We start from the raw sequence: 143,585 nt of genomic DNA, 5'->3' as shown, positions 1-143,585 counted from the left end.
TTATTAAGGATTTCATTTTATTTGGATCTGCAATCAATATCCATGGAAGCAGCTGTTAAGAAATCAAAAGATGCATTGCATTGGGCAAATCTGCTGCAAAAGACCTCTTTAAAGTGTTGAAAAGCAAAGATGTCACCTTGAAGACTAAGGTGCTCCTGATCCAAGCCATGGTGTTTCCGATTGCCTCATATGCATGCAGAAGCTGAACGATTAATAAGGAAGACTGATACCTTTGAATTGTGATGCTGGAGAAGAATATTGAATAAACCATGAACTGCCAAAAGAACCAACAAATCTATCTTGAAAGAAGTACAACAAGAATGCTTCTTAGGTGGCATTTGGGATCTTAAATGCTAGCAAGTGGCCATCTAAAATGCATCAATTGGTCTCAACCCACCTGGAGCAAGGAAGAATGAAGAACACCAAAGACAGAAGGTAATTATGAGCCTAAGAGTCAGAAAGGTCCACATAAACTGGAGGCTACATCAGCCTGAGACCAGAAGAACTAGATGATGCCCGGCCACAACCGATGACTGCCCTGACAGGGAACACAACAGAGAACCCCTGAGGGAGCAGGAGAGCAGTGGAATGCAGACCCCAAATTCTCATAAAAAGACCAGACTTAATGGTCACACTGGGACCAGAAGGACCCCAGAGGCCATGGTCCCCAGACCTTCTATTAGCCCAAGACAGGAACCATTCCCAAAGCCAACTCTTCAGACAGGGATTGGACTGGAATAAGGGATGGAAAATAATACTGGTGAAGAATGAGCTTCTTGGATCAAGTAGACACATGAGACTATGTTGGCATCTCCTGTCTGGAGGGGAGAAGAGAGGGCAGAGGGGCCCCGAAGATGCCCAAATGGACATAAGGAAAGAAAGTGGAGGGAAGGACTGTGCTATCTCATTAGGGGGAGAGCAATTAAGAGTGTATAGCAAGGTGTGTGTAAATTTTTGTATGAGAGACTGACTTGATTTGTAAACTTTCACTTAAAGCACAATAAAAATTAATTAAAAAAAAAAAAAGAATGCTTCATAGAAGGAAGGATGGTGAGACTATGCCTCACATATCCTGGATGTGTTATCAGGTGGGATCAGTCCCTAGAGAAGGACATCATGCTTGGTAAAGTAGAGGGTCAGCGAAAAAGAGGAAGACCCTTAACGAGATGGATTGACACAGTGGCTGCAACAATGGGCTTGAGCATAACAATGATTGTGAGGATGGCGCAGGACTGGGCAGTGTTTTGTTCTGTTGTACAGAGGGTCACTATGAGTTGGAACTGACTCAATGGAATTTAACAACAACAACAATAATGCTGTCATGGAGCCCTTGTGGTGCAATGGTTCAGTGCTTGGCTGCTAACCAGAAGGTCGGTGATTCGAACCCACCAGACTCCGTGGGGTAAATATGTGGCAGTCTACTTCTGCAAAGATTTACAGCCTTAGGAGCCATATAGGGTACTTCTAAGTTGTCCTATCGGGTCGCTATGAGTCGAAATTGACTCGGCAGCAACGGGTTCGGTGTTTTTGGTTTTAATGCTCTCATAACCAAACCAAACAAACCAACGGCCATCAAGTTGATTCTGACTCAGGGAAACTCCATGTGCCATAAAGTAGAGCTCCTCCATAGGATTTTCTTGGCTGTCATTCTTTACGGAGGAGGCCCTGCTGGTGCAGTGGCTAAAGCACCAAAAGGTTGGCAGTTCGAACCCGTGCTCCAGGGGAGAAATATGTGGTAGTCTGCCGCTGTAAAGATTACAGCCTTGGAAACCCTATGGGTCAGTTCTATTCTATTCTATGGAGTCACTATGGGTCGAAATCGACTCGACGGCAGTGCTTTTTTTGGGTAATCATTATGGAAGCAGATTGCCAGGCCTTCTTCCTGTGGTCCAGCTGGGTGGGTTTGAACCTCCAATCTTTAGGTTAGTAGCTAATGGCAAACTGTTTGCCCCACCTGGGGAACTTAATGCTGGCGTAAGCTCTGTTAATACCAGAATAGCAGCAAGGATAAGGGGCAAGATTGCTCTTCTCTGGGCACATCCAGTTCCTAGTGCAAGACTATAGGACAACCTGCAATGTGTCTGAGGGGAGTGCCAGGAGGCACCGTGAAACTGTATCACATTTGGAAGAAGGGCCTGGGGCCAACAGCAAACATGGGGGTTTAGATGCAGGTGATTCATCTCAAGGTTGGAGTGTGTGGAAAAGCATTAAGCACTCACACTAGAGACAGAAGAACTTTCTAGACTCTTCAGAATACCCAGGCCAAGATTTCGCTCTCCCTCAGGGTTCTGTTAAGAATAAGATGCCCCCTCCATGTGTAGATGGGCTGACTCGGGGCAGGGTGACGGCTGAGATGCCCACAAGGTGTCCTTTCCAGTCCTCTGGCTTAGCTGGGAGCTACCACTGAGCCAGAGAGAGAGCAATCAAGCAGAGTGTAGGGTGAAGAGCCAGGGTACTTGCTCCACCCAAGGCCGAGGAGGAGCCCAGTAGCCTCAGCTGGCTCCGTGACCCCCGGAGGGAAAGAGGTGGGAGAAGTGGGGGGGTGGGGGGTTGGCCAGCGCACTCTGTCCCTTTTAATTAGCCCCCTCCCCGCTCCACCAGCCTAATTGGTCTTCCAGCCTCCTCTCCAACAGTTAGGGAGAGGCCTTTGTTTGCTGCCTGTATGTTTACCAAGCAAATGTTTTTTAAAAGCTTTCATAGACACAGAGAACCCATTTGGAAGGCTAGGTGGATAAAATTATTTATAAAGATTAATGGTTATCGTTCTCCTGCCTTTAGGAAATCAGGAGCCATATGCTGCAGACTGTGGTGGGGGTGGGGCGCCTGCATCTTCTCTGCCACCTCCTTCTTCCTTGCCTTCCTTCCCTGCAGTCCCCTGTCTCCTCTGCACCGTGTCTCTTTTCTTTTTGGAATTTCCCTCTGGATCTCTTCTCTTCCTCTTACTTTGCATGTCTCCCCTCCCCTCCTCCTCCCTTCCCTTCCCTCTGTCCTTCTCTCTCTCTCCCCATCACTTCTGTCCTCCCTCTTTCTAGATCTGTTAGTTTCCCTATTTCCTCTCACTCCCTCTCTTTCTCTCCGTCTTTATTTGAATTTGTATCTCTCCGTCTCTCTCTTTGTGTTGGTCTCTGGATTTGTGAATCTCTCTTGTTCTCTCCTCTGTCTCTCTGGTTCTGGCTCTGTAAGTCTTGATCTCTAGCTACCTCTGTCTCTCTGTTTTTCTCCCCCATTTCTCATCTCTGTCTCCCTCCACATTTTTCCCTCTCTCTTCCTCTCTCCCAGGGCATCCTGTGCACTTTCTCCAGGCAAAGGCGTTCCCTAAAAGCAGCTGCAAACCAGTGGTGGGGGTGGGGGTGGGGATGGGGGTGGGGTATGGGTAGGGATAGGGGTGGAGGGTGGGCAGCCCCTCCCCATGGCCTTTCAGGCTTGTCTCTTGCTCTAGTGAGAGGCTAGAGAGCAGCTGGGGAGTTGGGGTCCTGAGGTGCTGGGCCTGGCCATGCTGCAAGGGCAGGTGCTTCAGTGCTTTGCTTCCTGTGGGGCCCGGAAGTGTGACCTCTGCTTCAGCCTGCAGAAACAAGGCTGAGAGAGGAGGTGCCCGCTGCCCTAGGTCACCCAGTGGTGGGCAAAGGGAGCAAAAGGGAGATGAGACGCCTGCTAGGCTCTGAGACCCACAGGGCCAGAAGTGGGCTTGAGGGGGCAGTGAGGGGCTCGCAAAGAAAATGAAGTATTCCAGAGGGAGCTCTCGGGAACCAGGTGGAATTTTGAAGTTTCTCTGAGATCAGGTCCACCATGGCCCTCCCTGACAGGCGCCCACACACCCAGCAAGCTGCCGAATGCTTCCTTCCCTCCCCCACCTCATGGAGAACTTCTCTACTTGTGAGGCCACCCAGCGTGCTTCTAGACAGCTGTGACAAGGACTCTAACCTCTTCACTGAGTAAGTCCCCAGCCAGAGACTCCTGTGGAATTCTGGGAACTGAGAGGTGTCACCCCTGATTCTGGGAGTACCTAGTCTGATGGGGAGGACAGAGACCCTGCTTTGGCTATTGCCTCAATCTGATGGGGGAGACTGAGCCTGCAGAGCTGCGTGGTGTCCTGGAAAATCCCCATCTTTGGAGTGTGGACCTAGACTGGGCTCCCGTCCTGATTAAGGTGTTACTAGCTGCGTTCCCTGGCCTAGTCACTTTACCCTTCGGAGACTCGGTTAATTCCTCTGGAAGATGGGATTGATGATAATTTGCCTATCTCTCAGGCTTGATGCAACATGATATGATGATTTAAAGGCCCAAACATGCAAGGGTTTGGGATAGAGGGTGGGGGTGGCTGAAAAAAAAAAAAAAAACCTCTTGTGTTCTAATTCATACTCTCCCACTTGGTGGCTGGGTACCTTGTGCAAGTTACTTAATCTCTCTGAGTCACAGTTTCTTTCTCTATGAAATGGTGATAAAAATAGTCTCTTATATCATAGAGTCATTGTGAGAATAATTAAATGAGGTCTTGCATGCTGGTGCTTAGGTTAGACAAGCTACTTAACATCTTGGTGCCTCAGTTTCTTCATCTGTAAAATTGAGATGCTAATAGACCTTGAAGTCATTCAGACAGAACAAGGGGATACTGCATGGTTTAAAATCAGGAAAGGTGTAAATCGGGGTTGTATCCTTTCACCATACTTATTCAATCTGTATGCTGAGCAAATAATCCCAGAAGTTGGACTATATGAAGAAGAACCGGGCATCAGGATTAGAGGAAGACTCATTAACCACCTGTGATATGCAGATGACACAACCTTGCTTGCTGAAAGTGAAGAGGACTTGAAGCACTTGCTGATGAAGATCAAAGACCACAGCCTTCAGTATGTATTACACTTCAACATAAAGAAAACAAAAAGTCTCACAGCTAGACCAATAAGTAACATGATGATAAACGGAGACAAGATTGAAGTTGTCAAGGATTTCATTTTACTTGGATCCACAATCAACACCCATGGAAGCAGCAGTCAAGAAATCAAACAATGTATTATTACATCAAGCAGATTTGCTGCAAAAGACCTCTTTAAAGTGTTGAAAGGCCAAGGTGTCACTTTGAAGACTAAGGTGCACCTGACGTAAGCCAAGGTATTTTCAACAGCCTCACATGCATGAAAAGGCTGGATATGGATAAGGAAGACTTAAGAATTGATGCCTGTGCATTGTGGTGTTGGCAAAGAGTATTGAATATACCATGGACTGCCAGAAAAACAAATCTGTCTTGGAAGAAGTACAGCCAGAATGCTCCTTAGAAGGGAGTGTGGTGAGACTTCGTCTCATGCACCATAATCGTTAAGATTGTATGTCAACTTGGCTGGACTATGATTCTCAGCGTTTATATGGGATCACTCCCTTGATGGCATCTGCTGTGACTAGCCAATCAGTTGAAGGGGAGTTTCATTAGGGGTGTGTCCTGCATCCAAATATAAGATGTTCTGGCTTTTTGCTCACTCTGGATCCTGCGGCTGCCTCCTGTTCGTCCTACCTCTGGTTCTTGTCTGCTGATCTTCGGATTCCTAGATCTTCCCAGCCTGTGAGCGGAGCCCTGCTCTCTGGCCTGCTAATCTTGGGTTTGCCATCCCCTGCAGCTACGTGAATCAGGAGAAGCCTTGCGGTCTTGCCTGCCAATCTTGGGATTTGTCAATATTCACAGCCTGTGAGCAAGAGCCTTGCTTTCCAACCTGCCGATGTTGGATTCGCCAGCCCTGCAGCTACGAGAATCAGGAGAAGCCTCTCTCCTAATCCATGTACTTGGGACGTTCCAGCCTGTAAAATTGCTGGAACCATTTCTTTGATATAAATCTCTCTCTATATATATTTATACACTTTACTGGTTTTGCTTCTCTAGAGAACGCAGCCTAAGACATGCACTTTGGACATGTTATCAGGAGGAGACCAGTCCTTGGAGAAGGACATCAGGCTTGGTAAAGTAGAGGGTCAGCCAAAGAAAGGAAGACCCTCAATGAGATGGATTGACACAGTGGCTGCAACAATGGGCTAAAACACAGCAACAATTGTGAGGAAGGCACAGGACTGGGCAGTGTTTCATTCTGTACATAGGGTCACCTAACAACAACAACAGTAACAGTCCTCACATCCCATGGTGGTTATGAGGATTAAATGAAATAGCACACGTAAAGCATTTGGATCAGTGCCTGGTACAGAGTAAGTACAGTATGCAGTTCACCAATTGTTATTAGCACAGTGCCTGGCCCTTAAAACAAACAAACAAACAAACAAACAAAACCCAAACCTTATGCTGACAAGTTGATTCCAACTCATAGTGACCCTATAGGACAGGGTAGAACCACCCCATAGGGTTTCCAAGGAGTGGCTGGTGGATTCAAACTGCCAAGCTTTTGGTTAGCAGCTGAACACTCACCCACTCACCACCAGGGCTCCCTGGCTCATAACAGGAATTCAATAAATGTGATCTCATGTGCGTCCTCTACCTCTGGACTTTGAGCCCACCCTTCTCCCTTTCTCTGGGAGTCTTTACCTGGATTCCTACCATGCCCACCATACCTGAAAGAAGAGTGGTTTTTGGCTGTAATCAGAGCTGCCTTCTTGCTTCTCCATCTTCCAGAACTACCTGGGGGGAGGTGAGGATAGAGCCTGGATCTCATGACGGGAAGCGGGGCTGTGGCCCCCTGGGGAGGTCTCTCTCCACTGCTCCCCCATTCATCAGTCCATCTGCAGAGCTGCAGGGGGAGCCCAGTAGTTCTTTATTGAGCCTCCACGGGGGTTTTCAGGTCGCCTGCTTCCTAGGAGATCCGCTCCCTGCTGGCTCAGAGAAGGTGAGGGTGGGGTGGGATAGAGCATCCGGAGCGGGGAGCCCCAGGCTGTGGAGCCTCTCATCTTCCATGGCCCCTGGGGGCCTCTGAAGTTCCATAATGCAGCCCCAGGTGCAGTGTGCTGCCTGCACCACCCCTTTAGCTAGTCCAAAGTGGATGCAGCCAACAGGGGCAGGACTCCTGGGCTCCTTGGCTGCCCAGCCCCATCCTGTGCCTCATCTGCCCATTAAATGGTTCTTTCCTGCTGCTTTTCCCAGGCGTTGATGAGGGAATTCACATTAAGAGTTCTTGTTTTCTGGCTTTATACTTGAACTTACTTTTAGGGATATTTTGAATCTTTTTATCACCTGGAGCCCTGGTGGTGCCGTGGTTAAGAGCTCGGCTGCTAACCAGAAGGTTAGCAATTCGAATCCACCAGCCATTCCTTGGAAACCCTATGCGGCAGTTTTACTCTGTCCTATAAGGTCGCTATGAGTTGAAACCAACTCCGTAGCAATGGGTTTCAGTTTATCATCTGGACCTTAGCTTATAGGAGGAATTAACAGATCTGACCCCACTTAGCCCATACAGGAAAGATTAATAATTAATAACCACAATAATACCAAACAACCAGCTAGTGTTTATTCAGAACTTACTATGTGCTGGGCACTATGTAGACTTTTTGGCACGATCCCGTTTAATCAGCACGACCTTGTGAAGTAGGGCCATTGTGATCCCTGACCTTCAGGAAAACTGGGAGGTGAAGCCCCCGCATAAGGTCACAGAGTCAAGGCCAATAACTGGTGGAGGAGCCAGGACTCGAATTTCACTCTGCTTGACTCCTGCCACCTGGGAGCTTTAGTGGCAGAAAGGTGATGATTCTGTTCCAGGGAGGGTGGCCCTACTGTACAGGATGTGTTCCCAGGGAAGGCCCAGTAGTTGAGGCAGGTCAGCTGCCCTGGAGTCCAGAGAGCCCTGCTTTCTAAAGGAGGAGTGCTGACCAATTCTGCTGGGGGGTGGAGCTGGGAGGGGGTATGCTAAAACATAAAACCTCTTGGGTTCCTTAAGGATCCATCTGAAGCCAAGGCCAGTTGGGACCTGAATAGCAGCAGGGAGCAGGGAGAAAGCCTAGAGAAGGTGAGAGAGACCAGAATGGGGAGCTTCCTGGTTAACCTCTACTCTAAAGGTGAACCAGTTGCCCCTTAGCCAGTCTGACTCATGGCAACCCCGTGTGTGTCAGAGTAGAACTGTGCTCCATAGGCTTTTCAGTGGCCGCTTTTTCAGAAGTAGACCACGAGGCCTTTCTTCTGAGGTCTCTCTGGATTTGAACTTCCAACATTTCCGTTAGCAGCTGAGTGTGCTAATGGTTTGCACCATCTAGGAACTTTTAGGAACTCAGTACATAGCAGTTAATGTTGCTGGACTGATTGACTGCGGGGCTCAGCAAAAGGTCCTGCCCTCCTGTTTTCTGGCCTCCAGAGCCCTCCCCTGTGAGACCAGTAGATTGAGCGGGAAGGGGAAGGTCCCGTCTTGCTCAGAACGTGGGGCTGGGGCTTTCCTTCAGGAGAGAAGGCTGAAGTCCTTCCATGCTCTGTTAACAAAAATGGAGTGGAGTAGCTGTTAGGAGGGGCCGCTAGGAGCCTCCCACTCCCTTGGCTATGCCCAGTGGCGAGGGAACAACTAGACAGGAGCAAGCAGCAGCTCTGGGGCCAGTTAGACAGTTGGGGTGCACATTCCTGCCACCAGGGGCACCCTACCCCTAACCCTCTCTGTCTTAATGTCCGGAGGAGAAACTGGCCATCATCTTGAGAGTATTAAAGGAAAATTTATTTTGAAAAAGTACAGTCATGACTCTCATACAGAAATAAAATGAACACATGTCAAAGATCTTATTTAATTTATTAATTAACAAGGGAACCAGTAAGATGTTACAACCTGCCCAAAGGAGAGTTCCGGGTGCCTACATATACAGTCAAATAAACTATGTTGAAATGCATTTACATATAGATGCAAAACTAGTCAGTACCCACAGAACAACAATCAGTTTGCATTTCCGTGGATGAGAATTTTTTTGTATTACTATCAGTTGGTCATGAGTGACAGCAGGACAAGGCCCTAGGGAAGGAGAAGAGAGACCGGGAGGGGTCCCACATTTTCATTTTGTACTGCTGTTGTTGTTGCGTGCCCTCGTTTGTTGGTTCGTGGTGTGCTGTCGAGTCGGTCCCAACATATGGTGACCCTATAGTACAGCATAAAGCTGCCCCACAGAGTTTCCTAAACTGTAATCTTTACAGAGCCACTGGTGGTTTCCAACCACCAACCTTTTGGTGAGCAGCTGGGCGCTTAATGATTGAGTCGCCAGGGCTCCTGCAAATTATGTAGCTGGCCCTGGTCTGACCGAGGCAATGAAGCTGAAGGAGGAGCCAGAAGACAGGCCCACTAATTCTGGGGCAGGGCCTTTCCAGCCTTCTCCTTGGCTCTCGGCTCATGGGGCAGTACCCAGGCAAGCTTGATTTCCCACTCCCGGTGATGGGACCCAACTGCATACCTGTGTACCACCCTGAAGCAGGCCAAATCCAGCAGCCAACCTGAGACCTGTATTTTACCTGTTGGCAGGCAGTTTGTGGCACTCTACACTGTCTGAACATTCTACCCAAAGTAGTCAAAAAGGGAAGGGAGAGAAGGTTTGCAGGATGTGAGGGAGAAGAGAGAGACAGGAAGGAAAGTGAGAGAAGCAGAGAGGCAGCTTGATATGGGAGCCAAAGTCCCAGCCTGAGAAACCTGGGGCTGGGGCTCCACACCCAGCTCTGGCTGCCTGGCCTTGGTGGTTGAGCCTTTCTGAGCCTCAGCTTGTCACTTGTAAAGAGGAGGTGACACGAGAGAATCTGCATGTACCCCATTCATCCTGATTTCTCTATGAGTCTCCCCATACTCAAGAGCTTGGTGTTCCCCAAACCTCCATGCACTTCTATGCCTCTGTGCTTTCGCCCATGCTGTTCTCTTTGCTTGGAATACCCTGCCTTCCTTCTCTGCCTGGCAAAATCCTGTTCATCTACCAGGGCCCATCCTTGTCCAGGAGTCACCTCCCCTTAGCGTTCCCAGGCCCTCCCGGGCAGAATCGATGGCTGCTCGTCTCTCAGCTGTAGCTGTGGTAAAATGTAGTAGGTGAAGAACAAGGAACTTGGAATCAGACAGACCAGGCCTAAACTCTGGCTCTGCCATATGTGGACATGCTGCCTTGAGCAAGGAATGACCTCTCCGAATCTCAGTTTTCTCATCTGTAAAAAGGTGATAAACCAGCCTCTGTCAAGTCTACTCTGGCTCACGGCAACCCATGTGTCAGAGTTGGACAGTGCTCCATAGGATTTTCACTGACTGATATTTTAGAAGTAGATCGCCAGGCCTTTCTTCCAAGGCACCTCTGGGTGGACTCGAATCTCCAACGATTCAGTTAGTTGCCAAGTGTGTTAACAGTTTGTACCATGCAGGGACTCCATAAACTGGTAATGGGACCAGTTCATGTTACTGACCCCACAGTGCTGTGATAGTTCCATGAGATGATGCTTGTAGGTCCCTCCGCCCCATCCCTGGAACATGGTGGACACTCAGTAGATGTCCACTGGGATCCTAGCCCTGTAAGGGAGCATATCACCCTGGAAGTTCTGGGGTAGGTCTGTCCATGTGCCCCACTGAGCAGGGCTGTGTCTCACTTACTTTTGCACGGCCAAGTCCAGTGCCTGGACCTTCTCAAGCTCTCACTGAATCCCTACCAGATGCAATGATTTTGGACAAAGATGACAGAAGAGGCTGAGCAGGGAAGGAGTGATGGGGAAGCAGAAGGCTGGAAGAGCTGCCAGGGACAGCGATAATTAGCTTGGGAGGGAGGGGAAGGGTCAGCTAAGCCTGGCTGCTGGGAGGAGAGCTGGCATCTGGTCGGAGACTTATCTCTCAGTAAAAGAGCCCTCTGGACTTCCTCCAGGACACAGGAATCCCCCTGGACACCTGGAGGATGGATGGTGATGGGGTCTGGGAATCAAGCTTCAGCTTCCACTAAGGAAAAAAACAATGAAGAAAACTTGACAGTCATCCCAGGCAGCTTCTGCTAAGTAAGAGACACTCTCTCCTTTCTCCCTGAGATGGAGTTGGAAATGGGGGTGAGGAGGGGGGAATAATACTAGCTTCAGTCCAGTGTGCCACATAGAAGCACAGAGAAGGGCAGCAGCTTGGTTAAAGTCACACAGCAAGTTGGCTCATGTGTAAAGTGCCTTCCTTACATGGCCTTATTTTACAGTCACAGAGATCTGTGAGGTAGGGAGGGCAAGCTTATTGTTCCCATTTTACAGGTGAGAAAAGAAGGGAAGCAACTAGCCCAGGTCAAAGAAGGAGTCAGTGATGGGGTAGTGAGTTCCAGATCAGGACTCTGGCCCTGCCTTCTCTGTCTGGGTTGGGGGGTGAGGTATCCCTGGGTCTGAGGGTTGGGGCTCGGCTCTAAGACAGCTAGTAGTCACAGCTCAAAGCCCAGGGCTTTGTGACTGGAGTGGTGAGCAGCTTTACTCTCAGGGCCCGGGCAGGGGCACCACAGCCACCAGCGGCTTCTTGGCAAAGTCCCAGGCTCCTGGGCAGCTCTGGAAGCAGAGGGGCCAGGGGCTGCCAGGTTTGTTGGCAGTGGTGACAGTCACACTCTGGGAATGGAGAGAAGATGGAATTCGGGAAGCAGCATTGGCAGTGGTCCAGCATCCTGGGTCTGTTTCTGGCAGCGCCCACCTGGATCCCAGCTGCTCCTTGCCAGTTCTGCCCACCACACAGAGTTCACCCTGGCAGCTGACTCAAGCCTGGATGGTTCCCCGCCTTACAGAGGGGAACCAATCACCCAGTCGTACTGCTGGCCAAGGAACCACGGGCCCCGAATCTCCAGCCTGTCTCTGCCCTATCTGCTCTGAGGCCACCTTCCAGACTGGATGCATGAGAGAAGGTGAGGGTGGTCACCTCCTCTTTCAGGAAGGTCCCAGGTCTCCTCCACAAAAAGTTGGAAGGATGGGGGGTGAAGACTCACATTTACTTAGTGTCTGCATGTGCCAGGAAACTGCAGTAATCCTTACAACTATATGAAGTAACTGTCACTGTTCCCATTGTACAGACCAGGAAACCGAGACTCAGAGAGGATAATTCACCCAGGACTTCCAAGTAGAGGAGCCAGGACTCAGCAAAGGCATATCTGGCCCTAAAGCACACTGCCTCCTCTCTTACAACCCTGCCACTGCAGGGAACTCTCAGTGGTGAGAGGTGAGAATGCAGAGACAGACAACACCCCCTCCCCCCAACACGATGCCTGGGATAACAGAAGCGAGGGAGATGCTGTGGGAACTCAGAGGAAGGGGTCACAAACTCAGACAGCCGATACAAGGGAAGGCTTCACAAAGGTGGCTCATTTGGAGCCAGGCCTTGCTGAGAGAGTAGGGGCTTCTGTAGGTGGGGAAATTAAATGAGAGGTTGTTGTTGTTATTGTTAGTTGCTGTTGACTCGGCCCCTGACGCATGGTGACCCCATGTACAATGAAACGGAATGCTGCCAGTCCGGTACCATCCCCGTGATCGGTAGCAGAATGGACTATTGTGATCCATAAGGTTTTCATTGGCTGATTTTTGGAAGTAGAGTGCCAGGCCTTTCTTCCTAGTCCCCCTTAGTCTGGAAGCGCCACTGAAACTTGTTCAGCGTCATAGCAACACTCAAGCCTGACAGACAGGTGGTGGCTACACATGAGGTGCATTGGCTGGGACTCAAACCCGGGTGTTCTGTGAGAAGGTGAGAATTCTAGCACTGTACCACAAATGCCCCTCTCCGGCAGAGCGGACAGCAGGAGAAAAAGGCTCAAATGTTCATCTATAACATGTGGACTTGATCCTGTAGGTTCTATCTCTTGTAAATATAACAATTTGATTTATAGCCTTCTCTTCTACCAATTCTGCCCATGAGGGTGGAGGGGGTATTTTTTCATTTTTTTCCCCCATATAACCCCCCAAACAGCATACTGTGGACATATAATAAAAGCTCAATAAATATTTGTCAATTGAATACATAGTACCTATTTTACGTTAGCACCTCAGGACCCCTTTCTCTGCCACTCCTCTCACTGACCTCTGGCCCACTCTGATCTTTCTACCCATGCCTCCTTCGTGAGGGATTTCTGGGCTCATTCAATTGATCCGGGCTCCACAAGGCGGCCCTGATGTTGAGTCCCACTCGCTATACCAGGCTCCTGGGCTGGAAGGTGGAGGCTTTTCCTCAGGGCTGGCCACTGCTCTATCTCCCTCCTGGCAAGCCCAGCCCATCTGCGGGGCCCAGAACAAGAATGCAAAACGGGCCCACACACCACGTGCCTTAATATCCACAAGTCATAAATCCAGTCGGTTGTTGCTGTCATGTGCTGTTGAGTTGATTCCGACTCATAACAACCCTAAATGACAAAGCAGAACTGCACCACTAGGTTTTCTAGGCTGTAATCTATTATTATTATTATTTTTTAATCTATGGGAACAGATCTCTAGATCTTTTCTCCCTCTGAGTGGCTAAGGAGTTTGAACTGTGACCCTTCAGTTAGCAGCTGAGCACTTAACCACTGCACCATCAGGGCTCCTAGGAATCCAGCTAACAGACTGTTCAATAATAAAACACATTTGATCCTCCTCCCTTGACAAATATACCTTCATGATGACCAGATTGAAAAGGATATATAAAGCTATGGTAGCAAAAATCAAAGACAAATGAATTTAATTACTATTGTGCGTGTCTTGGTATTCTGTTGTTGGGCTAGTAATAAGTAATAAAATAAAGACATATAAAAGAACTCATACGCAAAAGGATGTAGGCTGCATGACACTGTTTAGATGAGACTATGAGCAGGCAAAATGAATCTGTGGTAATAGAAATCAGAAGACAGGTTTGCCTCTGGGAGTTGGGTTTAGCTGGAAGGGTGTACAAGGGAACTTCCCAGGGTGATGGAGTTGTCTTACATCTTGGTTGCAGTGTTGGTAACATGGCTGAATACATTTATCCAAACTCATCCAACTGTACACTCAGATGAAAGCATTTCACTCCATGGAAATTTACAACAAAACAACAAAGACCCGGAAACTATTGCCCTGAGATAATCTTTAAACCTTAAACCAAAAATAGCCCCTGAAGTTGTCTTAAAACCAAACCATAGTTTAGGTTAGCTAGTAAAGAACGTCTGCCTTGAGCATTCTGCTCTATTAAGATCTATCTACATGGGATCAAATTGACAACCGCAACTCGAAAGATAAGAGACTTAGGGGGCGGTGAGTTTATGTTAATGGGGGAGGAACAACTCAGAAAAGGAGGGTGAGGATGGTCGCACAACTCAAAGAATGTAATCGATGTCACTGAACTAGACATGCAGAAACTGTTGAATTGATACATGTTCTGTTGTGTACATTCTGAACAACAAAAAAATAAAATAAATTATTTAAAAAAACAAAGAATTTGATGACATCAGAATCATGAGAAATTCAGAATAAATGAGTGCTGAAATAGGTGTGCATAGCGCTAAATTGGAGCCCTGGGGGCGTGATGGTTAAGAGCTCGGTTGCTAACTAAAAGGTCAGCAGTTGGAATCTACCAGGCACTCCTTGGAAACCCTATGGGGCAGTTCTACTCTGTCCCATAGGGTTGCTATGAGTCAAAATTGACTCAGCAACAATGTGTTAATGCTAAATTATACATATTTACTCCATAAAATTTATTTTTCTTGCCATTATGTCAGCAAAATCACCAATATTATTATAATTGAGAGTCTCATAAAATTTGTATTCTCTTGGCAGCAGTGATCTAAAGCAGCCCTGTCCGATAGAAATAGAATGGGAGCCACAAATTCAAGTCCCATATGCAAATGTCTAGTAGCCCCATTAAAAAGGTAAAGAGAAACAGTTGAAATTAATTCTAACAATATATTTTATGCAATCCAAGGTGCCCAGGGTGTTATTATTATTTCAACAGGTAATCAACATAAAAATTATTATCGAGAAACTTCACATTCCCTTTTCTCGTACCAGGTCTTTGGAATTCGGGGTTCATTTTATACTTACGGCACATCTCAGTTCAAGCTAGCCACATTTCAAGTGCTCAATAGCCCTATGTGGATAGTGGCTACTGTGTTGGAGAGTTCAGATAAAAAATTAAAAATTAAATGCAATTTTATTCAAAGTGCGAAAAATTTGCAAGTATTTTCAATAAACATCAAATAAACTTTCAATAAAAAGTTCAATAGGAAAAAGTCAGGAACTTAAAATTATTTTACATATGTTTTTCCAAAAGTATTCAAAATGATCGGTTAAAATCAAAAGGTGTCGTGTACATAATAAGTGATGAATATTAAATATTTAAATCAAAATAATGTAACTAAAGCTTACATTTTATTTAAAATTTGGAAAGATATTTAAATGTTAAATATTTTTATAAAAATAAAATAAAATAAAATAAAAATGTTCACAACTCTAGCATTAAATGCCCAGTTTTGGATTCATGTAAGGAAGCAGTATCCTGCTTTTCAAATCTAGGCCTACTTCTATATACCCTATGATTAACATGAATTGTTTAATGTAGCAAAGTGTTCCTCGGCTGCCCTGTCAACTGTAGCAAATGCTACAAATAACAATCTGATAATTAGTGAGTACTGCCAGGACCCTTAATTGTACCGTAAAGAGAGCTAGAAAATGGAGTCTTGGCCTTACTTGGAAAGGGCACTTTGTTTTCTAAGAATATATCACATTCATGTTATCTAAGAACAAGTATTTGAAAAGCTAATTCATCTATCTTTCTTCTCACCTCAGGGCTCCTGCTGCTCAGCCTCTCTCCATATTTTGAAGTGGAATCTGACGTCAGCAACAGCAGATCCCAGAAACTTTCAAGGCATCCCGACTCAGTTGTCTTTTATTTCAAGGACACAGAGCAAAAGATGCGGAGAAGCATTTCCCTGGGGGCCTGAACAGTGTTAATTGTGAGAGCAGATGTTTAGGATTATGGGCTACAGGATGCCTGTGCTGAGCATAATAATCCTGAGCAACAAAGGTGCCCACGTGTTTTTTAATGTGTGTATGTATATGTGTTAGTGTGAGTGTGTGTGTGTGTGTGTGATACGTGAGGTCCAGAAGACAATTTCATTGGAGCATGGTCACACCCATTTGTTTACATATTGTTTATGGCTACCCGTGTGTCTGTCAGATTGTTGTAATGTGGGGGCTTGTGTGTTGCTGTGATGCTGGAAGCTATGCCACCAGTATTCAGACACCAGCAGGGTCACCCATGGCGGACAGGTTTCAGCTGAACTTTCAGACTAAGACAGGTTGGTAGATTATTTGTGAAAAGAATTAGCCAGTGAAAACCTTATGAATAGCAGTGGAACATTATCTGATGTAGTGCCGGAAGCTGAGCTCCCCAGGTTGGAAGGCACTCAAAGGGTGACTGGGGAAGAGCTGCCTTCTCAAACTAAAGTCAGCCTTAATGACGTGGATGGAGTCATGCTTTCGGGACCTTCATTTGCTGATGTGGCACCATAACTCAAAATGAGAAGAAACAGCTGCAAACATCCATTAATAATCGGAACATGGAATGTATGAAGTATGAAACTAGGTAAAACTAGAAATTGTCAAAAATGAAATGGAACACATAAACCTCAATATCCTAGGCATTAGTGAACTGAAATGGACTGGTATTTGTCTTTTTGAATCAGACAGTCATATGGTCTACTATGCCGGGAATGACAAATTGAAGAGGAATGACAACGTATTCATCTTCAAAAAGAACATTTCAAGATCTATGCTGAAGTACAATGCTGTCAGTGATAGGATAATATCCATACGCCTACAAGGAAGGCCAGTTAATACCACTATTATTCAAATTTATGAACCAACCACTAGGGCCAAAATGAAGAAATTGAAGATTTTTGCCAACTTCTGCATTCTGAAATTGATCAAACATGTAATCAGGATGCATTGATAATTACTGGTGATTGGAATGTGAAAATTGGAAACAAAAAAGAAGGATCAGTAGTTGGAAAATATGGCCTTGGTGATAGAAACGATGCTGGAGATTGCATGATTGAATATTGCAAGACCAACGACTTCTTCACTGCAAATACCTTTTTTCATCAACATAAACGGCAACTATACACATGGACCTCACCAGATGGAATACACAGGAATCAAATCGACTGGATCTGTGGAAAGAGCCGATGGAAAACCTCAATGTCATCAGTTAGAACAAGGCCAGGGCCAACTGCGGGTCAGACCATCAATCACTCACATGCAAGTTCAAGTTCAAACTGAAGAAAATTAGAACAAGTCCATGAGAACCAAAGTATGACCCTGAGTATATCCCATCTGAATTTAAAGATTATCTCAAGAAACGATTTGACGTGTTGAACACTAGTGACCAAAGACCAGACAAGTTGTGAAATGACATTCAAGGACATCATACATGAAGAAAGCAAGAGGTCATCAAAAAGACAGGAGAGAAAGAAAAGACCTAAATGGATGTCAGAAGGGACTCTGAAATTTGCTCTTGAACGTTGAGTAGCTAAAGCAAAAGGAAAAAATGATGAAGTAAAACCTGAACAGAACATTTCAAAGGGTGGCTCGAGAAGACAAAGTATTATGATGACATGTGCAAAGAGCTAGAGATAGAAAACCAAAAGGGAAGAACACGTTCAGCATTTCTCAAGCTGAAAGAACTATAGAAAAAAATTCAAGCCTCGAGTTGCAATACTGAAGGATTCTACATGGGAAATATTAAACGCCGCAGGAAGCATCAAAAGAAGATGGAAGGAATACACAGAGTCACTATACAAAAAAGAATTGGTTGACGTTCAGCCATTTCAGGAGGTAACATATCATCAGGAATCGATGGTACTGAAGGAAGAAGTCGAAGCTGTACTGAAGGCATTGGCGAAAAACAAGGCTCTGGGAACTGACAGAATCCCAATTGAGATGTTTCAACAAATGGATGCAGCGCTGGAAGTGCTCACTCATCTATGCCAAGAAATTTGGAAGACTCATTAACACCCTGCATTATGCAGATGACACAACCTGGCTTGCTGAAAGTGAAGAGAACTTGAAGCACTTACTGACGAAGATCAAAGACCACAGCTTTCAGTATGGATTACACCTCGACGTAAACAAAACAAAAATCCTCACAACTGGACCAATAGGTAACATCATGATAAATGGAGAGAAGATTGAGGTTGTCAACGATTTCATTTTACTTAAATCCACAATCAGTACCCATGGAAGCAGCAGCCAAGAAATCAAAAGATGCATTGCATTGGGCAAATCAGCTTTAAGAGACCTCTTTAAAGAGTGTTAAAAAGCAAAGATGTCACCGTGAGGACTAAGGTGAGCCTGCCCCAAGCCATGGTGTTTTCAATCGCCTCATATGCATGTGAAAGCTGGACAGTGAATAAGGAAGACTGAAGAAGAATTGATGCCTTTGAATTGTGGTATTGGTGAAGAATATTGAATATACCGTGGACTGCCAAAAGACTGAACAAGTCTGTCTTGAAAGAAGTGCAGCCAGAATGTTTCTTAAAAGCAAGGAAGGTGAGACTATGTCTCACATATTTTGAACATGTTGTCAGCAGGGATCAGTCTCCAGAGAAAGACATCATAATTGGTAAGGTGGAGGGTCAGTGAAAAAGAGGAAGACCCTTGACAAGATGGATTGACACAGTGGCTGCAATAATGGGCTCGAGCATAGCAACAATATGGATGGTGGAGGACCGGGCGATGTTTCGTTCTATTGTGCGTGGGGTCACTATGGGTCAAAACTTACTCAACGGCAGCTAACGACAACAACAACATGACTGCTTTTGAGCTACAAGGGCAGAGTAGTTTTGACAGAGACCATGTGGCCTGCAAGCCTGAAATATTTGCTAAATAGCCCTTTAAAAAACTTTGCTGACTCCAGACAGGGTCTCCTCTTGCCTTCTTAAACTGGGACCTCATGTGCAATGGGAATCTGATCCAGACTTCTGCCGTAGTTGGAAGCTCCCTGAAAGAGGATATTTGGGGAGCTGGAAAGGTCCCCCAAAGCAGGTACTCCAGGTTTAGTTCTGAGGGCTTCAGTTGTTTTCTGCAGTGAGTTTGCTGTCCCTATGGCATTTGGCATCATAGTCTCAGCAGTGAGGCCAAAGGAAGCAAGAGAATGGCCTTCTTCCCTTCCTCCTTTTGCCAGCCCCTCCCATCTTTTATAAGATTAGCTATGAGGGAATTTCCCAGAATCCTCTCCTCTCCTTTCAAGGTGCATAACCCCTAAGTCCCATTGTCCTGGATAGTGGTGCTAGTGGCCAGAAGATCTTGGAGAGCTGGGCACCTTGTCTACCTGGGGAACCTGACGGTGTGGCCAGTGTGGCCAGAGATGTGGGCTAAGTAGATAAAGGGAGTAGTATTGGGGTGGGTCTGTTCACGCCTGTTTTAACACTGGTCACAAGGGTATTTTGTTTGTTTCTGTATCCACGTAGATGCATCATTCTTGGTCGGCCCTTTTGGCCCTACACAGTGTTTAGCATGTGGTGGCTCCCCCATCGATGGGTACGGTCACCACCTTTAGCACATGCTGTATGCCAGGCACAGGCAGCGTTAGTGAAAGAAATCCAAAGGGTCTGTGCCCTCAAGTGCTCCCAACCCTTGCAGCTCTGGACTTTCCCCTGCGGACAGAAGCCTTGAGGAAGCGCTTAGTATGAGAGGACCAAGCAAGGTGCCATCATTCAACCTGGCGGGGATTTGGAAGCTTCAGGAAATAGGTGACAAATTGAGCTACTTGTTGAACGAAGGAGTGAACAAATAAGCCCACAGGGCCTAACACTGGGGCCATGAACTTTAAAAATACGGAAAGGGATTACTTCTGTTTTAAACGGAACCTGTTTAAGATGTTTCTCCTCTCAAAGTGGGGCAGGAGGAAAGGGCTGGAGGGAGGGGGCAGACGGGTGACAGCTGAGGAGATGAGGGCCCACTGCCCAGGCTTTCCCTCAGCAATCCCCACCTGGGGCCGGGGCCTTGGCCCAGGAAAGTTGTTGCTGCTTGGGCGAGAGAGATGAGCTCTCGCCACTGGAGGACAAATCTCTTTTAATTTTGCTCTCCAGAGGAGGGGGTGGGGTTGGGCCAGTGTTGGAGGAGAGATTGGCTCAGTGAGTAAGGGTGGTGCCAGATCCACTAACACCCCAGGTGAGGGATGATGGGAGAAACGCCCCTCCCTCGGCCTTTTCTGGGGCCGGCCACCAGGGGACAGGGAGGGACTGCTCTCCGCCTGGCCTCTGCCTGTGCTTGCTGGAGTGCTGCAACTCAGAGAGTTGAAGCTGGGAAGGTTCTTAGGATCCGTCTACAAGGGCTTCCGGAACTGGCCGCCATGGAGTTTAAGGGGGCCTCAGGGGTCCTCCGCCCCCACCGATAATATGTAAAATTCTGTGTAAGTGGGAATGTGTATTTTTAACGGGGGGGGGGGTCATGATTTTCCTCAACTTCTTTAAAGGGTTCATGGCCTTCCGCTGCCGCATCCCTCTCCTCCGCCCCAATGGAGTTAAGTTCTCCTGGCTTCCGCCCTCTTGCTTAGCAGATGGAGAGGGGAAGGGGCTCGTCCAGCGTCACGAAGGGATGTGTGTATCATGGGGGGTGGGCTGGGGTGTGATCACCCACATTTCCTCACGGTCTCTGCAGCCCAGCAGCTGACAGAAGAGGTGCATTGATTGTGGGGATTCGAACCCAGGTCTCCTGGCTGTCCCTGCATGCACTCTCCTCCTTGTGAACCATGAGTTGGAAAGGCTGGGCAGTGGGAGGTGGGGGGAGGAGAGCAGAGGGTCCTCCCAGTCTGGTGTCGGGGGCCATGTGTGGATGAGCTGTCCTTCCCTTCCCCAGAGGGTCTGAGGAATGGAGAGGGGGCCTGGTGCTCCAGGAGGCAGAGCAGAAGTACCGGTAGGCCGTCTCACCTGGGGTGGCATACACCTTATCTGAACACTTCCCGAAAGGGCACCTGCATGGAGACAGGCTGGAAGGGGGGCCATGACCAGATACAGAGCAGGAAGATGGCTCTGACCATGGGCAGGGAGGCCAGCCAGGAGGGAGAGCATTGGAATGGGAGGAAGAGTGAGAGCTTTGGAATGGGCCCTGTCCCTGCTGGCGCCGAAGAATCCGGCGGGCCTCACGCTGGTGCCATGAACTTTAAACACGTAGAAAGGCGTGGCTTCAGAAGCGGTAATATCAGTCCAGCCCTAGTCCCTGCTTTGCTTTCCTGTCCTTCTGAGCAAGATTCATCTCTGCATCTGCCTCAGTTTCCCCACCTGTTAAATGGGAAATAATCTTAGCAGCCCAAAGGCAGGTGGGTGGCATGAATGCACTTTGATGTTTGCAGAGAACAGATGTAGGGATGGCTGACAAGGTCTCAGGAAGGGTTATGTAGGAAGAAATGACGGGGAGAGGAGGGACGAGGGTGGGGAGGGCCAGGAGAGGGGTGAGTCAACCCCCAGACTCAGGTGTCTGGTTACTTTCCTGTAAGCACAATGCATTTGACAAAAGCATTTGACAGGGCCTGTCAGGCCACCTCTGAGTTGGGAGGGAAATTGTGCACTTTGGCATTTACCTGTTCCAGCCCAGTCCTTGCCTGTACACGGATGCAAATCACTCACTACGGGTGAGGTTGAGCGGAACTAGGTTGAGAAATGATACAGCTGTAAAAGGCAGAGGGGGATGAAAGTCAATCAAGCCCCTAAAGACGAATTCCACTGTCAGGTAACTAAGAGGCTGGGAGATGAGGCTGGGAGGATCTGGGAAGATTTCTTGGAGGAAGTATCTCGTGCGCTGGCCATGGGTGGGATTCTAAGAGTGACACACAGAGAGAACAGTGCAAGTGGAGGGAATGGAATAAGCAAAGGTAGCATTTCCAGAACATCAGAGAAATGTAGGAGCCATGGAGGCACAATGGCTAAGTGCTGGACTGCTAACCAAAGGTCAGTGGTTCGAACCCACCAGGTGCTCCACAGGAGAAAAGACTTGGCAATCCGTTCCCATAAAGATTTGTAGCCTAGGAAACCCTATAGGGGCAGTTCTGCTTTGTAGGGTTGCTATGAGTTGGAATCGACTCGACAGCACACAACAAGGGAGAAACGTAGCCATCTTTCTCTTTGCTCTGTCTCAGAGGTAAGAAAGATCATGAGACGGAATCGTGATCCGTCTGACTTTCTCATCTTTGCTCCTCTGCCCCCTGATGCTCTCCGAGGTCCTCAGAGGGGAGACAGGGAAGAAGAGGGGAAGAAGCTATCTTTCCCCCTCTCTATCTTGTAGGGATGGATGGAAGATGCATGCAATCTGCCAAGGGTCCCACACCGGGGGCACCTAAAGAAATGAGTCCCTGTACTTCCCCCACCCTTGAGCCCCATGGGAAGACTGCTGAGCTGGGCTTGGCTCCAGGCTGCTCGTGGTGAGGTTCACCTGTTTACCACTTTGCTGCAGAGCAGATGGATGACCTGAAGGCCACATTTTTCTCCCCAAGCAGTGGGGAAAATGAATCTCACCAAGTGTTCCCGACACCACCCTACCAGTTCCACATCCATTTCAACCAGGGCTGCTGACAGAGCACAGCGCCATCCCTCAGCTCTGCTGGGGCCCAGGGGAGAGAGCAGAGACATGACGGACATTTAGCTTCTCTCGCCTCCTCGCCTGCCCTCTCCCCACATCCACCCGCTCCACCAGGCAGCCCCAGCCAGCCTCCACACCCGCGCCCAGCAAGACAGGGAGCAGAGAGGTTGAGACCAGGGAAAGGGACAAGAAAGCTGTTGGATACAGACCGGAGAACCTCACACAATCTTAACGCACGACACAGACCAGGCATTGCGGGGAAATAAGCCTCCAGGGGGTGGTGGGTTTTCACAGAGCTAACTTCAGGAGCCACCAGCTTGTCTGAATTTGGGAAGGGAGAACAGAAGCTGCTTCCTGGACCTGCGCTGGGGACCTGGGGACCTGGGAGTCTGGGTGAAAGTCTGCACATCTCCTTAGATATGTGGATTGACACCCTTGAGACTAGAGGCCACACCCGGAGGCTCATCCCAAGGAGTGTGTTTGTGAATGTTGGTGCGGGGCTCCCTGGCTGTACCTGCCCTGGGAAAGGAGTCTCTTCATCAGAGACACCTGGCAGTGCCTGGCATCCCCATCTCTGACCACCATCTGTGTCTTCTTTCTTTCCTGACCACCCAGCAGCAGACATGGAAGAAGCCTCAGGAAGAAGCCCAGACTGGTGTGTCTGGAATGCCCCTGTCCCAGTGGAAGCCCCAGCAAGGGGCTCTGATTCAGACCTTGAAAGAGGAAGGGGATGGGAGGATGGAGGGGGAGAGATGGCAGCATCTGGCTGGGTCTTCACCAGCTTGTGAACCCAGTCCAGAGAAAGGCAGATACACATCTTCACCTGGCTGGCTGCTGGTGGCCCAGAGCGGTGCACTGAGCTCCAGGCCAGGTTGGGCCATGGAAGCAGGGCTGTGGCCTGGCAGACCACCCCCTTGTCTGCCCTAGATGAGGGCTCGGTTCTAAGAGCTTAGAGTCCCCTATGTAAGCATTCTTATCTCCTGTAATGTCATCTGGACCAAGAAGATCAGTTTACTGCCCCACCCCCTATCACTCCCACCCCTACCATGACACACACACACACACACACACACACACACACGATTCAGTCTAGGCTTCCTGATTTTAGAATAATTCTAGGCAATATCAAGAAAATAAAAACCCATCTCAAAGAATGCTTTCAATGTAGCTATCCATGACACCAGCTTGGAGTCAGATCTCTTTTGAACTGTCACATTAATTACTTAAAGGCCACTCCTCCCTCCCCCAAATCACTATCCATCTTTTGGGGACTGCCTACATTGCCTCAAAATTGTCAAAAGTACCCCAGAGAGATGTCTCAGTCCAAGAAGAAAGCCCTGCACCTAAACACCAAGGGGGAAAAATAAAATTGGAGAATTAGATCTCCAGGTTGCATCCCTTCTGAGAACTCATCTTTCAATGGAAAATGATAATAGCTAGTATTTATTAAGGGTGAACTATGGGCCAGGTATTGTTCTTAGTTATTAACATGCAATAAGTCATTTGATCCTCACAAGAACCCTGGGAGGTAGGCGCTGTTTTATGCCCATTTCATAGATAGGGAAACCAATGATGCTGACTTCCAAAGAGAGGTGACTGAGATCCATTCTCCCTGGGATGCCCTTTCCTTCCAGCCACCCTCAGATGAGACTCTCCCCACCCCGAGGAGAGTTTTAGTAATCTCTTCAGGATCTTGGACCCTTTACTCCCAGAAGTCTTGGCTGTCACGCAAAGAACATCGACTGAAGAACTGGGCTGCCCCCCAAATGATGGCTTCCGTCCCCAGGTTTCCCCTAACCAGGCAGCAGCCCCAAATAAATCATTTCATTAGAGTTAATAATATAGTCCCTTTAACTGCAAAGTGTTTCCAAATAGAGGACCCTCTAATCGGCTTTAATGAACAGATAAGAATCTTTGTAATTAACTTAGCGATGGCTTGCATGTAAATGGATATTCTTCTGAGCGCTGCGAGAAGAATTTATTTATTGTTGTAAGTATGGGTTAAATATGGTCCTGGCCATCTCTCCCTCCAACAACCTCATATGCAAACAATGCCCCCAGAAGGGAATTTACTGAGGTTAGCGGAGCAGCCCCTCTCTTCAGAGACCCCAGGGGTGCCCCAGACCTTGTCCAGCCACCCTTCCTGGGCCAACCCCTTCCTCCACTTGCAAGGTTCCAGCTGGGCCTGGCTGCCACCCTATGACCTCCACCTGTCCTCCCACACAGGTAGGCCTACAGGGGGTGGGGAGGAGGGGCTGTGAGGGCTCTGACCAGGTGAGTGGTTAAGCTCCCCTGGTGGTGTTAGCCACCTTCGGTTATTTTTGCACTGCGGCTCTGGGGCTCCAACTAGTTATTTTTGCATTGGGGCTCTGGGGCTCCAACCACTGGCATGCATGCGTATGCACGTGCATGTGTGTGCACGTACACGTGCATGTGTGAGTGCTTGTGTGCACATATGGGTGTGTGCCCATGCACACCTGTGAGTTTGCAGTTCTGTGAATGAATAGGGGTGTTTGCAGTGTGTATTTGTATTGTGTGTATTGAGCGTGTGTGTGTGTGTGTGTGTGTGTGTGTGTGCACTCTGCTTGCCCAGCCATCCACCAGAGCCGGTTTCCTCATCTTCTGACAATGGCAGCACTTTAATCACCAGCCGCATCTGCTCCTTTGTTGTGCCTGCTCCTGGAGTGGGGTTTTCTGGGGTGGAGGGTCACCCCATGGCTCAGGCATCTCTGGGGATTTCCTCCAGCACCTTCAGCCGCTGGTGTGTTCTTTCCCCTTCCTCTCCCCATTCCCTCCTCCCTGGGGGATATGGTCCTCCCTATCAGGCTGACCAAAGTCCAGCTCCCCAGCCCTGGGCCCTCCCCTTCCGCTGAGAGAAAGCAATCCCACAGGGGACACACCTGGAAGCCAGCCTGAAGGAGGAGGGGAGCAGGCTTCAGAAAGAAGCCCCACTGTAAGTGTGTGGCGGGGGAGGGTGGCCCAGGGAGAGGCCCAGGGAGCAGGGTCCCAGCATAGCTCCCTGTCAGCACTGATGAATTTCATCCATCCCTTCAACTCCAGGGAGGGCTGGAGGGTGGGCTTGGCTCTCTCTGCCTCTTGGAGGGGATGAGTTCCCACAGCAGGGGAGGGAATGTGGTCCCACCAGCAATGGCAGAGAGGCCAAGCGTCTATGCCATATCCATCGTCATCCATCTGCCCCAAACACTATCCATGGTCTATGCCTTAAATGGGGGTCCCACAACCTTGCCCCCCTAACTGGGCACATCACTGAGCACATCAAATCCTCAGAGACCCTTCCTCATTCCACCCCCCAACCTCCTAACCTCTCCAACCTCATTTGCCTTCCCTTGCCAACCTCATTAGTGACCGCAGGATGCAGCACAAAGCATGTAGGCTTGAAAGTGGCCACCAGGTCACTGCTAAGCTCGAGACCTTGGGCAAATGACATGCCCTCTCTGTGTGCCTGTCTCCTCATTTGTAAAACAAGAGCCGTAATTCCTATCTCCCAAGACTATTGTTGGGAATACAAGTGTGGCCATAGCAATGCCTCTTTGGGGAGGCCAGTGGATTCTGCTCAGTGGTGAGGATTTCCATGCCTTTACAAGTGGGGAAACAGAGGGCTCAGAGCTGGTGATGCATTGGCCGAAGGTCACACAGCAAATGTGACATCAAACCCTGGGAGCCCTTGCCAACCTGTCTTAGGAAGTTTCGTTCTTTCAAGAGAGAGTTTCCTTCCTGGTCCATTGAATTTTCCATTGTCTCAATTTGGCTGCAAGGACTCTCTCCCCAGGAATCCTTCTCCTTGAGGGAACACAGTGCCTGGCACACAGTAGGTGCTCAGTCAATATTTGTTGGGTAAAAGGCATGGAGGAAATAAGGTTTTTTGTTTGCTATCAGTAAATAAAAGGAGGCCACGCGGGGGTAGGGTGGGTCCTAAAAAAATGGCAAGGAAGGGTGTCCAGAGCTGATAGGGCTGGGGTGGGCAGATGAGCGCTGGGGGTTGGGATGGGCTGGAGGCTGGTTTCTCAGCTCTGTCTTCGCAGGCAGCCCTGGCTGTCTGGGAAATCTCATTTAACTAGAGAGCTGATTCATGGCCTAGCTCCCTGGGTTCCCCGAGCTGCTGTCTGTCAATAGCTACTGACGGGGTGGAGTACAAATTTTTAAAGGGGAGTTCAGTGCCAGGGCCTTTCCAGAGGGGCTGTTAACTTAATGTCCCACCTCATTCCGCCAAGCCTGATCCCTCTTGAACCGCATGTGGGTTAGTAGTTGCCTTTTCTAGCAATTGCTTCTGAGTTCTGTCATTTGGACAGAGAGTGAGGGATGAAGAGGACGGAACGCAAATGAAAGGATGAGGTGGCAGGCAGAACTCTGTTCTAGGTTACTGTGTGACTTTCTGCCTACTGCTGCTCCTCTCTGGGTCTGCATTTCCCTGTTTGTGAAAGTGAAGATGCTGGAGAACACCATTACGACAGTGCCCACTTCTTCCCTGGTGGCCTGGTCTCCCAAGTTCATTTAGGAAAGAGGTCTTGGCAGTCAGGCAGAGGCTCATGTGCCCCACTGTGCCTCACCTACCCGACTTGCCAAATCCTCCACTTCCAACTCCTGAACACACTGTATCTGCCCATCTCTTGCTCCCACTACCCTGGCTCCACCCTCATCATTGCCACCTCAGGCTGTGGCAGCACGCTCCTAACTAGCCCTGTTGGCACTCTAAGACTTCTTTCCTTCGCCCAGTGGGAAGAGAAAGGATCTGAACCTCAGGTCTGATCTCAAACCCACGCTGAACCCCAGGCCTTCTCTGGCCTCCATGCCTTTGCGTACATTTGTATGTTTCTTCCATCACCATATTCCAGGCCTAGGGAACAGCATGTGCAAAGACATGGTGGCAAGAAGAAAGCACAGCGTGTTGGTGGGTTGAGTATATAGCTCCTGGTTTCTTCACAAGTAATATTCCTCTTTCCTGGAATGTCCTCATCCCTGTCCTCAGCAAACTCAGTATATCTTTCCATCTCCTCCTTTGTGCCCCACCAACTGGGGTCAAGCTCTATCACAGTTAGCATCAATCTTCCCAGATGACAGTGGTCAGCTATAGTTGCCTATTTTCTGTATGGGCTGGGTGCTCCTTAGAGATAGGCCTCCAGTTTTGCCTCCCAGACTCCCCAGCAGAGCCCTGTGCATAAAAAAAAAAAAAAAAAAATGCATAGTAGGAGCTTAATGTGTTCAATGAAATGGATTCATGTTCCAAGTTTAACGCAAGTGTATCCCCTTGCCCCACACATACACTTGAACTGGGATCGTCTTCCTTGACTCACACTTATTTTCTCCTCATCACTCTCTCTAAGAACGGAAGGGGATGACTTATATAACTTGTGATTTTTCTACACTGATAAGGTGCTAAGTGTAGAAAATCCCCAAGTGTGGGATATACGAAAGCCATTTACAGTTTATATTTGGACTGGAGCTGGCAAATATTTGTTGAGCACTTGTCAGTTGCAGCCATCAAGTTAGGCACAGGGATTAAAAAAAAAAATGACTGCGACAACCCTCCCCCCAGAGCTCATAAAATAATTCAGTTGCCATCAAGTTGACTGACTCATGGCAACCCCGTGTATGCCAGAGTAGAACGGTGCTCTTCAGGGTTTTCAATGGTTGATTTTTCAGAAGTAGATCACCAGGCCTTTCGTCTAAGGCACCTCTGGGTGGGCTCGAACCTCCAACCTTTTGGTTAGCAGCATTAGCCTTTTGCACCATCTAGGGGGTACTAATCAAACCAAACCAAAACCATTGCTGTCGAGTTGATTCTGACTCATAGTGACCCTATAGAGCAGAGTAGAAGTGCCCAATAGAGTTTCTAAGGAGCGCCTGGTGGATTCAAACGGCTGACCTTTTGGTTAGCAGCCATGGCACCTAACCACTACACCACCAGGGCTTCCAGGGAGTACTAGTCAGGGTCTATTTGAAGAGTAGATGTCTGGTGTCTTCGAAACTCAATGAAAGCCCCATTGGAAGTCTCCCTGTGGTTCTGGCAATTTTCCTGCCATCCCCCCACCCCACCTCTGAGCACACTTGAGCTTTACCTGCCCCGTGTTGCCTGACACATCTTGGGCAGGGCTGGTCCATTTTTAGCCTGCCTTTCACAGGGGTTTCACACCCACACCCAACCTGGAAGTAGCAAACTGCACCACTGAGAATCTCAGTGTGCCAGGCTCTGTGCCTGATGCTTTGTCTGCTGCTGGGCGCTGTGCAGGGCCTTTACAACTCCCAGGGCCAACGAACAACCCTAGGGCTGCAGATGATGGTGGAGGCCAGATTTCCTTCTGGGATAGACAAGAGCATGTTCGCACAGGTGCCACGCAGCCCCCCTGGCTGCAATGAACCCAAGGCTGGGCTCCCCCTGTTTACAGGCACAAGAGGCTGGATGGCAACCCTATCCCACCTCCCTGTTCCCTGAACTCCTGTGCTGCCCTGGGTTGCTGCCCGTGCTGAGGAGTGGTCTCTCCAGGCTATGGGAGGCTGTGTATGCATACACACACATCAAGCATGCCATGAGGGGCTATGAGCCAGCCCACCTGGCCCACTGGTGTGGAAGGGCACACCCAACCCATTTGGGCTCCCTCCTGTCTGGCTCTCTGACGTAGAAATCCCCTTGTGAGTAGAGCAGACTCACCCCTCTTTTGGCTCCTTTTGGCCAGGCCCTCCCCAGGCCCACAGAGAAGAGAGAAGCCTCCCTGAGACGGGGTGATGGGGAAGGACTTCTGTTGGGAGGGGGGCTGAAGGCAGGGAAGGGAAACTGGAGAGAGCTTGGGGTGCACTCACCTACCCTCTCTCGCCTTCTCCTTATTTTTCTGAGGCTCCCCTCAAACCCAGGCATTTCTCTGGAGCGCCTAAACCTTGGCCCTTCCTTTTTGAGCCAATCATGGTGGACCCCTAGAGGAGGCATCTCTCTATAAGGGTACAGAGGGCCTAAGGGGACCCGAATGTTGGCGGAGGAAGGAGGAAGATCAGGATGGCAGCCTGTTCTGCCATGTTTCAGTCTCATGTCCTTTAATGTGTGTGTGTACATGTGTGTGCACGCACGTGTGTATGTATGCACACATGTGCGTGTGTGCACAAGGAAGACACAGAACCAGCCACCATGTACTGTCTGTTCTTCGAGAGCTGCTGCCCCCACCCCCAGTCTGGTCACCTCTATTTATTTAAGAAAAATCCAACACAGTGGTGGGTAGAACCCGAGAGAAAACTGGCTGTGGGATGGGGGTAGGGGAGAAGCCTGGGCTGTCTTCAGCCTTTGCCCACCCCAAGGTCCCTCACAGCACCCCCTTAGTGCTTCTTGTCCTCCTCCCATCAGATCCCATTTTGGGGCGGGGGATGGGTGGCTGTCTCCCCTGCCCGGTGCAGAGGGAAGGAGTGGTCAGCAGAGTGGAGAGTGGCTAAGGTGTGGTGTTGACCTTGCTGTGAGGTCGGCAGGATGCACCCAGGCCTCTCTGGGCCTGTCCAGACCCTGATGCTCTGGGGTTTGGCTAGGCCGGGGATGAACCCAGGACTCTCCCCCTTTAGGGCCCTGCCTACAGCCCTTGGGACACAGAGAGTCCTGAGAACTCAGGAAGATGACCAGCTTGGCCCCAGACTCCTCTGCAGAGTCAGCTGCCAGGTGCTGGGAAGGAGCTGGGGGACGCGGGGAAGCCAGCAGATGCTACAACTGTCCCGCCCCCCCCTCGAATATTATGTCCACAGCAAGATCCCTCGCAGGGCAGGCAGGCGCAGCTTCCCCACCCTGCAGGACAGAAATCCCTGAATATTGGTTTGAAAAAAGTCTTTGTGCGGCCTGTGACACAAGATCCACCCAGCTCCCCCCAGCACAGGGGGGAGACGGGGGGTATGGGAGGCAGGGGAGGGGGCACAGTGTGAGTCCACCTCGCCCCAAGCTTGGCCTCCTCACCTCACTCTTGGGGCAGGAGGATTGCCTAAGATGGAGGAGGCTCGGAAAGGGTCTAACAAGGGTTGGGATTCCTTCCTTCCTTGCAAGCCACTGGAGGAAGCGCCTCCACCTGCAGGGGGCAGAAGAGGGTAACGGTGTGAGGGCAGAAGGACCAGACACTAGGCGGCCCCGCCCGACACAGAGCAAAGCTGCAGGGGCAGGGAGTATAAAACCAGATTCAACCGGCTCGCGCAGGTGTGCGCAGGAGGTCCCGGCTACGCTGGACACAGAGCGGCCCCCGCGTTGGGGGTCTCCAGCCACCCCGATCGCGCCTCTACGCCATCTCTTTGATTCTGCGCATATAATTGTGCAGGTCCGGGGGCGGGGTGGGCCGGGTGGTGCTCGCCACATCCGGGCAGCCCCAGCCCAGGTCCTCTTCATCCTCCTCATCCTCCTCGCCGGCGGGCACCGAGTCATAGGCCAGCTCCTCGGAGGGCAGCGTGGTGAAGGTGGTAAACTTGACCCGCTTGCGCTTGGAGGTGGGCGAGCTGGCGGGGTCCTCGGCCTGGTCCCGGGCCGAGCCGCCCGAGGAGCCGTCGCCGCGCCCGTGCACCTGGCTCTGCACGCTGGTCTGCGAGCTGCCGCTGCTGTGGTGGTCGCCGTGGCAGCAGGCGGGCACGGTTTCCAGCGGGTTCCCGGGGGGCGGCGAGAGCTCTCCTTGTACGCGCAGCGGCTGCCCGTTGCCCAGGAACACCCAGTGGTGCGAGTGGTCCATGCTGGTCTGGCCCTCGGGTGGGATACGCTTGTGCCGGTAGCGCAGCACGAAGACTATGCAGTTGATGAGGAAGACGAGGATGGCGAGGCAGAAGACGCCCAGCAGCGCATACATGCCGATCTCCAGGTCTGTTAGCCCCCGTGGCATCTGCAGGAAGCCGGTGGGCAGCGGCAGAAAGTCTTCTGTGGGCGGGACGGCGGGGCTGGCCGTACCCCGGCCCGGGCTCTCTGCTGGGGAACCCCCGGTGCCCCGCGGGCCAGCTCCCCGGGCCTCGTCCTCAGCCCCGCCACCAGGCCCTGGCTGGCTAGGGCCTGGGTAGTCATAAGTGGGGTCCTCCTCGTCCCGCCCAAAGTGTACCCGTAGGCCCACAGGCGTGGTGGCCAGCACGCTCTTGCGCTTGGTTTTCTGGCAGCTCTCAGCGATGCTCAGCTCAGCTCGGAGGAGCTCGCCTGCACCCTCGGCCTCCGCCACCACCAGTGGGAAGGCCCGGTCCTGAGTCACCGTTGCCACACGCTCGTCCAGGCTGCTCACCAACAGCCCATAGTCCCGGGGGCTGTAGAGGGAGAGTGGGGCCGTGGTGCCATCGCTGTAGGAGAGCCAGAGGCTCAGGAGGGCTTCCTGGAGGAGGGGAAGACAGGAGTCAGAGAGCTAGTCCTGGCTGGAGGGCTCCCTGCTGTATTCCCAGTGCTGGGATGGTGCCAGTATGTGGCAGGTGCTCAGGAACCATAGCTTAGCGGGCATCCTCCTCTCAGGGTGGGGGAGGCTCAACTGTAGGTTACAGTACCCAGGCCTCTCACTGCCCCCAGAATTTCCTCGCCCACTTCACCTCTTTCACCCTGATGAGCTGAGGGTGACTGTTGCCTTGAGTCCAACTGAAGTCTCTTGTGTTACAAGGGCAACCCCATATCTCCATGCCTGGCCTTGGGATCACCCCCCCGCCATTAGGCACTGGGGATTGAGAATACATAGCCATTCCCAGACTCCCCCATCTGTTGACTAAAACCTCCCTGCAGGTGAGGAGACAGGGTCCAGAGAGAAGTGGCTGGCCTAGGGTCACAGAGCAAGTCAGGGACAGAGGACTCCTGTGTCCTGACTCCTGGCTCAGTGCTCCCACCTGCCACCTTTCTACCTTTGTCCTGTAGCCAGTGCCCGTGGTGTGTCTGTGGGGTCTGTAGTAAGGGCTCCTAATTCCAGTAGGTGGGGTCAGAGGCAGTGGGTCCCTTGAGGATCCAGGAGGGAGACCCTCAGCAGGAACATCTCAGGGTGGCAAGTGCAGCCAGCAAGACTGGCCAGACTCCCTGTGTAGATGGTGTGGGGATGGAGCAGGGCAAGTGTGCAGGGCACAAAGGATAGGCAGATCTTCTACTACCTAATGCCCTAATTTGGGGACTCATGGCAGAGGGGAAACAACCCAAATTCCTTCTATACGCCCAACTCCTCAGCTGGCAGGCCAGGCAGCCAGTTACCTGCTTAAGGAAGCTGAGGGTCTGCTGGGCGGCCGTGGTAGCCAGGATGGTGTGGCTGCTCCCAGCACTGGGTCGCAGGGAGAGGGCGAGACTGGCCACCACCTGGGCCTGCAGCTGTGTGATGCTGACCTTCTCCTCCGTCACTGTCAGCAGTGTCTCCCCAAGCACAGCCTCTGTCAATGGGGACACCACCTGAGGCAGAATGGGGCAGAGGTGAGAGACAGCCAGGAAACAGCACCTTCCAGAACCCAGGAGGGAATCCCAGTACTGCTGGAAGAGGAGGCGAGAGGAGAGGGACAGGCTGGGAGGCAAGACTCCTGGACTCTGCCGTAGAGCTGCAACCAGGAACCAGGGCCCAGAGGCCAAACAAGGGCCAGGGGCCCACGGGAGCCAGACAGAAAGAGTGTGGAGACCTTAAGGGAAACAACAGCCCCCTGTGGTGATAAATAGCAACTGCCATTTAGCCTCAGTGTCAGGGAGCCAAAAGGGACCAGTGGGGACTGTGGCAAATGGGACAATTGTGTCTGTGTAAAGAGGGCACCAATATTGACTCCTGCTGATGGTTGCCAGGTGGGACTGCAGGCCCAGTATTGTCAGATTGCTTGTTTATAAAGCCAGAAATACAGATTTTTCAAAATAGGGAACCTGCCAGTTTTTCAATTTTTTTTTTTAATTCCTTTACAAACAAACATGTCTCCTGGCAGATTCCAGCCCATAGGCCACTACTCACAATCTCTTAGGTGGAGGATTTCTGTCCGGATACTCAGCTGTCAGGGAGGAAGGTCAAAGCTGAGTTCCTGAATCCCAGAACTCCTCCTCCTGGTCTGTAGTCTTGCCGACCCCTCCCACCTGCACCCCCTTCCTCTGTCCACCCTGTTCTCAGAGAGGGGGTCTGCTTGAGTCACCCACACTAAGTGTTGCAAGGCTGGTAACAGTTAATAAGGCTTTGAGTGAGAATGCTCATCAGAGCTGAGCATAGGAAGCTTGACCTCTGATGGTGGAGTTTCCGGTGGAGGGGCAGATGGGGCAGAAAGTATGTTCTGAGCAGGGCGGGGGCTGCTCCCAGAGGCTGAGGCTCTGAGATCCTGTGACAGAAACACCTGTATTCTCTGTCCACAGGTAAACAAGGGTCCTGAGCTCTGCCCTTTGTGCCTACCTTGAAGGGGGTGGTGCCTGGCTCCAGGCCTGCCAGCGTGCTGCTGTCCACCATGTGTGCCACTCGGGGGTCACCCACCCGCATGAAGTCACTGACCAGGTCAGTGACCTCCACCAGCCAGTCCGGGCCCAGCATTGTGACCACCTGGTCCGTGCCCTCGGATGATGTGGTGTGGAACTGGGTGAAGACCTGCAGCGTGGCATGCTGGTACTGTAGGGTGCAGCCTCGGCTCACGCTCTGCCGCCGCTCCTCTTCCTCCTCGTCCTCATCCTCACTCTCCCGGGCTGATCTGGGCAGGGAGGCACCGGGTCAGGGCTGGCCAGGCTGGAGACTTCTCACCCTGGCTAGGACCCGGACAAACCACTCCCCTCACCCTCGCCCTGCTGGCTCCTCTCCAGCTCCCCATGGCTAGAAGCTCTGCAAACGGCAAGCTCCCTCCTGGTTCTTTCCTCTGTCTCTAACAAGTTTGGAGCCAGGAGTCCCAGTCTCGACCCTCCCTGGTCCATCTCCTGCCTCTGCTGTGCCTAAACCAAGACGGGGAATTAAAAAAAAAAAAAACCAAACCCATTGCCAGCAATTCTGACTCATAGTGACCCCATAGGACAGAGTGGAACTGCCCCACCGGGTTTCCAAGGAATACCTGGTGGATTCAAACTGCTGACCTTTTGGTTAGCAGCCATAGCACTTAACCACTAAGGCACCAGGGCTTCCAGCCAGGAAATAGCTGGCCTCAAGAACTAACAAGTGCTGCCTCTTCTTCAACACCGACCTTGTTCTAAAACTCTAGACTGGAGGGAAGGCGATCCTTATTATCTAAGTGCCAGAAAACTTAGCTGAATCAGGCCCTATAGTTGTACAGAAAGCAGAACTTGTAGGCAAAGAACTTGGATATTTATCTGTGGAGATTTCCAAGCAAAATGTTGAAGATGTGACCTGGTTTCTTCTCGCCGCTTATAGTAAAATGCAAGAGGAAAGAGAGAAATTGAGGGGACAACTGTTTAGCAAAAAAGGAATCAGGACTTGAGGATTTGGGAAATTTTCAGCCTATCCAGATTGCAAAAGATGCTAAAGTTAGGAGATTCATTGTCAGGACAGTGCTCTGAGAGAAAGATAAGGGTGTGGCTGGGCAGCTTTTGCTTGTGTTTTGGAGGGATGAAAAGATCAGAATTCGCTCACACAGAGGGCTCTTTTACCTAGATTAACTAACTAAATTCTCACAGTCATCCTGTGAGGTCGGAGTTTCATGCCCATTTTATAGATAAGAAAATTGAGGCCTAGAGAGGCTATGTAAGCAGCCCAAGGCTATACAGTTTATAAACAAGAGTTAGGATTAGAGCCCAAGTTATCTGGCTTCAGAGTCCACTACGCCATCACTACTCAAAGCAATATCAGCATCACCCAGGAGATGGCCAGAAATGCAGAATCACAGGCTCTGCCCCAGAGCTACTGAACCCGAATCTGAATTTTAAATAAGATTTCCAGGTGATTCCTGTGCACGTTAAAGTCTGAGAGGCTCTGGTCTACCCTGCCTTGCTCTTCCAAATCTCTGGCGAATTGATCTGAGCCCAAGTCTCACTTGCCCGCCTGTTTCTCTTACCACCTGCTTCTCTCTCAGCCTGGCACCCTCCTGCTCTCAGCCGCCTGCTACTTTTCCTTTCTGCTGTTCCCTGCTGGGCTTCTCTCTCGGCTGCTCTGAGCGGGAGAGTGGAGTGCGGTGAGCACATTTATATGCCCCACAGATGGGCCTTTGGGTCTTGGGCTTGTACTCTGCAAGGAAGCCCAGGTGTGAATCACTGCTCCTGGGATCAAGTGATCATGAGTGTGCCCCTGGTGTGCCCAGACTGGACACACGTGTGTGGGTCTGTGTTGGTGTGTGTGTCCCCTGTTTGTCTGACGGCTCTCTCACCCTTCCTCCCCAGCCAACTCCTTTCTACTAGTTGTTTAAGATTTAAGGAGTCCCTGGGTTGACCTACGCAGCTGCTAACCAAAAGGTTGGAGGTTTTGGTTCACCTAGAGGCACCTCAGAAGAAAGGCCTGGCAGTCTCCTGGAAAATCAGCCATTGAAAACTCTGTGGAGCAGAGTTCTACTCTGACATACACGGGGTCACCATGAGCTGGAGTTGATTTGATGGCTACAGGCTTTTTTTGTTTAAGACTTAGCTCAGGAGTCACTGCTTCTAGGAAGCCTGCCTTGACTTCTCCTGGAGGAAGGGGTGGTCCTCTCCTTTGTGCCTCTTGATTTCCTGAACACAGGGCCCCCCTGAGTCCCACCATGCTCTGTGGCATGTACATGACTGCCTTCTCTGCTGGACCAAGAGTTTGGCTGGGTCCGGTACTGGTCACAGTCACTTCCATGTCCAGCACACGGTAGCTGCTCAATATGAGTTTGTTGGTTGTAAAACTGACCTGCTGACTGTGTATACCTAGGGCCTTATGCACACATGCAGATTAGAGTGTGCTGGGGCTGGGTCCACCCGCGAGTATCCCGTGTGCCCCGAATGTGGAGGGGCGGGCTGTACCTCCGGTCGGGGAGGATGGGTACCCTCCAGCCCTTCACTTGGCTGAGGCGGGCGTCTGAGAGCTCGATGTGCAGGGGCAGCTTGGGAACCCAGACCGTCATCTCCAGAGGTGCATGGAGGACATCGTAACGGAAGGTGACCCTGGCGTTCATGGACCCTCGAGACTCCTTTCCGCTCACAAACACGTAGTCGCAGCTGCTGGACACCTGGGGAAGGGGAGGGACAGTGGGCGTGTCTTGCTCCATGGGTTTTCCTGTGGGCAGTGCAGGGGACTTCAATCTAACAAGCAGAGCCAGAGAGAGGCGAAGGCCAGGAGGAAGAGGACCCCTGATTCCTCTGGAGGCATTGGCTTCAGTGTGTTTCCGATGCCACTCCGCCTCTCCAGACACTGCAGGGGAAGGGGTTGGGGGTGGAGGGATGGAGGGGTGTTCCCTGGCACAGAGCCAACATGCAAATGTTTTTACCTGAGGCTGTTTCTGACCTGCCACACCACACCTTGGAGGGGGCCTCTCAGGGTGGCTTCCCCTCCAGGTGTCTGCCAGGTAGAGTCCTCTGCAGCACAGAGGAGCAGCCTGCTCTCAGCAGGCTCGACACGGCAGGGAGAAAGTGGAGGGGTGGACGTGAGGGGCAGGGGTGTGGCTCCTCCATGGCCCCTCGGGTAGGGCTGCCCCAGAACATCGGGCAGCTGGTTAATTACACGTGAGGGAGTGGCTCTAGCCAAGTGTGAGGTGACGAGCAAGGAAGAGGAAAAATCAGGGCTGGATAACCCCAAGCACAGACACCTGGATGGCTGCCACCAATGGGCGTGGCTTTTGCATGCCCACGTGGATAACCAACCTGCCTTCCTGCAGGCCCCCTAGGTAGCGCATGCCTCTGAACACATCTTGGTGGACATCTGTGCCCACTCACTGGCTGTCCCTGCCAGTACTTGAGGGCAGACAGAGATGAGTGTACCTGTCAGGTGTGCCCACCTGTACACCTGGCACACCCTGGAATGCATTGTCTGTGCATATGCATTTAGGTGCTCCTGCTGGTACATGCCCATGGGCACACACATGAGGCCCCTGTGTTTGGGGGAGGATCTATCATGCAGCCTAAGGGCTGCTGACATGCTGACAGTTCTAGGGGGTGGGGAGGGTGCCGGGACACTGGCTTATCCATGGAGATGAGCCCTGGCCCGCCCCACACCCCTGCCAGATCCCTTAATCATCTCAGAGGGGTGGGTAGAGGGAAGTGGGGACAATGTCCTTGCCAGAAATGCTCATTTCCTGCTTCAGAAGGCAGACAATTCCATCTGAAGGCTGGCACATTCCATTTAGAATGCTGGAAAACTCCATAAAGCATCGGAGTATATTTCACTGAGAATGGTAACAAATTCCATTAAGAATCTCCACTAATTCCCTTTGGTATCTGAGCCATCATGACTTTGTTCTGGCCTGCTTTGGGGTTGGGGCAGGGAGGGGAGTCAGGGTGGCAGAAGAAGGGACTGCTGCGGCAGGGGGAAGCCCCTGGATTGAGGCCCAGGTCCTGCTCCGAAGGAGGCAGTGGGGTGTGTACAGAGCCATCTTCAGGCTCACTTGTAGGACACTGTTCCTGGATCAGAGATGGGTGAGGTGACCCTGTGCTCCCCAGACCCACAGGCTCCAGAGGCCGAGTGTGGAGAGACCGAGCAAGTGAGGGAGCCCAAAGGGCAGGAGGGAGAAGGACACACACACCCACCTCCTCCCGCTCCCCTGTGGTTGAATGATTTACAGGAACAGGAAACAGATTCCCTTGTCTGACCATTTGACCCTGGGGCCTGCTGGAGGCTGGCATGGGAAATGGCTTGCCCACGCTACAGGTGCCAGGGCTGGACACCTTCATGTTGCTGCCCATTTCACTGCCGACTGTCCCTATCTCGCCTCTGACCACCATCCAAAGCCAGAGGAAGGGGCAACTCTGGAGGCCCTACTGGGGAGGATGAATGTGGAGAACCCACCGTGGGTCCTTGGGGAGGAGCTCAAGGGGAGGATTTCTGGCTGGGGGGAGCTTCAGGAGTTGGAGGAGCTGGGATGTGTCCCTTATACAACTTCCACTCCTGGCCTAACCCACATGCTTCCTGAGGCTTCTTAGTTTGATCTCCTCCATTGGGTCACTAGCCCCATGGATTCCGAACATGTCTTTGAGGGGCCCACTTCCCTCATCTGTCCCCTGTTGCCTTGTCCAGAGCCTCTGACACAGCAGATGCTCAATAATTACTTGCTTGATTGAGTTCTGAAGTCCCTGGGTGGTGCAAATGGCTAATGTGCTCATTGCTAACTGAAAGGTGGGTGGTTCCCAGAGGCACCTCGGAAGAAAGGCCTGGCAATCTACATTTGAAAAATCAACCATTGAAAACCCATGGAGCACAGTTCTACTGTAACACATATGGGGCTGTCATGAGTTGGAATTGACTCTACGGCAGCTGGTGGATTGAGTTCAAGTTGTCCACACTGCGTCTCTCCTCTGCTCTGCGTAACAGTCTCCTCCACATCCCTGCAGGAAGCCCTCCAGGACTGGCAGGGGCAGTACCCAGGGCTTTCCCTCACCCCGCTCAGGCTGGACATGGGATGCCCACAGCTTTTCTTTCCCCTCTTGCCCCCATCCCCCTTCCTCTTGCCTACCATGGGGACCAGCCTGGAATGTAAATTCCCCTCTGGCCTGGGGTTCCACTCCCCGTGGAGGTCTGAGTCCTCCTTCCCCAAGGGCACTGCCTCCAGGAAGCCCACCTTGATGATGTCCTCATTGTCAGACTCGCATTCCACTAGGGTAGAGACGTCCAGGACAAGGCCGGTCACCTCGATGGCGATGACCTTGACAGGGATGGCCACCGTCCGGCCTGTCAGGATGGCCGTGTTGATGATCTCTGTGTCCTGAGGGAAGGAGGGAAGGTGGGGCTCTGCTGAGCCAGATGCCCGTAGTCCTCTGCTCTCCTGGAACAAGCTGGCCAAGGCCCTGGCTCTGGGCTGACCCCTCCTCGGGTGCACGTCCTTCCCACGAGTACCCTCGCACACGTGCACAGGGACATCAGCCCACTCAGCCTCATGCTTCTGCTCAGATGGTCTACTCCCTGGACCCCTAAGCAGCCTTCAGGGTCCACTCACCACCACCACTCTGATGCCAGAGAGCAATCCTTCCCCACCCCTACAGTGCTCTCAGAAATCTGCCATGCTTCTCAGGACTCATATCCAACATGCTTGCCTGGCCATTCAAGGTGCCCCAGGCTTGTTCCATGTTCGCTTGGTCATTCACGGTGCCCCGGGGCTGAGCCCACGCAACCGCTCCAGCCTTACCACCCACAGCACTCTCCTTCTAAATCCATTGCTCCTTTGAACAAACAGCTCACATCCTCACACCACACCTTTGCCCATGTGATCCCTCTGCCTGGGCACCCACCTCATCCTCTCTGACTGTGCAAGCTCTTTTTCCCACTTGACCTTCAAGGTTCAGCTGCACAGCCACCTCCTCCAAGAACCTTCCCTCAGCGGCCCCCTGTGGTGACTTCTCCTGCCTCTGCAGCCCTCAGCATCTGCTGGCCTTCGCCCATCAGGCACTGGGAGGGCACGTCAGGTGTGGGTGGTAGTCACAGGCTCGGGCACCTGCTGTCACGCACACATATATTGATCTGCACACACACATGCATGAGCACGGACACACACGTATCGATCTACATACACACACACCTGCACAGACACCTGTCTGCTGGCTCAGAGCCCTGCCCACTCACCATGGCCAGGGGTAGGATGGCTTGCACATCCCTCTGGATGACCGTCAGCTCGGTGACCGCCCGCTCCAGGTCAGGCAGGGCACTGTGGCCGCGGTAGTCGATGTGCCACATGATCCGCCGCTTGACTGACTGGCTGGTGAAGTTCTCCATCTCAAAGTCCAGCTGCAGGATCTCCAGAGGCCCCTGGCCCTCCCTGCCAGGGGTGGGGAAGGAAGGCGAGCCGAGGATGAAGGGCTGGGAGCAGCCCAGGAGTCCTAATACCAGGTGGGGACCCCACCCCAGCTGGGCAGCCTGCCTGGCTGAGTTCTTCTGAGGCCTTCTCCAGCCCACACGAGGCGCCCCATCCTCAGGACCCCCTCCTAGAGGCCTGGACTCCAAGGTCCCCATAAACCAAGTCCCAGCCCTTCTACAAGCCCCTGCCTCCTCCATCAAGAACCTCCACCCCTCCCAGGTGCCTGCCCTGCAAAGAGGTGGGCAGAAGCACCATCCCAGGCTCACCTGGGAGGCAGGGGTGTGCCCTGAGCCCAGGCCACATCCACGGTGGCTGTGGAGTGTTTTGCCCCAGTCAGCAGCTCCGAGGTCACATGCCACTGGCCACTCCGTGACTTGGTGCCTAGAAGGGTTATACCCTTCTTGGCCTTCACCCTGGGGAAAAAGGGAGAGGAAGAAGTAGAGGGTCAGGGTAGGGCCCACCTGGCCACCTGCCCTAGGCTCGGGTTGGATGTAGTTCTAGACTCAAAGTGTGAGCTGAATCTGAGGAATCTGGTATGATGTAGCTGAAGCCTCTGACCCTCAGTGGAACCTGCAGTCATTTCTACCATACCCCTGCCAAGTCTTTAGTTAACTTCTACTTGTATATCTTAGTGACAAGGAACTCACTACTTCTGCACACATCCTGTCGCATTTCCAGAAAGCCTCTAAGGGGTACACACCTCTTATATTTAGCTGAACTGTAACAGCCATAGGTCTGCTGGGGCAAGAGAGAACTCACTCACTCAACTCCATTTTAATTCTGGCAGTTCTTCAGATCACTGGAGAGGTGGGCAGGTGCCCTAGCAGCCTTCTCTTCTCCAGGCCTAAAATTTCCAGTTCTTCCAACTGTTGCTTTTTGCCCTGGTTTCAAGTCACCTTATATCCTGGTTGGCCGTCTCTGGACACTTTGAACACATAGGTGTAGTGTACTACACTAAGTACAACACTGTGGCTGTGCTCTAATTAATATTGACTAAAGCAGCATGATGAAGCAGCCCTGGTGGTGCGGTGGTTAAGTGCTTGGCTGCTAACTGAAAGGCTGGCAGTTTGAACCCATCAGCCGCTCTGGGAGAGAAAGCTGTGGCGGTCTGCTTCCATAAGGATTACAGGCTTGGAACCCTATGGGGAAGTTCTACTGTGTCCTCTAGGGTTGCTATGAGTGGGAATTGACTTGATGGCAACAGGTTTTTTTTTGGAATGCAAAGTGAATTATCACCTCCTTAATTCTTTTTTGCTGTACTCCTATTAATGCAGCCCAAGATCTCTGATGACTGATTTAACTCATGAAAAAAAGAAAAAAGAAAAAAAAAATTTTTTTTTTCTTTTTTTCACATTCAACTATCAATCCCTGAATCAGGTATGACTGTTTCCAGGAATATTTGGACTTTAAGGTGGAACACTCAGGAGAGTACTTAGTCAAAAAGGTTGGGGGTTAAGGGCAATGTTGCAGGTCCCGTGCATAGTGCTTGGGGGTGAAGGGTTTTGGTGGGGCCTTTTCTGTGTCCCTGGAATCACCCAAAATAGCTCAAACCGCGGGTTCCTACTATGAGACACTACGTTTTGTAGGGGCGTGATATGAGTGAAGATATTTCTGAATTCAAGAACTGTATCCTGCTCAGAAAGAAAAATTGAAAAAATTTCTCCCAACTCCAGGACTTGGGGCAAATATCTGAACACACGCACATATGCCTACTCATCTTTTGGCTCCCAGCCAAGGAGCTTCTCTGTAGTCTCCATTTCTCCTCTTTGGCCTCAGACTCCTCATCTGTAAAATGGGAGCATTGCACTGGCTGATGTCTGAGGGCCCTCCCCAGCCCCAATTCTATCATTCTAGATGTCCATGCTTGTGAAAACTGACACGTCCCATTTACCACAATGCCAAATCTGGCTACGTATGAAGGTAGGCACAGGAATTTTTGTTCCCATCAGATAACAACCTGAACACTGAGGTTCAAATAAGTGAGGTGTCTTCCTGAGGTTGCTCAAGCGCTAAATGGAAGAGCTGGGATTAGGATGCTGGACAGGTAGATCTGTGAGCCTCCTACAAGGAGTCAGGTATGCATTTGATCCTGAGCCTCCCTACCTGAGTGTGAAATGGTCCACGCTGGGGCTGGAGGGAGAGGAGGAGTTGGGGGCCAGGTAGAGGAGGATGCTGAGGACTTCCCCGGGCTTGAGGGGCCGGTCTGGCAGGCGGATGATCAGGTTGCTGTCCAGCCGATGCTCTTGCAGGGTCCTCTTGGGGGGCGGGCGGAACAGGCTGATGCTTCCAATGCGCAGCAGAGGGTGCTGGGTGGGGCTCTCAGCCCGGGCCCCTGTCCCAGGCCCAGTTCCCCGGCGGGTGCCCCCGCACCCCCCAGATGCATCTGGGGGATGGAGAGTGTAGTACAGCTCAGCCTGCTGGCTCTCTCCTGCTGCCTCAGGTTCCAGCCCATCGAGAGACTTTCGGCGGGCAGTGGGTGGTGAGGCTGGGGCAGGGGGTCCAAACCAGGCCAGGGGCAGCTCAGCCCGCACTAAACAGGTGGCCAGCCCCCCACTGAGGCGACAGGAGCTTTTGACTTCCCGGGCATCCCGGAAGGCATGCAGACGGACGCAGGGCAGCCGCTCGGTGATGCTGAAGTCATCCCAGTCCCGGCCGGCCACGTAGAAAAGCACCTGGGCCACTGGCTGTGAGGCGGGCACGCGGGCACGGACGATGAATGCCCGCACCTTCCAGTTGACCGTCAGGCGCTCAGGGATGTCCAGGGTGCTGGATGGCTGCAGGAGCTCCCGTGCCACCACCTGGCTGGTGCTGAAGGGACCCAGGGAGACGTTGAGGACTGGCAGCTCCTTGGTCTGGAACACCACGAAGGGCTCGGAGCGCTGCAGAGAGCCGTTGGCGACCGTGGGTGGAGGAGGCCTCACCTCCCGAAGGAAGAAGGCCAGACGCGTGTGCGACAGGCGGTAGCTGACTGGCAGCACTGGGCTGGCCTGTGGCCCCGGTGGGCTGGGGCTGGCGGGGTGGGAGCGGCTGGAGGCTAGGGACAGAGCAAAGAGGTCCAGAATGGTCAGAAGAGGCCCATGTGTGGACCCCATGGCACGCCAGCCTCCATCCCTCCCATCTGGACTGCCAGCCTGGCCACCGTGTTTGCTGGGGTGTTAACTACCCTCACTGCTGCTTCCTTTCTTTCTCTCCGAAATTGGAGTAAAGCTAACCCAATTGCAAATCACCATGGGGCTTTCACAAGGTGCTATTCCCTGGGGTCCTCATCTTTAAACCAAGCATGAAAATCCTTGCTAGCTCCAAGTACCATCGTGGGGATGTCACAGAGGAGAGCTGAGAGTGCCGAGAGCAGAGTGGGGCCTGGTGTGGCCCCAAGGAAGTGCTACTTCTCACTAGGAAGCCCGTGTGCCATGCTCTGTGCTCTGTGCTTGCCACCATCAGTGTGTTTATCTTCAGAGCTATCCTCTGAGGTAGGTATGATCACAATCTCCATCTATTCAGCCAGGATTCTGCCCAGAACTTCTATTTTTTGAGTGCCCATTCTTAAGTCTCACAGAAAAAGGAACTAAGGTTCAGGAAGCTGAAGTGACACATGGGAGGAAGGGGCCAACGGCAGGATTTGAACCTGGGACCTCTGATAGACTGGAGCCCTTTAGTCCTGCACCAGCTGCCTCTGGAGGGTGCAGGGCCCCAGGGAACCTGAGCTTTCCCCCACTCCCTCTTTCCACACACAATATACACACGGAGTTCTCAGTCTCCCAAACCCAAACATGAGCCTCCTGTTTGACTTTTCCCTCTTTCAGCTGCCTGTCCCTACCCATCCCGGAAGCCACCAATTCCACCTCTTGACTCCAGTACGCCTTAGGTCGTCCCCTCTTTTCCATCCCCAGGCCCCTGCCCCAGATCTGGACTTGCTTCTGTTGCTATGGCAATGTAACACCTCCTAGCTGGGTCCCTTCTTCTCCATCCCATCTCCTTGTCTCATGTCCCACACAGCAGTCTTTTTCTTTCAGACACTCACAGCTCAAAACCTGCTGAACACTTTCAAGGAATGGAAAGAACCCCAGATGTAGGTTTGAGGTCTGAGGTCCAGTTCAGGATCTTCCCATGGGCTCCCTGAGTCATGTGCTTCACCTTTAAAATTGGGGAAATACTAAGGTTGGTCTCACAGAATGTTTTGTTGATACTTGAATGAGGAAACACTAGATAAATTGTGCAACCCAATGCAAATGTGTGCAAGTATTATTAAAGAATCTCTCCCTCTGCTTACAAACCCACACTCACCCTGGGCTGAGTGCTGCTTTCAGGTCCCCCTCTCCCCATGACTCCTTCCCCAGCCCCAGCTTCCAGCCTAACCAGATAACTTGCTGCATTGGCGCTCGCTGATGCTGGCATGTCTCCCCTCCTTCGCTCATGCAGTGCCCTCTACATCAAATGCTCTCCTTTCCCACCTCCACACATCCAAATCCAAATCCAAATCATCCTTCCAGGCCCAGCCTGAGCGCCACTTCTTGCATGAAGCCCTCCAAGATGGAGGAATTTCCACAAAGCTTTGTCTTCCTTTGATGGGATTTCCCCCATTCTGCCTTGTGTGGGAGTTAAGTATCAACAGGGCCTTGTATGTAGCTGATGTGATTGACATGGCTGATCTACACTGAGTGATTCCACCGAGAGCTGGGTCCTGAGGAGGAGACTTCTAGTCGGCACTATGATGGTTGGTGGCGCAATGGTTAAATGCTTGGCTGCTAACCGAAAGGTCGGCAGTTTGAACCCACCTAGCTGTGCAGTGAAAAGTGAAGATGTCACCTTGAAGGCTAAGGTGTGCCTGACCCAAGCCATGGTATTTTCAATCGTATCATATGCATGTGAAAGCTGGACAATGAATAAAGAAGACCGAAGAAAAGTTGACGCCTTTGAGTTGTGGTGTTGGGGAAGATTATTGAATATACCATGGACTGCCAAAAGAACGAACAAATCTGTCTTGGAAGAAGTACAGCCAGAATGCTCCTTAGAAGTAAGGATGTTGAGACTACGTCTTACATACTTTGGGCATGTTGTCAGGAGAGATCTGTCCCTGGAGAAGGACATCATGCTTGCTAAAGTACAGGGTCAACTAAAAAGAGGAAGACTCTCAAAGAGATGGATTGATACAGTGGCTGCAACAATGGGCTCAAGCATAACAACAACTGTGGGCATGGCGCAGGACTGGGCAGGGTTTCGTTCTGTTGTACACAGGGTCCCTATGAATTGGAACTGACCCGACGGCACCTAACAACAACAACAACAGCTGTGCTGTGGGAGAAAAGACCCGACCTTCTCCCATAAAGAGCCTGGGAAACCCTTTGGGGCAGTTCTACTCTGTCCTATAGGGTCGCTATGAGTCGTAACCAACTTGAAGGCACACAACAGGCACACAACAACGTTAAACCTTGACAGTTTCATAAACATTCACACCCATTGCTCCTAAATACAATGAACTAAAAATTCCTTACTCTTGAGGCTCCAGTGTCTATTTCATATATTTTTTTAATTTCCTCATTTGAAAAATGAAGAAATTGACTAGTGGTTGTGAGAGTGGTGGCACTTGGTCTCATTGCTTCGCCTTCAGGCTCCTCCTGAGCCCTAAGGACCAGCTGGGGAAACCGCCAGGCCTCAGTCCTCTGGGTCTCTATGTTAACCACCACAGGGCCTGCCTCTGGCAGCTGCCTGCCCTCCCATCAATCCCAGGAGAACTCAGTTCCCAGGCTACCCTTCCCCACTAGATGCTCTGAGTTCTGCAAGAAACACCAGTTGGTGATGGTGGGGTTAAGGTGGGCAGCAGAGTCTAAGATGAGATCAGGAAGACATTTGCAGAGATGTAGTGTGCCTTCCTGGCTGGTGTCTGGAGTCCCTGCCCCACAGTGACTCCTAAAGCCTCTGAGAACGTGTCCTTGTCGCCTGGGGTTTGGCTTGCCCCCAGATGTGCATGTGGGAGTCCAGGGTAGCGGCCTGAGCCTTGGCACACAGCAGCCACCAACTGCTTTGGAGTTGAAGGTTCTCTCTTTGCCCCAGACTCACTGGACAAATTGCTTCCCATTTGTGGACCTTGGTGTTCACCTGTAAAGGTGAGGTAGTGACATCAGCCCCACCCACCTCACAAGGATGCGGAGAGCAGTTCAAAGGCCAGGGGGTAGGACATGTTCTGTAAACTGCAGGGTGGCCCAGTGGGGCACTGCTGTGTGGGGTGTGGATGTCCAGGGTTGTGAGTCCTGGGGTGGAAATGGGGAGGAGCCATTGCGTCTCTCTGGGGAGGCAGAAGGACAGCTGCAGTAAGTGAGCTGTACATCCAGGCCCAGGATGGTTGGGGTGGGGGGATGTGGAAGGTCAGAACCACTGACCCTGCCCTCGCTTATCTGATCTCAGGAGACCCCAGACACCGATAAGTGGCACTTAGTTCCTTTTGCCCCCATTCACCATCCCAGCCTCACACTGACCATCTGGACCCCTTGGAGGCACAGTGGGCAGAGGCCACCAGATGGGTCCCGGATTCAGAGGGGCATAAAGGATGGGATTAGAGAAACATGTCTGCACTCACCCTCCACCCTGGGGTAGGGAGCTGGTCTGGCGAAACCAAGATGCTGGATCATTCGAACCATCTTTGCTGTTCCTTGAATATGCCAAGAAAATAATGCTCCTGCCACAGGGCCTTTGCATTCGCTGTCTTCTCTGTCTGGAACTTTCTCCTCTTGATATTCAGGTGGCTCTCTCTCTGTGTCTCTCTCTCCAGCCTTTGCTCAGAGACACCCGCCATGATCATCCTATCTAGGATAACACCTCCCTCTAAACCATCTGCCCTTGGTCTCTCTCTATGCCCTTTCCTGCTTTATTTTCTTCATAGCAATCATCAACTAGCTTTATATTATAGGCATGTGTGTGTTGTTGCTGCCAATGAGAATTTAAGCTCTGTGGGGCAATGACATGACTTTGCTCCTTGCTATATTCCCAGTGCTTAGAACATGGCCTGGTATCTAGCAGGTCCTCAGTAAACTTTTGTTGAATGAATGAAATGATCTGAATGAGCTGCCCAGCACTGATGGGATGCCATGGGAGTAATGAGTTCCTCCTCAGTGAGGCATCCAAGGGAAGATTGGATAGCCACTGGGGAGACTGGGCATCCAGGCACTGGGCTAGGGGCTCTTAACCTTTCTCAGCAACACTGCAGATAAGAAAACAGGGTTTCTGAAAGGGGAAGTAACTCTTCTTAAGAAAGGGGAGGCATTCAGAAAGAGGGGGCAGAAAAGATGATGTCAGAATACCACAATTTTTGTATTTATGTCAGTGTGACGGACAGCACCCCTTCCCACCATTGCAAATCACTCTCTCCTTCTGGGGCCCTGAGGTCTACTCTGTGGGGGTTCAGGGTGAGGTCCCTGAGACACTAGCACCAATCTCTGCCCTCTCATTCACTTGCTCTGGGGCCTAAAGGAAGTTGCTTGGCTCTCTAGGCCTCAGTTTCCCCAGGGAGGTCGGGGAGACCCTGGAAGCAGTCTGGTATGGTTGGAGAGAGGGGAGGGGAGACGGGTGGCATTGGGAAACTGGTCAACTTTTCAGAGACACTTTGTGTGAGAATTCATGTACTTGCGTGTTAGATGTGTGTGTGTGCAAACATGCACAGTGGCCTGTGTCTTGGCCCAGAGCTCTGAGCTCCAGGTGTCATGGAGCAGCGGAGTGTGGGACGGACACCGGTAGGGAAGGCTGCTGGAAATGGGGGATCAATACAGAGACCAAGGGTAGGCCAGGTCCAGAGGTGGGCAGAGAGGGACTGTGGAGGTGAGGCCGGAGCAGGAGTGGGGAGGGAATTTGACAGCCAGGACCTGCTCTGCCTTGGACATACTCAACATAAGGAAGTGGTGTTCATGCCCTCCAGACTGACCCAGGAGTATACACACACACATGCACACACACTCACTCACGCTCACACACAGGCTGGCACCCAGAGACCACACACCAGGCTGCTTATACCTGTTCCACGGGCTTGGTTCTGAACACTGGTCCCACCCTGCTGTCTTGCTCTGCTCCACTCTGTCCTCAGACTCCAGGCTCCCAGCCTCCAACACTCCGTTTAACCCCAGCATGCCCCGCGGAGCCGACTGTTAGTACAGGCTTCCAGTCAGCAGCCTGAGCCCTCCCCTGGGCAGCAGTCAACTTCCCCCAAGGCTGCACAGCCCCAGGCCTCAGGAATCACCGGTTCTCATTGGCGTCCAGCCCCAGTATCCCCTCCCTTGGTGCTGTCTCCTTCTGGAAAGGGCTTCTTTAGGGCCTCACTGGCTCATGGTAGAGATTGGCTATTTCTGCCCCTCCCAGCCTGTTTCTCCAAGGACCCCTGGAGGTGCAGTGGTTAAGTGCAGTTTGAATCACCAGCCGCTCCGCAGGAGAAAGATGTGGCAGTCTGCTTCTGTAAAGATTACAGCCTTGGAAACCCTATGGGGCAGTTCTACTTGGTCCTATGGGGTTACTATGAGTCACAATCGACTCGACAGCAGTGGGTATTGGCCTGTTTCCCCAGGAAGACCTGATGGCACTAGGTGGGTGGGGGGCAGGGATGGGAGGACAGGCTGGGTTCATTCAGCTTCTCTACATGGGGACAGCAATGGGGACCTTCACACCCCTCAGCCAGGCTGTGCCTAGCATCGGAGACTTCCTGCCTGAACTGTGCGCGCAACTTCCTCCCTATAACCCTGGGAAGACACAACCAAGGATGGGATGTCCAGATGCAGAACACTTCACTTCCCCTTCCCTCAAATGCCCAGCCCCCAGGGACCCATGTGAGCACTGTCCTGGGGGCCACTTCGGGGCCCTGCTCAGCTTGAGGACAGGCAACCTTCGCCCCTCCCTTCTTGTCCCTGAAATGGAGGCTAAGCCTGGAGGCTTCACCAGGACCCAGAGAAGGCTTGCATGTGGGGGGGGGGGATCGCCTCCTCCCTGAAGCCCTCCTGACCCCTTTCACTGTCACCACGCTAGGCAGACTCTCCCTCCCTGCAACTGCTCTGCTCTGCCCCACCCCACCTGATCAGAGCTTGGCCCTGGGTGAGTGTGAGATGCAAACTATCAACTGCCTGTCTCATAAGTCACTTCTTGGAATGCTCCCGGGGGCCTCAGGATGCTAGCCCACGTGCCCCTTCACCTGTGCAGAGCCACTCAAGCCACCTCCACCAACAGAATGACAGACATGCTTATATGTTTGCCGTTTCAATTGGACCAAGATGGGCAGACACGGGAGCTGGGCTGGCTTTGCATAGTACAAGGCATGGCACAGAGTAGGTGCTTAACACATGTCAATTCTATTCCTTATGAGGCTGGGGGCACCTGCTCAAGGCCTTGAGGCCCACCCCCAGTGGCTGGACAAAGCCCCGTTGCCCTCCTTTCATCCCAGGCTGGCCCTAGGTGTCTGGGGGCATGGTCGGGGCCCTTTGGCCACCCCAGATGACTTCCCCCACCTCTCCCCAGGGGCAGAGGCCAGCCCCCTGCTCTTATTTAATACATAAATGAATCCGCTTGGAGCTAGGCCGGGGTGCAGACGCCTCTGGCCATCTTCCTGCTTCTAATAAAGATCAGATGCTTCTGCGTCTACCTTTAATTTTCCCCAAATTAAAGCTAATCACTTGCCAATCAGGACAAAAATCTGTCATTAGCTTTGTTGAGTTTGAGGGCTGCGGGGCACAGCAGGACATGCCAGCAGGGGCTGCAGGCGGGCTGGGCTGCCCTGGGAGAGGACTCGGCCAGCTCACCTCTCCCTGTGTGTGCGTGACACAAGACGTTGGTGTTTGGGGACCCCCCGGCACAGTGCTCCTGAACTTGCCTGAATATGATTATCAGTTGGAACAAACAAAACAACAAAAGCAAACAGATTCAAGGGCCTGACCCCGGCTTACACGATCAGAATTTCCGGGGGAGGGACTTGGTAAATTGTCTGTTTATCCAGCATTTCAGGTATTGTCATCACACAAAAAAAACACAGAAGTCTGCAAAACACAGCACGAAGCAGGAAGGGTTGGGAGATGTTGAAGGGGTTGTGATCCACATGGTACAACATCAGGGAAACTGATGGTTAATGGCAACAAGTACCCAGAGCTTAGAACAGTGTCCAGCACACTGTCGTTGTTGTGAGTTGCCACTGAGTCAGCTCCAACTCACGGCGACCTCATGTACAACAGAACTGAACACTGCCCTGTCCCGTGCCATTGTCACAATTGCTGGTATGCTTGAGTCCATTGTTGTCTTCCAACCTGGGGAACTTATCTGCCAGCACTATCTCAGACAATATTCTTTTATTTTTGTGTTAGTTTCCTAGGGATGCCATATCAAAATACGACAAGTGGGTGTCTTCTAAGAATAGAAATGTATTGTCTCACAATGTGGGGGGCTGGGAGTCCTAAATTAGGGTATTGTCAGTAGGGCCATGCTCTCTCTGAAGGCTGTAAAGGAAGATCCTTCCTGCTTCTCTACCTCTTCTTTCTGTGTCTTTCTCTGTCTGCTCTTTTCTTTTATAAACCCGTTGCCACTGAGTCAATTCTGACACATAGCGACCCTATAGGACAGAGTAGAATTGCCCCATAGGGTTCCCAAGGAGCAGCTGGTGGGTTTGAACTGCTGACCTTTTGGTTAACAGCCAACCTCTTAACCACTGTGCCACCAGGGCACCTTTCTTTTTTAAAGACAGCACATACATTGAATTAGGACCCACCCTACTTGGATGTGACCTGATGTAAAATTAACTGATAACATCTTCAGAGACCCTAATTCCAAATAAGGTCACATTCACAGGTATAAGAGTTAGGGCTTCAACACATCTTTTTTGGGGATACAACTCAATCCATAACATTTGATGCAAAGAGACTGCAAGTTTAGAGAACTTGAATAACCTCAGCAGTCTCTCAACAAGGTAGAAATTTGAACTTTTCTGTTGATAGAACTTTTCTGTTGAGTGCTATCAGGTTGAGGAACATCTTAAAAATCTGAAACATTTGAAGCGGACAAAAATCTGTAAGTCTTATGTCTTTGGGCTTGGAGTGATGTGAGAGAAGCAATGAGGCAGTTGTTATTGCTAGTTGCCATCTAGTTGATTCCAACTCACCGCAACCCCACGTGTGCAGAATAGAACTGCTCCATAGGTTTTCAAGGCTGTGACTTTTCAAAAATGGATCACCAGGCCTGTCTTCTAAGGTGACTCTGGGTGAGCTTGAACCATCAAACTTTTGGCTAATAGTTAAGCTCTTAAATATTTGTGCCACCCAGAGAATCTAACTAGGCAGAGGTCACTGTATTTTTGTCATTGGTTAGTGGTTAAGGATTGTATAAAAGGGACACACATACTAGGAGCCCTAAAACATGGCATAAACAGAATACAAGCCATAACTAACAATGCACAAGCATGAGAAGAGAAACTAGGTAACTGGGAGCTCCTAAAAATCAAACACTTATGCTCATCAAAAGGCTTCACCAAAACAGTAAAAAGAGGACCTACAGAATGGGAAAAAGTTTTTGGCTATGACATATGCCCAAATCCACCAGGGTCTAATCCCTAAAATCTACAAGACACTGCAAAACCTCAACAACAAAAAGACAAATAACCCAATTAAAAAATGGGCAAAGGATATGAACAGACACTTCACCAAAGAAGACATTCAGGTTGCTAACAGATGCGTGAGGAAATACTCATGATCATCAGCCATTAGAGAAGTGCAAATCAAAACTGCAATGAGATACCATCTCACCCCAACAAGGCTGGGACTAATCCAAAAGACACAAAAGAATAAATGTTGGGGAGGTTGTGGAGAGACTGGAACACTTATACACTGTGGGTGGGAATAGAAAATGGTACAACCACTTTGGAAATTGATTTGGTGCTTCCTTAAAAAGTTAGGAATAGAAGTACCATACGATCCAGCAATCCTACTCCTTGGAATATATCCTAGAGAAATAAGAGCCATCACACCAATAGATATATGCACACCCATGTTCACTGTTGTGGAATGACATCAAGGACATCATACATGAAGAAAGCAAGAGGTTACTGAAAAGACAGGAAAGAAAGAAAAGACCAAGATGGATGTTGGAGGAGATTCTAAAATTTCCTCTCAAATGTCGAGCAGCTGAAGCAAAAGGAAGAATTGAAGAAGTAAAAGAACTGATCAGAAGACTTCAAAGGGTGGCATGAGAAAACAAAGTAAAGTATTATAATGACATGTGCAAAGAGCTGGAAATGAAAAACCAAAAGGGAAGAATATGCTCGGTGTTTCTCAAGCTGAGAGAACCAAAGAAAAAATTCAAACCTCAAGTTGCAATAGTGAAAGATTCTGTGCGGAAAATACTAAATGACACAGGAAGCATCAAAACAAGATGGAAGAACAAACTCTATCAGCATTGAAAAGCGAGATAGACAGCTCCACAATAACAGTAGGAGGCTTCAACTCACCACTTGCGGTGAAGGACAGGACATCCAGAAAGAAGCTCAATAAAGACACGGAAGATCTAAATGCCAGAATCAACCAACTTGACCTCGTAGACATATACAGAACACTCCACCCAACAGCAACCAAGTATACTTTCTTTTCTAGTGCACATGGAACATTCTCTAGAATAGACCACATATGAGGTCATAAAGCAAGCCTTAGCAGAATCCAAAACATTGAAATATTACAAAGCATCTTCTCTGACCATAAGGCCATAAAAGTAGAAAACAATAACAGGAAAAGAAATCAAACACTTGGAAACTGAACAATACCCTGCTCAAAAAAGACTGGATTATAGAAGACATTAAGGATGGAATAAAGAAATTCCTAGAACGCAATGAGAATGAAAACATTTCCTATCAGAACCTTTGGGACACAGCAAAAGTGGTGCTCAGAGGCCAATTTATATCAATAAATGCACACATCCAAAAAGAAGAAAGGGAGAGGCAGAGCCAAGATGGCAGAATAAACAGACGCTTCCAGTGAGCCCTCTTTACAACAAAGACCCAAAAAAACAAGTGAAATGAATATATTTGTGACAAGCTGGGAGCCCTCAGCATCAAAGGCAAGCTTGACAACAAACTGAGGGACAGGGGAAGGAAGGGACCGTTCAGAAGAGGAAAGGAGTTACCGGACCTGAATCGGGGGGAGCCCTCAAGCACCATTCCCGAAGCGGCTGTGGTGGGGCAGTGGCGGCAACGGGCTGGTCCTAGCGTTCGGCCAAAGTTTCCTCAGGGAGAAGCAGCAGCCACACAGCCCACTCACACCTCCGGAACCTGAGCAGAAGGGCGCTCTCGGCAAAAGCTAAGTACTTGAGTTTATTTTACCGCGCCCCCCCCCACCCCCAAGCCGGCTTCAGCGGCTGAATCCTTGGGCCTGAGATAGATCCTGGTGAGCACCGGGAGCCGTCCTCCCAGCCATGGGGAAGGAAAAAATTTGCAGCTGGGGGAAAAGATAATTTGCTAGCTCCATTAACTGGGGGAGCTCAGGACAGAAGCGGCTCCTGTCCAGGCATAAACCGTCCGTGGACCTTGAGCACCTTTCCCTTCCACATGGACCTGTGTGGGCCTATGTCGGGAGAATAGGCCCTTGTTGGCAAACTCCAACCATTTCAGCTGTGCGGTGGAGAGGTGGGTGCTTGACGTTTGACATTGCTTTGCCTATTAAACAGGGTCCTCACCTACCCACATCAGGGACCTAAGGACTGGTAGCTCCACTCAGGTCACCCAGCCACCCATGACAGCGCTCCAAAGATAACAGGTACCTCCCAGTCCTTACATCCAAAAACTTTGGGTGCCCATGGCCCCTCTGCAGAACCCACCCACCGGCACGCTCTAGGGAACAGGGACGCATTTTCCTCAGAGACACTTGGGGGTTGGTTCTCATCCCCCGCCTTGTTCAGAGCATGACACCCTGCTGCAATCAGATACGGGTATATACGCCAATCACCCCTGCCCCTCTAAGACTATAGGACAGAGCCTGTACCACACACTTGATGATCAGCCACCTGGAAAGCTGAGCTGAATTCATACAAGAAAACTGAATGGACTCCTAGACTGAAATACCTGATAACAGCTCTAGTGAGCTGGGGACAGGACACCAGAGCTCCAAAGGCGAAAATAATCAAGCTGGCTCACTCAAGCAACCCATAGGGGTATACCAAAACAAAACAAAGCAAGCGGCTACGACACAATAAGCAAGCATAAACTAATACAATAACTTCTAGATGGCTTGGAGACAACAGTCAATATCAAGTCACATAAAGAAACAGACCATGATCACCTCAATAGGCTCTCAAAACAAAGAACCCAGGGATCTTCTAGATGAAAGTGCATTGCTGGAATTACCAGAAGCAGAATACAAAAGTTTAATATACAGAACCCTTTGAGACATCAGGAAGGAAATGAGGCAATATGCAGAACAAGCCAAGGGACACACAGATAAAGCAGTTGAAGAAATTAGATTATTCAGGAACATAATGAAAAATTTAATAAGCTAGAAGAATCCATAGACAGACAGCAATCAGAAATTCAGAAGATTAACAATAAAATTTCAGAATTAGACAACTCAATAGAAAGTCAGAGGAGCAGAATTGAGCAAGTAGAAGCTAGAATTTCTGACTTGAAGATAAATCACTTGGCACTAATATATTTGAAGAAAAATCAGATAAAAGAATTTAAAAAATGAAGAAACCTTAAGAATCATGTGGGACTCTATCAAGAGAATAACCTACAAGTGATTGGAGTACCAGAACAGGGAGGGATAACAGAAAACACAGAGACAATTGTTGAAGATTTGTTGGCAGAAAACTTCCCTGATATTGTGAAAGATGAGAAGATATCTATCCAAGATGCTCATCGAACTCCACATAAGGTAGATCTGAAAAGAAAGTCACCAAGACATATTATAATCAAACTTGCCAAAACTAAAGATAAAGAATTATAAGAGCAGCGAGGTATAAACGAAAAGTCACCTATGAAGGAGAGCCAATAAGAATAAGCTCGGACCACTCAGCAGAAACCATGCAGGCAAGAAGGCAATGGGAGGACATATTTAAAAAATTGAAGGAAAAAAATTGCCTGCCAAGAATCATATATCCATCAAAACTGTCTCTTAAATATGAAGGTGAAATTAAGACATTTCCAGATAAACACGTTTAGGGAATTCGTAAAAACCAAACCCAAACTACAAGAAATACTAAAGGGAGTTCTTTGGTTAGAAAATCAATAATATCAGGTATCAACCCAAGACTAGCACACTGGGCAGAGCAACCAGAAGTCAACCCAGACAGGGAAATCAAAAAAAAAAACAAAGCAGGATTATATAAAAAAAAAAAAAAACCCAAACAGGGTAACAGCGATGTTATTATATAAGAGAAGACAACATTAAAATAATAAAGAGGGACTAAGAAATGTAATCATACACCTTCCATATGGAGAGGAAGATACGGCGATACAAAGAAATAAAAGTTAGTTTTAAATTTAGAAAAATAGGGGTAAATAATAAGGTGACTACAAAGGAGACAAACTATCCTACTCATCAAAATAAAATACGAGGGAAAAATACAGACTCAGCAGAAGCAAAATCAACAGCAACAAATATAAGGAAAGGACAATATATAAAGAAAATCTAATCAGCACATAAAATTAAGTGGGAAAAAGAAACTGCCAACAACACACAAAAAAGACATCAAAATGATAGCACTAAATTAATAAAAAAAAAAAAATACCTATCCATAATTACCCTGAATGTAAATGGACAAAATGCACCAGTAAAGAGACAGAGAGTGGCAGAATGGATTAAAAAACAAGATCTGTCTATATGCTGCCTACAAGAGACACACCTTAGACTTAGAGACACAAACAACCTAAAACTCAAAGGATAGAAAAAAACATTTCAAGCAAACAACAATCAAAAAAGAGCAGGAGTGGCAATATTAATTTCTGACAAAATAGACTTTAAAGTTAAATCCATCAGAAAGGATAAGGAAGGACACTATATAATGATTAAAGGGACAATACACCAAGAAGATATAACCATATTAAATATTTATGCACCCAATGACAGGGCTGCAAGATACATAAAACAAACTCCATCAGCATTGAAAAGTGAGATAGACAGCTCCACAATAATAGTAGGAGACTTCAACACACCACTTTCGGTGAAGGACAGGACATCCAGAAAGAAGCTCAATAAAGACACGGAAGATCTAAATGCCACAATCAACCAACCTGACCTCGTAGACATATACAGAACACTCCACCCAACAGCAACCAAGTATACTTTCTTTTCTAGTGCACATGGAACATTCTCTAGAATAGACCACATATGAGGTCATAAAGCAAGCCTTAGCAGAATCCAAAACATTGAAATATTACAAAGCATCTTCTCTGACCATGAGGCCATAAAAGTGGAAATCAATAACAGGAAAAGCAGGGAAAAGAAATCAAACACTTGGAAACTGAACAATACCCTGCTCAAAAAAGACTGGATTACATTTCCTATCAGAACCTTTGGGACACAGCAAAAGTGGTGCTCAGAGGCCAATTTATATCAATAAATGCACACATCCAAAAAGAAGAAAGGGCCAAAATCAAAGAATTATCCCTACAACTTGAACAAATAGAAAGACAGCAACAAAAGAAACCTACAGGCACCAGAAGAAAACAAATAATAAAAATTAGAGCTGAACTAAATGAAATAGAAAACAGAAAACAATTGAAAGAATTAACAAGACCAAAAGCTGGTTTTTTGAAAAAATCAACAAAATTGATAAACCATTCACTGAACTGACAAAAGAAAAACAGGAGAGGAAGCAAATAACCCGAATAAGAAATGAGAAGAGCGATATTATAACAGACCCAACTGAAATTAAAAGAATCATATCAGATTACTCTGAAAAACTGTACTCCAACAAATTTGAAAACATAGAAGAAATGGATGAAGTCCTAGAAACACACTACCTACCTAAACTAACACACACAGAGGTAGAACAACTAAATAGACCCATAACAAAAGAAGAGATTGAAAAGGTAATCAAAAAACTCCCAACAAAAAAATACCCTGGTCCAGACGGCTTCACTGCAGAGTTCTACCAAACTTTCAGAGAGGAGTTAACACCACTACTACTAAAGGTAGTACTGAACATAGATAAGGACAGAATACTACCAAACTCATTCTATGAAGCAACCATATCCCTGATACCAAAACCAGGTAAAGACACCACAAGAAAAGAAAATTATAGGCCTATATCCCTCATGAACGTAGATGCAAAAATCCTCAAAAAAAAAAATTCTAGCCAATAGAATTCAATAACATATAAAAAAAAATAATTCACCATGACCAAGTGGGATTCATACCAGGTATGCAGGGATGGTTCAACATTAGAAAAACAATTAATGTAATCCACCACATAAATAAAACAAAAGACAAGAATCACATGATTTTATCAATTGATGCAGAAAAGGCATTTGACAAAGTTCAGCACCCGTTCATGATAAAAACTCTCAGCAAAATAGGAATAGAAGGAAAATTTCTCAACATAATAAAGGGCATTTATACAAAGCCAACAGCCAACATCACCCTAAATGGAGAGAGCCTGAAAGCATTTCCATTGAGATCAGGAACCATATAAGGATGCCCTTTATCGCCGCTCTTATTCAACATTGTGTTGGAGGTCCTAGCCAGAGGAATTAGGCTAGATAAAGAAATAAAGGGCATCCAGATTGGTAAGGAAGAAGTAAAAGTAACTCTATTTGCAGATGACATGGTCTTATACACAGAAAACCCTAAGGAATCCTCCAGAAAACTATTGAAACTAATAGAAGAGTTCAGCAGAGTATCAGGATACAAGATAAACATACAAAAATCGGTTGGATTCCTCTACACCAACAAAAAGAACATCGAAGAGGAAAACACCAAATCAATGCCATTTACCCTAGCCCCCAAGACGATAAAATACTTAGGAATAAATCTTACCAGAGCCGTAAAAGACTTATACAAAGAAAACTACAGTACACTTCTGCAAGAAACTGAAAGAGACTTACATAGTGGAAAAATGTACCTTGCTCATGGACAGGAAGACTTAACATTATAAAAACGTCTATTCTACCAAAAGCGATCTATACATTTAAGGCAATTCCGATCCAAATCCCAACGACATTCTTTAATGAGATGGAGAAGCAAATCACCAACTTCATATGGAAGGGAAAGAGGCCCCGGATAAATAAGGAATTACTGAAAAAGAAGAATAAAGTGGGAGGCCTTACTCTACCTGATTTTAGAACCTATTATACCGCCACAGTAGTCAAAACAGCCTGGTACTGGTACAACAACAGATACATGCACCAGTGGAACAGAATTGAGAATCCAGATATAAATCCATCCACATATGAGCAGTTGATATTTGACAAAGACCCCAAGACAGTTAAATGGGGAAAAGATCATCTTTTTAACAAATGGTGCTGGCATAACTGGATATCACTCCATGCACAAAAACAAGCTCAAAATGGATCAAAGACCTAAACATAAAATCTAAAGTGAAAAAGATCATGGAAGAAAAAATAGGGACAACGTTAGGAGCCCTAATACATGGCATACACAGTATACAAAACATTATAAAGAATGCAGAAGAAAAACTCGGTAACTGGGAGCCCCTAAAAATCAAACACCTCTGCTCATCCAAAGACTTCACCAAAAGAGTAAAAAGACTACCTATAGACTGGGAAAAAGTTTTTAGCTATGACATTTCTAATCAGCGTCTGGTCTCTAGAATGTACATGATACTGCAAAAACTCAATACAAAAAGACAAATAACCCAATTAAAAAATGGGCAAAAGATATGAATAGACACTTCACTAAGGAAGACATTCAGGTAGCTAACAGATATATGAGGAAATGTTCACGATCATTAGCCATTAGAGAAATGCAGATCAAAACTACAATGAGATTTCATCTCACTCCAACGAGGCTGGCATTAGTCCAAAAAACACAAAATAATAAACGTTGGAGAGGCTGTGGAGAGATTGGAACACTTCTACACTGCTGTTGGGAATGTCAAATGGTACAACCACTTTGGAAATCGATTTGGCACTTCCTTAAAAAGCTAGAAATAGAACTACCATACGATCTAGTAATCCCACTCCTTGGAATATATCCTAGAGAAATAGGAGCCTTTACACCAACAGATATATGCACACCCATGTTTATTGCAGCACTGTTTACAATAGCAAAAAGATGGAAGCAACCAAGGTGCCCATCGACGGATGAATGGATAAGTAAATTATGGTATATTTACACAATGGAGTACTATGCATCAATAAAGAACAGTGAGGAATCTGTGAAACATTTCATAACATGGAGGAACCTGGAAGGCATTATGCTGAGTGAAATTAGTCAGTTGCAAAAGGACAAATATTGTATAAGACCACTATTATAAGAACTTGAGAAATAGTTTAAATGGAGAAGAAAACATTCTTTTGTGGTTACGAGACGGGGGAGGGAGGGAGGGTGGGAAAGGGGTATTCACTAATTAGACGGTAGATACGAACTACTTTAGGTGAAGGGAAAGACAACACACAATACCGGGGAGGTCAGCGCAACTAGACTAAACCAAAAGCAAAGAAGTTTCCTGAATAAACTGAATGCTTCAAAGGCCAGTGTAGCAGGGGCAGGGGTTTGGGGACCATGATTTCAGGGGCCATCTACGTCAATTGGCATAATAAATCTATTAAGAAAACATTCTGCATTCCACTTTGAAGAGTGGCGCCTGGGGTCTTAAACGCTTGCAAGCAGCCATCTAAGATGCATGAATTGGTCTCAACCCACCTGGATCAAAGGAGAATGAAGAACACCAAGGACACAAGGTAATTACGAGCCCAAAAGACAGAAAGGGCCACATGAACCAGAGTCTACATCATCCTGAGACCAGAAGAACTGGATGGTGCCTGGCTACAACCAATGACTGCCCTGACAGCGAACACAACAGAGAACCCCTGAAGGGGCAGGAGAGCTGTGGGATGTAGACCCCAAGTTCTCATAAAAAGACCAGACTTAATGGTCTGACTGAGACTGGAAGGACCCCAGCGGTCATGGCCCCCAAACCTTCTCTTGGCCCAGGACAGGAACCATTCCTGAAGCCAACTCTTCAGACATGGATTGGACTGGACAATGGGTTGGAGAGGGGTGCTAGTGAGGAGTGAGCTTCTTGGATCGGGGGACACTTGAGACTATTTTGGCATGTCCTGCCTGGAGGGTAGATGAGAGGGTGGAGGAGGTTAGAAGCTGGAGGAATGGACACGAAAAGAGGGAGTGGAGGGAGACAACAGACTGTTTCATTAGGGGGAGAGTAATTGGGAGTATGTAGCAAGGTGTATATGGGTTTTTGTGTGAAAGACTGACTTGATTTGTCAACTTTCATTTAAAGCACAATAAAATTTATTTAGAAAATTAAAAAAAAAAAAAAGATGGAAGGAATGCACAGAGTCATTATACCAAAAAGACTTAGTCGATATTCAACCATTTCAAGAGGTGGCATATGATCAGGAACTGATGGTACTGAAGGAAGAAGTCCAAGCTGCTCTGAAGGCATGGGCGATACACAAGGCTTCAGGAATTGATGGAATATCAATTGTGATGTTTCAACAAACGCATGCAGCGCTGGAGGTGCTTACTCGTGTATGCCAAGAAATATGGAAGACAGCTTCCTGGCCAAATGACTGGAAGAGATCGATATTTATGCCTATTCCCAAGAAAGGTGATCCAACCGAATGTGGAAATTATAGAACAATATCATTAATATCACACACAAGCAAAATTTTGCTGAAGATCATTCAAAAACGGCTGCAGCAGTATATCGACAGGGAACTGCTGGAAATTCAGGTCAGTTTCAGAGGAGGACGTGGAACCAGGGATATCATTGCTGATGTCAGATGAATCCTGGCTGAAAGCAGAGAATACCACAAGGATGTTTACCTGTGTTTTATTGACTATTTAAAGGCATTCGACTATGTGGATCATAACAAATTATGGATAACATTGCGAAGAATGGGAATTCCAGAACACTTAATTGTGCTCATGAGAAACCTTTATATAGATCAAGAGGCAGTTGTTCGGACAGAACAAGGGGATACTGATGGGGTTAAAGTCAGGAAAGGTGTGCGCCAGGGTTGTATTCTTTCACCATACCTATTCAATCTATATGCTGAGCAAATAATCTGAGAAGCTGGACTATATGAAGAAGAACGGGGCATCAGGATTGGAGGAGGACTCATTAACACCCTCCGTTATGCAGATGACACAACCTTGCTTGCTGAAAGTGAAGAGGACTTGAAGCACTTACTAATGAAGATCAAAGACCACAGCCTTCAGTATGGATTGCACCTCAACATAAAAAAGAAAACAAAAATCCTCACAACTGGATCAATGGGCAACATCATGATAAGTGGAGAAAAGATTGAAGTTTTCAAAGATTTCATTTTACTTGGATCCATAATCAACAGCCATGCATGGAAGCAGTAGTCAAGAAATCAAAAGATGCATTGCATTGGGTAAATCTGCTGCAAAGGACCTCTTTAAAGTGTTGAAGAGCAAAAATGTCACCTTTAAGACTAAGGTGCGGCTGACCCAAGCCATGGTATTTTCAATTGCATCATATGCATGTGAAAGCTGGACAATAAATAAGGAAGACCGAAGAAGAATTGATGCCTTTGAATTGTGGTGTTGGCGAAGAATATTGAATATACCATGGACTGCCAAAAGAACGAACAAATCTGTCTTGGAGAAAGTGCAACCAGAATGTTCCTTAGAAGCAAGGATGGTGAGACTGCGTCTTACATACTTTGGACATGTTGTCAGGAGGGATCAGTCCCTGGAGAAGGACAGTATGCTTGGCAGAGTACGGGGTCAGCGGAAAAGAGGAAGACCCTCAACGAGGTGGATTGACACAGTGGCTGCAACAATGAGCTCAAACATAACAATGATTTTAAGGATAACTCAGGACCAGACAGTGTTTGGTTCTGTTGTGCATGGGGTCACTATGAGTCAGAACTGACTTGACGGCACCTAACAACAACAACACAACAATGTTCATTGCAGCATTGTTCACAATAGCAAAAAGATAGAAACAACCTAGGTGCCCATCAACAGATGAATGGATATGCAAATTATGGTATGTACACACAATGGAATACTACACATCGATGAAGAACAATGATGAATCCACAAAACATCTCACAACATGGATGAATCTGCAAGGCATTATGCTGAGTGAAATTAGTCAGTTGCAAAAGGACAAATATTGTATGAGACCACTATTATAAGAACTCAAGAAAAGGTTTAAACAAAGAAGAAAACCCTCTTTGATGGTTATGAGTGTGGGGAGGGAGGGGGAGGGGAATTCACTAGCTAGATAAATAGTAGACAAGAATTCTCTTAGGTGAAGGGAAAGACAACACACAACACAGAAGAAGTCAGCACAACTGGCCTAAAACAAAAGCTAAGAAGTTTCCTGAACACAATCAAACAGAGGGACAGAGTAGCAGGGGCTGGGATCTGGGGACCACGGTTTCAGGGGACATCTAGTTCAATCGGCATAACAAAGTTTATTAAGAAAATGTTCTGCATCCCAGGGGTCTGGGGTCTTAAAAGCTAGTGAGCAGCCATCTAAGATGCATCAACTGGTCCCAACCTACCTGGAGCTAAGGAGAATGAAGAACACCAAAGACACAAGAAAAATATTAGCCCAAGAGACAAAATGGCCACGTAAATGAGAGATTCCATCAACCTGATAGCAGAAGAATTAGATAGTGCTCAGCTACTACCAATGACCGCCCTGACAGGGAACACAACAGACAGTCCCTGATGCAGCAGGAGAAAAGTGTGGTGCCAAACTCAAATTCATGTAAAAAGACCAACTTAAAGGTCTGACTGAGACCGGAGGAAGCCTTGAAGCCGTGGCCCCCCCGACACTCTGTTAACCCAGAACTAAAACCATTCCCAAAGCCCACTCTTCAGACAAGATTAGGCTGGACTACAAAACATAAAATAATACTCATGAAGAATGTGCTCTTCAGTTCAAGCAGATACACGAGACCAAATGGGTGGCTCCTGTCTGGAGGCAGGATGAGAAGGCAGAAGGGGACAGGAGCTGGTTGGATAGATGTGGTAGCCCTGGGGTGGAAAGGGGGGAGTATGGTGTCACATTATAGGGATTGCAAGTAGGGTCACATAAGTTTTTGTATGAGAAATTAACTTGAGTTGTAGACTTTCACCTAACGCACAATTAAAAAAAAGGTGGGGGGGGCCATACATAGCTTCCATCTTCATGGAATCACAGAATAGGAAGGAACCTATATACTCCTTTAGTCTATTCCTCGTTATTTGGATGAGAGAAATTGACGCCCAGAGTGTCAAGTGAGTCTCTCAGTTGCCCAGATGTAATACTAAAGCTTTGACACTAGCCCAGAGCTTGTGTTTCATGACTTTGCTATTGAAAAAACATATTTTTAAAATTATTTTTTATTATCGTACTTTAGGTGAAGGTTTACAGAACAAACTAACTTCTCATTAAACAGGTAGTATACATATTGTTTTATGACATTGGTTACCAACCCCACGACGTGTCACTGCTTCTCTACCTTGGGTTCCCTATTACCATCTTTTCTGTCCCCTCTTGCTTCCCAGTCCTTGGCCCTGGGCTGGTGTGCCCCTTTAGTCTCATTTTGTTTTATGGGCCTGTCTAATCTTTGGCTGAAGGGTGAACCTCAGGAGTGACTTCATTACCAAGCTAAAAGGGTGTCCCCAGGGTCCATACTCTCGGGGTTTCTTCAGTCTGTCAGGCCAGTAAGTCTGGTCTTTTTTTGTGAGTTAGAATTTTGTTCCATGTTTTTTTCCAGCTCTGTCCAGGACCCTCTGTTGTGATCCCTGTCAGAGCAGTCAGTGGTGGTAGCCAGCCACCATCTAGTTGTATTGGACTCAGTCTCTCTGACAATATTCTGTTGTCTTCCACGTGGTTTTCATTGGCTGATTATCAGAAGTAGATCTCCAGGCTTTCTTCCTAGTCTGTCTTAGTCTGGAAGCTCTGCTGAAACCTGTCCGCTATGGGTGGCTCTACTGGTATCTGAAACACTAGTGGCATAGCTTCCAGTATCATAGCAACATGCAAGCCACCACAGTATGACAAACTAACAGATGGGTGGTGAGTGTAGCACATAGTAGGTGCCAAATGTGTCTTTGTCAAATCAACAAATGGATGAATGAATGAGCAAATGGATGACAGGGAGCAAGAGCGATGGTTAATGTAGATGGTGAGGGTCCCAGGAGCCATGTGGTCCATGATCAAGAGGCTAGAAAGGGACTATGCTCCCTGTGACCCCCCTGCAACTCAGACCTCAAGAACTACAGGGTGGCGCGTCCAGAGTCCTGGGAGTGGAGGAGAGGAGAGACTCATCCTGGGGAAACCTCCTGGCCCAGGGGAGCTGGGGTGGAGGAAAATGAGCAGGGGTGTAGAGAAGAGGGGTGTCATGGGTTGAGCTGTGTCCCCCCCCAAAATATGTATCAATTTGGCTGGGCCAGGATTCCCAGTATCCTGTGATTTTCCTATATGTTGTAAATTCTGCTTCTATGATGTTAATGAGGGAGGATGGGCAGCGGCTGTGTTAGTGGGGTAGGACACAGTCTACAAGATTGGATTGCGTCTTGAGGTAATCTCTTGAGTTATAAAAGAGAGAAGGTGACAGAGAGACAGGGGGACCTCATACCACCAAGAAAGCACTGCTGGAAACAGAGTACTTCCTTTGGACCTGAGGTTCCTGTGCTGAGATGCTCCCAGGCCAAGGGAAGACTGATGACAAGAACCTTCCTCCAGAGCTGACAGAGAGGGAGGGCCTTCCCCTGGAGCTGGTGCCCTGAACTCAGACTTCTAACCCCCTGGACTGTGAGAGAATAAACTTCTCTTTGTTAAAGCCATTGACTTGTGGTATTTCTGTTATAGCCACACTAGATGACTAAGACAAGGGCCCTGAAGTGGGAGAAGGAGTGCTTGAGCTCCAGCCTTCTCTTCCCAGCTATCAGGTGGATCTGGTACAGGGCAAGCACACCACTTTTGCTCTCTGGGGCCCTATTTCCCCACCTGCAAAACATGGAATTATCGATCAATGACATCAAAGTTACTATGGGAAAAACCAAGGTCTTGAGAAAGGGTTACTTATTTATTTATTTTTTAATTAATGATACCCAGTGTTAGCAAATCCTGGTGGTGTAGTGGCTAAGAGCTATGGCTGCTAACCAAAAGGTCAGCAGTTTGAATCCACCAGGCACTCTTTGTAAACCCTATGGGGCAGTTCTACTCTGTCCTGTAGGGTCGCTATGAGTTGGAATCGACTCGACGGCAACGGGTTTTGGTAGTGTTAGCAAGAGTTTTAAGAAATGGGCCATTTACATGCTCTGCTGCTGGAGGGTAAACTGCGAGCCAGCTTTCTAGAAAGCAATTTCAAACTGTTTTAAAGACCTTAAAGCTGTTCGTGCTCCTTGATCCTGCAACTTCCCATCTGGGAACTTATTCTAAAACATAAGGAGAAATCTGCTCAAAGACTTACATAGGAAGATGCTCACTGCAATGCTATGTTTATTAGTAAAAAATGAGAAACAACCTAAATGTTCAAAAGCAGGGGACAAGAGAAATAAATTAGGGCAAATGCATAAGAATGGATATATGTGGCCATCATAAATCAAATCTAAAAAAAAAATTTACTTGGATGGGAAAATGATCACAAAATAGCGTGAAGTGAGCTAAGCATATTGTTGAACTGGCTACAGGCCTGATACCAATTTTTATATAAAGAGATGTAGACACTGCGAGCAACTGTATCAAGATGCTAATGACAGTTATCTCTGTGGGGTGGGGATTATGCGGGGCAGTTATTTTTTACTTTACGCTTTTGTGTATTTTTCAGTTGTCTGCAATGAATATGTGTTGCTTATAAAATCAGAATGAAAACAATAAATATCATCAAAAATGAAGGAAAGTGTTTGAAGCTGCTCCAAGAGTAATAATAATTATTGCAAAAAGGAAATATATAAAAGAAAAAGAAAGGAACAAAGAATTTGTGTGGCTTTGGAGTCACGCAATCTCACATTCAAATCCCAGCTCTGATGCTTCCTGGCTGGTGACCTTGGGAAAGTTACTTAACCTTTCTGAGTCTTGATTAAGTGAGGCTGTAAAATAAGGATCACAGAATCTATTTCATAGAATCAACATGATTAAATAAGGAAACTGCTTCCTGGCACAGAGTAGGTGCTTGGTGATCCTTCATTCATTCCTTCGTTCCTCCCTCCCTCCCTCTCTTTCTACTTCCTTCCTTCTTTATGGGTTATTTAGTTCCGAGAGGAGAGAAGTGCTGACTGCTTTCCTCCAGCACTTGGTGCAATGTTTGGCTCACAGCAGCTCCTCTGTCAACGTCTGTTTAGTTAAACAGGACAAGTACAGAGATGATAGGCAAAGGAAGCGGTGTCCCAAGGCCTTGAAAGCCGCACCAAGTTTGGAACAGGTATTAGTTGTTGGGAGCCCTGGAATCCACCCTATGAAGCTCTACCACTGACCTGCTGCGTGACCTTGGGCAGTTCCCCTTCCCTCTCTGGGTCTCAGTTTCCTCATCTGTGAAAAGAGGATAAACCCTACCCCTGCCTGCCATATGGCAAGGACCATGTCTACTGGGAGCCCAAGGGTCGACTGGGTAAAAGGGAAGGTGACAGCTGAGCCTGAGGGGTCCCTGAACCCTGCCTTCCCCACCTACCAAGACAAGGCCTCTGAACTGCTGAGCAGTTTCTGTCTTTGCAAAAACGCCCAGCTGAGAGAGCAAGCAGGGGCCAAACCCCAGTCTCAGCTCCACTCATCAACCTGGCTGCTTCTAACCGGAGAGGGGATCTTTTCTGAAGTTGCACAAAGATGCCATGTAGGCTGGGCTGCATGTCCCCAGCTGAGGCTGCAGCTGTGGTAAACCCAGCACAGAGGCAGGGGAATTCATGCCTTCCTGAGTTCTGGGGCCCAATTTCCACCTCCACCCCAGCCCTGCCTCCCCTCCCTCCTCCGGCTATACCCTTTCCAAAGCAACACACACCTTGAAGCCACAGAACCCATCTTTAGAACAAGCAGAGGTGATCCCCAGGGCAGGGCTGTGTCTCCCCCATCAGCCTGGAGGCCCCCTCTCTTCTAATCCGTGTCCCCTGCACCAAGGGCCCCTGCGTGCCTGCAGCCCAGGCCAAGGACCAACACATATGTAATAACTAATTCCTAGTATGTGGCCAGGGCCCTAGCGCGTAGTGGCTAAAAGCTCAGGCTGCTAACCAAAAAGTCGGCAGTTTGAATCCACCAGCCATTCCTTGGAAACCCTATGAGGCAGTTCTACTCAGTCCTATAGGGTCACTATGAGTCAGAATCGACTCAATGGCAACGGGTAGTGTGTGGCCACGTCCACAGTGGGTACAAGGGCTCCGGAAACCTTCATGGCCCCCAGATGGCTCTCACTCCCTGGCAGGCCACTGTAAATCCCAGAGAGGCTGCTTCCCAATACTGCCGTCTACCCACCACATACCTGGCTGGGAACACAACGTTGGAATAAGTTAGCTAGGGGAGGGATATGCCAGGTCATTTCCTGCCATCTGCCTGGACACTCCCCATCTCTGAGCTGAAGGAGACAGGGTCCTTTCCCAGAAACTGAATGTCAGGAAGGTCCTGGTCACTCTGGCCCTGCATGAGCTTGGGCAAGTTTCTTAGCCTTTCTCCTCAGTTTCCTCAACAGCACTTCATTCACAGGGTTGCTTTGAGGATGAAAGACATAGTTTATGAGGATTACCTGCAAAGTGCTTCAACCGTGCATGGCCCAGAGTTGTTAGCTGCCATCCAGTCACCGCTGACTCATGGGGACCTCACACACCACAGGATCAACTGTTGGGATCCATTGGCTAATTTTTGGAACTAGATCTCTCGGAACTAGTCTGTAAGCTCTGCTGAAGCTTGTTCAGCATCATAGCAAAGTGCAAGCCTCTACTGACAGATGAGCGGTGGCTGCGTATGAGGTGTACCGGCTGGGAATTGAACCTGGGTCTCCCACGTGGAAGGGGAGAATTCTACCACTGAACCAATGTCTTCTGGCACAGAGTCAACCCTCCTTAAATGTTAGCTATTGTCTTAGTGTTATTATCTTCCCTGAATGGGTCCCCACTCATCACACGGCCTTCTGAGACAGGGCCCAGGCTTTCTCGGAAAGCCAGTGTCTGACTCCCCTTCCTCCCTCCCTCTGTATGAAAGCCCTGCCGCTAAGGGCAGGAGCCACGTTGCTTTCTCTATCCCTGGCACTCAGTACTGAGCTTTGCACATGAGCTATGCTGAATAAAGGGCTGTGGAATAAATACATGAATGAAAGAATCATTGGGGAGGTTGTTCTTGCTAACACACACACACACACACACACACACACAGTCTGTATTTGCCTTTCCCTTGCAGACACCCCTGCCCGTTCCCATCCCAGGACATCGATCCTAAACTCCCCACTCCTTTTGCTCCCTCAGCTTGAAACCCTTCTGTCCACCTGACCAGGGGATGAAAATCCATTATGACTCCCTCATCTTTGAGAATAAGGGAGGGAATCAGAGAGACCCAGGCAGAGGAACAGAGGAAGGGAGGAGTAAAGACTGGGTCAATGAAAGAATGAACCAAGCTCAGCAACTGAGAGGCTAGAGCTGCTTCCGAGAGCCCCAAGGCACCAGAAGGACGGGTGGACATGGAACCCAAGAAGCTGCTGTCAGGACAGCTCCAGAATAGAAGAACTGGCCATCTAGACCTGCTCCTGGGGAAACTGAGGCCCAGGGAGGAGAAGACTTGCTCCAAGCACACAGTAGGGTAGAATCAGAGATCAGCGGTAAACCCAGTGCTCTTGTTGCCCAGGTCCCAGCTAGTCCCAGGGCACCTTCCCACCAGCCCCTGGAGCCTTACCACCAGAGGGGAAGTGATCCCAAGGGGGAGACCAAGGCAAGGTTTCTTGGTCTTGGGAGACTGGAAGAGGTCACTCCCTTCTCCTTCAGTCTCCACTCCCGTGGGCACCTGTAAGCTACACATGGTACTGGGTGCAGAGCCTCGTAGCCCTGGCAAGAGAGGGAGGGGGAACCTGGATGGGGTGATGTGAACCCCCCTGGGGCAGAGGCCACAGGATGTGTAACTCAGGAAGGTGTTGCTGGCAGGTGTGGGTGCCTTCCTGCGGCATGGTGGCAGAGTTCTTGGGGGAAGAAGTCCAGGCAAATGAGGGGTGTCATCTATGGGGCAGAGGCCCCGCCCCTTCCCAATGCCCTGGGGGCCTTCCTAGAGCCTTCTGTGGGCCTGCCCTCGTGAGTTGTGAGCATGCGTATGTCTGTTTGCCTGTCCACACCTATGTGTGACCTCAAGTTTAGGACCAGAGGCTCAAACAGGCTTGTGAAGACAAGGAGGCTCTGTGCTTCCAGTCGAGAGAACTTCACCCCCAGAAACAACTTTTATTTCAGAAGATCTGGAGAGACCTCCATCCTCACCCCTGCCCCCAGCAACAACTGCAGGGCGAGCCCTTGACCCTAGCCCTGTGTCTGCCCGGCTGTGATGGGCTCTGATGTGAGGTTCCTTGTAGGTAGGCAAAGGCTGGGTGAAGGGCTCAGGGGTGGAGGAATAGTGGTCTGAGGGCTCATTTGTCAGCAGATCTCGGGTCTGTCAGTAGGTGTGGGGCCAGGGACAAAGGGAACCTATTTACTGTTGGAATAGCTGCCCCCTGCTCAACTCAGGCTGCGTGAGGCAGAGGGCTCCCACCTTCACCCCCAAAACACACTACTCTTCTGTGGAGCCCGGCTTCTTGGATTTCAGGGTGACCATTGGCTAACTGGGGGAACAGGGCAATGAAGCCACACTGGTGTGCTCATGGGAGGGGACTTTGGAGACGGTGGCCTGCCTGTGTGGCCCAGGCCTCAGCCAAACAAATGCTGGGGCCTCAGGACAAGGCAGGGCAGGGCGGAGGCAAGGAGGTGGGCCTGGGGTCTCCCACACAGTCCAACCGTGTACTAGAACTATGCCCCTATTCCCAAGGCCTGACCTGCTCTGAAGACCTGAACAAACAAAACCCTTGTCGTGGAGTTGATTTTGACTCAGGGCAACCCATATGTTACAGAGTGTAACTGCTCCATTGGGTTTTCTTGGCTCTAATCTTTACAGAAGTGGATTGCCAGGCCTTTCTTCCATGGCTCCACGCGTTTGAACAGCCAACCTTTAGGTTAGTAGTTTAGCACAAACTTCTTGCATCATCCAGGAACCTTTCAACCTTAATCCACCTCGATTCAGACTATGAGGGAGGGGAGTGGGAGAGAGAGAAAAAGGGAAAGAAGGCAAGTGAGAGGGACAGATAGACAGGTTGGAAATAGGGCAAGGAGGAGGAAGCTAGACCAGGGGTGGGAGGGGGAATTGAGAAATGGAGAAAAGAAAAAGCTAGAGGCAGAAAAGGAGGGGGAGAGAGGCAGAGAAAGAAGGGACAGAAAGAAAATAGCAGGTAACACACACATACACACACACACCCCCCACAGGGACAGAGGGAGGGAAGAAGCATAGAGGCAGAAAAACCCCATTGCGGTGGCAATAGGTGGCCACAGGCTGGAACAGTCAGGTAAAAGGGGGCAGCCAAGGGTCGGGCAGGGCCATGGAAAGAGGCCTTGGTGGCGCGGGGGTGGCCGGCGCGGGAGGAGCTCTATAAACCTGAGCATTGCCGGCCTGGGAGCTGAGCGAGCCCCAGGAGCGGCGGGGGAGGGGAGCGCGGGGGAGGGGCTGTTCTCTGAGTTACACTAAATGACTAACGTGCATTATCCTAATTATAGCGGAGCAAGCTGAGCCTTCCCACCGGCGCAGCCGCCTGCATCTCCTAATAAACAATTAGCCATAAACAACGGAAAAAGAAAGTGTGTGTGTGAGCAGAGAGCATGCCTGCGGTGGATGGGGGTGGGTTTGGAGCTGCACCTTGGAGTGGGGAGGCTCTGGGAAGAGCTGGGGAACCACACCCCCCTCCAGCTCATTCAGCCCCTTGGCAGGGGTCAGGGCCACAGCCAAGGGCAGGGCCCTAGAGGTATAGGGGCATGAGTGGGGTCCACTTAATATTTAGAGGCACACTACCCTTGCAATAAGCCTGGGGAAATATTACCCCTGTTTATGCCAACGAAGGAGTTCAGAGAGGCCAAGAGTCTTGCCCAAGGACACACAGCTGGAGTAGGCTTGTTGGCCCTTCAGTTTCCCTGGTCCTTGGCCCGGTTTCATGGGCACACTGGGGCCTGGGAGGTGGGACCCACTACTAATTAAGCTGCTCCATCATCCCCTGGACTGGTTCCTAGACGGAGCTGGTGGTGGGGATGGTCATGAAGGTGAGCCTTTCCCGTCGCCCACAGCGCAATTTCACCTGCATGATCTCTGCAGTTTTTGACAACGGTCTTGAGAGGTACGCTTTCTTCCATTCTCCATTTTAACTGAGGCCTAGAGAGGGAAGGGAGCCCTGGTGGCACAATGGTTTAGGCACTCAGCTACTAACTGAAAGGTCAGCGGTTTGAACCCATCAGCCACTCTGTGGGAGAAAAGACCTGGCAATCTGCTCCCATAAGGCTCCAAAAAAAAAACCAAACCCATTGCCGTTGAGCCGATTCCGGCTCATAGCGACCCTATAGGACAGAGTAGAGGTGCCCCATAGAGAGTCCGAGGAGGGCCTTGTGGATTCGAACTGCCAATCTTTTTTGGGTTGGCAGCATAGCACTTAACCACTATGCCACCAGGGTTTCCTCCGTAAAGATTACAGCCTAGGAAATGCTGTAGGGGCAGTTCTACTCTGTCCTACAGGGTCACTATGAGCTGGAATTGACTCGACGGCAGGCAAAAACAACAACCGAGAGAGAAAAGGAGCCCTGGTGGTACAGTGGTTAAGCACTTGGCTGCTATAACAGAAAGGTTGATAGTTCGAACTCAGCCAGAAGCTCCGTGAGAGAAAGACCTGGTGATCTGCTTCCGTAAAGATTACGGCTAGAAAATCCTATGAGGCAGTTCGACTCTGCCACATGGGTCCCTGTGAGTCAAAAATTAACTGGATGGCACGAACGACAGGGGAGGAGTCCCTGGGCGATGCCAATGGTTACCACGCTTGACTCGGTGGTTCGAGTTCACCCAGAGGTACCTTGAAAGAAAGGTTTGGCCTTCCTACTTCCGAAAAATCAGCCACTGGAAACCCTATGGAGCACAGTTCTACTCTGAGTTGGGTCACCAAGAGTTGGAAATGACTGCAACAGGTTAGAGAGGGGAAGATCTTTGTTCAGGACCCGAAGGTCTGTGGCAGAACAGGGCTTGGAACTCAGCTTCCTGACTCCGGGGTGGGGGCTCTGCCAGGGCTTCACAGCTGGAACACGTAGCCTTTGGAAGCGAGTCCTTAGGCAGGAATGTGTGTGCCTATTGGTAGGGCAAACTCTTGGGGACGAGGTCATTGCCACCTGCAAGGGATGATGTGGGCCTTAGTTCACTGTCTATAGAATGAGCAGGGTGACCAACTTGTCCTATAAGCTGAAAGTCCCACCCCTAGAAACCCTGGGGAACCCAGTCCCGGGCAAAATGGTACTGTCGGTCACCCTAAGAACAAAGCTAACCATCCATTCCCTCTCTGCCCCACAGGGGGTGGTCTAAACCTGTTGCTGTAGGGTCGATTCCTGCTCATAGTGACCCTATAGGACAGGGTAGAACTGCCCCATAGGGTTTCCAAGACTGTAAATCTTTACGGAAGCAGACTGCCACATCTTTCTCCCATGGAGCGGCTGGTGGGTTCGAACTGCCAACCTTCTGGTTAGCAGGCAAGTGCTGGACCACTGAGCCACCAGGGTTCCTTTCAGGGTGGTAATAAACCCTAACTCAAGAGAACCGTGAAATGTGCAGGGATGACTATGAGAAGGGGAGTGAAGGCCTGGGGCAGTTATCCATGCATGGGGTGGGGTGGGGGCCCTGCGTACAGGCCCTGCCTGCGGGCTGCGGAGAGACACAGAGGATCTGAATCACAGGCTCAGATTCAAGTCACTTAGTCTTTGAGCCTTAATTTCCTCATCTGCAAAATGGGTGCAATGAAATCTCACCTGCTGTTGGTTGATGTGAACAGCAAGTGTGCAAATCCATGTAGCGTGCTTGTCACAGACCCTGGCTCACATGTGACCCCCCGTGTCTCCTCCATGGAGCCCTCCCTGATTGGCTTTGTTCAGATTCCCCCTCAAAGATGAGGCCCGGTTGCTCCTGGTTTATGCTGGCACCGTATTGATTGATTGGCAGTTGTGTGGCTGATGCTTCATCAGCATTTTTAACTCAGGGCTGGAAAGGGGCTTTCAAGCCTGTTTAAGTCACTCACTTTATAGATGAGAAGATGAAGGTCCAGAGAAGAAACAATGCTGCATAAGGTCTCACAGTCCACCCACTCCACCTCAGCGCAGCCCATTCCACTGCACTGCGGGATGCTTCCCTTCCTGCTCTCCCATCCAATGTTCCCACACGGGTTTCCTTCTTTCCACAGTGCTCTGCCCTCCCCAGCTCTTGCATCATCTCCCTCCCCCTCCAATCCATACCCCAGGGTCTGGGCATCTCTGGCCATGCTCTCTGTCCTCTGGGCCTTTGCACATGCTATTCCCTCTGTCTGTTATGCTGTTCCCTACACATTCTGCCTGGTAGGTGTCACTGGTCCCTGACTTCTCCCAGGTGCCACCTCCTCTGTGAAGCCTCCCTTGACCGCTTGTCCCCTAGGTACTGCTTCTGAGCTGCTCATGCCCACCATTCTGCACTTTTTTCTCTGTACCCCAACTGTCAGTTGGCATGTTGTTTTTCGACAGAGGCCTCGCTGAGGGCCAGGAATGGGCCTCTCAGCATGTAACATGACTGCTCAGTACAATACAGGGTTTGTAACAGATGCCCAATAAAGATATTCTACAAATAAATATTTATTAGGCCCGTTCTCTACACAAGACCCTGCTGGGAACTGCCAGGGAGACGGAGATGAAGAAGATTGTTTCTGCCCTTAAGGAATTTGCTGGCTAACAGGGAGACCAGACGAGTACATAAATAACCATGCTAAAAGGTAGGAAGTGCTGCGAGGCTTTGCACAAGTACAGAACTCCCTGGTGTTCTCAGAAGAGCCAGATGCCTCCATAAGAAATGCTCTAAGGCGGAGTGAAGAGTCGCTTGAGTGGAAGTTCAACCACGGAACTGGGTGTGGTGGGACACAGGTAGGGTCAGGGACACTGCAGGTGGAGAGAACAGTGCAACAAATGGAGCTGGGGAATGAAGACAGGTTTGAACCAAATGGCTTATGACAAGGGAAGATGAGAGATGAGACTTCACAGGGAGGCTGGCACCAGGAAGCCAAAGCGCTTCTAATGTCAGGTTTAGGAGTCTATGGATTTTAACCCAGGAGTTCTTAAACTATTCCTTGGAGCCCTGGGGCTCTACAGAGGGCCTCCAGGCCCTACAAGGGAAGTGGCAGCAGGGATCCTGAGCAGCTTTTATAATTGTGGGTTTTCACATAAGCTTTCACATGAGTAATAGGTCGTACGCCTTTAAAAGTCTGCTTACCAGGTCACGGGCCATAGGGAGCCACTGGGGTTTCTTGAGCAGGGGGTAACACCATAAAATGGTAGCAGCCCTCCCCTTCCTCCCTACACATGTACTTAGACAGCGGAGCGAAGCGGGGGAGAAAGATGAAGCTGCCACTTCAAGGGGTTGATAAACAGCATGAGAAACCAGCACTAAAATTAATTTCCTGAGCCAGGGCTTCAAAGCGGTTCAATTTGGTTCAACCCCCTGCTGAGAATGTGCATTTCCAGCCCAGATATACTTAATCAGAATCTACATTTTAGTAAGATCTGGTTGTGTTTCATAAGATTATATACATAAGAATCACCTAGGGATCCATAAGAACCACCTGGGCATCGCTGGACATTTTTGAGGCTCTTTTTTTTTATAGCCCTCAGACTCTGGGACGGGTCACACAGGAGCAGATGATGTCCTCTTCAATGCTAAGGCTACCTGCTCCCTGTCTCTGTTAAAAGGCTGTCATCACTCTAATTCTTAAGGGGTCTGAACAGCTCACAGCTGGGTCTTGCGCTGAGCGCCTCCCACCCTCATTTGTGTAAGAGACAAGAAGGCAGATTATAGAATCACATTTCCAACGGTTCTCTGCTGACTTGAACTTGGGGGCAAATATAAAGTCCTGCTCAGAAGGTTAAAATTTTAACTTCTTGAGTGCAGATGCAGTAAATATGAACTTCTTCTCAGGGTGCATAACTAACAACAACAGCACCATTCATTGAGCTCTTCCAGGTGCCGAGGGCTTTCCGTATCCTGCTTTCCATTCTCCCGCAAGAGAGCATACATCTCTTATCCCAAATTTATACCCAAGGGCCCTGCAGCTTAGCCATGTGCAAGATCGCAGAGCTAACAGGTCTGTATAATTCAAACCCAGGTTTGACTAGCACCAAAGCCCACGCGTTTTCTACATCTCTCAAACCACATTAACAGGAGCTTATGGTCAGATAATGAGAGGTGATAGTCGTGCCATCCTTGGAGGCGACTGTCACTTTGAGGACTGTACTTTAAGAGGAAGGCAGACTTTCTGAAATATGTCCAGAGGTATTGTCCAGAGGAGTGAGGATCCTGAAAGCTTATTATTTTTATTTATTTATTTCATGGTGGTTTAGGTGAAAGTTTATAGCTCAAGTTAATTTCTCATTCAAAAAAATATACACATACTGTTTTGTGACATTGGTTGCAATCCCCACAATGTGACAACATGCTCCCCTTTCCAGCTCGGGTTCCCTGTGTCCATTAACCAGTTCCCGTCCCTTCCTGCCTTCTCATCCTGCTTTTGGACAGGAGCTGCCCATTTGGTCTTGTATATCTGATTGAATTGAAAAGCACATTCTTCAAGTATATTATTTTTTGTTTTATTATCCTGTCTAATCTTTGTCTGAAGAGTGGGCTTCAGGAATGGTTTCAGTTCTGGGTTAATAGAGCATCTGGGGGCCACAGTTTTGGGGGTTCCTCCAGTCTCTGTCAGACCATTAAGTCTGGTCTTTTTACATGAATTTGAATTCTGTTCTACGTTTTTCTCCTGCTCTGTCCAGGACTCTCTGTTGTGCTCCCTGTCAGGGCACTTGAAAGCTTATTTTTTAAGGGGAACATCCCAAAGTGATCTTGTAGATGCAAAAACTGGGTATCATGCCAAGTCTTCAGGCATCTGCAAGGTATCCTGGGAGAGAGATTTGCTTGTTGCCCCAGAAAAGCCAGGTGTCCTTCCCAGAACAGCCACAGTCCCTCACCCTTCTCTGATCAGAGTAACTGCTACACAGCACCCATGTTGCTGTTTGCCCCCCATCCACCCATGGACCCTCTAAAGATCTGCACAGTGATTTTCATCTGTGTAACCCCAGACCCAGCTGCCAGAGAGTAAGACCAGTGAATGGCATTTTGGGGGAGGCAGGCTTAGAACTAAAAATGAGTGAAAAGTTTCTCAGGGTCAGGGCTGTCTCACAGAATAGTGAGCTCCCCATCCCTGGAAGGATCCTAGCCACCTGAGGCTGACTGAGCCCCACCGGGGATGCTGCACAGATAGAGGGGTCTGCACAGGCAGAGGGGTGGCCTGGATGACCTTCCAATCATGAGGTGTCTGTGAGGCTGCCGCTCCAAAACTCTGGAAGACAGAGCAGGAAGGGAAGGACGTGAGAGGAGAGGGAGGGGGAGAGCAGGAGACGCTAAGTGGGGAGATGCTGAGGACTTCTGTGCTGGCTTTTGGGCAGGAGTGGTGCAGCCAGGGAGGGAGGATGGGGTCGGAGCTGAAGAAACTTAAACGGCCATGTCTCTGCTCAGTAGGGGAGGTCATGGGGTTGAGTAGCATATGCCCCTAGCCAGGGCTGGCCCAGCCCCTCTCTCTGGCCAGGGGACTCATGGCAGGAGCTAAGGTCTGGGTATGAGGCTGGGGACCCAGGCCTCCCCAGGTGCCAGTTCCCACGGACTTCCCAGAGAGCCCCATGAGCAAGGAAGAGACAGGGCTGAGTGGTAGCAGCCTGGAACTCTGAGTATAGCGGAGTATAGCACGTGTGGTTCTCCAGCTTTGCTCAGCCCTTGCTGTGCAACTTGGGCAAGCCCTTCGCCTCCCTGGGGCTCAGTTTCTAGGACTGTGATCTCTCAGGCCCTTTCTAGCTTTGACCCTGGCCTCAATTCTTCATCCCCTGTAATAGTACTGGACAGCCACACTGCTGCCATGGCTTATGGGGACAGAGCATACTTCCTATCTCCTGACTTTGGGCATGGCCATGTGACTTGCTTCAGCTAAACAGATATCAGTGGATGGGACCCACATAACCAACCAACCCAGTTGCTGTTGCATCGACTTCAACTCATGGCGACCCCATGTGTGTATGAGAACTGTGCTCTGCAAGGTTTTCAATGGCTAATGCTTAGAAGAAAATTCTAGGCCTTTCTTCTGGGCACCTCTGGGTGGACTCGAACCTCCAGTCTTCTGGTTAGCAGGTGAGCATGGTAATCATTGGGATCCACATAAACTCACTAAACCAAACCTACTGTGCTGAGTAGATGCCCTCTAGCACTCCTGCTTTTCACCACGAGAAGAACAAGTCTCAAGTAGTGGCCGGTCCAAAGAGGACAAGAGAAACATGGGGTCAGCCCAGGACCCAACCAGCAACTCGGAACCAGGCCTGCCAAGCTCAGTCTAGAGCAGCCAAACCCCAGATACCAGCAGACTCCAGAAAATAAATGCTCCTTGTCTTCTGCCATGTAATTTGGAGCTGGTTTGTGATACGGCAGAGCCCTGGTGGCCCAATGATACCAGTGGCTAGGCTGTTAGCCAAAAGGGCAGCTATTCGGACGCACCAGCCACTTCTTGGAAACCCTGTGGGGCAGTTCTACTCTGTCCTATAAGGTCGCTATGAGTCAGAATCAACTTAATGGCAAAGGGCTTTGTGATGCAGCATTATTGCGGCGATAGCTAATACATCTTCATTTCTAGATATGTGGAGTCCTAGATTCGTGGAGTACTTGGCTAACGAGGGGTCCCTGAAGAGTCATCTCATCCTTCCTCTGCCTGCAGGCAACGCCCCAGCTTAGTGGGGCCCAGAGTCGTTTCCTGTCTCTCTGCAGCCCAAGCGAGGCAGGTTGCATGGTGCTGGGGGTAGACTTGGGGGAGGCCAGCTCCATGTGGCCTACTCTGGATAACGAGGTAAGGGACAGGCATGGGGTGGTGGGGAGAGCTGGCCTAGAAGGGGATGGGCTTGCTCCTCCCTGAGCCCGCCCACCGAGATCCAGAGTACACCTGACCCCTTATTGTAAAAGGAGACACCTTTTCTGGGCCAGCTTTGAAGAGCCGGGTGGTCTGAAGCAGGCTGAGCTTCACTCATCACACAGTTCATGCTCTGAGGGCCTGCAATTGCCTGTGTGACAGGTGGGGTAAGGGCCCTGAGTCTGCTCACTTAGGAGATACAATCAGCCGATTGTTCCTTAGAGGCATGGCCCACGGCTCAGAGCCTCCAGAAGGAACCAACCCTAATGACACCTTGAGACAATAAATTCTGATGTTGTCAGCCACCCAGCTCGTGGTACTTTGTCACGGCAGTTCCAGGAAACAAAGATGCCCACGACTTCCCCCAGAAACATGTCTCTTTCCCCTTGTCCCCACTTCCCTGGGGATGTTCACTCCTTGGCCTAAGTGTTATCCCCAGATTGGCTCCACAGGGAGGAAATCAGAGCTGCAGGCTCCAGTCAGGAGACCAAGAAGCTCTCGATGGTCCTCATCCCTGCCAGTCTCCCAATGTGACAAAATGTGGCACCTGCACTGACTTGCTCAGAACAGAGATGTCAGGGAGTGTGGATTTCCTAGGCAGCGAAGGGGGAAAAGTGCCCCCTCTGTCTACCACCTTGTCAAATGGAACAGCCACGGGGTCCTAGCACAACCTTCAGTTCCTGAAATGCCCAACCTTCAGTTTCTGTAATGCTAGAGGTGGGTAAACTGAGGCCCAGAAAAGTGAAGGGGCCTGCCCAGGCAGGGTGGACAGAGTTGTGGGGCAGTCTGGGGGACACTGATCACTAGAAATGCTGCTGCCCTAAACCCTTCCGTGGCTGGGCCGGGCCTGAGGACAATCTCCTACCCTTGGTCTAGGGCACACACAGACAGGCCAATGTCTCCCAGAGCCCAGCCTCAAGGCAGCTCTCCTGGCCCTTCTAGAAGACTGCTGGCCTCTCTGGCTGGGAGGCTAAGCAGAGGCAGCTAGCTTCTTTCTGGAGACCCCAGATTTTGTGGAAGATGGAGTCCGATGGGGTGGGGAAATGGTTTCCAAACTGATTTCCTTGGAACCCCGCTGGGGCCAGGCCACAGACCAAGTGACTTGTGAGAATTGCGGAGGCCAAGAGTACAGAGAGAGGAGCATGGGACCAGGAGTCCAACTGCCAACTTCAGGTCCCTTCTCTGCTGTGAGCTTGGAGACTTCGCCTTTCTGGAAGACCCCTCATCGCTCATCTGTGGCACGGGGATTAACGCTGCCTGACCGATGTCACAGGGCAGCTGCAGGGGTGACAGCTGTGGAAGTCTCAGTCTGTACAATGGGAGGGTCACGTGGTTCAGAAGGGTCCTGGGCTTGGCTTTGGGGTGGGGGTGGGAGAGAGGCAGCCGTGTAGCAGGGGACTTCTTCCTTCCTTCCCTTGGAGGTCCCAGAGGGGCTGGAGCCATTACAGAGACAGGACCTCAAGTCGACAAAGACAAATTGGCTTAATTGACCCAAATTAGCAGCAGGGAGGGCCCTGGTGGCCCAGCTGCTGGTGCATTTAATCACTGTCATCCTGTATGGTCAGGGACAGGCCTCCTCCTCCCCAAGGCCATCAGGGTCATCCTGCCTGTGAATGGTCAACTCTCTGGAGTCCTCTTCTGTGAGCAGGAACTGGGCTGGGAATTTGGGACAAAGGTAGCTTTTGGCCAGAGACCAGAGCTCCTTGCAGCACTGGCCACCTGGCTTCACTGTCCGGGCAGTCCTAGGTGCTGGGCGGTCTCCTGCAAACCCCTCATTCTGAGTTCGGTGGATTCCCCTCAGACAGGGAGAACTGTGGTGGGACAGTGGCCGGTAGGCTGATTGTAATATCTCTATGCAAATACTGCCTGGCTTCTGTGCTTTGCAGAGGCTCAGGGAAGGGTCGGCTCTGCCCCAGGTCGCAGGGCCCAGGCCTCTGGACCCAGGCCTCTGGACCCATCGCTGTTTCTTTCGGCTTCCCATCACTTTCCTCACCAATGCCTGGGCTAGAGCCATATTGGGTCTCCTGAACACCTTTATAGGGATGTGAACCAGAGCCCTCCTTGGCCCCTCTGGGCAACCCCACCCCCACTCCCACCCCCCCAGCATTCCTGAGACTGCTCCTGGCGAAGTTGCACAAGACAGGCAGGCAGGAGGTGCATTCTTCCGCACCCCAACCCCCTCCCAGTTTCTGTTTGCTTTCTGGTGGGCTGGTCCCTTCTTCCCACAGCAAACGCAGATTGTGCACTCACTGCACGCGGGGCCTGGGGCAGGGCCCTGGGCCTAGTAGCGCCTGGTCAAGTGGTCTTTCCAGGACCTCACTTCCTCCCCACCCCCAACAGTTCCCCTTCTCCAGCTGCATCTATCTCTTCCCAGTCTGTAACCTCTACCCTGCGGGGGGCTGCCCTAGCAACCACCTGCAAAGTCCCTGACTGTGTGCACACTTCATAGGTCCATCCTGGGCCCCAGCTCTGCAGAGCCACACCCCAACTCTGGCCCTCCTGGTGCTGGGCTCTGTCTGCCCTGGAGATGGCACCCTTTCTTTGCCTTTTCCTGTGGCTTCTCTTCTCAACCACCACTCAAGGGCCTCCTCCTTCTGACTATGTTTTATTTTGCCATTTCCATAAATGCTCCACTGGATTCTACCCAGGTGCCAAGATTATACCTCAAGCAGAACCCCAAGCAAGAGTCCTTTCTGGGTTCACTCTCTCTCTCTCTCTCACACACACACTCCAAAGAAGCTGCTTATCAAAAATTCACTGGAAATTTGCTGTTGGAACTTGTAAACACATTTCAACACATTTCCCTATATTCTTGTTAGTTGCTGTCAAGTTGGCTCCGACTCATGGAGGCCCCGTGTACAGTAGAACAAAACATTGCCTGGTCCTGTGCCATCTTCACAATCGTTAGCATATTCGAGTCCATCGCGGTGGCTGCTGTATATCCGGAGTGACTTCCAACCTAGGGGGCTCATCTTCCAACGCTATACGTACAATATTCTATTGTGATCCATAGGGTTTTCACTGGCTAATTTTCAGACATAGATCTCTAGGCCTTTTTTCCTAGTCTGTCTTAGTCTGGAAGCTCCACTGAAATCTGTCCACCATGGGTGACCCTGCTGTTATTTGAAATACCGGTGGCATAGCTTCCAGCATCACAGCAACACACAGCCGCCATAGTACAGCAAACTAACAAACCGTAGGTGGTAGCATTTCCCTATAAACACGACATTATCAATAGTAGTTAGGTTCCCAACCTAGCCCACCAAACGAATTTTATCCATAACTTATTCAACAAATATTTGTTGAGCGCCTGCTAAGTATATATTGAGACCAAACTGTGGTTCTAGGAGTGTTACCTTGAGTTCTGGGTCCTGGAACAGGGGCAAAGTGAGAAAGAAGAAGAGAGGGAGATAGAAAATGAAAAAAATTTCCCTTCCAAATCATTTAAAAATAGGATAGGGATGGCTGTGGTGCATTTTCAACCCTTCTCTTCCTTCCTAGGGCTACCTTCTCCCTACCAGGTTCCCCAGCATTGAGGGTTCCCAACTTAGGGAAGCGTTATGACATGCAGGTTTCCAGGCCCTTCCCCAGCCAGGAGGTCTGGAGTGGGTCCTGAGAAGATGACTCTGTCTGACACCCCCTACCACTCTCAGCCCTACCTGCACCCCATCTGCGAAGCTTTGCTGGGGCAGTGGGTCTCAATTTCAGCTGTACCCCAGACTAATACATTCAGAATCTCTAGGGCTGGGGCTCAGGCACTAGCATTTTTTTAAATTCTTCAACGAACAGCCAAGATTTAGAACTCCTCCCTGCCTGAGCTGTTCTGTTTCTCACAAAGGTTCTCCCTTTCTTGGTCTCTGAATCCACTGACGACTAAAACTCATACCTGCTTCCACCCTCGCCCCCCACCCCCACTGCATGGTGGTTGCACAGTTGCAGCCATCCACTTTGCAGGTGTCAGCAATGGGGCACTGATACACTAAAACCCCCAACCAGAGGTCACTATCAGACGAAGCTGCCCCGATCGTGGGGACAGATGCAATCCATGTGGGCACGTGTGACCACTCACCCCTGGATACTGAGTGGCTGATAGACATTAGCCAGCACCCCATGGAGTGGTCATCCTTAGGCAGGCTTCTAGAATGCTCCCCAGTGTGAGTAATTTATCTTCCATGCTCTGATTCTCCATATACCCTCTCAGTACAAAGAAACGCCCACCTCTGTTTCTTCTGCAGAGGCCCCCTTTGGACAACCCCAGGGACCCCACTTCCACCCCATCTCAACATTTGTGCCCAAGGCTTGCAGTGTTCCAACTGGGACACAGCTCTCTCTCTCTGTCTCTACTTGGGACCTATACCCACGCCTTGACTCTGCCACTTCTTTCATCTGCCTGGACCCTTGACTCCTGTGCCCAAGTGTCTGTGGGCACTGGATGGTGAGCCCACATCTGAGGTCTGTGAAGCTTTGCTGACTGTGAATGTCTGAGGCTGGAGCCCAGAGGCCGTGTTCCTGTGGGCAGCCAGAGTCTGCAGCAGGGGGATGGACAAAATGACCCAGCACCTTCTCTAACTGAGGCATCAGGAGTTCTGTAGGGCAGCTCTTCCCCACCCCATGGGAGTGCCAGGCCCCAGCCTGGGCCCCGCTGGCTCCTGCCAAGTGTAGGCTAACATCCCCAAGTTGGTGGATGGTAATTTCACGTTTATAACAATTATTCACTTAATTGGGTTCCAATTAAATTGGAGGGCTGTGTTTGTTCTCCTCCTTCCTCCTTCTCACATCAAAGGGAGGCAGGGAGGATGACAAACAGGCTTGATCTCACTGGAACAATCCCGCCTTCTGCCTGGGGGTGGCCCCACCTGCTGCCTCAGAGCATCTCTCAGGTCTGCACTTCTAATCTGGAGGCTAGGCTCCTTCAAGGACTCTAGGGGGTGCTGGGTGCCCAGGCCAGAGCCAATTCTTCTCATGGGCTTCCTTCCCACTGGGAAAATGAGCGGGATCCCAGGGAGTCAGGGGGCAGAGGTGAGGGAACTGCGCCTCCCACCCGAACAATCAGCACAACCCAGGTCCCCCCAGTGGCAGAGTGGAAGGAGCCTTAGGAAGGGATTAAGGGCACCAAAGGCTTGTCATGTGGGCTTCTTGGGTGTCTCAAGGGCTTGCCATGGGTGACAAGGGAAGGCGGGACAGTAGGCACTAGAATCTCGCTTTAACCAGCAGCTGTTTTTTGTTTTTAAATTGAGGTAAAATGTTTATTACAAAAAAAAAATCTGCTGTTTCAACCAGTCTTAAGTGTATGATTCGTTGGCATTAATCAGGTTTACCGTGCTGTGCAACCGTCACCAAAAACTTCTTTAACACCCCAAACCTAGTACCCCTCAAACAATAACTTCCCACTCCCTACTCTCCCCACCCCCTGGTAACCACCGATAACCTTTTGTCTTTATGCATTTCCTGTTCTAGGTATTTCATGTGAGTGGAGTTGTATAGTATTTGTCCTTTTGTGTCTGGCTTAGTTCACTCAGCATGATGGGTCCAAGGTTCATCCATGTCGTGGTGTGTATCAGGACTGCCTTTCTCTCCATGTCTGAATAATATCCCATTGGATGGACAGACCACATTTTGTTTATCCATTCATCTGTTGAAAGACACTTGGGCTATTTCCATAGTAGTTCTGCTTTTCTCTGTATTACATATCGGGTTTCTCTGGCTAAAAAGTTTACAAAAAGCACTCACACATTGTAGACTGGGAAACTGAGGCCCAGAGGGGGACGGGACTGGCTCAAGGCTACACCACCATTTTAGGGACTGAGTTTCTAGAACTGTGGTCTCCTGGCACCCGATTTCAGTCTCCAGGGGCCAGGAGATGGTAAGAGCTTTGTGGGAGGAAATGAGGAGGGGGCTATGGGTGGAGATTATGGGTAGCACAGTGGGCCAGGCCAGGGCCCCATAGGAGGTACCTCCCTAGAGCTGGTGGGGCCCTGCACTTCAGGCTTCTGGTCCCCCAGGGAGCCCCTCCTTGGCCCACCTTCAAAAAGAGACCAGGGAATCATGAAGATGGCCTGGGGCTGAGGTTGGGTTCTTGGCCATGGGAGATGCTGCCTCAGTGTCTGCCCTTCAGCTGGGTGCCCCACCCCGAGAGAACCAGGCCTGTGTCTGGGGTCCCTGGTTGTTTCAGCTCCCCAAAAGTCCACACCTGCAGAGAAGGACACATACTGTCTGGCACGCAGTAGGTGTTCAGGAAGGCTTTGTAGAATGAATGGATGAATGAATGAATGACTGCTTGACTGAATCAATGAAACAGATCCCAGTCTAGGAATCAGGATCTAGATTTCTCATTTGTGGTGAAGGGAAAAAAAACAAAGTTGCCGTCAAGTTGGCCCCGATTCATGGCAACCCCATGAGTTAGAGCAGAACTGCTCTATCAGGTTTTCTTGGCTGTAATCTTTATGGAGCCGATCACCAGGCCTTTCTTCCATGACACCACTGGGTGGGTCTGAACCGTCAACCTTTAGGTTAGTAACCGAGAGCAAACTGCTTGTACCACCCAGGGAAACAAGGGGAACAAGGGAAGTTAGAGTCAGAGCGGCTCCTGTGTGCTCTCTGCAGCCCTGCCCCGGGGAATCCTAGCTGCAGGGGTGGGTACAGCTTCTCCTGGGGAAGTTCCTTAGTCGGCTGAGAGAGGCATTGTTTTCCCTGGACTGAGGAGGGGGGCAGAGCTCTCCTCTGGGAGGGGAGGAGGAAAGAGAGGAAGAGAGAACAGAGCTGCCCTGAGGGTCTCCCTGTCTGATGGGGGATGCAGCCCTGCCTGAGGAGGAGGCACGGCTCAGTCTCAGAGGCAGTGCTCCCCCTTCCTGGATTTGGTGCAGAGGGGCTGAGAGTCTGGGTGCTGGTGGGTGGGAGCTGGGAGCTGTGGCCAGGTAGGAGAGCCATTGACATTCTGGTCAGGCAGCGAGCTGCTGAGTTATTATTTTTTTAGCTACTTAGAGCAATTTACAGAAATCATTTAGGGACTGTTTAGGGAGAAGACAAAAGATGAAGACTTTTAAAGGCTGGGCCTGAGGATGGTTTTATGCAGATCAGCTTTGCAGGGATGGAGACAAGGAGACTCTGGATTCTGAGAGGTCTGGGGAGGGCGAGGGGGCTGCAGGGCTCTAGTCTGACGAATCAGGGCTAGGAGACCCAAGGGTGGCAGCGAGGGCCTGGAGCACAGAGGGATAGGGAAGGGCATGTTGGGTAAAAGGCTGAGACACACATGGAGGGAAGTCAGTCCCAGCGGGCAAGCCTGTGACACTATGCCTCAGTTTCCTTTTTGTAATTGTGGTGCCTGCATGGGTGAAGTTTATGGCACTGGGACCAAGCTGAACGTGTGTGATGCTTCCTCTATGGCACTGAGGGCCAGAAGAGAGGCTTTGGGACCTAGAACCACGGAGTCAGGAAGGGCGTTCCCAGGAGAAGTGGAAGACCAAAGTCTCCAGAGCCAGAGTCCTGTTCCACCACTTCCTGTCTCCGGGACTCGGGCAAGTCAGTTCCCCTCTCTAAGCCTCAGTTTCCTCATCCATATAATGGGGATAATGATGACTAATTCTCCAGGGTGTTGTGAGGCATACATGTGATAAGGTTGTGGTAGCCATTTTAAAAACTTCAAAGGCTCCACACTTCTCGGTCATGGTGGGTAAACATGGAGACTTCAAATACCCCTTCTTCCTGTTCACCCCCCCCAAAAAAAACCAAACCAAACCCAGTGACTTATAGAGACCCTATAGGACAGAGTAGAACTGCCCCATAGAGTTTCCAGGGAGCGCCTGGTGGATCCGAACTGCCGACCACTTGGTTAGCAGCAGTAGCACCTTATTACTATGCCACCAGGGTTTCCTCACTCCCACCCCAAGGCAGGAAAAACCTCTCTTTCCTCTAAGGCAGGACAAGGGCAGGCCTTCCCTGGCCTGAACCAAATATCTGGGAAATGCAGGTGACTGATTTGTGTGTGTGTGTGTGTACACACATGTGTTTGTGTTACGGAAGAAGAGGTGCGAGTCCTGGGGAGAGGAAGAGGGAAGAATCTGGAGGGAAATAGGAGAAAACCAGTCTCACATTTAGCAAAGGCTTCCCCACAGTTCACATTTCATGCTGTTTGTGATGTGATTATTGGAGACGGAATCTGGTTACTCGGTGTAAACATCAAGCCTGCTGCAGAACATTTCCCAGATACGGCCCCTGGGGGAGCCATGGGGGAGGGAGCCCCCACCTGTGACCAGCCAGCCTCCACCAGAGACTGCTGGCCATGCTGCCCCCCAACACCATCATGGGAAACCCCTAAGACTCAATAACAAGCCATGGGCCTGGGAGTCAAGGACCTGGGGCTTCGACCTGGCTTTACCACTCCTGACCCCGCATGTGACCTGAACTAAGATGCTTTCCTCTCTGGACCTTAGTCTTCCCATCTTTAAAATAGAGATGGTTCCTGGATGAGAGGAGCCTGGAGCTTCCTGCCAGCTCCCCTGTCCAAAGTTTCTTTGGCTTTCAGAGTCTCACCCTCATTGAGTGGCATCTGTGTGCCAGGAACTGGGACAAGGCATTGCCCTGACCTTAAGGGCTCACAGCCCAGAGAAACTATCTCAGGGCAAGCCAGCTTTTCAGTGCTGTTCAACAAGCACTGACTGAATGCCAGCTGCATGCAGGCAAGTAAGGAGATTCAGCCTAGACTCTCTTCCCTTTGGCTACTGCTTTGATGATGAGGGTCATATGAGTATGTTTTTTTAATGGAGCATCCAGGCACGTACTGCAGGCTTTACATACATCAGCTTATCGAATCCTCTTGATCTAAGATGTAGGTACTGTTTGCTATTAGCCCACTTTACAGATAAGGAGACTGAAGCTTAGGGAACAGAAGTGACCCCCCCCAGGTGGCACAGGGCGATGGTGGCAGAGCCGAGGTCCCTTAACTCCTAGGCTGTACTCTCTACAGCACACTGCAGTAGCTGAATGGTCAAGGCTCTGGACAAAATGGCCACCCCATGGAAGTTGTCAAGGATTTCATTCTACTTGGATCAACAATCAACATTCATGGAAGCAGCACGCCAAAAAATCAAATGATGTATTGCATTGGGCAGATCTGCTGCAAAAGACATTGTGAAAGTTTTAAGAAGCAAAGATGTCATTTTTTAAAAAATAATTTTTATTGTGCTTTAAGTGAAGAGTTTACAAATCAAGTCAGTCTGTCACACAAAAACCCATATACACCCTGCTACACACTCCCAATTACTCTTCCCTTAATGAGACAGCCCGCTCTCTCCCTCCACTCTCTCTTTTCGTGTCCATTTTGCCAGCTTCTAACCCCCTCCACCCTCTCATCTTCCCTCCAGGCAGGAAATGCCAACATAGTCTCAAGCGTCCACCTCACCAGCATCCCTCTCCAACCCATTGTCCAGTCCAATCCATGTCTGAAGAGTTGGCTTCAGGAATGGTTCCTATCCTGCGCCAACAGAAAGTCTGGGGGCCATGACCACTGGGGCCTTCTAGTCTCAGTCAGATCATTAAGTCTGGTCTTATGAGAATTTGGGGTCTGCATCCCACTGGTCTCCTGCTCCCTGAGGGGTTCTCTGTTGTGTTCCCTGCCAGGGCAGTTATTGATTGTAGCCGGGCACCATCTAGTTCTTCTGGTCTCAGGACGATGTAGTCGCTGGTTCATGTGACAGATGTCTCTTGGGCTCGTGATCACCTTGTGTCCTTGGTGTTCTTCATTCTCCTTTGATCCAGGTGGGTTGAGGCCAATTGATGCATCTTAGACGGCTGCTTGCCAGCTCTTAAGACCCCAGACGCCACTCTTCAAAGTGGGATGCAGAATGTTTTCTTAATAGATTTATTATGCCAATTGACTTAGATGTCCCCTGAAACCATGGTCCCCAGACCCCTGCCCCTGCTACGCTGGCCTTTGAAGCGCTCAGTTTATTCAGGAAACTTTTTTGCTTTTGGTTTAGTCCAATTGTGCCGACCTCCCCTGTATTGTGTGCTGTCTTTCCCTGCACCTAAAATAGTTCTTATCTACTATCATCTACTTAGTGAATGCCCCTCTCCCACCCTCCCTCCCTCCCCACTTCGTAACCACAAAAGAATGTTTTCTTCTCAGTTTAAACTATTTCTCAAGTTCTTACTGACTAATTTCACTCAGCATAATGCCTTCCAGGTTCCTCCATGTTATGAAATGTTTCACAGATTCCTCACTGTTCTTTATCGATGCGTAGCATTCCATTGTGTGAATATACTATCATCTATCCATTCATCCATTGATAGGCACCTTGGTTGCTTCCATCTTTTTGCTATTGTAAACAGTGCTGCAATAAACATGGGTATGCATATATCTGTTCGTGTAAATGCTCTTATTTCTCTGGGATATATTCTAAGGAGTGGGATTGCTGGATCATATGGTAGTTCTATTTCTAGCTTTTTAAGGAAGTGCCAAATCGATTTCCAAAGTGGTTGTATCATTTGACATTCCCACCAGCAGTGTATAAGTGTTCCAATCTCTCCACAGCCTCTCCAACATTTATTATTTTGTGTTTTCTGGATTAATGCCAGCCTTGTTGGAGTGAGATGAAATCTCATTGTAGTTTTGATCTGCATTTCTCTAATGGCTAATGATCGTGAACATTTCCTCATATATAGCAAAGATGTCATTCTGATGACTAAGGTGCATCTGACCCAAGTCAAGGTGTTTTCAATCGCCTCATAATGAGTGAAAGTTGGATAGTGAAAAAGAAAACAGAAGAAAAATTGATGCATTTGAACTGTGGTGTTGGCGAAGAATATTGAAGATACCGTGGACGGCCAAAAGAATGAACAAATCAATCTTAGAAGAAATATATCCAGAATGTTCCTAAGAAGTGACGATGGTGAGACTCTGACTCAATAACTTTGGACGGTCATCAGGAAAATCCTACTGCTAGAAAAGGACACCATGTTTTGTAGAGCAGAAGGCCAGCAAAAACCAGGGAAACACTCAGTGAGATGTATTTACACAATAGCCCCAACAATGGACTCAAACACACCAATGATCATGAAGATGCTGCTGGACCAGGTGACGTTTCATTCTGTTGTACACCAGGTAGCCATGAGTTGGAGCCAACTCACAGCAACCACCAACATCAATAGCAACAACACGGTTTCTGTTGGAGCTCAACTCAGCAGCTCATAGATGTCCTCAGTGGCTGCTGCAAAATGACAGGAAGCCACACACCCCTCGTCTTCTGCAAAGTCCAGGTGAGGCCAGCCTCTGTTCTCCCCACACCTCTGCCACCTGGTGTGGTTACACTGCACTGTACTTGTTTATATCCTTTTCCCCATCAGTCAGTAGCCATTGCTCCGTGCCCAGTGTTTGTACACAGTGCTTGGTGTGGAGTAGGCACTTAAAAACAGACCCTGAAGAAAAGAATAAACCAAACCAAACCCATTGCTGTTGAGTCATTCTGACTCATGGTGACCCTATTAAAAAAAAAAAAAATTATAGCTACCATTTATTGTGTGCTTACTACAAGCCAGGCTCTGCTCCAAGCACTTTACATGCATTAACTTGTTTATTCATTACAACAGCACTATGGGGCAGGTAGAGTCTCTGGGTAGCACAAACAGTTAAGTGATTGGCTGCTGACCAAACGGTTGGTGGTTCGAATACACCTAGAGATACCTCAGAAGAAAGGCCTGGCAATCTGCATCTAAAAAAACAAGCCACTGAAAACCTATGGAGAACAGTTCTACTCTGACACACATGGGGTCACCATGAGTCAGAACAGATGTGATGGCAACAGTGTTCTTTTTTTTAAATGAGGAAAGGTACTCTTATTTTCCCATTTGATTGATGGAAACTGAGGCACAGGCAGTTTAAATAATTTTCCTAAGACCACACAGCTAGGATATGGCAAATGAGTGTGTAAATGAATGAATGAATGAATAAGTGAATGAAGGAATATATGTTCCCCCACTCCTCCCTGTCATCCAATTGTCTCCCTGATCTCTCTTCCCAATGGCGCCCTGAGTGGAAAGCATAAGCGGGTGGGAAGGAGCCACTTCAATGATCTCTCTGTTCATTCCACAAATACTGGCTGTGCCACATACTGGTCTAGGTGTTGGGGGCACACCAGTGAACAAACAGAGGCGGTCCCTACTCTCAGGGGCTTCCATTCCACTGGAGTAGGGTTAAGTCTACAAACAAGTCTGTATAACGTGTCAGGTGAAGGAGACCGGAGCAGAGCGACGGGATAAGGTGAAGGTGGGCTGGGGCTGTTTTCAGCAGGGTGAGGGGACAAGGTGAGGGTGGGCTGGGGCTGTTTTCAGTGGGGCGTGGCCAGGGACAGCCACTCTGGAAAGGTACAACGGATTGGAGACCTGAAGGACGTGGGGGATGAGTCATGCTTATTTTGGGGAACAGAACAGGCAGAGGGGCAGCAAATGCCAAGTTCCTGAGGTGGCAGTGTGCCTGGCACGTTGAGGACAGCAAAGAGGCCAGTGTGGCAGGAATGGCGCGAGAGAGGGAAGGTGTGGTCAGAGAGAGGCAGTGTCGGGAAAAGGGGGCAGACCAGGCCAGCCTTGTCCTCACTGGAAGGGTGCTGGCATTCACTGTCAGTGAACTGGAGGTGACTAGATCTGACCTACAGTTTACAGGATGTCCTGGTAGAAGGGACAGAAAGTGGCCTCTGGGAGGCGTCTTTGGGCCACTGCCCACTCACCTCCCCCCCCCCACCCCGTTCTTCCCCCTTACCCTTCACCTCTCGCCCTCAATAAATGAGAGCCTTCCTGGCCAGCATGAATCCTGCGAGGGCTGGGGATGGGAATTTGCAGGAAGGACCGCAGAAAGCAGAGTGGGCGGAGCTCGCCAGTCCCCCGAGCCACAGACCCCAGGGCCCTGAGAATTTGGTAGGGACCTTCGGGGTCACCTAGCGCTACACTGTCGTCCAGTATTGCAGCCACGCGACACATGGAGCTATTGAGCAACTGCAACATGGCTCGTCCGAAGTGAGATGTTGCTGCCCTAAGTGTAAACAACACGCGAAGTTTTGAAGACTCAATACACAAAAACCCAGAATGTAAAATATCTCATTAATAGTTTTTTACACTGATTACATGTTGAAATGACAATACTTTAGAATGTTGGTTAAAATATATTATGAAAATTTATTTCACCTGTTTGTTTTTACTTTTCTTAGGTGGTAATTAGAAATATGTAAATCACTTATGTGGCTCACATTCTATTTCTACTGCACAGAGCTAACGGAGCTCAACAACCCCTATTTCAAAGACAGGGACACTCGAGCCCATTGGCAGGAAAGGCTCTGTCTGGGGGCACACAGTGGTGGCCTCCACACAGCTGGGTGGTCTCCTCCCCTCTGTGCCCCTTACACCGGGCAGTGGGGGCAGGAGAAGCCTGGACATCATGTTGTGTGAGGACCCTCAAAGAGACCAAGCAGTGAAAAAGAAAACACCCAAGGTAGGGGAAGAACATGGCGGGTGGGTGGGTGGGTGGGAGGGGACAGTGTCCTGTGGGTGGATCAGACTTGAGCTGACTCCTAAGGGCTCTCCTGATGCCAATGACACAAACCAAAAAACCAAACACGTTGTGGTCAGGTTGACCCTGACTCATTGCAACCCCATGGGTTACAGAGTACAACTGCTCCATAAGGTTTTCTTGGCTACAGATCTCCAGGCCTTTCTTCCTTGGTGCCACTGGATGGATTTAAACTGCCCACCTTTAGGATAGCAGCCAAGAGGACACCCCTTGTGCCACCAGGAACCTTACCATTGACAGAAATAATAATAAATGATAACAGTGACCCTATACTGAGTGTGTGTAACCTCAGTCACCTGCCCCACAACCCTACAAGATGAGTACTTTTTCTTCTTCCCATTGTTTGCAGATAAGGAAACTGAGACTGAAGAGTGACTGCCCATGGTCACCTGGCAAGACCAGGAGCCTCTGGCTTCAAAACGGGAGTCCGCACTGGCTTTCAGACTTCGGGACTGGAGTAGCCATTTCAAGGAGGCTCAGGCTCTGTGTCTGAAACCATCTATAGCGCTACACCTGATTTCTGGCAAAGGCACAGGCAACTTAGGAGGTGGTGGCTGCCGCCCAGGTGGGATGCAGGCAGCTTTGTGTCCACCTTTGAGGCTGCTGTGGAGGGGATGCAAGTTATCAGGAAACAGTGGCCTCGCCAGCTGGGTCTGACCTTGGCATTAAGGGGTGGCCAGCACCACAGCACCGGACCAGGAATGCCTCCTCCACCCCAGGTCACAAGAAAGACTGGGAATGTGGGACAGGGAGGCCGATGCTTGTGGCTGCTTTCTGGTGAAGGGAAGGAGGAAGGGAGAGAAGGAAGGACAGAGGCCAGCAGCTGGCCACTGCTGTTTTTAAAACAAGGAGTATGTTGCTAGGGAGGCAACAAGGGTGAAAAACAAAACAAAACAAAAGACCCCAAACAAAACAAAACAACCCAACCACCAGAAAACAGCTCTCCGGGAAGTCTTTGGCACTGTCTTAAAAGTGCTTCCCAGCAGTGAGCCCTGGCTCCAGGCAAGAAAGGAAGGAAACAAACCAACATTTACCCAGCCCCTCCAACAAGCACACAGCCTTTGTTCTGGGCACTTCCACACACACTGTATCTTCACCTTGCTGCAGCCTGGCCCGAGAGTTGATGTTATTACTCCCATTCTACAAATGGGGAAGCTGAAGGTCAGGGAGACAAACACGGGCTCCTGGGTCACCCAGCTATACTGCTGCTGGCTAGATCTGAACCTACGCTTGTGTGACTAGAAAACCCAGCACCATCTGCTGATATGACTAGCTTTAGAGGCCTTTCTGGAGCTCAAATGCTTATGCTGACACCTGGGCTGATCTGACCCTTGCTGGCTAAAATATTAGAAACAGTTCGAAATACTGAGCCTTTAGGCCATAGCCTCTGTACCTTACGTTTGTGATCTGATCCTACAGCAGTAGAAACCAAGGAGCAGAAGAGCTAAATGACTTCCCTCAAATCGGGCAGCTGGTAGGTGGCAGAGCCAGCACTCATACTCAGATCCTTCTCTCTGCCTCTACAAGTGGGCTCTTGGCCACTGTGATAGGACCTCAAACGACCTTTAGTGGTCTGTTCCCATCCCAAGGCTCCCATTCCCAGATAAGATGCTGCAACAACCTCTTTCAACATTGCTCCAATCTGTAAATTGTCCCCAAACCAAGTGATTACTTAGAACCCTATTTTGATCATGTCAGTCCCTCACTCTAAAACTCTCAACAGCTCCCCAGTGCTCCATGGAACGTAGGGTCAAAGTTCTGAGAGGTGTTAAGAGATCATCCCTGCATTGAGTCTCACATACCTCCTGCTATTCCTTCACTGGCAGCCTCAATCAGCCAGCAACAATTTGTGCCCTGGGTTTCTGTCTTTGCCGGAGGATCAGGCACACAGTAGATGTTGACTTATTAGTCTTCAGTGGCAGAATTCTCAAACCTGGTCAAAGCCCCCCGCAGTGGTGCCTCCTCCACGAAGCCTCCCTTGATTCCTGTAACATTTAGGAGGTTTTTCCCGCCACAACACACTGTTGGCCTTCCATAATCCTGCATTTTATCACCATCTGTGCAGACATGCCTCATCTCCCCATGAGACCGCAGTCTACACTCAACACAGTGCCTGGCATGTGCCAATAATATTAGTAACAAGGATATTGACAACTATCATTTTAGACACTTATTATAAACAGGCACTATTCTAAACATTCGACATGCAATAACTCATTTAATTATCATAACAACCCTATAAGTTGGATACTTTTATAATGCCCATTTTGCAAACGAGGGAACTGGGGTACAGAGTAGTTATGTAACTTGCCCAAAGTACACAGGAAGTGATGGAGCTGGGCAGTTCGGTTTTAGAGCCAAGTGCAGGAAACGGTGAGGGTGGACAAGGAGAGCTGTGAGCTTCAGGACTGAGAAGAAACAGAACAGAGTCTGCAGCTGGTGCCCAGCACAGGGCGTGGCACATAGTAGGCCCTCAGTCAATGGAAGTGACTCTTAAGACAACTATTTAGTTGGTGCGCTAGCTGCTCAGACTCAGGTGTGTGACCAGTGGGGTCTGGGTGTGGGAGAAGGACTTCCCAAGCAGGAAGGCCAGCAGTGCCCAAGTGGGGGGACCCACCTAGCTCTCCCCACCATATCAGCCCCTCCTATTCTCCCCCACCCCCATCTCCATCACAGAGGCTTGGCTGAGAATCCCTGCCCCTCCCTTGGTGCAAGCTGAGAGCTGGAGGACCACACATCCACTTTGGAGGGGACAGGGGGGCGATTCCGCCCTCTCTCCCAGCTCTACCCTCCTTTCCACAGCATTTCAGACCTCTCACGCAAGGGGCTGGCGGCTGGCAGTTTTTCTCCTGCTGCGAACAGCCACAGAAAATTGAGATCATTTCTCTGCTGTGTTGGCAGCTAAGAAAATAGCAATTTTTCTGATTTCTAATCCAAGAGCTCCTTCCTATTGGACAAAGGCCCCATAAGCCTCTCTTTCACCCCAGGAAGGACAGAGCAGGAGAGACTGGCAAGTCACCTTCTTGGCTAAGAGGTGTGGGCTGTGGAGTTCATGTGGGGCAGAGGGCCGGTAGCAGGGGGAGAGGGCCCCCAACTAAGGCACTTTTGGACAGAAACAGAGACAGGCAGAGAGGTCAAAGCAACAGGTAATCCTGAGTCTCTGCGGGTTCTCAGAGACTAAAGGGGAATTGGGCTTTTATATTCCATGAACCCAAGAGCCTCCAAACCCCTGGCTGCCAAGCTCCCCAAGCCAGAGCAGTGTAAAGTCACACAGCCCAAGGAAAAGGAGTCTAAGCAAGTGCGTAATTCCCCCGCCCCCAAACTGATTTTCTACAAGGTAGAGAATTCATTAAAAAAAAATCAGGATCCGCAGAAGAAAATGAAGATCATTTAGCATCCCAAATTCCCCAGCAGAGATGGGTACTAAAGCCCCATTTTACAGATAAGGAGGCCAAAGCCCAGGGAAGACATCTGGCTGGGGTTGCACAGCTGATTGGCAGTAACTCTTCTGGGAACCTGCCTTCTAGATCCCTGGGTGGTCCTGCCACAGTCTGCCCCGTGCACACCCTGGTCCTGACTCAGTGGCTGTGGGGCCATAGGGAAGACAGCCCACAGCCAGGACTGGGAGGGGCTAATGGGCTTAAGAAAGCAGAAGGCGGTCTCTCCCTGCAGCCCCTGGGGCAGGGGCCACATTCCTTCCAGTCCTGGAACTCTGGCAAGCCTGCTGATGTGGGTCGGATCGTGTCACTCCCGGCTCCAAACCCTGTGACAGCTTCTCAATGCATAAGTGACTGTTCTTACAATGGCCTACCAGGCCCTATAAAATTCCCCTCTAACCCTGCCCCCACTGTGCTCCAACCCCAAGGGCCTTCTTGGTGTTCCTCGAACACGTCAAACACACTCCTGCCCTACTGCTCTCACACTGGCTGTTCCCTCTGCCGAGAATGCTGTTCCCTCTGCCTGGAACAGCATTAGGATATTTGCTTAGTTTGCTGCCTCACCTCCTTCAAGTCTGCTCAGTGACACTGAGAATGACCATTCTTTTTAACACTGCACCCTTCCTCACACACATACCTTGGACTCCCGACTCCCCCTACCCTACCCTACTTTTTTCTTTTTTCCATAGCACTTGTTACCTTCTCACAGGTGATACAGTTCACCTCTTTAATGTTTATCTTTCACTGACTGCCTCCCCGCTTGAAAATGCAGGCTCCATGAGTGCAGATTTATGTGTGTTGACCGATTATGTCCAAGTGCCTAGAACAGGCCCTAGTAAGCACTAAATGAACACTCGCTGAGTGACAGGGAAGTAGACGGGACAGGGTGTCTGTGTGTACAAGGGTTCATTCATTGATTCTTTTGACAAATCATTAACTGTCTACTTAACTGCAGACACCCTGATAGATCCTGGGAATACAGCAGCAGAAAGGAGTCACCCACAGTCCTTGTCCACTGGAGCTTACCTTCAAGGGAAAAGCCAGGCAGCGCACGATTTAAAACAGGGCAAATCTGCAATGAGTTGTAGGGGGTGGAGGAACATTAAAAAGAGGTCTATGTTTATCTGAGAATCAGGATAGGCTTCCTGGAGGAAGTGGTAGATAAGTTCCAGCTTGAAGGCTGAGTAGGCGATGGGATGGAAGCGTGTTCCAGTCAGAGGGAACAGCATGTACAAAGGCTTTGAAGGTGAAGAGCATGACTCATTCAAGGGACTGAAAGAAGATGGGATTGGAGGGGTCAGTGGGGTCTCACCCAGGTGTACAGGCTCATGTATCTGTATCCGTCTGCCCATGTCTGTGCTGATTCCCTGGAAGCAGGAGACACAGATGAATAGCAAAAGACATCATTCTCAGGGTGAGGAAACTTGACTTCAGGAGAGCCTTCACTTTGTCCTCTATAAAATGGGCTCATGATTGCTGCCTTCACTTGGCAGCTGCCGCGAGAGTTAATTGAGGCCAAAGATTTGAACCACACAGAACCGTGAGAACGTTCAAGCGTAGCGATGTGTGGCCACGCTGTGTGGGTGTGTACGTGAGCATGCGCCTGCGCTCCCAGCTCCCACCGACACCGTTCTCCTATTGTGACAAGTCTGTTGCATCAGCGGTACAAGGCAGCCAAGAATACACTTGTTGCTGGCCCGGAGCCAAGCTCCCCAGCAGCCCTGGAGGTTGGGGGGGGGAGCCGGCAGGGAAGCCTGCAGGGCGGGGTCCTACAACCTCTGGGCAAAGGTGGTCACCTTGTCTCTGCAGTTGGACCCTCACCATGCAGGGGGACAAAATCCCCTTGGAGGGCTGGGGCTGCGCCTCCCCAGTCACATGGGGAGCTCCCTGAGGCCAGCCGTCTTTCTTCCTCCTCCCCTCTATTCCCTCAGAGCAACAGAAAGGTGGCCACTCAGTGTGAGTGAGACTGATACCGTTTAAAGGTGGACCACCTCTCAGGCCATGTTCCTGGGGAGGGATCCAGGGCAAGGAGCTCCTGGCTGCCTGTTCTCTCTCAGGGTCTGGGGCCTGCTCTGTAGGGTCTGATGTCATTCAGTCCTGGGATTCACTTCTGGAGCTAACTCTGAGACCTGGATCATACTCAGAGTCACCACTTCTATTCGGGTGACCCTGGACACATCGCTCTCCCAGCTCCGTGGATTGTGAGAGGAGGGCCCAGGAGATAGACAAGCTGAGAAACCCTGCCAATATCCACACATCCTGCCACACCACTGCCTCCAGTTGGAACTGAACAGGAAAAGTCATTCAAGAGAGTAACCAGCTGCCCATCCTCACAGGCCAAAAAGGTGTGGGTGAGAATACAGCAGGAGGGACGGAGGTGTGATAAAAAGCAGAACTTTCCAAATTATGATTATCTAAATTAGATAATACAGGCAAAAGGAGGTTTTCTTCAATTACCTTTTTTTACCCCCTCCTTTTTTTTTTGCAATGCATTATTCATTCTTGCATTCATTCATTCATGCAACAAGCATTGAATTACCTAGGTGATTGCTTCCATTTCCCACTTCATCCCTGCTGGGTTGTCTGCCAGCCAGCAGGGCCTGGGGTGATGGTGTGGCGGGGGCAGGAGGGGGAGCCGGAAATGCAGGGCAACTGAGACAGAGGGCAGGAGTGAATGATTTCTGAACTCTCAGCCTGTGGCTGCTGAGACCACCTTGGTGGCTGGCTTGGCCCCACTCTGTGGTCACACTGGCCTCACCTGTCTCAGTGTCCTGCAGAGACTGCTACAGTGGCTAGCAGGCTGTTGGCTCTCCTTGATACACTGCTCAATCCCTGGGGACTACTGGGATTTGGCACAGCCAGCACAACTGGTGACAAGGATGCCCCCCTCTCAACCTTTCATTTAAAAAGAGAAGAAAAATAGGAAAAAATATTTCTTTTCTTAAGAAAAGAAAAAAAAAACAACTGGCTCATTAGTCTCTCATTAAAATTCTGTGTTGAGCACTGGCAAGGAAGGAGTAAGGAAGACCCTGGAGAGGAAATGGGGAGGAAGAATATCTCTACTTTGTTAGACTCCCCTGCGGGCAACCGTAGAGGGAGGCCTAGGGGTGGAGCAGGGAAAGATAAGCGAGCGAAGAAGGGGCTTCCCCACCACAGAGTAAAAGACCTGGGACTGGGCGTGGAGAGCATCAGCCCCTCTCATTTGCAGAGAAGAACAAAAAAACTCAGAGAAGGCAGGTGAGCTTCCCCTGGCAGCTCAGCAAGTTGATGACAAAGCCAAGATATGAACTCAGCTCTCTTCAGTGGTAGAATTCTCTCCTTCCAATTAGGAGGCCCAAGTTTAATTCCCAGCCAGTGCACCTCATCACCACCCAACTCTCAGTGGAGGCTTGTGTGTTGCTATGATCCGGAACAGGCTTCAGGGGAGCTTCCAGACTAAGATGAACTAGGAAGAATGCCTGGTGATCTACTTCCTAAAATTAGCCAATGAAACCCATGGATCACAAGGGTTCGATTCTGTTGTGCGTGAGGTTGCCATGAGTTGGGGGTGACTCGATAGCAGGTAACAAAAACTCCTGTATCCCAAGGTCTTGGTGATTTCACGCTGCCTTGAATTTCAAGAACTTGGGGTTTTGTCTCATCTCCCCAACTGGGCTTTGAGTTTAGGAAAGGAAGGTAGATTGGGGTCAAACCCCTCCATGTTCCCTCTGCAGTGCTTGGCAAGGTTTGTTAACAGTACTGGTACTTATCCTGACCACTTCGGGCCAGGGGCTAGCTTGAGATCAAGAACATCTATGGAAGAATCCACAGAGAGCAGGGATCACAGAGATGGTGGAATCCCTGTGAGGCCTGGAGCAGACTGCCAATCAAGGGACGCCATTTGGGATGGGGCATCAAGGATCTGCTTCTAGTTTTGATTCTAGAACTAACTTGCAGAGTAGCCTTGGCCAGTCCCTTCCCCTTCCTGTATGTTCATATCCTCCTCCACACGAGGGTGGGATTTAGTGGTTTTGTGGTCTCTCTCAGTTTCAGTGTGAATATCACTCAGTGTGGGGCAACAAAACCGAGACCTGCCCCGCAAAACACCCGGCTCTGCCTCAGGTGGGTGGACCAGGCCCTGACAACTGGAGTTAGTGCCTTTCAGGGTCTCACCTTCTGTAGCGTCGTCAGCACTCACTGCCAATCTCAAGCTTGGGGTCTGTCCATTCCAGACAGGCTGCCAGTGAGGGTCTAGAAGATGGCTGGAGTCTGACCCTGGTATTCCAAAGCAGCCTTATCTCCCGCAGCCAAACATGACCCTCCTCGGATTGGGTTCCAATGAAGCTCATTTTCTGCCACCAAGTTTATAACACATCCCCACCTACTGGTCTTAAACATTAACAAGGCTGTTTATGGTGTACAGTCCGTGTGGCCAGCAGGAAGATGGATGTAGGAGAAGAGAGGCAAGCATCACTCTTCACTCCCAGCAGTGAGGGGGCTGCCAAGGCCTGGCACTGACCCTGTCCTCCTGCTGTGTCCCTCCTCCTTCTGCAAAGGGACCCAGAGCTTGATGATCAGGGAGGCAAGACTGAACACAGCCCGGGGGAAAACTCAAGGTTTACCAAGCAGGGAACCAGAGAGGTGAGGACACATGAGTTTGAAATCACGTGTTCAGAGCGACCTGGGACACCACATTTATATACCATGAGACTATGTTATAACATGTCATCCGAGACACATGTATCTTGTATGCGCCAATTGAGAGGTGTAGCTGCGTCATGCATCCAGGAGCCATGCCCTCTGCCACAACCCCTCGCTCCCTTCTGGTGTCTCTGTCTGTCCCTTTTCTTCTCTTCTGCTCCACACCTCAGAGCTCCCTTTTCAACCGCTACTGGGTGGGGCTCCGCCAATACAGAGTTATCCTCCCACCCCATTCATTTCTTCTGAGCACCTAGTAAGTGTCAAGCACTGGAAAGTGCAAAGCGGGGCATAAACGGATAAGGCATGGCTCCTGCCCTAAATGTGAGCACACGGGAATGCAGATAGGAGTGCACATGTAAACACACACCTGCATGCCCTTCACATGCACACTGCAGCCTCCAACAAGTGCCAGAGAGGCAAGAGGAAGAGCCAAGAAAGAAAGATCAAGTACTTCTATTGGGGGGTGAGGGCCGCTTTTGAGAAAAAGCCAAGGAGAAATCCAGGAAGACTCCATGGAGGAGGTGATATTTGAACTGGGCTTTGTAGAAGGCTAGGTAAGGATTTCTGGAGGCAGGGTATTCCTGATGGCGGGGCTGGTGGTGGTTGCAAAGGCAGAAAAACGAGAAGAGTGAGACCACTCAAAGTGCATGGAGGGTGGAGAGAAGGCAGTGGCATGAAACTGAAGATGAAGATTGGGACAACATTACAAACAGCCTTGAATGCAGGACAGAGTGTATCCTTGTTTCTGTAGGCAGTGGGAAGTCACTGAAGGTTCCTGAGTAGGGGGTTGACATAATCAGCTCTCCAACAGATTTACCACCACCCTGCCCACCTTTAAAGTCCCACTCAAGCTAAAAATGGGGCAGAGAGCACCCCCAAAGACCAGGTGTAAGAAAATGGCCTTCACTGATCTTCTCTGGTGGAAGCCTTGAGGCTGGGAGTAGTGTAGGGGGGCCCTAGGCACCCTCCAGCCCTGAAAGGCAGTGGTCCTCCATTCACACATGGCACTGCTCAGCAGCCCTGGCAGAAAGGGTGAAAGGGCAGAAGTGAGATGGGGCAGGGACCACGCTGTTTTCGAAAGATGGGGAACACGAGAGAGGCAGTCCAAGGTCACCCTATCCAGTGGCGCCAGAGTCAGACGGAAACCCAGGCTACTTGGCTTCCAGTCTGGGTGTGTGGTCAGAACCCTTTGGCCTTGATAGCCTGCCAGACACGGAAAACTGCAACTATATCCCGCCCCCAGCATCTTCAAACAGTCTAGAAACCCCAGCCAAGAGTTAGCCTGAAGTGAGATAAAGTCCATGTGCCCTTTTGTTGACAGAGGGAAGGGTCTGGTGGATGGGTGTCAGGCAGCCCTGAAGGAGGAAAGCCCAGGGGAGGTGGGGAGCTGACGAGGCTTCTGTCACTCTGGCCTTATCCATCTGGGGGATCCCCAAGCTTTGAGCATCTGCTGGCACCCTGACCTGAGGAAGGGAAGACTGAGGCATGGGACTGGGAAGAGACTTTGGAACTCTGGGGAAAAGACTTTGGGACTCAGGGAAGGAGCTTGGAAAGGAAGCTGGATCATTGGGAAGGGGAATGCCTACTCAGCAAGGGATCCCTGCCCCACCGACTCAGACAGCTTCCTTCATGTCATGCTGGGCCCCAGGCCAGGCACTGTGCTGAACACTAGCTGCCTCAACTGCTCGATGACCAACAGGGCACAGAGAAGGCACTGACACCTAGCTAGAGAATGAGACAGACTGCTAACATGCAACCAGAAGCTGGATGGAACTGGGTCCTGGGAAGCAGAGAGGATTCTGGAAGGTGAGGAAGGAAAAGGATCTTCTTATACCAAGTGGAGGCGTCAAGAAAGTGGGCAGTGGGGACTTAAGGATGGTGGCTGAGCTGCCCAGAGGTCCACCAGAGCTGGGTTTTAAGATGAGAACTCTGGCATGAGGACCTAAGAACCAGCCTAGAGCCAGGCCTGAGTGTCCCAGCTTCAACTCACATCCTCCTGACCAGGTGCTAGCACCTCTACTCACAGGGCCGGGTCACAAGGCAGCCCCTGTAGCTCCAGCAGGCAGACAGGCAGCTCACCTCCCTACCTCCTTCCCATCCTCAGTCTTGCACACATCTTGCACATGGAGCCAGGATTTCTGGTTCCCCGTTGCACTCTCACTCCCCCAACTGGCACGCTGCCCTGTCCATTCCTCAGATAAAGAACTGAGGCTGGCAGACTCTGGGGAGTGAAAACAGTCCCCCCGGCCCCATCCCCAGCTTGGAAGAGCTAGTCCACCCACAGACGGAAGCCAGCCTTCTACCTTCTCCGGTTCTAGCTCCAGGGCCCTCTAATTTCCAGGGCCAACGCCTTTTCTTATTCTTTCAACCTTGAGAACATGCCTTGGTCAGGGTCAGAGAGGCCGCTGGTTAGAGACCTTGGTCGCTCTCACGGAGAGCTTGGGCAGATCTGGGAAAAGGCTGAAGACAACGCATCGAGGGTCCTCCACCACCGCGGGGTTCCCACTGACCCCTCTCCTAAAGAGACCAGAGGAGGCTTTGTAAGCCCCTTTCTAACCTACGTCTATCCTATGCCTTGAAGTGGAACATCGACGCCCCCTCCCCCTCGGTGGTTGGGAGAACCGCGGCCAGGACTGGTGGTTTTACGTTAGGAGGGAACAGAGGGCCGCTCTTCACCACCACCACCCCACCCCAGCTCTGGCCCTCCCCCTTCGGTCGGTGCCCCTCGTCTCGCTGGAGCGCCTCCAGCTTGCGGAAGGCCGGCTGCAGCCTCCTCCCGTCGGGTCCAAGTTCCCACTCTGGGAGCTGCTCAGAGAGCCTGTGTCCCCCACCCGTACACTCACTGTCCCAATGCCAAAGAGTGCCAACCCTGCCCCCTCCCTCCCTTCACAGCAGAGCCAGGGGAGAGCCTGGGGAGCAGGCGCAACAGATTGCAGAGCGCCGAGCCCGCTCCCTCCGCGCGCCACCCGAGGCCCCTGCCTGCGCCCGCCGCCCGCCACCCAGACCCCCACCCCCCCGACTCGGCTAGCCGGCCATTTAGATGCAGGTCACAGGACGGCGGGCGAGCAGCCGCCGCTCCGCGGGCCCGAGTCAGTCCACTTCCCTCCGCGAGGACCGCCGCAGGAAGCAGGCAGCGAGCGGCGCGGCCCCGCACCGGCCAGCGCGCCAGGGGCGAGGGAGGACGCGGTCCCCACGGATCCCAACAGCCCCCAGCCCCGCCTGCTGCGGGGGAGCGAGGGGTGGGGACCCGGGGCAGGGCGGATCTGGCGAAATCTAGCGGACCCCCATAGATCTCCGTGGGTGGACACGCCCCCAGACTCTCGGTTCGGACCCCTTTTTCCAACCCGGAGAGGACTGGAGCCACGACCCCCCTTCCCCCGCCTTTTTCCTGGGCCTGGCTCAGTGCCCCCGGCCAGGTTCGCAACCTCCGCTCCCGCCAGAGGCTTGGGAGCTGGTGGTAACTCGGGCTGCAGCCTGAGCCGCCCAGCGGGGAGGGGCGGCCGCGAGACCCGGGTAGGGGATTCTCCTTTCTCCGGTACCTCTCGACCCATGATTTCTTCAGCGGCACTCGCCGCAGCTTCACCCCCGAGTCCGAACCGCAACACTTACCACAGGCAAGCAGTGCCGAGAGACAGAGCAGGGCGGCGCCGCCGCGGCCCGACATCCCTGGGGCCATGGCCAAGGAGGGGGCGAGAGGGGGCCTAGGGACAACAGTCAAGAACGACTTGGCCCCAGACTGGGCTTGGTCACATCCAGCTCAGAGTGGCTGTGGCTCCCAGCTGTGGCTCCCAGCTGTCTCTGCTGAGTCTTCGGGGACCAGAGAGGGCAATTCGGGGACACTTTGCGGGGAGGGGGTGTCCCAGGCGCGGCCGGCTACCCTCTTGGAGCTGGTGGGGGCGCAGCTCCGGGCAGGAGGAGCTCCACCTCCCCCGGCTGGTGCCCCCTGCAGGATCTGTGCGGTGAGGGGGGAGCCGCACGTGCGGTCCCGGGGCCCAGTGGCCGCGGACGTCCCGGGGGTCGCCTACAGCCCAGTGCTGGATCCCTAGGCCCCGGGGCCGAGCTCGAATCTGAACTCGCTCGAGGGTGCAGATTTCCAATGCAAGCCCCAATTTCCTCGGTTTCGGTAGTAACCCCGCATGGATAGTGCGGCTTCTTTCCTCCAAGCGCCCTGCAGCGGCCCGAGAATAAAAATCCCAGGTCAGGTGCAAATGAACGATTTCTCTTGCAAAGAAAGAGAAAATCCAGGCAACTTTAATCCATCCGGAGAACGAAAAGTTTCCGTGCAGTGCTGAGGCTGGCGACGCGGATTGCCACCACCCTGGGCGCTGCACGGACGGATGCCCAAGGCGGGCGGCCAGCTGCTGTCCATTTGCCGAGTTCTCTCCTTGGCTCCTGCGCGCTCTCTCCTCTCTAGTAGGGCCTGGGCTCTATACCGGCAGGCTCAGCGCCGCCTTCCTGGGCAGCGGCACGGCGACTAGGGTGAGAGTGGCACGGCGACTAGGGTGAGAGTGGCGCAGCCGGAACGGGCTGCCCCATGGACATCGGGCTTCGACAAGAGGAAGCCGGAAAGCGAGGAAACGCTCCCCGATCTGAGCCCTTCCTGCCCAGAGCGCCGATTCAAGCCTCCCGGTCGTAAGCGTTGCAGGATGGCGAGGGGATCCGCCAGCCCGCGACAGTTCCGGGTCGCCCCTCTCTCCTCCCAGGTCTCGTTGTTTCAGCAGAGGGGAGCGCTGCTCCCCGGAAGGAACCTGCACAAACCTTGAACTTCTCCGGGGTTCAGAGTCTCCGACGCCTCCTTCTCCCCGCAGGAGAGCCCACCACCCTCGCCCAGCCCCCGGACTCCCGCTCGCCGGCCGTCTCGATGCAGCCGGGCATCGGCTCTCTCTCTCTCTCTCTCTCTCTCTCTCGGAGTCAGTTTGGTTGAGCGGAGCGCCGAGCCAGCCCGAGCTGCGGGCAGCAAGACGCGGGCGCCGCGCCAGGAGCCGGGGTACCCGGCACCCGCGCAGCCCGCGGCCGGGGAGGCGGCAGCTGGTGCCTACCCGGCCGAGGGGAAAAGAGGTGCCAGCAGGGGGGCCGGCTCCCCATGGACGTGTGTGGGGGGAGAAGGAGAATCGAGGAGCAAAAAGGAAGAGAAGGTGGGGGGAGCCACAGTTGCACGAAGCAGCAGCCGCCGCCGCCTCCTCGGCGCTCGCGCCGGCTGCTCCGCCGTAAATGACTCGAGAGAGAGACACACACACACACTCGCGCTCTCCCGCCCTCCTCCCCCGTCCGGGCTCCAGCGCCCACTCCGGCAACAGCGGGCGCTGAGCAGGGCGCGCTTGCTCCCTTCCTCCCCTCCCAGATTCCCCTTGGTCACGTGGCCTCGGTGCGCGCAGCCCACGGCTGGCGAGCCACGGAGACCCCCCAGTGCTCCCCCCTCCCTCGTCCACGTGTCCATTCCGCATTCCCAGGCTGGGGGCGCGCGCGGCTCCTTAAGGAGACCGGGGCAAGGGCCGGCCTCACGATTCGGCTCGCCCCTGTTTTCTGTTTTATTTTTCCTCCCCAAGTGCAGGGTAGCGCTGGGGCCCGAACGGGGCCGGTCGGCTGCGGCGGCTTCGTTTCTTCGGGGTAGACGCCACCGCAGCCGCCGCCGATGTCCCTTTGCAAATGATGCACACGCCCCGCCGGGCGCCGGAGGTGTTTTGCAGCCGCTCTGCCAGAGGCGCGGGGCGGGGGGGGGGGGGCATCCTACACCCACGCCCAGAGTCTGCGTGGGGCTCTTTGGGGCACCGGGTGGAAACCTGGCGAGCTGCTGCGCCCTCCCTCTCGGGCTGTGCTGGAGCTGGTAGGCTCAGCTAAGCGCGGGGACGGGTGGGGGACGCAGCTTGGGGGAGACCCCGGCCGGGGTGGGAGCAGGCGCGTAGGAGGGGGCGTGCCTTCCAACAGGTTGTTTTGTCAGCCTTTACATGTGTGTGGGGTGGGGTGGGAACTGCCCCTCTCTCACACTCACCCAGCACCTGCTGATGAAGGGGGAGGGGGGGAGGGGTGGCATTCGTTCCCACCGTCAGGCCCCTTCCCTTAGAGCGCAACCCAGATCAGACCCGACAAGTCAACCGTCAACCAGGCATTAGATCAATGGCAATGGTTTTCTATCATCATTGGCTATCACGCCCCAGCCCCAGATCTCAAGCCCTTCCTACTTCAGAGGGATAGGGTCTTCAATATAGCCCTTACGGGCGTGTCTATGGAGCTTGAGGGTCACCCCCCACACCTCTGCATTCAACCAGACTGGCTGAGCGTGTGGGGTGAGGTGGGTCAGAGCCAGGCCAGTTGGGATGCTCAGCACTCACCACCCCTTTCCCCCCATCTGCCTGACTGGGTCCTAGCCCTCTCGACCCGGCAAGTTTCCTTTTCATCCCGGAAAGTGACATTTCCTTTTTGGAAAATGGGACTCGGCTGTGCCTGGAAGCCCCCGCCCCATGCTGGCTGTTGCTGCCGCAGCTTGGCGCTGGGGGCTGCGGAGAGAGGCTCTCGCCCCTCCCCCACTTCACATCTGTCTGGAGCTGAGAGATAGGTGCAGTAGGGAGGGCTGGCCAAGCTCTCCCAGGCCCTGGGGATGGAAGGTGCTGGAGTCGTCAGGCAAGACGATTCTCATTAGGCCCCTAATGCCTGATGGCAATTAATGTCGCCCAAGGGCTTATTAACCAGCCCACTGAGAGGCGAGCCGGCAATCAGGCTGTGTGTGCAAGAAAGGGGGAAAGGAACTACCTCCTGAGACTGGGAGGCCTGGAGAGGAAGGAAGCCAAGGGAGGCCCTTCCACCCCTGCCTATAGGTCCAGTGGAAGGGGACCAGGGCCTGTAGAGAGAAAGACTGGAAGTGAGAGAAAAGGTTTCTTTTCTGAGCCCAGGATCTGCTGGCCCCCAGTGACAGGGACAAAGCTCCCCTTCTCCACAAATGTTTGTACTGATCCTGGATTTGGAGGGTTAACAATTCCAGCCCTCTCGCCAGGCCTTCTCTGGAAACTGGGCACAGTGCTCTGGCCAGGGTGTGCAGGGACTCCAGCACTGGGTTCGTCTCTCTGCACTATCCCCCCGCCCCCCCCCCCAGCTCTTAGGTGATATATAGTAGGAAAATGGGCTCCCCTTTGCTGACTCAGCTTCCCCTTCTCTTCCCTCCCTGTCTCTCTCCCCCTTCAGCAACAGTACAGGGACTATCTCTCACGTCACAGGCACGGAAGGCACAACAGTGAGCAAGGCACACCTGGACCTTGTCTTCATGCAGCTTACATTCTATGCAGGAAGACACACTAAGCTTATCATTCACTATGAGTGATAAGTTATGTGGCACCATGCCATTTTGCTGTTCTTACGGAGAAGACTGAAGGCCTCAAGAGGAAGGATAAGGGGGCAGCCTGCTATGTTTACAGAATACAGTTTCAGCCCCAGGCTCTTGCTATGTGAATCTACCCTTCATGGACCTGGAGTCTTCTGTCGGGTCAGTGTGTCTAACCCTCTGGTCCTATAAAGGCCAGTTCTTCCTTCCTGTGCCAGAGAAGCAAAGGGCCGCTGAGAGCCAATACCCAAATGGTGTCAACTCCAGTGCCCCATGGCCTCCAAATTCTAGGGCTTGGGGAGAGAGCAATTGGCACGAGGTAGACACAGCCAAGGTCCCTGTGTGGTATAAACAGTTTGCGCTTGGGTACTAATCGAGAGGTTGCTAGTTCAAACCCACCCAGAGGCACCATGGAAGAAAGGCCTGGGGATCTGCTTCTGTAAACATTGCAGCTAAGAAAACACTATGGAGCACAGTTCTACTCTGTATCACATGGGGTCGACATGAGTTGGAATCTACTTGACAGTTTGGTTTGGGTTTGGTTGCTGCCCAAACTATGCCTATGTGTCGTTTGCCTGGAAAGAGACTCATACCTTCCCCCTGACCTTTCTTTATTAAAAAAAAAAAAAAAATTTATTGTGGTAAAAATATATATAAGAAAACACTTGTCAATTCAATATTTTTTCATACACAGTTCAGTGACATTACGTTCATCTTGTACAACCATCATCCCCACCTGTTTCCAAATTATTCCACCACCATTAATAGAAACCCGATGTTGTTTGGTCTTTCTTACCATACAGACTGACCCTGACCTCGCATATGAGTCCTCATCATGGATTCCCAATCAGCAGTGACCTCTGGGAAGGGGAAGGGCAGAAGACCATCCCAGGTGGAGCCCAGGTGGAGAGGGAGCCTGGCATGTGTGCTTCCTCCTGCCCTAAATGAGCACCTCATCTATTAACTGGTGGTGGCATCCCGTTTCTGCTGTTTGGGGCCAAGTGGCTTTCTGTATAGAGGACTGGTGATGATTGAAGACTATCTGTATTCTCAGCTCCTGGGTGGTACACTGGTGCCTGGACAGCCCCAGCAAGTTGCGCTCTGTCTCGGGCCCCTGTGCCCATCATGGTCCACGTAAAAACTGGTGCCTACTTCCTGTTGCCTGACCTGTCCCCACATGGACTCAGTGACATCTGCCCTGTCAGCATGGCCCCAAGATATCTGACAGCAGGAGAGGATATGACAGACCAACAGGAGCACCACTAAGGGGAGCTCACCTCTGGGGACTCCTGGGGTCACGCTGGAATCCTAGCCTGTCTCAGCTGGAGGGGGTTGGGCTCAGGCATTTCCTAAGCTGGCCCTCTCATTTTACTGCTGCAAAACCTGAGGCCTTTAATTCTTTAAATGCTTTGAATTTTGTAATGAGCTCTAGTTATGTGTGGAGGGTTGTGCGAGGTACCAGAATGCATGGATTGAACAAGAGAGACAAGACTTGACAGGCAGACGAGACAGAAGGGGAAGCTCAAGAGCTTAGTTCACCAAACTCATATTGAACACCTAACACTGTTAATAGCTAGCATTTACAGAGGGTCTTTTATGTGCCAGGCACTGTGCTGAGCATTTTGCATGCAGTATCTGGGTCCTCACTACAACCCTACTATTGTTGTTTTTGTTGTTAGGTGCCATTGAGTCAATTTTCCACTCATAGCGACTCCACGTGACAAAATAGAACTGCCCCATAGAGTTTTCTAGGCTGTAAGTAATCTTTATGGGAGCACATTGCCAGGCCTTTCTTGTACAGAGCTGCTGCTGGGTTTGAACCACTGACCTTTTGGTTAGTAGGCTAAGCGCTTAACAATTGTGCCACCAGGGCTCCTCACAACCCTACTAAGAAGATACTTTAATTATTGCCAATTTCCAAATGAGGAAACTGAGGCTCAGAGAAGATAGTTTTCTTGCCTGGGGTCACACAGCTAGAAAGTAACAGAGTCACAACTCAAAACCAGGTGTATGTGATGTCAAAGGTCAGGTATATAACCCACTTATCCACTTTTGGACTACCTAGATGGCAAAGCCACTGTCTCTGGCTGCTCCTGATCTAGTGGGGGCAGCAGGCACAAACATGTGAGTCAAGGCAGGAGAGCAGTACTGTGAAGGAGGCTCTGGAAGCCTCAGGGACTCTGAGAACGCAGGGGCCTGTCTCCACAGCACCTTACTGAGCAGAACCACCTCTCACCTCCCTTATCCAGCACCCAGACCCATACCTACTTGCAGGTATGTATATACTCAGCTCAATGCATGGTTACATATACATTTGGCTAGTCCAACAGTCCTGGCCCCTGCCTTTTGCCTCCCCTGCAGGCTGAACCCTCAGCTCAGATTCTAGGACCAACATGCAACCTCAAGCCAGGGAATGTCAGGAGCTAAGGGCAGGCCCTCAGGGCTTCAGAATCCAGCCAGGCTGCTGGCCTCCAGTGACCCGGACCCCAGCCTGGCATGTCGGTCAGCATGTGGGTTTCCCAAGCAAAGACATGGGTTCCATTCTATACGGTCACCCTATAAATTATCATCCAAACTGTGATGTTTTTGACAGTGACAGGGGGTACTATTAAACTTGGGAGAGTAGCCTTAAATGCACCACCTAGGGCAAACTGGAACAACAGCTTCCGTGACATTCTGGCTTCGTCACTCACTCTGCAGCCTTGCTTTAAGCCATCTCACTTCTCTGAGCCTCAGTTTCTTCATCTGTTGAATGGGAATATTCACACCAAACCCCCAGGCACTGTGTAAATACTGCTTAATGTATGCTTAATGCCCAAAAGTGCTGGGTACAAACGCATGCTGTGTAAACGCTGGCTGTTGCTGTTATTGAAACCAAACCACCCACCACTATGTCTAAAGGTCCTATATGATTTGACCCCTAATTGCATTTCCAAACTGACTTTTTCACCATCTGCCCTTCTACTTACTACACGGCAGCACAAAGTCCTATCTGCCTCAGGACCTTTGTACCTGCTGTTCCCCCCACCTGGAATATTTGTCCCCTAGACTTTCTCCTGTCTTCCTCCTTTACTGCATTCGGGTCACTACTCCACTATCACTTCCTAAGAGACACCTTCTCTGACCATCTGATACAAAATCACACAACTCTCGCCCCCACCTCCATTGCTCTCTCTTCTTGCCCTGTTTTAATTTGATTCACAGCAGTTGACATTTTCTAATCTGTCTGTTTATCTCTTCATTGTCTGTCTGCCTGCTGGAATGTAAACTCCACAAGGATTGAGATTATATCTGAATTGTTCACCAACGAATCCCCAATGCCAGGCATATGTGCTGCATAAATATTTATAGACTGATGGAATCATTTATTCATGTTCATTTATTTTAGTAACTGGATCTTTGATTTTACCCAGCCCTGATCTTGGGTCTTGTGTCTGAGTTCATGTAAGGGCCCTGCCTAGTACATCACTCTCCCGATGCTTCAGAGTTTGGGCTGCTGCTGCCCAGATCACCTTCACCCTCAGATACTCCTTTTGGTTGTCCCAGCTCTCACTGTGCCCTATTCCCTGCTGAGGGCAGAGCTCCCCGAGCTGTGGTGTCAGCCTCGCCCTGACTGATGGAGCCTACCCCACCCTGCAGGCACACAGATTGACAGCTTCACACATCAACGGGTATTTAGAGAGTGCCTACTATGTGTCAGGTGCTGTACTAGGAATTGAGCGTACAACCATGAGCCAAACTGACAAAAATCCCTGCCCTCATGGACCGTGCATTGTCATGACAGATAAGCATACTTACCAATAGGCAAGCAGCCTCAGTTGCAAACACTTGTATGGCCCCCCACACAAAGGCTTGGGCCTGTGAGTACATGCCCTCTCAAGGCTGTTGTATTCAGACACACACAACTTCACATGTACACGGCCAATGTTCTTCACACACTGCCACACACATAGCTGGGTTGTTATAGACACTGACACGTGTACGCAGCACAGCTTCTTATCCAAGTGTGCACACACACACATCCCACCTCTCCAGAAAATGAGCTGCCCTCTGAACTATCTGTTTAGGACTGTTTATACTCTCATTTCCCTAGAGTGCTCCATCTTTCGTTCCTCTAGGCAGGCAGCACCCCCCACCCCCACTGTCACCAAACCTTGACTCTAGCTGTCCCTTTTCCCTCTCCTTCCCCTGGCACACACGGACAGTAAGCCAGGACCACCCCTGGGCATCCAGCCAAGAGAGGATTTGGACTCAGGCCATGTGGGCTGGACTCTCCCCTCCCCCACACAACATCACTTAATTCCAGAACAAAGCTCTGGCCAACAGGAAGCAGAGAGAGAGCAAGAGAGAGAAACAGAGAGAGAGAGAGCAAGCACACTGGCTTTGCCACAGCCTGGCAGCTAAATGGCAGCAAACTCTTGAGGTTGCTATGACTTCCTCAACCTCTCTCTTTTGTTCGCCAAGTTGGCTGCCAGGTGCAGTGGGTGAGAAAGAGCTACGAGCCCAGCTTCTCCCCAGAGCCTCCTGAACTGCTGCCTCTGACCCAACGGCGTGACTGAGCCAGCTCTGCCTGGCTGCTGGTGTTGGCAGTGCTCAGGGTTCTTGCTTTGGCCAAAGAGTGCAAGTCTGGGGCTGGTAGGGAAGGAGGGGGAGGACAGCCGGGTAGGCTGAGGATCAAGGAGGAAGCTGGGGTCTACTGTGAAGAGGGGGAGGCCCTTACACTTTAGGCTTGTATGGTCAGATGGGCCCTTAGAGGCCCTTTAATCCCTGTGTGTTGCAAGAGGGAACGTGAGGCCCAGAGCAATGGATGATTTGCCTGATCCCACGCGAGGAGCTTCTATCAAAGCTGGGATCAAAACCCAGGTTCTCCCTCCTGCCTGCTTACGACTAGAATCCTTGCTTCCTTCAGACTTCCCACCCCACCTCTCAAATCTGAGTCTCAGCTTCCTTATGTTTTGCTCTTGCAATAAAACTATCTATGGCTCCCCACTGCTGCCAGGATAAACTCTGAATTTCCCATATTTGCGTTTAGGGCTTGACACCTACCTTTCCAGCCCGCTACCACCCTCTGAGCCACTATCGCCCTAATAAGCTGTACCCTTCTCTTATCTTGGAAACTCTGGTGGCACAGTGGTTAAGAGCAATGACTGCTAACCCAGAGGTCGGCAGTTTGAATCTACCAGCCGCTCCTTGGAAACCCTGTGGGGCAATTCTACTCTGTCCTTCAGGGTTGCTATAAGTTGGAATTGACTCAACAGCAATGGGTTCTCTGTCTTGGCACCTTTTGCCATGTTGTTCTCTCTGCTTGGAACACCTTTTCCTCCTTCTCTACCTCTTCATGGAGCCTGTTCTGAGGAGTCTTATTTAACTATCCCAGATGGAATCAATCAGTCTCTGTCTTAGAATTCACTCTACCTCTGTCTTAGCTTCCTCTAGTCACTTACAGAATCCTTAAAAACAAAGATTAGATCTTATTCCTCTTTAACTCTTCCGTACGTTGAACATAGCACCATGTAGGCAAGTTTTAAATGAATGTTTACTGGAAAAGTGAATGAATGAATGAATGAATGAGTGAGTGCGTGAATAAAGAGCAGAAGAGGCAATGGTTTGGACGCCAGTGTGCACTGTCTTTGGTACTTTCTGACAATAATTCTGAATGATATGTAAATATTTAGAGTTGCCAGGTGGCGAGTTCAGCTGTTAACCAAAAGGTTGGAGGTTCGAGTTCTCCCAGAGATGTCTCAGAAGGTCTGACAATCTCCTTCTGAAAGATCAATCCTTCAAAACCTTATGGGGTGCAGTTCTACTCTGATACACATGAGGTGGCCATGAGTCAGAACTGACTCAACAGAACTGCTTTTTTTCTTTTCAATGATTATATAAGGAGTCCCTGAGTGGCACAAATGGTTAGTGGGCTCAGCTGCAAACCAGAAGGTTGGAAGTTCAAGTCCACCCAGAGGTGCCTGGGAAGAAAAGTCTGACATTCTACTTTTGAAAAATCAGCCATTGAAAACCCTGGGGAGCACAGTTCTACTCTGACACATATGGGGTCACCATGAATCGAAGTCAACTTGGTGGCAACCGGTAGCTAGTAGAGATGAGGAAGTTGTGGTTCAAAATCACTTGCTCAGGGTTACACAGCTAGAAGGTGGCAGAACTGGGATTCGATCCCAACTCTATCTGCTCTTAGAGCTTGTGTTCGTTTCACCAGCTCAGGGCGCACATCCTATTACAAATGCCCTCTGAAGCTGATCTCCACAGGACTTCTCACGCCCACCTCAAAATCCATCAGCAGGGGAGACTTGAGGGGAGTCTAGGGTATCTACAGAAGGTTTTCCTCACCTGGGGATCCCCCTACTGCTCCTCAGGCCAAGCGAAGAAGTGTTCTAGGCTTGCAGAACAGAACAGAACAGAGAAATGAACTCTGGTCTCACTGGGCCCATCCTTATTTCTGCCTCCCCACCTATTTCTTGCCACCTCACAGGCAGTTGTCAGAAGCTGTATAATGGATGGTTAGGAGCCTCAATTCTGGAACCGGACTGCCTGGGTTCAGATTCCAGCTCTGCTATCTACTAGCTGTGTGACTTTGGGCAACTTACTTGGCCTTTCTGTGCCTAGTTTATCATCCGTAAAATGGGAATAAGGATAGTACCTACCTCTTAGTGTTGTTAAGCACTGGCTCAGGCTCTAGAAGTATTTGCTATTATTTTTATTGACATCAAGCCCCTCTTCTGAGACGCACTCCCTGAAGTGTTTGTCTTCTCTCTTCTCTCTCTGAGAAGGCGGGTCTCCGGTTCTTGCTGTGTGTTCTTGGATGGGTCCCCTGCACTCTCTAGGCCTCCTCTGTAAGACAAGGATGCAAAATTGGGCAGGGAGAGCAGTTCCAAGGAAAGTCAAATCAAAGTGACTTTTGTGGTGACAAATGCTTAATAATAACTACAAATTCAGTTGAATTACTGTGAATAACGATCCTCTCTCTCTCTGTCTCTTTTTGTTTCTTTTTTGTATGGATACCACTCCTGTCTCCCAGAGAGCATATAGCTACAACCCCGACATCCACCCAAAAGAATCATTACTGGGAAAACAAGCTAAAAATAACCCCCAAAGAAAACAGCGCCAACTCAGAAGCAGCTCTTTGGAGGTGGGGGTGTCTAAGGAATCCCTTCTGGAGTAATAGATCCTAATTTTTTAATCTGGAGTCATTTGGGGGTATGTCCAGCCCCTCCCCCCACCGAGTCTAGGCCCCCAGGTTATCTTCAGCCTGCCCACTGGGCATCTGGGCCCTGTGCCATCCTTGGTGGGCCAAGGAGAGGGAGGCAATTTGGGCCCCACTTTAGGTTCTTGCTGCTGACTTGGTTGTTACCCTGTGTGACCTGGACTGCTCCCTTGCCTGTCTGTAGGGCCAGGGTCCCAGAGCTGGCCAGGACTACCTCTGCCCAGTTCTGGGACTTGGCCTGATCCACAGCCAACTCTCCTCCACAGCCTCCGCATGTCAGACAGTCTGCTGGGTGCTTTACATACACAGCCTCACTTTCTCCTCGAGTCTGGTCTCGTTCTTGAGGTGAAGAAAGGAGGCTCAGAGAGACTGAGTCACTGGCTCAAGAACACACAGGAAGAAATGCAAAGTCAGAATTTGAACTCAGGCCAGGTTTGCCTGAGGCCAGTGACCACAGATGTTCCTCTTGGAAGCCCTGTATCAGGGAGTCATCTTACCCAGGGCCCACACGGTGCAGGGATTGTTCAAGATGTTTCCCCTTTAGATTAATTTTCCTAAAGGCAGGTACTTCGTCTCCACTACCAGGTAGGGGCTCTATCTCCCCCTTCAGACTAGGGGTCCCCCAGCCAGGCTGTGCCTCGCAGACTAGGCTGTCCATAAGGCAAGGTTGTCTTGCCATCAGAAAGGGGATTCCCAAGGGCAGAACTCCCCTGGCAGTTTGAGACTTTCCTGAAGCAAGGCTCTTTCTCCTATGGGTCTGGAAAAAGATCCAGGGTAGGGCCCTCTCCCCTCTTACTCTGGGAGCTCCCCCATGGCAGAGTGGAGTCTTCCCCAATAGGCAAGAGGCTCCCTCCAGCAGCAGCCATCACCCCTCTCTAACCAAGAACCATCAGCTCGTGCCCTTGGTCACCTTTTAGCCCTTCATGTCCCTTCCCTGGGATCCCAGAGTTCTGGCTGCCTGGTGACACCCCGTTGGATAGGAAGGGCAGTGGGAGAAACTGTGTGAGTCCCCTTGGAGGGGATCAAGGTTGTTTTTCTCCTCCCGTGGAGATGAATGCTTGTCCCTGGGAAGGCTGATGGCTTTTCTTTCTGAGAGTGCTGTACTTCCTCTTGATTGAAACGTGTCCCTGTGGGGATGAGGCCAGCCCCAGGGGGCGGGTGGCTTTCTGGTCCCTCCTGCCCAGCCTGGAGGCTCTGTCCGTCCGGGGAAGATAGATGACATTATTCCAAGCCAAGATGATGCAACCAAGGTCAGAGTGAAGTGTTTAATTGGAATGTCAGGGGCTGGGGCCTGGCTCTGCCAGGTGTGATTGATTCCTGAGCGGTGCTTGTCAAAGGCGCAGACCCGGCAGGGGAGGAGGCGCAGGGGAGTCTTTGAGTGACCCTGGGGAGGCCAGGGTGGTGGGAGGCTGCCAGCCCCTGAACAGTTCTGCAGTGAGGACATTCAGTGGGCTTCTGCATCCGTCCATGGCTACGCCTCCCACAAAGGGGAAACTGAGCCACAAGGAGAGAAGGTGACCTGACAGAGGCATTGCTGGGATGAGGACACTGCAGCTCCAAACCTGAGCCTTCAATCTGGCTATCAGCTCTGTTTCCCTCCTGCTCTTAATCCCTTCGGATCCCCCGACCAGTCCTGAACCCTCCCCTGTGCTGAGGAGAGGGCTCTGTGAAGAGGGAGAGTTTGTCCTGTGATGCAGAAGGGCACTGCCCATCTTACAGCTTCTGCTCACTCTCCAAACCACTCTGCTCTGGCTCTGGCCTGCTAAGGACTGGCAGCGTAACAAAAAAAAAACAAAACAGAACAAGAATAAACCAAACCCGTTGCCGTCCAGTCAATTCCCATTCATGGTGACCCCATGTGTTATAGAGTAGAACTGCTCCATAGGGTTTTCTTGGCTGCCATCTTTACAAAAGCAGATTGCCTCTGAGTGGGCTTGAATTGCCAACTTTTTCATTAATAGCTGAGTGCAAGCAATTTGCGTCACCCAGGGACCTTGGCAGGGTGGCAGCCGAGTTTAAAGCCACCGACCCTCATCTACATGGGGCAAAAACTCTTTATATAGCCTCCAGAGGCTAAGAGGTCATTCCTATGTGGGGGAAACTGAGGCAGAGAACTAGGCTTGGTACCACCTAACAAGCAGCCCTCTTGTATCCCACTGTGGTCCTATCCCCTGATTGAGTAAGAGCCTGGAGTGGGCAGAAGGCAGGGACCTGTCCACCCTGCCCGCCATCTGAGAACGCTGGTGCAGGGTGGTGCTGAGTGGAAGGAGGCCAAAGGAGGGTAAGTGTGAGGAGTGCCTGTGTATAAATAGCTGTGGTGAGCATGCCTACTCTCCTTGCCTGTGCGCAGGAGTGAGTCGAGGGAAGGAGCAGGCTGGGAAGGTGGCGGGGGGAGGGGAGTTGAGGCAGCAGAGAGGGAGATGACACACACAGGCTCAGAATGGAGTGACACATGCAGGGTAGGGGCTGGGGGTGTGTGTGAAGGCTGAGAGGTCTGGAGTCTGGACTGAGGTTTGGGGTGACTTGAAGGGGAAGGTGGAGGGAGGAGGTCTGGGTTGGTAGTGGGTGGGGCAAAGTTCCTGGGTACGAGGTGGAGGAGACTGCTGTCTCCAAAGCACACCCACTATTTTACACTTCGGTCTCAGAGGGCTGGATCCAGGGCATTCCATTTTGTTATTGTTCACATGAGCACTGTCTTCACCACCGACTCCACCACCATCATCAACATCATCATGCTCCTCACCATCATCACCACTCTCACTGCCACCATTATCACAATCATCACCATCATCATCATCACCACTTTCGTCCCCATCGTTATCATCATCACTAGTATTATTACCATCACCATCATCACCACTATCACCATTATCACCACCATCGCCACCATCGTTGTCATCACCAAGGTCCTTATCATCGCCGGCCACCAGTCATTGTCTTTAACCTGCCCTCCGTTCATGCTTTATAATTCATTGCAAAACACTTCACGCCCTTGCTCTGATAGAAACTCATCAGAGGCATGTGAAGCAGGCAGGTTTGCTCTGATTATCTCCATTTCTCAGAAGAGGAAACTGAGGCTCAGAGATGGTAAGCGACGTGTCCAAAGTTGAACAGCACGTTCATGGACGAGCTTATACTAGAACCGAGGTTTTGTCTACTGGTCCAAAGCTCTTCCTGCTACAGCTTGCTGCTATGGAATCACCTATTCTCCTTTTCTATATCCTTTTCCTTGGCATCAGCATAAACTGGCAAGGAAGACTTCAGCTTTGATAATGTTTTAGCCACAGTAGTAAAAAATCAAATGTATACCCATGGGTAAGTCCCACCCTTTGCTGGGCCCCAGTTTCCCTGGTTTTACAAGTACAGGTTTGAGCCTGATGAAGTTTAAGGGCCCTTTCTACCCTGCCAGTCTATGATGGTGCCACAGAAAAACAGTTAGAGAAAGAGACAGAAAAAGACAGAGAGACAGCCATAGAGACACGGAGACGAAAGGCAGAAACCCAGAGAGACCTAGAAAGACTGAGGTGATAGATGCATGAAGATCCAGGAAGACACAGAGAGAAATAGAGACAGAGACAGAAAGCAGTAGAGGGGCAGAGAAGATGTCAGGGGTGAAATTTAAGAGGCCAAAAGCCCAGGAAGGCAAAGGAGGTCTTTGGGCAGGACAGAGGGGCTGCGGATCTGTGTGGCCCCTACGCAGGGCCCCTGCCCTGATTTCTAGAGTGAAAACTGGCTAAAAAGCAGGTAGCCAGGGTAGCCTCAAGGTATTTCTGGAGAGTTTTGGCTGTGGGGATAGCTCCTGTGTGTTTGCGTTTTTGGGTGTTCAAAATGTGGGTTTCTGAATGGCTTTGGTGAGACAGCAGGAAGAAAGTTAGGGACTCCTCCTATGGATTTTACCTTCTTAGAGCCTGGCCCCCACAGCAGTAGTACAAATGGCTAAGTACTTGGGGACTCCAAAAGGTTGGTAATTTGAACCTACCCAGTAGGCACCTCAGAAGAAAGGCCTGGTGATCTGCTTTTGAAAGGTCACAACCATGAAAACTCTATGAAACACAGTTCTGCTCTGCACACGTGGGGTTGTCTGGAGTAGGAATCCACTCCAAAGAATCGACTTCACAGCAACCTTTTTTTTGGCCTTGAGGCAGACAGGAGGTCCAGGAAAATAGGAAGTGGAGGAAGTGGGTTACAGGTTTCAGCTGCATTTATAAAGGAACTGGGGTGGGACAGATGGGCACTCCCCATTCCCTTGCAGAAAGGTGGAAATGGTTCCTTCCCTCCTGCAAGGGTCCCTTTGCCAGCTCTCAACCAGAGAGGCTCCATAGCACTGGACTAGAGGTTGGGCTCTAGCCTCAGCTCAGGCACCAGCTGACTCACTCCTTTCCTCCAATTCTGCATCTTACGCTTTCGCCATGCCTCCTTTCGTGTCCTTGCACTTGAGGTCCCCTTTGTTTGGAATGCCCCTCCCAGCAGTTCCTCAGGCTGTTGGATGGGCTTTTTTCTACTCATCCTTCAGGTGACCTCCTCTGGGAAGTTTTCCCCGCCTGCCCTGGCCTCATCTGCAAAGTCAGCCATTCCCTCCCCTGTCCCCATACACCCCCGGTACACTATTGATCATTTTGCTCTGCAATGTTTGGTCCTTGTCTGTCTTCCCCTTTAGACCGAAAACCCGCAGAGGGCTGAAAACACACCTTTCATCTCAGTATCTCCAGCCCCTGGCACAGGGCCTGGTGTGCAGGGAGTGTTAAAGTTGTGTTAACAAATGAATGACTTCAAAACTCCATATGCATTGACGTAGAGAATGTGTCAGGAAGACCTGGATGTGGTGGGAGGTGGAGGGCTGGGAGGAGGATGTGAGTTAGGTTTGGACAGGCTGAATTTGGGGTGTCTGTGGACTTAGACGTGGAGGTACCCAGAAGACAAGGGGTATATATGGTCCTGGAGCTCAGGAGAGAGGTCTAGGCTGGAGAGAGATTTGGGAGCCGTGCACCTATAGGAACACATGCCCGTGCTCAGTGCTCAGGGAGGAAGAATGGTGAGGGAAGATAAGGGGGCTGAGAAAGGGTGGGCTTGAGGAAGGACTGACCCTCTCTTTCTCCAGCTGCCTGAGCTGGGAGCTGCCCTCCAGCCCTTCTGGGGCAAGAGGCAGCCATATTTTGTGGGGGCAGGAGATGTTCAGGGTGAGAGCAACTAGCTGCTTGAAACAGCTCTTTCTCACCCTGCAGTCTCTTGGTTTCAGCAGAAGACTGTTTTCCTTATGACCGAGGGTGCAGAGCAGCTGCTGAAGTCTTCTTTGGGTCACCCCTTTGCTGGGTAGCCAGCACCCTCCTCTCTCCTTCTGTGGGCCGGGCACCCCCAAAAAGAATGTAGAGGGTGTGTCAGCCTCACTGGAAGGCATGGTGGGAGTGTGGAAACCCGGTGGCAGCAGATGGCTGACAGGATGAGGTAGAGACCCAAAAGGTGGGCAAGGCCAGGCTCAGAGGCTGGGACAGTCCAGAGGATGGCAGTCTTCAATGTCTGAGCCCTAGAGGAATAATAAACTCAAACCAGTTGTCACTGAGTCGACTTTGATTCATGGTGACCCCACAGATGCCAGAGAAGAACTGTGCTCTGTAAGGTTTTCAATGCCTGATGTTTTAGAAGCAGGCCACCATAATTTTCTTCTGAGATACCTCTGGGTGTACTCTAATCTCCAACTTTTAGGTTAGCAGCCAAGTGCATTACCTGCTTGCACCACCCAGGGATCCCTTGGGGGAAATAATAACCACCATTTATGGAGGGTCCTCTGTGTTCCAGGCTTGGTGGCAGACACGATCTAGGTGATACCTCATGTGATCTTCATCAACATCCCTTCTGGTGAGGAGCTTATCCCTGTTTTACAAATGAAGAAACCAAGGCTCAGAGAGGACATAACTGTCCCACAGCCATGCATCATTGCATTGCAGAGCCAGCATTCGAATCTAGCTCTGTGGGACTCCGTAAGTCCCATCCTTCCCATGGGGTCGAACTGGAAGGGACTGTTTCACAGGACAGGATACATCTGCCTTAGCAGCTGGATCCACTCCAGGGGTCCTGGCTATAGGGCACAGTGCACGCCTGGTGTCAGCTTACTGCTGCTGCCTCTTTCTTCCTTGTGGCCATCATGAATACCGTCATCCAATTAGTTCCAGGCACCCCTACCTCTCCCCAACTACATGGTGGAATAGCGCTGGCTGGGGGGCTCTGTGACTAGTTCTGACTACTGAGTTTAAGCGGAACTGACATGTGTCACATCCAGGCTGAGCATTTAATTGTCAATGTGAGACCCTCCAGAGCACTCTTTTCCTTCTGGCAGATTGACTGGCCACATGCAAGATGTTTGCTGCTCCAATAGCCTGGGGCCAAGTAATGCCCATTATCAGAGCCCTCTGCTGACTGGTGGTGGGTATGGAGTATGAGCAAGAAATAATGTGGTTTCAGCCACTGAGGTTTGGGGGTCCTGTGTTACCACAGCAGAACTTAGCCTATTCTGACAGAGATGTACCTCTTCCTCATTGCTAGGCAAAGACTTGCAGGCAACTTTGCTTCCAAGGCTCTGCCCTGCTGGCCCCAGGACAACCTCTTCAGAAGGACCCCAGGTTATGTGGATGCTCCTAACCAAGCCTGAGATCCTGACGCGCTGCCCTGAGTGCAGAATCTGAGAGCTTCCAGCATCCTGATGCCACTCTCATCAATATCTGTAGACAGTTTCATAGTCTTCAAAGACCATTCATGCTCAAGAATATGCCTAATCCTCAAAACAACCCTCTGGGGGAGCTGCAATTGTTCCTGTTTCACAGATGGCAAAATGGGAGCTGGAGGCATTAAGGAACTTGGCCAGAGCCATGTGGTTATTTGAGTCACAGGGCTGGAATTAGAATCCATGGTTCTTGGCTCCGACCTCCTTGGGCTTCCCACATCTTGGATCAAAGGTAAGGCCTCGATTCCCAGAAAATGATGCAGACCAGAGAGGAGGCCTTAGCAGAGTCAGTGCAGAGAGGTAAGAGTCATAGGGAGAAACTCCAACATCACTCAAGGGTCTTGGCTAGTCGATAAGTGGGCCAAGCTACTTAACTCTGCAACGATTCTGGAGCTGACTGCCTGGGTTTTATTCTGGCTTTACCCTTACTGACTGTGTAACATGGGGGCAAGTTACTTAACATTTTTGTGCCTCAGTTTTCTCAACTGTAAAGTGGAGATAAAATAGTGTCTGCCTCAAATAGTTGTTAAGAGGATCACCATACTTTTTTAATGCAAATAATGTGTGCCTTCTATGTTTGTTTGCCAACCACACTCTCCCTCTGCGAGATATTTTCATAAACACCACTATGCCTAATTAACATAGTGCACTTACGAAAATACTCATGGGGTGGGGGAGGGTGCAATTGGCAAACAAACGAAAAAGGCATGCGTTATTTGTGTAAAATACAGTAAATGAGATAATATATGTGAAAGCACAAAGAACAACACCTGGCTCTAGCAAGTGCCACCACCACCATCATTACCATCTTCATCATCATTCTTGTGACTTTGGGTGAGTCACTTCCACTCTCTGGGCCTCAACTTTCTTGCCTATGAAATGGGGACAGTATGCATATATATACATACAGTATATATCTATATAAACTGTGTGATAATTACAGATACAGTTTGTTGAGTGACGACTATGGGCTTGATGCCATTCTAAGTGCATTATCTCATTTAATTCTTACAATCTCACCTAAGACCAGCTTGTAAATAGCAGAACTGGGATTTGAGCCCTGGCCATCTGACTCCAGAGTAATTCTCTTAATACTACCTTATAAACATTACACTTATTGTATAAAGTCTCCCAGGTGATGGCTAGTTTCATGTACAAGATGGTGTGTGATGCTGTGGGATGTGCCCAGGATCTTTGTGGGTTCATGAGTGATGGTAGGTAAACTCTACCTGGGAGTTAATGTGTTAGTGATGGTGTGTGAGCTATGTGAGTCTGTGAGTGTTAAACACCTGTATGTGTGCATGTCAGTGACATATTTAAAGTATATATTTGGCCCCTGCATGAGATCACGTGTACATTCTGAATACATGTTGATACAACTGTGATATTGTTTAATCTGTGATTATAGGTTTCTGCATGTTTAACTAGAAGTCATATGTGCATATGGTGTGATGTCATGGGACCAGGTGTGCATGTGTGTTATTGTGTGATAGTGTGGACCACTGTGAATGTATTTGTAATAATATGTGAGCTCTGGGGTCTGGCTGTATACGTGATACAAGGTGGCATGTGTGTGTTTGTTGTGAGCTGGCACACAGGGTGCTGTCTGCATTTGCCTGGATGTAAGTCTATGGTGTGCATGCTGGCTGCTGTGAGCATATGTTCACGTGCGCATCTGTGTGGGAGCCAGTATGAAGTGTGTGTCTAACCATGTCCCTGTAAGCCAGTGCTGCTGTGTATGAGTGTGTGTGCCAGTGGGCTGAGTACACTGTGTGTCTCTGAGAGCTAGGAGACCCATGCAGTGTGGGTTGGGGGAGCTGTGAGAGGCTTTAAACAAGCTTCTTGGCTGGCCCAGGTCCAGCTTTTTCTACCCAGTCTCTGCAAACTCTGCCTAGCAGACGTGCTGAGTTTTTATACATGTGGAAACAGCCCTCTAAATATTTACCCACCAGCCTGCTGGAATGGCTGCTTCCCTTTCCCGTCTTTCTCCACAGTGCAGAGCCCCAGGGTGAATGTCCAGCTTTCTTGCCACTCCACTCCTCCCTGTTCTTAGCCCTGCTGGCCGCTGCTGCCTCTGGGACTCACTCTGGCTTCCCAGAAGGCAGTGAAGAGGAAAGAACAGGAAGCCTGAGAGCAGCCTAGCTTTAAACCTCTGCACATCCCTCATTCCTGTCTTCACACTCACTCAAATTAATGGGCATACTTCCTTACACACTTACTTGCATTGACACTTCTGCCCTCCTCACCTGCATACTCAGGTCCTCCAAACTCATAGCCTGTCTTCAGTATACTCACTCCCACCTCCATTCATGTGTCTAGCCCTTCACCCTCATTATGTTTTTACCCTGCTTGCCCTGCTCTCAATCCTGCCCTCTAACACCCACTCAGGCCCCTCCTTTCCCACCCTTGATAGTTCCAGGAGCTTCTTCCCATTCTGTTCTGCCTCCTCCCACCCCACACACCCTGGTGCAGAACCTTGTGAGCAGGCCCATTTCCTTCAGAGCCAGAAGGTCCTGGCATGGCTAACGTGAAACTCTGTCCATGGTCCTGATCCATCGAACCTTGAAGATATTTTGTACTTTAATCTTGGGTCATTGGTGGTAACGCTTATCCAGAAGTTTTTGGGCACTCTGAGCTGAGTGAAAAGAGTCAGTTAAAGGAGAAAAAAGAATGTGTGCATGCAGCTGTAAATGTGTACACACGTGCACACACAGACTGCCTCTGAGAGGTAAGAGACACAAGGATGAAGAAAGAAAAAGAGGGACGGAGATGGACAGAAACAGACAAAACAGACAGAAGAAGAAAGAGATGGATACACAGGGAAGAGAGAGGGAGGGAGAGCGAGAGACAGAGAATGAGACAGAGAAGAGAGAGAGAGAGAGGAGGAGAGCAGGAGGGGAAGAAGAAGAAAAGAGGAGAGAGCAAGGGAGAGGGAAGGAGACAGAGGAAGAGAGTGAGGGAAGAAGACAGAGAGAGAAGGGGAGAGAAAGAGAAGAGAGTCGCACAGACAAAGAGGGGAAGCCACTGGAAAGTAAGAAATGTTGAGATTCCCAGAGAGAGGGAAAAAGGGGAGACTTTTGTTTTGACACCACTTTAAAATAATTTTACTTACTAAGAAGGCATATTATTCCCTCCGGGAAGTTGGGGGAGCACATGCCCCCTGATTCTATTCTTTGCAACAACAACTAATTAAGGGTAATCCTCAGACGTTGTAACTCCCTGCCGGGGCTGAGACTCATCTGAAAAGAGAGGCTGGTGTGATCTTATGCCCAGATCCAGGATCTGTGATGGGGCCTAGTGCCCTCCCTAATCCAGTGCTGGCATCCTGGCAGGGCGCTGAATTCCCATGCCGTCCAGGCCTGCTAATCCCACACCTCCCCCAGCTGCCCTGGATGAGCAGGGTTTGTAAGGTCAGGAGACCATGTGCAGGAGATAGCAGGAAACAGGCAGACCCTCAGTTTCCTGCCTGACCATGTCTGAAATCAAAGTATGGGAGACAGGAGGGGTGGAGCTCTTGTTTCTCCCTCCTTCCAGCCATGCTGGCTTCTCCTACCCACACTCCCGCCCCTCCCCCGGACTGCGCTCCTCCTACCTTGATTCTCAGGCATCTTTTATGTGCTGGGCACTCTGCTAGGCACGCCACTCACTTTCAATCCTCATAACCTTCTAGTGAGGTGGCTGCTATTCACATTTTATAGATGAGGAAGCTGAGGCACAGAGAGGTTAAGTAACTTGCCCAAGGCCCCACAGCTAGTAAACAGCTGAGCCAGGATTCAAACCCAGACCGTCTGGCGTCCTCTTTGAATAGGGTCTCTTTGAGGGCTGGGTGTGTATCTTCATCTCCTGAAGAGACTGGCAGCTCTCTGAGTGTAGGAATGCATGGTACTGGGGACAAGCTGGGTTCAAAGTTAGGGGTCTGGGGGTGGTGACTCTCAGGGCTTCCACGTGTTCTGGGGGATCCAGCTGGGACTTCATCTGTCTGGTAGCCCCTCTTTGGGTCCCGGGCAGGGGCACCTGGGGAAGTCAGGGGAGGGAGATGGCAGCAACAACCAGCCTGGGCAGGCCGAGTGGGTTCAGTCAACCGCGAAATGCCACAGCCTCTGGCTACAGGCGCGGGTGCCCCTGCCCACAGCGGCAGAGCGTGCCTGGCAGGGCGGGAGCCCAGCTAATGGTCATGTTTATAGCTCAAAGCATTATTAGCTCTTAGGAATGCTCAGCCTTCGCTTGTTGTCAACAGCTGAGCTTATTGATTGAGTGACTTGATGTTTTTGCTTATTAAGTGCCTGGAGTGTCGGCAGATTTGGGCCAGCCTTGGCTGGGGGGTGGGAGGACGACATACCAGAAGCGGTGGGAGGGGGGGTGTCTGCCTGTAGACACATTCCATCCCTGCTCATTTGCTGCAGCACACGTGTTGGGGGTGATAGGCACATGCATGTGTTTCTGCATGTTTGCGCCTCAGAGTGTGGTTCTAGGAGAATGGACCTGGTTTCTGTACCCAGCAACCACAGAGCAGCTGGGATTTGGATTTGGGAAGCCTAGCTTTGAATCCCAGCCTTATCTTTCCAAGCCGTGAGCTTGGGCAAATCCATTGCCGTCTCTGAGCCTTGGCTTCCTTATCTGGAAAATGGGGATTAAAATAATACAGCTCTGCCTGCCTTTGAGACTGAGAATTAATGAGGTGCGGCAGTTTATACACTGTAAAGTGCTGTACACCTGTCAGGGCGTATAATTGAGTCAGCTGGGCTTTGATGGCTTATTTAGGTTTATGTTCAAGGGACAGTTTGGTAGAGCAGAAAATGAACAAGAAGTGGGGCCCGGGGAGGGGGGCTGTTTGGAACCCCAGCACTGAGGGACCTGGACCAACATTTACAGCTCATATTTTAGGAGACTACTGAGACTGAGCATGGGAATGTCTGGGTCCCAGCCTGGCTCTGGCATCAAGATGCCCTGCAGCCTCAGGAAATTCACTTCTCCTCTCTGGGCTTTTCTCTTAGATGGTCTCTAAGGCCCTTTTCATGAGACATTGGTGGTTCGGTGGTAGAGAGCTTTGCCTTCCATATGGGAGATCTGGGTTTAATTCCCGGCCAACGTATCTCGTACACAGCCGCCACCTGTCTGTCACTGGAGGCTTGTGCGTTGCTATGATGCTGAACAGATTCAGTGGAGCTTCCAGATTAAGTCACACTAGGGAGAAAGGCCTGGCGATCTATTTCTGAAAATCAGTTAATGAAAACTCTATGGGTCACAATGGTCTGATCTGCAACCAATCATGAGGATGGTGCTGGATAGGGCGGCATTTCCTTCCTTTGTGCATGGATCATCATGAGTTGGGGGCTGACTGGGTGGCAGCCAATAACAACCACAAAGCCCTTTTCAACTCAGCCTTTTCTTTACGAATATAGGAATCACCAAGTCTGTTTTCTATCCACGTGTGTGGACATGGGTGGGATTCAGAATTCAAGGTCTTGGACTTGAGCCTCTGTGTTCAAAAGTAGGTGTGGGTGTGTTTCACTGTGCCTGTCCAAGGGTGCAAACGCCCCTGGGCTAGTGCGTGTTAACAGCACCCTGCCCCCTTCTCCCCGATGACGCCACACAGACGTGCCAGTCCATTCTCTCCTTGTCAAGGCAGAGGGGCTGGGAGACAAGCTTCCTCTCTGGACTCCAGCAGCTAATGGGGAAAGCCCATTTTCATAGCTGATAACAAGATGGCTCCATTAAAAGAACAAATTAACTGCAAAGCCAAAGATTATTTCTGTCCTGCTGGTGCTTGTTGAAAGGCTGTGGAACGTTGGCTCCATTTGTTAAGTGAGCACTCCTGCCCCTCGCTTGCCTAGGAGGAGCTTCTGCAGGACAGATTGGCCTCAGTGTCCCCAAATCTCTTCTAGGGAAGTCTTTCCCACCCCCTTTGGAGCCCTGCACAAGCCTACCTTCTCAATGAAAGCCCCTTTGTCCTCCCTTCAGCCCCTGGTTGAAGGAACCCCAGATCCCCTCCCTCCTTGCTCTGAGCACCCTAGAGCTTGGTTGAATTGAAGTTCGCATTCCCTGACTTGCATTCCAGCTTTGAGGGTTCTCCCTCACCCTTTTGACTCTGTTCTCTTTTAGGGCAGGTTTTTTTTTTTTTTTTTTTTTTAAACTGTATTTTTCAGAGTAGTTTTAAGTTTACAGAAAAATTGTGCAGAAGGTATTACTACTACCACCAGTTGACAATGAGTCGATTCTTATTCATAGCGACCTCATGTGTGTCAGAGTAGAACTGTGTTCCAAAGGGTTTTCATTGGCTGGTTTCTCAGAAGTAGATCAGCAGACCTTTCTTTCAAAGTACCTCCAACCTTTCCGTTAGCAGCCAAGAGCAAGTTAACCATTTGTACCACCCAGGAACTCTGCAGAAAGTACAGAGATTTTGTGTATAACCCCTCAGTCCCCCGCGCACTGTTTCTCCTACTAGTAGCATCCTGCCATGGTGCTACATTTGTTACAGTTGAAGAACCCATATTGATACATTGTTATTAACTAGAGTCCACAGTTTATCTTAGGGTTCACTCTGGGTCGTACAGTCCCATGCGCTTTGAGAAATACACAATGTCATGTGTCCACCATTGCAGGATTATACGGAAGAGTCTCATTGTGGGCCACGGCCTTTTTGTTGATCACTTGGCTGTTATCCGTTTGTCCGCACATTTAACCAATGTGATTTGAAGACCTACTATGTGCCTGTGCTAAACTGAGGAAGATAAGACCTCATGCAGAGGGCCCTGTGAGTGGGAGGGAAGCCGAAGAGTAGTGACACATCCTGCTTGGGGAGGCCAGCCAGGCAAAGTTCACAGAGGAGGTGGTGTCTGAGTGGCGTCTCAGAGACTCCTTGGAACTTTCCAGGTGGTGAAAGGGTAGAAGGGAACCTATGCAGAGAGAACAGCAAGGTCATGGCATGTGCAAAGCCTATGTAGGGATAGGTCCTGCAGGAAGGCCCTGCACACAGTGCGTGCTCGATCCATGTCTATGGAAAAATGAAATATTTGTTAAACATTCGTTGTGGGCCAGTTTTTTTGCAGATGCTGCAATGGTAGCCTCAGTTTCCTCATCTGTGAAGTGGGGATGATAATATTACCCCCTCACAAGGAGAGAAGGTAATGGATATGATGTGCTTGGCACAGTGCCTGGTACATAGTGTGACTAGGAGGGAGCCTGGGCCTCTACCTTCTCCTGGCTGAGGAAGGCTGGTCCTTCCTTTCCAGAGCAGGAGGGAGATCAGTCTGCCTGAGGCAAGAAGGCCATGTTGAGTGAGCAGGAGACCAGGCTTTGCTGCCATCCCCAGGTTTCCTAGGCATGCCGGGGGAGTACCATGCCCCATGGGCTCAGCCACTGAAGGCCAAATGGAAGCACAGACCAGTAGCAAATAATCTGGATAATTGCAAGAAAAGAGGAAAGAGTCCATTTGGGGTCCTGCTGCTGGGACTGAGGACTCAGCCTCTCTTACTAAACCCAGAAGGATGCACTTCCTTGTGGTGTGACATGGGGTCAATGTAGCAGGAGGTGAGAGGGTGTGTGCGGTTTTTTTAAGCATAGCTCTGAGCAAGCCACCCTCTGGCTCAGACCCTCCATGGCTCCTCTCTGCCTCCAGAACAAAGCCCAGCTCCCTCAGAAGAGAATTTGAGGCCCTTTATAAATGACCTTCCAGCCTCATCTTCATTTACTGCCCCCAACAGCTTCCACCCCAACCATCCCAGACTGTGTGTCTCTTCTTGCAGTGGGCAGACATTGCCCCAGGGCTCTGGGCCTTTGCTGGTGCTGTTTCCCTGCCTGGAATGCCCTTTCTACCACCTCATTTTGGAAAATGCTCACTCATTCCTCAGGGCTCTGTTAAATATTTGGTGCCTGGTGAAGTTCCACCAAGCCTCCCCGGGGAGGATGGTTGAGTCCCTGCCCTCTCTGGATTCTTATGCATTTCCTCAGCTGGAAGATGCCATTGTTTGTAAGATGCACCATCGATTTCATAATAGCTTTTTGGGAAAAAGAGGCCCGCTTTTAAATGAACATATCTACATTTCAGAAATGTGTCAATGTTTTTGAAAAGTGCGTCTTAGAGTCAGGGAAATGCCGTAGGTGCTTCTCTCACAGCACAAGGGCCGTAGTATTGACTTCATTCATGCATCCATTCATTCATTCAATTAATATTTCCTGAGCTCTGTTCTAGGCACTGAGAAAGTCCCTGACCTCATATAGCTTATATTCCAGGGGGAGAAGTCGATACCAAACAAACAAACAAACAAACAGAAATATCATCTAAAGGAAGGTCATGGTAAGACCTCTGAAGAAATATCAGGTAGGGTAGGGGGTAGACAGTGACCAGGGGCTATTTTTTAGCTATAGTGATCATGGGAGGCCTTTCTGAGGAAGGGACATTTCTGCAGAGACTTGAAGAAAGTGATGATGGAGTGTGCCATGGGGGTATGTAGGGAAGGGTATTCCAGGCATAGGTATAGCAAGTGCAAAGGCCCTGAGAAGGGAGTGTTTTTGGCATTTTTGAAGAGAAGGTGAGAGGTGCATGAACCTGGAGTAACATGAATGAGGGGCAGTGCTGGCCTATGAGGTCAGAGCAGTAGGCAGGGTCCCAAGACAAGGGAAAGTTTGGGGTATATATCCTTAGCGTGATGGGAGAGTTTTGAGCAGGGATGAGACATGAACCATTTGCAGGTGGTACCCCTATGTACCTCAGGTCTACTAGGTGCAGGTGGGACCCCTATGCACCTCAGGACTACTAGATTATAAGGCCCTGAAGGCAGGGATGCCTACCCTTAACCCCTGGTGTACAATAGAAGTTTGTGGAATGAACATTAAGTGACCTGAGAGCAGTCCCCTCCCTGGGATGAGGGGTCCGGGTGGGATCATAGGGTCCTGGAGAGTATAGGCGAGGCCTGAGGCAGGGAGGGGCTCTGGCAAGAAGGACCCACCTGCTGAAACATGCCACCCCCTGGTGCCCATTACTTCTGTCCTGATTTGTCTTGGGCCCAGAGCCACTGGAGAGGAAACAATTCCCACTGGCATCTCCTGTTTTAGTCACCTCTGTACCCCACCCCCGTGGTTTCTAGAGATGTGTCTGGAATGGAGCAGCCACAGGCCACATATTTGTTAAAGGAGTAACTGTGAAAATACAATTGCTGTCAAGTCGACTCCGATTCATGGCAACCTCATGTGTGTCAGAGTAGAACTGTGCTCCACAGGGTCTTTAATGGCTACTTTTTTAGAAGTAGATCGCTAGGCCTTTCCCCCATGGTGCTTCTGGGTAGACTCAAACCACCAACCTTTTGGTTAGCAGCCAAGTGTGCTAGCCGTTTGCACCACCCCGGGACTCCAACAATGAAAATAAAAAACCTTTATTCCATCCATTGTGCTTTATAGTTCAAAAAGCATGTGTGTTCTGATTGAATCCATACCTTGACCCATCTGAGTCCCTTTTTTAAAAAAATTAATCCATTTTTAGAGCAGTTTTAGGTTTATAGAAAAATTGAGCAGAAAGTACAGAAATTCCCATATACCTCCCCTATCCCCCCCCAACAGGTTTCTCTACCATAAACATCCCACGCTCCTGTGTTACAATTGATGAATCAATATTGATACACTGTTATTAACTAAAATCCATGGTTTACACCAAACTCCATTCTTCATGTTGTAACATCCCATGAGTTTTGACAAATGCATAATGTCATGTATCCACCATTACAGTATCACACAGGTGGTTCCATTGCCCTTAAAATGCCCTGTGTTCCATCCAACCTTCCCCTACCCCCAAACCTCTGGCAACCACTCATCTTTTCACTGTCTCTATGGTTTTGCCTTTTCCAGATGCCACATAGTTGGAGTCATATAGTATGTAGTCTTTTGAATTGGCTTCTTTCACTTAACAATATATATTTCAGGTTCTTCTATGTCTTTTCCTGGCTTGGTTGCTCATTTCTTTGCATCACTGACTAATACCCCATTGCGCGGATGGACCACAGTTTTGTTTCTTCATTCACCCATTGGAGAACATCTTGGTTCCTTCCAATTTTTGCCAGTTGTGAATAAAGCTGCTATAAACATTAGCGTGCTGGTTTGTGTCAACCTAAGTTTTTAGCTCATTTGGGTAAATAACTAGGAGTGTGATTGCTGGGTAGTGTGGTAAGACTATGTTTAGCTTCAAGAGAAACTACCTGTCTTCCAAAGCTGTATCATTTGATTCCCTTTTTACAGATGAAAAAACCGAAGCTTAAAAGGCTCAGGAAGGTGCACGGTATGTGCAAGCAGAAGAGGCAGGACTCAGACTCAGAAATCCTGATGCCTGTTGTCTCTCCTTTCTGCCCCATGAGGCCTTTGAACTCTGCGCTTCAGTGCTGGTGCAGATGGTATTTTCTGACCTGGCAGTGTACTAATGGGAACAGGCACATGGTGTGTCTGGACTTTGGGCTGTCCCAGGAAACCTGGATCATGCAATCGCTGTAAAAGTCCCTGCTCCAGATCAGAACACCTGGGCTCTGCTCCCAGCTCTGCCACCAACTCACTGGGCTGACCTTGGGTGAGTCATCTCACTCGGACCTCAGTTTCCAAGACTGTCAAATGAGGGGGTTGATCTAGGTGTATCTCTAAGGCTGTTCCAGCTTGGGCACTATAGGATTCATAGCTATATCTTCCAAGGAGGCCACTGGACAAGACAGAGCAGTAGGCGGAATTTAAGTCAGATGTGGAAGCATGGCCTTGCTGTAGAGCTTGTAGTCATCAGGGCAAGTGGCCCCATGGTCTTCCTCCCTGAGAAGCTTGTGCAGCAGACCTAGGGTCTCTGCCAGTTGTACGTTTACCCTCAGTGGCACTGTCACCTTCCCACTTGCCCAAGATACATGGGAGTCACCTGGATATCCCCTCTATCTCACCCCCATCTTAGGTTACCATGACCCTTGGCTGCCCCCTCCTAGACCCTTCTCGGACGTGTCCATTCCTCTCCATCTCACAGCTCTTCCTGGGCCCAGGCCAGTGCTTTCCTTCACCTGGATCTCAGCAGCAGCTTCCAAACTCCTTGCCTGGCCCCAGGCTCCCTTACCTCTAATCCATTCTTCACGCTGCAGCCGAGTGATCTCTGTCAAGTGCAATTCTGGTCATGCCATCCCCCAGCTTAAAACCTTTCAATAACTTCCCTTTGCCCTTAGGATAAAGTCCAAACTCTTTAGCATGGCTCACACGGCCCCAAAAGGTCTGGTTCTGCCAACCATCTAAGTTCCTCCCTCCCTCCCTCCCTCCTCATCTTCCAGCCCGAAGCCTGTTCTCCAATCTCACTGAACATTTCTGCGTCTTTGAACAGCTCACATTCTCTCTCGCTTCCCCTTTTTGCACATGCTGTTTCTTTTGTCTGGGACACAATTCTCTGGCCAGTGCTACCCACCATACCCAGCACCCCTTACCGTGCACCGGTCCAGGCTCTTGCCTTCCTGGTTGACATTTAATTGTCCTCCTTCAGGGCTCAGCATCAAGAAGCCTCCTCCTGGAAGCTTTTTTGATCCAGCCCTTTACCCCTGAACTGGCCCAGCCCCTTTGGGCACTGTTATGGGTTGAATTGTATCCCCCCAAAAGATACGTTGAAGTCCTAACCCCTGGTACCTGTGAATGTGATCTTTATTGGAAACAGATGCTGAAGATGTTGTTGGTTAACAGGAGGTCCTAGAGGAGTAGGGTGACTGGTGTCCTACAGAAAGAGGTGATGGGACACAGCGAGACAGGCACAGAGGGAAGGTGGTCGTGTGAAGGCAGTGACTGGAGCGATGCTGCCACAAGCCAAGGCACGCCTGGAGCTACTAGAAGCTGGAAGAGGCGAGGAAGGATCTTCCTCTAGAGCCTTTGGAGAGAAAATGGCTCTGCCAACACCTTGAATTTGAACTTCTGGCCTCCAGAACTGTGAGAGAGTAAATTTCTGTGGTTTTAAGCCACCAGGTTTGTGGTGCTTGGTTACGGCAGCCCTGGGAAACACAGTCTCTTCTCCTGCACCACCCAGAACTGAAACCATCTGTTTATCCATTCCCTTGGCTCCGAGGTAGCAGGAATCTTGTTTGTCCCTGTCCCCCAGGCACTTTAGGTGCTCAGTGACTATCTGAAGGGTGAAAAAGCCCCAAAGGAATGAATGGATGGATGTGGAAGCATTTTCTGATATTCACTCATATTCATTCATTCATTTGATCAACAGTCATTTGCAGAACTGAGCATGACAGTAGGTCCCTGCCCTCATGGAGCCTGTGACAGCAGGCAGGACAGTAGGTATCACCTCTTTCCTTTACTGCTCTGAAGTTTGGAGACTTAGCTATTTTCTCTGCCAGGATCATTGACGGATCCTTTTGGGTTAGGAAAGCAAGTTGTGTGTGGGGGTTGGGGTTGGAGCTGGAGCAGGGAAAACTCCTCTCTCTGCCCCTCCTGAGGATATCCTAGCCTCCGAAGAGGATTGCTCCCCTTCTCCTCCTCGCCGCACCCCTCCTCTCCCTTCCTCTCCCTCCTCTGCCTCAGCTGTTAGTTTCCAACCAGGCAGCTTAACTTAGGCCTCCCAGTTGGCCTTTTAATTTGGATTTATTGCTGGCCATGATTGTATGTTAAACAAACTCCAGGCGATTATTAAAAACATGATTATCTCAGTTTATTGTCTTGCTTGGTCCTCTGTGGGTGTTCTGAGAGTGGGCCAAGCCTCCATGAATACAGAGAGAGGGATGAAGACCCCCAGAGAGGGTCCGCCCCCGTGCCTGGCTGTGTCATACCTTCTGCGGGTGGGGGTGGCAGTGGAAAACAGGACAGAGGCCCTGGGGAGGTACAGCGATGTCGTAGAAAGAGCACTAGCCCTGTACCTGGGAGGTCTAATGTCAATGTGACCCATGACCTCCTGTGCTTCAGTTTCCTCATCTGAAAACTGGAGAGTTGGGTCAGGTGATCCAGTACTCTGAGAGTAGAAATCCAAGTATTCGTCGGCACTGGAGGAACTTCATTTTGTTTCACGGAAAGACTCAAGCCAGGATCACCGACCTACAAGGCATACCCAAACCAGAACATTCCAGCATGCTATACTGACAGTCTGACCCAGGGAATGCTTTTCTCTGGCGAGGCCACCTGCCTACTCACTGAAAATTCACCTCTGGTCTGGAAGGTCATGGACACTTCCATACAAAGGCATCAACAGGGCAAAGCCAATGGTGAAGAGGAAAGACTCCTTGTCTGGGAGCCAGGACCCCTGGGTTCCAGTTCCAGCTCTGTTATTGACTGGCTGAGGAGTGTTGGGCAAACCACCACCCCACTTTGGACATCATTTTTTTCTTCTGTAAAATGAAGGGTTGGACTGTTCAATGGTTTGCATGTTTTTAAAATTAATGGTGCCTTTTTTTTTTTTTGCTAAATAGAATCTTCTGTGGAAGCTAAAGATACAAGGCAGTTGAGGGAAGGAGTTGCTTTGAAGGCTGGAGCAGAGAGTGAACCATGGACCTGTCTCTTATCCCTGTGTCTACCCCATTTGGGAAACCACTGGACCATCCCAGCAGCTCCCAAAATCTTCCTTTACAGTCAGGCATTTGAGATCTGCTGTGCTGCCCAATGCCCTTTCCATAGTTTTGAACTCTCAATTTACAAGGGAGTGGTGCCAGTTCTTTGTCTCATTGGTCTTCCTTACCTCCTGTGAAATGGGAGTTCAGACAGGACCTCTGACTCCCACTTTGGGAAAGGTGAGGCGCCAGGATGACACTCTCCTTGTCTCTAGGCCCCTCTGCATCTCCAGGCATCTTTCTGTGCTCCCTGCCCGTCCAGCCCCTCCCTCCCAGCTCCCTCCCTTGTTCCTCCTGGACTTGGCTCCTCAGGCAAACACTCTGACCAATCCCAAGCTTGATAAATCTTTGATGAATTCTGAGTAAAGGCACTTTTAAAAATTCAGAAAGTAGGGAGGTGTTGGGACTGAGGGAAGGCAAGATAACTCGGCTTCCCTCCTGCCCTGCTCCCCATGTCAGGTCGTCTAATGAGGCCTGAGCCCTGGTGTGTGTGCACAGGGGAGGTGGGCAGAACACAGCTGAGCCACCCAGACCAAGAAAGCCTGCAAAATAAGGCCACCACACTGGAGAAGGCTTTGCGTTGGCCTTTTTGATTGAAAAAAAAAAAAAAAATTGAAGCAGAGGCAAATTCCAGAACTGAAGGAGGTTACAGATGAAAAAGCTATCTAAGTCAGGTTCCCTGCACTGTATAAAAAAAAAAAAAAAAAATTTTTTTTTTTTTTTTTTTTGTATAGAGGTAAGAAAATGGAGTCTCAGAGAGGGGGAGAGGCGTGCCCCAAAGTCACACAGCCAGCTATTGGCCGAGACAGGACCACAACACAGACCCTCTTTATCTCCGTCCAGTGCTCAGTTCATAGGCTACTCCTAGACCCAAGCACCTGAGACAGAGCTTCCTGACCCAGATACATAGCTTTTCATCTATGTTCCTCACCCCCTCCCTTCAGCCCCCTGGCAGAGCCATCTCCAGGGTGTATAAGACCCAAGGGACAGTCTGGTCATCCATCAGGGATGGATGAGAAGAGACTCAGGGTAGTGGGAGTGGAATGAAGCGGCTTCACCCTCTGCTGCTGGTTTTCACTGATAGGCAAACAGTTAACGCATTTGGCTGCTAAATGAAAGGTTAGAGGTTGGAGTCCACCTTGGAAGAAAGGCCTGGCAATCTACTTCTGAAAAATCAGCCATTGAAAACCCTATGGAGCCCAGTTCTGCTCTGACTTAGTGGCAACTGGTTTTTAATAAAGAGACAGTCACCATCTACCTCCTATTCCCCCTAGTCTTCAAGGCTTGCAGGAACTGAGCCTCCTCCCGGATCTGTTTCCCCTAAACCCTTCAGGTTGCCTCTCTATGGCTTAATTTCCTTTTTCAAACTTCCCTCAATGTCCTTTTCAGCCCTGCATAAATCCAGGTCCAAATTTGTTCAGAGTCCTCCTGGCAGGTGAATAGAGAGGAACTGATGTGGGCTTTGGAGTCACTGTTCTGGGTTTCAATTCTGGCTCTATCACTCACTAGCTGTGTGTCCTTGGGCAAAGTTACTGAACCTCTCTGAGCTTCTTTCCTTATCATTGAAATAGGGGATGATGAAGATTAAATGAGACAAAACAAGTGAAGCATGAGAGAAGCACATAAACATTGCATAAGTTAAAGAGGCCACCATTTGTACATGTGAATGGCGCCCCCTGGAGTTGTGTGCAATTGGTATGACTCAGTGTGGCACTCCTGGCAGGGCTGCAGGTGTGAAAACCCTGGATCCTTAAGCGCCTGAGGACTCTATTGGTTTTATTTTCCTCCTGCTGAAGTTCTATTCCCCATTCTCCTGGCAACAATACCTGTTATCTTGTCTGGTTCTCTGTGTATTTTTGAACTTTACTCCGAGAACTGAAATTTCGCCTTGATTCCCATAATTTAGACTTCAGCTTTCTGAACAACTTCTGCCTTCACCAACGTGCCTTGCTCAGATTTCCAAGCACGTAAGATTCTAGAGACACATTTTTTTGGTCTATTTCAATTGCACATTCATAGGACTTGTAAATATAAAGGAGGCCCATAAACTGAGAGATGCTGGGTAATGGCCTCAAAAACAATACTTTTTATTTCAGAATCTGAAGAGTAGCCCCCGAACCAGGCATCTGGGTTTGTGGCCTCCAGGTCTTCACAACCAAGGTGAAATTACACATGCACCTCAAGGGGCATTGGGGAGAGCATAGTGCAGGGGGGCACAGAGCCCAGCTCTATATTCATATTCATATTTTGGTCCCTGGCACTTCTGCTTCCTAGCTGTGTGATCTTAGGCTCCTTACACAACTTCTGAGCCCCTCAATTTTCTCTTTAGCAAAATGGGGCTAATACTGCCCACCCATCTAGCAGGGCTACGTGATAGGATGTCTGTAAAATGACTGCCATTGTACAGACCCCAAAACGTTAGTTCTTTTCCCTTCCCCATGTCACAGAAGAGAAAGTAGAAGCTCAGGGGTATCAAATTGTACTGGCCAAAGACGTCTCAGACAGCTGGGATTCACACCCAGACCTGCTGACACTGAAGTTTATGTTTTATCTCCTAATTTTATTGTAAGGCAGTGTTTGAATGTATGCAATGGACCCGGCACATGGGAGGTACAAGTCACGTGATGCTATCTATGTTTGTTGCTACTGATAATTATTATTCAATTATTCGATTGTTATAAACACTTGCTGTAAAACAATTCAATTATTCAATAATATGAATAGCTGTTGTTGTTGCTAGATGCCGTCAAGTCAATTGCAACTCATGGAGACTCCACATACATGCAGAGTAGAGCTGCTCCACAGGGTTTTCAAGGCTGGCACCTTTCTTTCAGAAGCAGATTGCCAGGTCTGTCTCGGGAAGCCCCTCTGAGAGGGTTTGAACAGTGACAAATAGGAATAACCGCTATCCACATCTGAGGAGCTGCAGTGCGGAGGGACGGATGTAATTTGGGCTTGACCTGTGGGCTTTTTTTTTCCTTTTTTTAAAAATAAATCTTCAATTTTGGAATAATTCTGTATTTACAGAAAAGCTGCAAAGATAGTAGAGAAAATTCTCATCTACTCCTCACCTAGTTTTAGGGGCTATCTTTAAGAATGGCCAAGAGATGAAATTCCAAGCATCAGAGTTGCTGTGTGTCGCTAGTTGTTCCTGTTCTTTATCTATTTATTTTTATTGTGGTAAAATATCTAGAACAAAGCGTTAGCCATTTTAGCTATTTTTAATATGGTCGGTTCGGTGACTTTGATAATGGTCACCATGTTGTATCACCATCACCACTAACCATTTTCAAACGCTGTTCATCATGCTTAGCAGAGACTCGGCTCTCTTAAAGCAGTAAATCCTCATAGCCACCTCCCCCACCAGCCCCTGGTCACCACTAATAAACTTCAGTCTCTGGGCCTTGGCTTACTCTAGATATTTCATGTAAGTGGGATTGGTACTGGAATAAGGTTCTTGCCTCTCACTGGCCAAGAATGAGCAGGTAAGGCACCTAGTTTTCCACACGAGCAAAGCTTTATTGAAGAGGCTTTCAAGCAGAGACGAGGAGGGCCTAGAGCAACGCTTACCTCATTTCCCAGAACAAAAGACGGGCCCAAGTTTTTAAAAGTTCTTGGCGGGAAAAGATTCATGTTTATTCATAGGCACAGGCAGGGATATGTTAACTAAGGTGCACATGCAGCAGCTTTCCAAGATGGCTCCTGTCCTGGAGGCCTCTGGGATTTGTAGCAGGACTTATTATGGGGTGTCACACCTGCGCAGTCTCCCGTTCTCCGGGTTCGATTCCTCGGCTGGGGCTGTAGCCCCTCAGTGCCCCTTGTGGGAGGTCACACACCAGTCACAGGTGGATTTCCTGCACATGTCCCTGGGCCTGGTTTTCTCCAGCGGCTTCTGAAAGGCAACTTTAAAGAAGTTTGCGGGCTATTTCTAGATACCCTGTCCCATTGTTCTGGGGAATGGCTTTGTTTCTGCACCCTGGCCCACTTCTTGTTACTTTGTTTGCAGATTTGGGGGTTCCTTTGTTCCTTGTCTTACTAAAGTCTCTAGCTTCCACACTCAACCCCCATTACCTCCCTCATAATATAGTCTATTTTTCTTTTCCTTGCCTCTCCTCTAACCACAGCAGTGTCTTCACTATTTCTCAAACAGACACCCTCTGATCTTAGGGCCTTTGCTCCCTGTCTCAGGATCAGGCTATATTTGTCCTTTTGTGTCCGACTCCTTTTACTCAGCATGATGTTTTCGAGGTTCAACCATGTTGTAGCATGTATCAGAACTTCATTTCTCTGTATGGGTGAATGATATTGCACTGTGTGTGTAGACCACATTTTGTCCGTTCATCTGTTGATGGACATTCGGGTTGTGAATAAGGCTGCATGAACACTGGTGTACAAGTATCTGTTTGCATTTGTGCTTTCGGTTCATTTGGATATGTGCCTAACTGCTTTATTCTGAGGAACACTGCATTGTATAACTGAGAGGATTTCCCTTTTTGCATCGGCTGCTAGGAAGCTCGGAGACAGATTTGTGGCTCAATTCTAGTAACTGTGTAGGACCTCTTGGCATATATTTTGAGTATTAACTTTACTCTTGGTTTTATCTTGTTCTTCCTACATTATTTTAATTTTATTTTTTTTAACTTAATTTTCACTTTGTTTTTCTGTGTTGAGCTTGGCTGGCCTCCTCAAATCACTTTTAGAACCAGGGTGGGGACATATATAACTGGATAAACAAATAGATCATTTCCTCTGTGTTCCCAAGGTACGTGATGCACGTTTCTATTCTAGCATTTATCACGTTTTGCTGGAATTGCTTGTTTAGCTGTTTGACTCCCCCACTGGGCTGGGACTGCCACCTGGTTTCCCTGCAGCTGGACTCCTCTGCGTGACTGAACACCAGGATGGGCTACTGCCTGAATCACGTTTTCTAGACACAGAGCCTACCGCTGCCACCCACCCTTGCCCCGCATGAACAGACACACACACACACACACACACACACACATACACACACACACACACACTGACTCAGAACCAGCCCGAGTTTGCATTCTCAGTATCCCTCCAAATCCTACATGTACCACATTGAAGCGTGGGGCCGACAGGACTGCTCTATACCCAGAGGGAAAGAGAATCAGGAACCAGGGTACACCAACAGTGGGAAGATGGCGGCCTGAGAGAATGAAGAGGGAAAGTGTGTGGGGGTGCCTATGGGTGTGCAGTTTCTTCTCCCGTTCAGCCCTGGGGTAGTGCCTCTGCTGGCTCTGTTCTTTTTTTTTTTTTTAATTGCGTTAAAAATGTACATAACAAAGCATTTGGCGGTTCAACAATTTTTACTTGTCCAATTTAGTGACATCAATTACAATCTTTATGTTGTATAACCATTGCCAGTACCTTTTCCTGACTTATTCCATCACCATTAACAGGTAACATCTTCAAAGACCCTATTTGTAAACAAGGTCACATTCACAGGTAGTAGGGGTTAGGAGTTCAACATATCTTTTTGGGGTATACAGTTCAACCCATAACAAGGAGGAAATAGAATCATGAAGGGCCAGCTTTGAGGTGGGTGAAGGAAAAGGTGGGTGGGGGAACAATGACCCAAGTGACTTCCTTGTTTGAGGTGAAAGAGAGGGACCTGAATGTACAAAGTGGTTGGTGGGTGCCGTCAAGTTGATTCCCACTTATAACGACCCCATGTGACAGCAGAACTGCCACACAGTGTTTCCTTGGCTGTAATCTTTCCAGAAGCAGATGGCCAGGCCTTTCTCCTGCAGAACTGCTGGGTGGATTTGAATCACCAACCCTATAGTTTGCAGCTTAGCACTGTTGTGCCACGAGGGCTCCTTGAGCAGCCACAGGAAGAATCACAAACTCTAAAGCCTGTGGGAGTCATGCTGTTGGGATGAAAATGTGGGGGTTGCGGTGGGGGTGGAGGAACCCAGGGTCTTGTCTAAAGCGTGGGCTGGCTGCTCAGTGCTTCTGCTGCCAGGGGGAAAGAGGCTGCAAAGTTCCCAGATCCAGTCTTTTCAAGAGAAGCTGAAAATCCGATGTTTGTGTGGAATTCAGACTTTTACATGTTGACATCTAATTCAAAAATTTAAAAGCTCTCTGTGAATACAATGTGTAGACCTTATTTGGATCCTGATTCAAACAAACTACCTGTAAAAAGACATTTTGGAGACAATTAGGGAAATTTAAATACGTTCGAGGTACTAAATGCTAATAAGGAATTATCGTTCATTTTGTTAGATGATAATGGTTTTGTGGTTGTTTAAAAAAAGTCCTCATCTGCTGGAGAGATGCAGTGAAGTACTTATGGGTGAAATAATGTGATGTTTGGATTTGCTTTAAAATAGTTTAGAAAAAAAAAGATGGGTGTAGGGGGATAGCTGACACAGGATTGGCAAAATGTTGACAGTCGTTGAAGCTGGGTGATGGGTACATATGGGATCATTGTATTCAGCTCTATTTTAAAATATCCTTTTAACAAAAACTGCTTGGACTGAACAAAACTGGTTGGTGGGCTGCATGTGGTCTTAGACCACCATGTTTCAATCTCCTACCAAACCCAACCCAACCCTGTTGCTGTGGCGTTGATTCTGACTCATGGCGACCCCGTGTGTTACACAGTAGAGCTGCTTCATAGGGTTTTTTGGGCTGTGATCTTTATGGAAGCAGATTGCCCGCCCTTTCTTCTGCAGCACTGCTGGAAGAAGCTGCCAATCTTTCCATTAGTAGCTGAGTGTAAATTGTTTGTACCACCCAGGGACTTTTTCAACCTCTAGCCAGGAACTTTCCCTGATGCATAGGCCATAGAACACCAAGTCAAGCGTTCACAAACTACAATCCTTCAGTCACACATCTAGCCTTCTGCCCTACTTTTGTCAATAAAATTTTATTGGAACGTACTAACACCCTCTCATTCATCCCATATTTGCTTTGGAAGTCCTGGTGGCGTAGTGGCTAAGAGTTCAAGTGCTAACCAAAAAGTCAGCAGTTTGAATCCACTAGGCCCCTTGGAAACCCTTTGATGTGGTTCTACTCTATCTTACAAGGTCGTGAGGATTTGGAATCGACTCGATGGCAACTTTTTTTTTTTTTAATGTCTGCTTTGGCACTATAATAGCAGAGTCGAGAACCAAAAACCCATTGCCGCTGAGTGGATTCTTACTCATAATGACTCTATAGGACAGAGTAGAACTGCCCCACAGAGTTTCCAAGGAGCACGTGGTGGATTCAAACTGCTGACCTTTTGGTTACAGCCGTAGCACTTAACCGCTACGCCACCAGGTTTTCCTGAGTTGAGAAGACGTGACAGAAATCATTTATCTTGCAAAAGCTAAAATCTTTACTATATTACCTTTTACGGAAAATGTCTGCTGGCCCCTGATCCGGGTCAAACACCACCCACCTTTTACCCTGAGGCTTTTGTGCCACATCTCCCAAGCCCTGGCATGACTTGGGGTTGGAGGAAGGGTGGTGTCCTGCTCATGGAGCAGAGAGGGAGACCTGGGAAAACAGGTCCCAGGGATAGAACGAGAGGGGGGTTGGGCAAAATGAGAGCCTTGAGAGCCTACACTGGAGCCTATTGACATTCCAGGAAGTACCAAGGACGGTTCCCACTAAGAAGCGGTGAGGGGTGTGCAGAGATCTTGGGCATTGGAGTCGGGCAGGTCTCATGTCCAGTCCTGACCCCATCACTTAGTGCCTTGGCCAAGTCTACGTCTTAATTTCTTCTGAAAGATAAGACGAGTGAATGATGAACAACACTTGTGTGGCAGCTTAGAGGTGCTGGTAGAAAGCGTCTTACAAACAGTAAGCATTTAATAAGTGGGAGTTATTATTGTCGTTATAATCTTGTGCTGCAATCATTGAGTTCTGGGATCATAAAGGTCCGAAGTTACTAATTTTATTGCTAACCTTAGCCATGTCCTCTTAATAACAGGAAATAGATGCTGATTATGGAGAACTTGCCTGACCTTTGTTAAAGGCAAAACAAGGTGTTTATTGATCTTCTAAGAGAAAACAAAGGAGAAAATTGCATTCCTGGTTTGCTCATATGAAAATGAGCTGTCCCTACTCGAGTGAGGAACAAGACGTTAACGTCAGATGCCAACTGGAAATAAGGTTTTCCATGCAAGCATATGTATGACATGACCGTGTTTATATAATCCAGCTTAAATAACTGTAGGAAGATTCTGGAAAGCTTCACATGTATCCAGATAGGGGGGTCATGGTTTGGTGTGGTCTTTCTAGATTTTGCCCATGTAATATTGAAAAAGAATACCTGCCATCTAACGTTGTTTTGGAGATAAACAAATTAACTTGTATAAAGTACCTGTCATGGTGCCTGGTATATATTAGGTGTTGAACAAATCTTAATTCCACCAACCCATCCATCCTCCCATCATCTATTGTTTAGTGCCTCTCCTGTTTTCCCCTCCCCCGAGCGCCCTTCATTTGGCCGATTATGGTTAATAGTTTGGTTTGGCAGCTGTATATTCTGTATGCATGTTTTTTCCAGGTCACACTTTTCAAACTATAGTACTTAAGT

At 49.9% G+C, this 143,585-nt stretch overlaps 1 protein-coding gene across 1 annotated transcript; it reads right to left on the bottom strand.

Moving 5' to 3' along the window:
* Positions 1–30,673: 30,673 nt before the first annotated feature.
* On the bottom strand, positions 30,674–105,305 carry TMEM132E (transmembrane protein 132E). Its single transcript, XM_049861104.1, has 9 exons — positions 103,863–105,305; positions 42,344–43,274; positions 40,507–40,653; positions 40,009–40,201; positions 39,011–39,154; positions 36,264–36,469; positions 33,745–34,033; positions 32,589–32,780; positions 30,674–31,740 (listed from the first exon to the last, which is right to left on the bottom strand). Exons 1-9 carry the CDS (start codon positions 103,927–103,929, stop codon positions 30,682–30,684), a joined length of 3,228 nt encoding a protein of 1,075 aa, XP_049717061.1. The 5' UTR covers positions 103,930–105,305; the 3' UTR covers positions 30,674–30,681.
* Between the last annotated feature and the right edge of the window lie 38,280 nt (positions 105,306–143,585).

The sequence above is a fragment of the Elephas maximus genome, chromosome 19 (assembly GCF_024166365.1).
Source record: "Elephas maximus indicus isolate mEleMax1 chromosome 19, mEleMax1 primary haplotype, whole genome shotgun sequence".
Classification (NCBI taxonomy): domain Eukaryota; kingdom Metazoa; phylum Chordata; class Mammalia; order Proboscidea; family Elephantidae; genus Elephas; species Elephas maximus.
This window is presented reverse-complemented; position numbering and strand designations above follow the sequence as displayed.

Excerpts from the sequence above, each read along its gene's own strand:
- TMEM132E (XM_049861104.1), bottom strand. The coding sequence starts at position 103,929 with ATGGCCCCAGGGATGTCGGGCCGCGGCGGCGCCGCCCTGCTCTGTCTC. Across the intron at positions 40,202-40,506 it reads GGCACACCCCTGCCTCCCAG|GGAGGGCCAGGGGCCTCTGG; the intron begins GTGAGCCTGGGA and ends CACCCCTGGCAG. Across the intron at positions 39,155-40,008 it reads CCATCCTACCCCTGGCCATG|GACACAGAGATCATCAACAC; the intron begins GTGAGTGGGCAG and ends TCCTTCCCTCAG.